The following is a 144,179-nucleotide window of genomic DNA, read 5'->3' on the forward strand; positions in this document are numbered from 1 at the left end:
CGAAACATTAACTTAGGCAATATGTATTGTGTTGGCATTCAATTACAGAATGGTGCAGGTATTAGAGGTATTCCCCATACGGACCACAATATATATATATACAAATAATCCGTTAATACCGCACTCAAATATTTCAAGACTCACTGTATAAATCTGCAAAAATTTCTTTATTATACACTAAGTACACCAAATTTACAAAATAGAAAAAAGGACCACTCCTGCCAAATATACAGACTGATGATCTCTCTGAATTCATATATAGTGAATACTACAACATTTCATAATATGTACACCTTAATTATTTACAACTATATACAGTCCATGAGCATAACATCAATCAAGCTGGAAGTTCATGCATGCTCTGGTGGATCCACCACTGATTTAAAGTGTAAATCAGTAGATTCTTTTAGACAGTTGTATAATAGGAGGGGGGGGGGGAGGTGTCGTATTCTATAACTTAAATACTCACCGCTACTATATTCTGCAACTGTGCAATCATTTGTATTCTGTTACAGCATCTGCTAGTGGCCAGTCAGTCTCAACCTACAAGTGAAGGCTGGAGAAATAGAAATCTTAAACCATGCATTTAAAATATGAACAGTACACGGTGCTGAAACCCACTGCATTTGAAAAGGGCTGCCTAAATAACCCAATACACAAGGGCCAAATCTCCAATCTATACACCCTTATGACACTTAAAGCCCCACCTGACGCCTTCTCCTACATAAAGGCCTGGGAAAGGGATATAGGCCCCCCAGGGGACCCCTCGGACTGGGCAGACATTTGGGAGGCAACAGCGACAGTGACTATCTGTGTTAACCACAGAGAGCAGGCGTACAAGACCCTGGTTCGGTGGTATCTCACCCCACTGAGACTCAAACAAATGAAGCGCACAGACTCGGACAGATGCTGGAAAGGGTGTGGCGAACAGGTTACATACAGCCATGTGTGGTGGCAATGCCCACACTTAACTCAAATATGGAAAGAGATGGCCGCTGCCACCTTGAGAGCACTACAAACCGACATCCCTCTAGACCCATGGACTTGGCTGCTGTCCAGGCCCCTAGAAAACCTGACCCGAGCACAAAATAAACTGGTAGCGAAAGTGGCCTTAGCAACACGCAGAACCATTGCTACCCACTGGGGTAGCCCAGAAATCCCAGCGGCTTCAGAGGCCCAGAGAAAGATAAAGGAGGCCATGGAGATGGACGAACTGTCCGCACTAATTCAAGAAAACACTAGATCTTTTCATAAGATCTGGGACCCCTGGTTGGCAATGTAAAAAAAAACAAAAAAACGCGCGCGGGGGAAGGGGGGGACGGGCTTTGCCCCCCCTCCCTACCAAATTTCATCCCTGTCCCACACCCACCCATACCATATACCAACACTCCACAACCAACAGATAATAACTTCATAAACTCGCAAACACTGCAACTACAGACAACCACCTGAATCAACCCAGGTGAACTCCAAGAGCTCAACCAAATACAAAATGCAGACAATAAGGCATAAAAGTTACTCTCCAAGTTCTACACCCCAACCCTGGAGGCACCACCCCACCCCTAGAGGACAGAGATAGCACAGCGCACCGAACGAGGTACGACATCGACACCTCACAATGACCACACTAGGCGATGGCCAGAAATGCGCCCAACAAGGGAACACCAAAACCTACGGCCTATTACCTAAACACAGAGTAAAAAGTGGCTATGCCAAAGACCCGGGACACCCTTACCCACTTTACCCACCCGACCCTTCCAGACCCCGGGCGCCGAGAGTTATAAGCGAGACCACTGAAACATTGAATGTACATAGTGTAATGCAAATGTTTACAAATGTAACCAATATACTTGTAACTTGTCGCACCCCCCCCCCCCCCCCCCCTATTTCTTTCCTTTCTGTACCCCATAACGTTGCAAAAAAATATACGGAAAAAAAAAAATATGAAAACTCTTCTTTTGGAAAATCAAAATAAAGAATTTATAAAATATGAACAGTACACAAATATAATACACAGCAAAGTATAGAGATTGTTCAAAGAGAATGCTGGATGTTACAATAGACGTGAAGGGTGGAATATGTCAATTATTTTACATAAATGCTTTGATGATACAAATGCCCCAGTTCAATTGTTGTTAAAAAAAATAATTAGTTATATGTCTACTAATAAGGGCTGATAATAAATAAAATAAAAATTTAATAAAAATGCAGGAAATAATTTTGCACTTAACATGTTTAATATATGATCCAGTAATTGCAATTGGCTTGTGGCCATTTTTGAGTTCGGCTGCTTTATTACTTAACAGTTTTTTAAAAACTAACATTGTGCGGCAGAGAACTAACAGTGTGCTAGAATGCGTCACTGTTTGTCAGAATGGATCTAACAGCGTGTAACACTGTAACTGTAACAGTGTGCTAGAATGCGTCACTATTTGTCAGAATGGATCTAACAGTGTGTAACACTGTAACTTTAACAGTGTGCTAGAATGCGTCACTATTTGTCAATATGGATCTAACAGTGTGTAACACTGTAACTGTAACAGTGTGCTAGAATGCGTCACTATTTGTCAGAATGGATCTAACAGTGTGTAACACTGTAACTGTAACAGTGTGCTAGAATGCGTCACTATTTGTCAGAATAGATCTAACAATGTGTCAGAGGGTAACTGTAACAGTGTGCTAGAATGGAACTTATCAATGTGCCAGAAGGTAACTGTAACAGTGTGCTTGAATGGAACCTATCAATGTGTCAGAAGGTAACTGTAACAATGTGCTAGAATGAATCTTATCAATGTGTCAGAAGGTAACTAACAATGTGCCAGAATGGAGCCTATTAAGGGAACTTTTCCCATGTGGCCAGAGCGATTAAAACTGGTATAATGACATTTATCAATACAGTTCTAAACTAAATATTATGGATTTGCCATTGAGGTGTGTTTTATAAAACCAGTGGAATCCACTGTGAAATATTAATGTATACTGTATTACATATAGAAATGCCAGTCTGCGTGACTGTGCCAAAATAACATTGAACGTGCCCCCCTAATTACGAGTCAGTCACCCCACCTTACGTCTTGTGCAGTTATATGGAAAATTCCTCTCACTGTCTCTTTTCCACAAAACGTGTCCCATGCTGTCCATACAGTTAGCATAGACTTCCAGCAGCCGATATTCTATAACAAAATGATATTAGAATTAGTTTTCGTGGTATTAGCATACTTATTATTACTAGGTTCTAATTAATTGAATGACAGGAAATTGCATGACGAGTGTCTTTTAATTTATGTAAAGTGCCCTAGATAAGAGAAATATTTAAAACATTAATAATATCTCATTGATTGCTTCACAAAGGATCTCAATTTCCTTTCCTATTTTAATCACAACAAATATTTTTGTAAAAATAGTAATAATAATGAAAAAATAATTGCCACTACCAACAAAGCCCAGCAATGAGAAAAGCTTCCTTTAAGGGAGAGAAATTATATTTTATAGTTTAGTGAGGCAGGGTTGTTGAAGGTGTCAGAACAGACAGGCACAGGATGAGGTATAGAGTTAGGTGCAGTCCATTAGTTATTTTAATTGCATCCCTATATATTCCCAATGGGTGGGGGCTGGGGGTGGGGACTCAAGATCCCCTCTGAATATTTTATTTAGGACCCGCAGCCACCGCCAATGGTGGGGGGCACGGAAGGGACAGTCTCCTCATAATATAATGTAAGGCCCCTCACCCAATTCTCATGGGTAGGGGCATTGGGGGACCATGTCACCCAGTATTTTATAGATAGAATTTTAAACATTTAATAGATTGACTTCCACCTGCTGATAACAGGAGTAGGTATAGGGAGGTTTAAAATCCCTCTAATAGTAAAATGAATGTCGTATTGACCCCCACATGGTTTTTTACATTCGTTTTTACTTTTGTAATGTGGTGTTTGGCTTGCATAATTTGAATGCAGAAATAAAATAGATTCAGTTATTGAATTATCTGAGATTTTCTCTAAAACAAGTCGTTGAGGAGCCAAGTCGTAAAGAGTCCATACTAGATTTAGTGTTAACAAATGGAAATTTGGTATCAGATATTACTGTAGGTGAAAGTTTAGGATCCAGTGATCATCAGTCAGTGTGGTTTAATATAAGAACAGTGACTGAGTCACACCACACAAAAACAAAAGTTTTAGACTTAAAAAAAACATACTTTTTAAAATTAGAATATGTGTAAAGGAGTCTTTATCAGACTGGAGCAATTTAAATGGAGTCCAAGAGAAATTGGATTATTTAAAAGTTGAACTGCTGAAGGCAACATAAAAATGCATTAGGATTTTCAGTAAAAGCAAAAAAAATTAAGAAACCACTGTGGTATTCAAAATAGTAAAAAAAAAGCTAGCATTTAGTAATTATAAAAAAAAGTGAAGAAGATAGACAGATCTGTAAGATTAGGCAGAAAAAGGCTAAGCAAGTTATAAGAGCTTAATCACACACAGAAGAAAAAATAGCACAGTCAGTAAAAAATGGGACAAAACATTTTTAAGATACATAAATGAGAAAAGTAAAGTAAAACAAGGATTAGTTAGATTAAAAACAAAAGAAGGACGGTATGTAGAAGAGGATAAAAGTCTAGCTGACTGCCTCAATGAATATTTTTGTTCAGTATTTACAGATGAAAATGAAGGAAATGGACCTCAGTTAGGACAAAGGACAAATTAGTCATTTGTTACATGTTACAGAGGAAGAGGTTCTATTTTAACTGTCAAAAGTAAAGACAAATAGGTCAATGGGGCCTGATGGAATACACCCAAAATTTTTAAAAGAGCTTAGTGGTGCACTAGCAAAACCATTAACAGATTTATTTAACCAATCATTGATAACAGGAGTAGTCCCAGAAGATTGGAAGTTAGCAAAAGTTGTGCCCATTCAAAAGAAAGGTAGTAGGGAGGAGTTGGGCAAATATAGGTCAGTAAGCCTTACTTCAGTAGTGGGGAAAGTAATGGAAACCGTGTTAATGATTGTTGAACATCTAAAATCACATGGATTTCAAGATCAGAGACAACATGGATTTACTTCAGAGAGATCATGCCAAACTAATCTTATTGATTTTTTTCATTTTTGATTGGGTCACTAAAATAATAGATCAGGGTGGTGCAGTAGACATTGCTTACCTAGATTTCAGTAAGGCTTTTGACACTGTTGCACATAGAAGGCTTATCAATAAACTGCAATCTTTAAGTTTGGATTCCAATATTGTTGAATGGGTAAAGCAGTGGCTGAGTGACAGGCAAATGCAAGATAATGCATCTTGGACGTAAAAACCCAAGGGCAGAGTACAAAATATTTGATAGAGTTCTAACCTCAACATCTGAGGAAAGGAATTTAGGGGTGATTATTTCAGATGACTTAAAGGTAGGCAGACAATGTAAGCAGGAAATGCTAGTAGAATGCTTTGTTGTATGAGGAGAGGTATTAGCATAAGAAAGAGGGAAGTGCTCATGCCATTGTACAGAACACTAGTGAGACCTCACTTGGAGTATTGTACGCAGTACTGGAGACCATATCTCCAAACGAATATTGATACTTTAGAGGGAGTTCAGAGAAGGGCTACTAAACTGGTTCATGGATTGCAGGATAAAACTTACCAGGAAAGGTTAAAGGATCTTAACATGTATAGCTTGGAGGAAAGACGAGGCAGAGGGATATGATAGAAACATTTAAATACATAAAGGGAATCAACACAGTAAAGGAGAAGACTAGATTTAAAAGAATAAAAACTACCACAACAAGAACACATAGTCTTAAATTAGAGGGGCAAAGGTTTAAAAATAATATCAGGAAATATTACTTTACTGAGAGGGTAGTGGATGCATGGAATAACCTTCCAGCTGAAGTGGTAGAGGTTAACACAGTAAAGGAGTTTAAGCATGCGTGGCATAGGCATAAGGCTATCCTAACTATAAGATAATGCCAGGGACTAATGAAAGTATTTAGAAAACTGGGCAGACTAGATGGGCCGAATGGTTTTTATCTGCCGTCACATTCTATGTTTCTATGTTTCTATGTTTCTATTGATCTGTTGTTCAAAAATAAATATACAAAAATGTCTTGCTCTCATAGATATCAAACAACTGCAAACAAAAATGAACGTTTGTTAAACATATTGATACGAGGAGAACGGAGTAGCAGTATTTGCCAGTGGTATATGTAACAAAAAGAAAAGGATTGTATGGTGTAGTATAACTCACAAAGTAGGAGAATAAAAAAAGGAGACACACTTACATATGGATGGAGCTGTCAAGAGCTCTACTTCTATGTGCACGTATGGTACAATCCCCACTTATGGATTCCTTTGTATCTCATGCTCCCAGTTAGTAATCCGGGATATATAGAGTAAAAACATACATACAGGGACTAATGAAAGTATTTAGAAAATTTGGCAGACTAGATGGGCCGAATGGTTCTTATCTGCCGTCACATTCTATGTTTCTTTGTTTATATGAATCTATTTTATTTTGTAGTCCCACTGTGTGTCAGAATGTCCGAAAGCCACTGGGTGTGTTTGAATTACAAAATTTAATAAGTGCCATTTCTCATAAACGGCCATATTATCTGCTGGGTTGCAGGGGCACCATCTGTACATCAATACCACTTCATTAAGAAAAGGTGATTTTGGTGCTTGGAGTGTCTCTTTAAATGACCAATTATCCATGATGTGACAGAACACACACGCTACCAGAACCAGGCAGCCGAGTACAGAATCAGGTATCAAGTTTCAATGGTACATCTCAACTTTGAAATTGTCTTTGGACGCAACAATATAGCAAGAATCAATCACTGAGAACAGCAGCACAAATAGCTAGGCTTGCCGTGCCCAATGCCAAGTGGTTGCAAGAATGCAGTGAGACTCAGCACTGCTGGACTCTGGAAATGACAAAATTCATTCTCTGGTGTAAACCTGCGCACATCGCAAACATGTGTCTTGCCTCTCCAGAATATTGAAACCGAGATTTCAATTCAGAAAAACAATCAGTAGTACAAAAAAGGAGCAACAATGGGCCAATCAGTGTGCTGCAAAATATATACATAACATAAATACAGTAATATAATATATTTCACATTATAATGATAAGGGCATTTTCCCACCATTTTGTTCAAAATCAAGCCAGAAACAGAAATGGAAAAAAACAGTGGGGGCAGTAAGAAAACCAACAATATATATATATATATATATATATATATATTTTTTTTTTTTTTAAATATTTCTTTCTTTTTGTCTCTAATGTTCACTATATTGGATCTATGAATCTATCAATCAAGAGTTTGGGGATTCTACCGATCCCAATTTCCCCAAAATCGGCCAAATTACTTTGAAGAATAAAATGTTGCTTCCCCAGTGAGGTGTGCTTCCAAATAAGCAAATATTATTAAAATGTAAATGTGCTCACTATAAATGGCTCATTCTTGCAGTTGCATCAGTGCAGGTAAACATTGTTTCATAAATGTCAAACAAAAGCAGACTTTACTCCACTCACAGATGCTCCCAGGAAGATCAGCAGGTACAATTGCTAGGAATTCTGCCGAAACGATTCTCAAAGTCTACTCTGGAGTGATTACTTCCCAACCTGGCAGAACAAGGACTACCGGCTTCAAGGCTTCATTTCCAGTGTTGTTTCACATATTTACCAGCCATGTGCTGCTCAGTAAAGTGCCTGTTACTACTAACAGCAAGTGTTGATTTCTTACTACCATACAAAATTAAGCCCTGCGCTTGAACTACTCCTGAGTGTCAGCAATGACTGTATATAGCCCCGTTACATAGCATACCCCATATGTACCCCATTAAGGTTTAGAGAAATATCCCTTTCTGTCTCATTAGAGATTTTGACTTTCAAAGAAGCAAGGTGCATTGTTAGTGTAGGACTCACCTAAGAGGTTTTACCATGATGTGGCAGGTGAGCTTACACTTTAACGTCCATTGGGGTGATACTAAAAAACCTCCAGTTATTTCAATGCATAGAAGGATTTGGGATAGTGCGCAGGTAACTTTTATAATTTTTTTTGATTACTGTTTACTGACTGCAACATTTCCCCAGTATTAGCAGGGAGTTACTGGCTGCTGCTACTTAAAACCAGTTGCTAAGTAGAGGTTTGTAGCTCGTATTATTCTCTATTGGAATCACTAACCATTACTTAGGGACTGGTTTCCAGACTTGTCGCTGCTGTGCAATGCCTGTCGCTGACGCTAACCTCAATACAATAGCAGTGTCCTGTCTGGTGCAAAGTAGTTAACAGTCAGCTCCCTATACATCCTATAGGAAAAATACGGCATCACAGTAAAACCCTAAGCACATATAAAATCATACTAAAACCATATCAAACCACAGTAAGATTAAAGACAAGGCCAGACACAATCTAAAACATAAGAGTACTCTCCATATAAGGAAAATGCTAGTGAACGATTCATATAGGAAGAATTAACTTTAAAGGTTCCATAGACATGTACATGGAAAACCAATAAACTCCAGCTTAATACATTGTATCCACTGTCTCTATCTCCTGCTGAGGCCAATCACAGGGTGACGTATACATGCTCAGGCTGAGCCATTTTACCAGCAAGGTGCGGTTACTATGGTGCAAACCTGCACAGCTTCTGATTCTGTGCTTTACCAAAGAGTAACTAATCTCTGAATGGTCAGTATCGGTATCGGACATTATTGGCAGTCAGTCTGCAAAAATATAGACAAGGTTATAAACCATAGCTACTAGCTAAAGGCAGCTGTTAATAGCTAATGGCTGATTACAGCAGAAAACTATAGGACATGTTAATGGTCAGCATACAGAGACATCTTAACATTATAACGGAGGAGTCAAAACACGTTCTCTGAAGTGACAAATTGCATTCTACCACCAAGCAGTCCAAAGAGGGACTATCGATTTGGTGGATAGTGGACGATAGCTATACAAATCCTAAAAAGAAATATATCTTAAAAAGCATTATGAAGATGGAAGAAGAAAAAGCATTGGAACACAAAGCAAAACCATCATTTCTAAAGCAAGAAAAATAAAAGATAGCACAGAAAGCATAATTAATAACAAACAAAACAAATAAAAGACTACAATAATAAGCAAAAACAAATGATAAAAAAGTAAGAGGAGCATAAATCAGAGGTCAATGTAAGACTGCACAGATACATAAAAATGCAACACTAACCTTTTTCACCAAATAAGGCTTCTTCAACACTTTGTTGCATTTTTCAACACATTAGTGTTGCATTTTTATTCTATTTGATTGGTTTTTTTTTTAGAAACTTGTGTATTATGATACAGTTAGTTTATTTTTTCAAGATAATCTGGGGCTTTTTATATCATCAACTTCTGGGCATCATTTTTCTTGGTGGGGAAAATGATAAACTTACTGCACTATGTTAGTCCATATGTATGTTTTTACTCTATATATCCCGGATTACTAACTGGGAGCATGAGATACAAAGGAATCCATAAGTGGGGATTGTACCGTACGTGCACATAGAAGTAGAGCTCTTGACAGCTCCATCCATATGTAAGTGTGTCTCCTTTTTTTATTCTCCTACTTTGTGAGTTATACTACACCATACAATCCTTTTCTTTTTGTTACATATACCACTGGCAAATACTGCTACTCCGTTCTCCTCATATCAATATGTTTAACAAACGTTCTATTTTTGTTTGCAGTTGTTTGATATCTATGAGAGCAAGACATTTTTGTATATTTCTTTTTGAACAACAGATCAATAGAAACATAGAAACATAGAAACATAGAATGTGACGGCAGATAAGAACCATTCGGCCCATCTAGTCTGCCCAGTTTTCTAAATACTTTCATTAGTCCCTGGCATTATCTTATAGTTAGGATAGCCTTATGCCTATCCCACGCATGCTTAAACTCCTTTACTGTGTTAACCTCTACCACTTCAGCTGGAAGGCTATTCCATGCATCCACTACCCTTTCAGTAAAGTAATACTTCCTGATATTATTTTTAAACCTTTGTCCCTCTAATTTAAGACTATGTCCTCTGGTTGTGGTAGTTTTTCTTCTTTTAAATATAGTCTCCTCCTTTACTGTGTTGATTCCCTTTATGTATTTAAATGTTTCTATCATATCCCCCCTGTCTCGTCTTTCCTCCAAGCTATACATGTTAAGATCCTTTAACCTTTCCTGGTAAGTTTTATCCTGCAATCCATGAACCAGTTTAGTAGCCCTTCTTTGAACTCTCTCTAAGGTATCAATATCCTTCTGAAGATATGGTCTCCAGTACTGTGTACAGTACTCCAAGTGAGGTCTCACCAGTGTTCTGTACAATGGCATGAGCACTTCCCTCTTTCTACTGCTAACACCTCTCCCTATACAACCAAGCATTCTGCTAGCATTTCCTGCTGCTCTATTACATTGTCTGCCTACCTTTAAGTCCTCAGAAATAATCACCCCTAAATCCCTTTCCTCAGATGTTGAGGTTAGGACTCTATCAAATATTCTGTACTCTGCCCTTGGGTTTTTACGTCCAAGATGCATTATCTTGCACTTATCCACATTAAATGTCAGTTGCCACAACTCTGACCATTTTTCTAGTTTACCTAAATCATTTGCCATTTGGCTTATCCCTCCTGGAACATCAACCCTGTTACATATCTTAGTATCATCCGCAAAAAGACACACCTTACCATAAAGCCTTCTTTGCTCATATTTATCAAGGGTGTAAATTTTAGTAGGGGGCATTGTAGAACATAAGGTCATTTTAGATTAGTGATCCCACAGTTCATTTCCAGACCCCTTGCAATGTACATAGGGCCTGCAGCTCCCATTCTGGTTGGACTTGAACATAACTTAAAGAAAGAGGTATAAAATGAGTCCAGAGCATACTTCTCTATGTCCCAGTTTGCTCGTGGCCTGGACCACGGTTGGGTTCCTTTTTACGATAAGTGAGGAGGATGGCCTGGTTGAGGACCGGTGTGTGCCAGCATCGTGTGATGAGGATTGCCGGTACAGTACAGGAAAGCAGCCTACAAAACCCTTAGCCACACTACATGCACTAGAAGGAAGAATGAATTCTAGAACTGTTGCTATAGGAGTTTATATCACAATTGTGTGTGTGTGCAGATATATGACACTCTGGGATCTGTAGACCCTGTAGGAAATAAATATACATACAATAGGTGGAACACATGTCTGATGATTCTACAAGAAAGAACAAAATAGCATAATGCAATATTGGCAATATAAGGAATATACAGATAATTGTAGATTTCAGGTACTCACAAACATAGAGCCAAATATGAACATATGTTGGAAAACATATTGTTTGGAAAAGGCCAAGCCCTTATCTATGTGTGAGTCGCCTCTAAGTACAGAAATTTAAGGCAACTCTATACCCTCATCCCCCAGTTCTGGGTATTATGCCTAACGCTTTCGAGAGGCAAGAAGAACATTTTTTAAAAAGAACATGTCCCTCTCCATTAGTTAAAATAAAAAAGACACAACTACTAATTGCAATATCAAGAGGAACACAGCAAAAATTAAATAAATAATTACATAAATAAATAAAACCGCCAACTCTGCCAACTGACAAACCGAACCCTTGGAAATGCCCTTTGCAGTTTTAACGCACAGTGCACAGTGCTGCTACACGGCTGTTTTGGGGGCACCAGAATAGTTCTGAATGTATTCAATAAGTTGTGCAGATCGAGGAGGGGTGCATAGGGAACATCCTAACTTGTACGATCAATTTGGCTCTTCCTTGTTTATTAAACATTCTGACTGTTTGTGAAGCTGTAAAATATAATAACCAACTAAAGCGGGAGAGAGATGGATGGACGGACAGACAGATAGGCAGGCAGACAACAGGCAGACAGACAGACGATAATGGGAGTTGATTTTCAAAATATGATCACACGTCACATAGAGGCCTATGTGCAACTAAACCCACATTATTTTATAAATTTTATAAGCTTTACAGAATAACTAGAGCTATTATTTGTTGATTATTCTGGTGAGTAGAATATTTTCTTCAGACATTTTGCAGTAAATACTGATTTTCAGAGAAATATATTACATTACATTACAGCCTAGGGATACCTCCGCTGGCCACTCCTCAGATAGTTGCTAGAGGTGCTGCACAGTGTGACTGACATTCAGTGTCTCCACCCTCTGCATGGAGACACTGAGCTTTCTTCATAGAGATACATTGATTCAATGCATTTCTATGAGGAGATGCTGATTGGCCAGGGCTGTGTTTGGTTTGTGCTGGTTCTGCCCCTGATCTGCCTCCTTGACAGTCTCAGCCAATACAATGATTTATTATAGGAAAGCATTGTGATTGGCTGAGATCACCACTTCTGATGATGTCAGCCAAGGAAGCAGATCAGAAGCAGAGCCAGCACCAGCAGACTGGAATAAAGGCAAGCTTTTACTATATTTAGGAGGAAAAGGGAGGCTAGATGGTTTTAACACTGTAGGGTCAGGAATACATGTTTGTGTTCCTGATCCTAAAGTTTTCCTTTAAAGCTAGTTTGAATTGAAGTGTGCTAAAGTGTGTCTATTGTGTATCATGAATTGTATGTTATATATAGTGCAAATTGTATATGTTATTGAATATTATTAATCATATATATTGTGTATTGTTTATATAATATATACTTATTGTATATTATCTATCAATCAGACCCAGCAGCTTCTTTATAATGTATTTATTTACCTTATATACTCGAGTATAAGCCGAGTTTTTCAGCACATTTTTTGTGCTGAAAAACCCCAACTCGGCTTATTCTCGAATCAGTGTCTGTATTATGGCAATTTACATTGCCATAATACAGACAGGGGCTGTGGGAGCTGCAGAGAGTTTACTTACCTCTCCTGCAGCTCCTGTCAGCTCCCTTCTCCTCCGCGCCGGTCCGTTCAGCACCTTGGTCAGCTCCCAGTGTAAGTCTCGCGAGAGCCGCGAGGTCATAGTGCGGCTCTCGCGAGACTTAGTGTGAGCTGACAGGAGCTGCAGGAGAGGTAAGTAAACTCTCAGCCAGCCCCCCTACCCCCCACTGAACTACCAATGCCACTGGACCACCAGGGAAGGAGAGCCCCCCCTCCCTGCCATGTATCAAGCAGGGAGGGGGGACGAAAAATAAATAAATAATAACATTTATAATAATAAAAAAAAAAAAAAATTATAATAATAAAAATGCCCACCCCCCACCAAGGCTCTGCAACACACGCACACACATACACACTGCATCACACACATTGCACTCATACACACACACTGCACACATACACACACACTGCACACATACACACACTGCACGCATACACACACTGCACGCATACACACACTGCATTCATACACACACACTGCACTCATGCACCCACACACTGCACTCATACACACACACTGCACTCATACATACACACTGCACTCATACATACACACTGCACTCATACACACACACTGCACTCATACATACACACTGCACTCATACACACACACACACTGCACTCATACACACACTGCACTCATACACACACTGCATTAATACACACACACTGCACTCATGCACACACACTGCATTCATACACACACACTGCATTCATACACACACACTGCACACATACACACACTGCACTCATACACACACACTGCACTCATACACACACACTGCACTCATACACACACACTGCACTCATACACACACTGCATTAATACACACACTGCACTCATGCACACACACTGCATTCATACACACACACTGCATTCATACACACACACTGCACACATACACACACTGCACTCATACACACACTGCACTCATACACACACTGCACTCATACACACACACTGCACTCATACACACACACACTGCACTCATACACACACTGCATTCATACACACACTGCACTCATATACACACACTGCATTCATACACACACACACTGCATTCATACACACACACACTGCATTCATACACACACACTGCATTCATTATACACACACTGTAAATAAATATTACATTAATATAATTTTTTTAGGATCTAATTTTATTTAGAAATTTACCAGTAGCTGCTGCATTTCCCACCCTAGTCTTATACTCGAGTCAATAAGTTTTCCCAGTTTTTTGGGGTAAAATTAGGGGCCTTGGCTTATATTCGGGTCGGCTTATACTCCAGTATATACAGTATGTTCAGGTGAGTTCACTGTTGTCGGTTCTTTTGTAAAGAGTGATAATGGAATAAAAAACACATTTTTTTTTAAAGTACCCATTAGCTTCTTATGTTATTTTTAAACTAACAGAGGTATAGCTATAGGCTTCTTTTCCCCCAAAACTCTTTTCCTGCTCAGTTATATGAATTAACTGTCCAGCACCCGAATAGGTTGAAAATCTTGCAATTATTCAATAGCTTTTACAAATTTATTTGGAATCATGCAATTATTCACTGTCTCTATATAATAATTCCAAATTGCGCCATTATTTACTGGCGGACTCCTAATATGTTCAGAATTATGGCATTATTCAAAGACAGTTATAAAATTATTTGGAATTAATTATTTGGAATTATTTGGAATAAAAAATTATAATAATAAAAATGCCCACCCCCCACCAAGGCTCTGCAACACACGCACACACATACACACTGCATCACACACATTGCACTCATACACACACACTGCACACATACACACACACTGCACACATACACACACTGCACGCATACACACACTGCACGCATACACACACTGCATTCATACACACACTGCACTCATACACCCACACACTGCACTCATACACACACACTGCACTCATACCGACACACTGCACTCATACATACACACTGCACTCATACATACACACTGCACTCATACACACACACTGCACTCATACATACACACTGCACTCATACACACACACACACTGCACTCATACACACACTGCACTCATACACACACTGCATTAATACACACACACTGCACTCATGCACACACACTGCATTCATACACACACACTGCATTCATACACACACACTGCACACATACACACACTGCACTCATACACACACTGCACTCATACACACACACTGCACTCATACACACACACTGCACTCATACACACACTGCATTAATACACACACATTGCACTCATGCACACACACTGCATTCATACACACACACTGCATTCATACACACACACTGCACACATACACACACTGCACTCATACACACACTGCACTCATACACACACACTGCACTCATACACACACACTGCACTCATACACACACACACTGCACTCATACACACACTGCATTCATACACACACTGCACTCATACACACACACTGCATTCATACACACACACACTGCATTCATACACACACACACTGCATTCATACACACACACTGCATTCATTATACACACACTGTAAATAAATATTACATTAATATAATTTTTTTAGGATCTAATTTTATTTAGAAATTTACCAGTAGCTGCTGCATTTCCCACCCTAGTCTTATACTCGAGTCAATAAGTTTTCCCAGTTTTTTGGGGTAAAATTAGGGGCCTTGGCTTATATTCGGGTCGGCTTATACTCCAGTATATACAGTATGTTCAGGTGAGTTCACTGTTGTCGGTTCTTTTGTAAAGAGTGATAATGGAATAAAAAACAAATTTTTTTTTAAAGTACCCATTAGCTTCTTATGTTTTTTTTAAACTAACAGAGGTATAGCTATAGGCTTCTTTTCCCCCAAAACTCTTTTCCTGCTCAGTTATATGAATTAACTGTCCAGCACCCGAATAGGTTGAAAATCTTGCAATTATTCAATAGCTTTTACAAATTTATTTGGAATCATGCAATTATTCACTGTCTCTATATAATAATTCCAAATTGCGCCATTATTTACTGGCGGACTCCTAATATGTTCAGAATTATGGCATTATTCAAAGACAGTTATAAAATTATTTGGAATTATTCCATGGCACACTATATAATTATTCTAAATCCTATTATTATTCTCTGGTCCCCCTGCCCCCCCCCCACCCCCCCCCACCCACCTAATATATTTAGAATCCCATTCATTACCTGCCATTTAATTATAGAGAATTGTGCCATTATACATTGCCTGGAACATGATGTATTCAGAATGAATGCACCGATTGTTGGGTGCCATGTAATATATTCAGAATCCCACCATTATCCATAGCTCAGAACATATTTAGAATCCTGACATATGATAATTTAGAATCATGTGATTATCCACTGCTTTCGCAAGGTGTATTCAGAATAATGCCATCCTTCCCAATCATATAATATATTCTGACCTGCTCGTTTCAACAATGCTAGCCATGTAATATATTCAAACGTATGCCATTATTACCTACTCATCATGTAATATAAGCAGACACTTGTTATTATTCACTACCTTTTTTTAATATTTCATGTATTTATTACGCCTTACCTTCCACAATATATATTTAAAATCTGCTCTGAATTGTGTCCAAATTAACTACTTGATATATAATTTGTTGAGAACTGTGCCAATATTCATTACTTAGCATATAATACATTCTGAATTATCTCATTATTCGCTGCCTCATATATAATATATTCATGTCATTATTCACTGTCTGGTATATAATATATTAACGTCATTATTCACTGACTGACATATAATGTATTCAGATCATGTCGTGATATATCGAGATTCTGCCTGACTTATATTAATCTCATTATTCTCTAACTGACAAGTAATATATTCAGAATCATGCCATTATTCACAGTCCGACATATAATAACTCTAGAATAATTTCATTATTCCCTGCATGACATATATAATGTATTCAGGGTAATTTCATTATTCACTGTCTGACATATAATATATCCAGAATAATTTTTTTATTTGCTGCCTGACATATAATATATCCAGAATCACTTCATTATTCACTTTCTGACATATAGTGTATCTAGAATCATGCCAATATTCATATCTGAAATAGAATATATCTAGAATCATGCCGTTATTCATACCTGAGATATAATATATCTAGAATCATGCTGTTATTCATACCTGAGATATAATATATCTAGAATCATGCCGTTATTCATACCTGAGATATAATATATCTAGAATCATGCTGTTATTCATACCTGAGATATAATATTTCTAGAATCCTGACACTATTCACTTCCTGTCATGTAATATATTTAGAATTATAGTAATATTCACTGCCTGACATAACGTATATCTAGAATCAAGCCAATATTCACTTCCTGACATATAATTTATCTACAATAATAGCGATATTCACTGCTTCACATATAATATATCTAGAATCATGCCGATATTCCCTACCTGACATTTAATGTATCTAGAATCATGCTGATATTAACTTCCTGAGATATAATATATCTAAAATAATGACAATATTCACTTCTTGAGATAAATTATATCTAGACACATGATAATATTTACCACCTGCGATATAATATATCTAGAATCATTCCGATAATTACTGCCTGACATATAAATTATCTAGAATTATTCCGATAATCACTACCTGACATATAATTAATCTATAATCATGACGATATCCACTTCCTGACATATAATATATCTAGAATCATACTGATAATCAATGCATGGCAGATAATGTATATATAATCATGGCATGCCAATATTAACTTCCTGACATATAATATATCTAGAATCAAAGTGATCTTCACTGCCTGACATATAGTATATCTAAAATCAAGCCAGTATTCACTTCATGCAATATAATTTATCTAGAATAATAGCGATATTCACTGCCTGACAGACAGTATATCCAGAATCACTTCATTATTCATTTCCTGATATATAATATATCTAGAATCATGCCGATATTCACTTCCTGACATATAATATATCTACAATCATGCCAATATTCACTTCCTGACATAATTTATCTATAATTATAGCGATATTCACTGCCTGACATATAGTATATCTAGAATCATAGCGATATTCACTTCCTGACATTTAATGTATCTAGAAACATGCCGATATTGATTTCCTCCCATTTAATGTATCTAGAACCATGCCGATATTAATTTCCTGACATTTAATGTATCTAGAACCATGCCGATATTAATTTCCTGACATAATATATCTAGAATCATAGCGATATTCACACTGACATGTAGTATATCCAGAATCAAGCCAATATTCACTTTTTATGCGGGATAATCATAGAATTAGATCAATGCACATTTGATACATTGTTTCAATATCAACTTTGTTTAACCTTAATAAAAGTTTTATTTTTGAATTTAAAAAGCCTCTTTTAAATATATGCTAAATATTAAATACATTCCTTTTCCTTGTGTTTTTAAACGTTTTAGTCTATAATTAGATTCTATATATTAAGCAAGCACACATCGTTTTACTGTTTTTGATGTCTTCACAATGTTTAATAGTGATAAATATTTTGATGTTTTGCAACACATTATGACGAGTTTTTCTCGGTTGTCAGATGCAACGTACGGTTAGAGTAATCGAGAGATAAGTGTATTGGCAGCGATTGCTAAAGCATTATATACAAATAAACTGAATGTAAAAGACAAATAGATGGAAAGCGGAAAAAAAAACACATATCTATAAAAATATATGTAATTATAAAAATATATCAAAAAGCTATACACTTCAAAGTAGAAAAATATAATACATTGAGTATAAAAGTGAAAAAAAAGTAAAAGTAAATCATAAATAGATTATACATGATTATTATTATTATTATTGGCATCTATATAGAGCCAACTTATCCCACCGCACTTTGCAATATAATAAAGGCGGAAATATAACAATAAATGAGACAATTACAAAATGTTACAGTAACAAGAGGTTGATGAGGACCCTTAAGGCTTAAAGGACCACTCTAGGCACCCAGACCACTTCAGCTTAATGAAGTGGTCTGGGTGCCAGGTCCTTCTAGGGTTAACCCATTTTTTCATAAACATAGCAGTTTCAGAGAAACTGCTATGTTTATGAATGGGTTAAGCCTTCCCCCTATGTCCTCTAGTGGCTGTCTCATTGACAGCTGCTAGAGGCGCTTGCGTGCTTCTCACTGTGATTTTCACAGTGAGAGCACGCCAGCGTCCATAGGAAAGCATTATGAATGCTTTCCTATGTGACCGGCTGAATGCGCGCGCAGCTCTTGCCGCGCGTGCGCATTCAGCCGACGGGGAGGAGAAGAGGCGGATCGGAGGAGAAGAGCAGGAGGAGAGCTCTCCACCCAGCGCTGGAAAAAGGTAAGATTTAACCCCTTTCCAGAGCCGGGCGGGAGGGGGTCCCTGAGGGTGGGGGCACCCTCAGGGCACTCTAGTGCCAGGAAAACGAGTATGTTTTCCTGGCACTAGAGTGGTCCTTTAATAGCTGATTTGTTGTATATTAAGAGGCTCTTTACCTCTAAATAATTATAATTTCACCGACCTTTAGTAGTATCCTATTCTTTATTGTGCTATTACATATGGGCTTTGAGGTCAACCCTTTAGTAGTGCACCGGTGGTGCAACAGGGGTCTTCTGGCTTCCTGGAATGCATTGCGTGTTTACGACTTTAAGCCTGGCTATTATAGTCTGAATTTTTCAATATGTTTTCCAAATAAATAAAATTCAGCCTTTTGTTAACAAACCCTTTGAATGGCCTTGTTGAATCATGCATATTGTACCATTGTAGACTTTATGTAGACTTTTAATCAGAATATTCGGGGATCCTGTCACAATATTTTTTGTTTGGTATATTTATTATTTTGGAAACTTTTTTTCTTGTGATTATGTGATAAGGCAACAAGGTTGATGAGATACATAGCAAGACATTTTCTTTTTAGGGTGTGGGGGGAGGCATAGAAAATACACACGCTCCCGCCATGCCCCAATAGCAACAGCAAGACAAGCATTAATTGTAAACATAACATTGAGAGGCATATGTGGTGAACTGCACAATCTGTTTAATAACATCATGGTGAGCAAGTGTGAAAATCGTGTGTGTGTAGTGAGGAAAGTGTAATGAAGGTGCGTCACATCGACTGAGAGTACATTTGTAGAGAGTTTTTTACAGTAGACTAGTATGTTAGACTAAAAGTATCAGGGAGGTTGGCTCAAGAGTGTCAGGGTACCTGAGGTCTCTACCTCTAAGGGAGGGAGAGACTTGGTGGTTTATCCATCCAGGCGAGCTGTTTCCTCCGTTCCTCGCGGTTCATCCGGCCACTTAAACACCGGCCGCGAGGAATCCACATCCTTTTCTAGCAGGACGCTCAATACGTGACGTCATGACGCTATCACGAGCGACCTGTCACTCAAGTGTCCGATATCCAATCGGCACTTATCAGAGGCGTGTTTACCATCCGGAGCCAGGGTATTTAAACTTGCTTCTCTCTTCAGCTCATTGCCCTGTCGTGGTTCTAGCTTGTCTAGTCACTCAGTGCTCTGGTATTCTGGTTTGCTCTATTTGGTTTTGACTCGGCTTGTTGTACTACCCTGCTTCTCTGTTATCCCTTGACCCGGCTTGTCTCTCGCTTATCTGTCTTCTCGTTACCTCGACCTCGGCTTGTCTCTGACTATTCTCTATTACTCTCGGTACGTTAGTCCGGCCATTCTAAGGCCCGGTATACGTACCTTTCCACTCTTTGTACCCTGCGTGTTGGATCCCTGTCCCGATCCTGACATTACGACAGGGCCTATGGATCCTGCAGGTACAAACAGTCAGCTTGGTTCTTCTGATCCCAGGTTTGACGCCATGGAGCATAGGATGGATCAGATGGCTCTAGCACTACAGGCACTTTTGTCTCGTGCTAGTAACCCACCTGAGGAGACACATACTCCTTCTATTTCTCCTGCAGTCTCAGGTCTAGAGGTAGCCACTGTAGGTGCTTCTTCCCGTATTACCCCACCAGTACGTTATGGCGGGTCACCGGAGAAGTGCCGTGGTTTTCTGAACCAGATTAGCATCCATTTCGAATTACAACCCCGCTCTTATCCTACAGATAGAGCGAAGGTTGGATTTGTTATTACTTTACTCATTGAGAAAGCTCTGAGATGGGCCAATCCTTTATGGGAGAATGATAATCCACTAGTCTATAATTATAATGCCTTTGTAGCTGCGTTTAGAAGAACTTTTGACCCTCCTGGTAGAAAGGTCAATGCAGCTAGATTACTGTTGCGCCTTAGACAGGACAATCGAACACTTGTGGACTACGCACTTGAGTTCAGGTCCTTGGCGGCAGAAGTTAAGTGGAACGAACAGGCTTATATAGATGTGTTTCTGAATGGGTTATCAGATGTAATTCTTGACGAAGTCGCTACTAGAGAACTCCCTGAGAATTTGGAGGATTTAATTTCTTTTATATCTCGTATTGATGAACGCATAAGAGAGAGGCAGAACACGCGAGATAGAACCCGTAGACCCTCCTTTAAACTAGCGCCTACCTTTCAAAATTCTGAGTTCGAGGACTTACGTATTTCTGAACCTATGCAGATAGGCAATACTCATCTCACAGAAAGAGAGAGACAGTACAGAAGAAGGGAGGGTTTATGTATGTATTGTGGAGTCAGAGGACATTTACGCCTAAATTGTCCTAATCGTTCGGGAAACGCTCGCACCTAAGTTTCTCTAGAGGACAGGCCTTGGGTGTTTCTACTTTGTCCTCTATTCACAATTACAAAGAGTTCAGGCTTCTATTACCCGTTTCTTTGAGGTGGGAGAAGGGAGTAGTAAAGACTATGGCACTAATCGATTCTGGAGCTGCTGAGAGCTTTATAGATCAGGGTTTTGTTGCCAAGCATGCTATCCCATCCCAGTTAAAAGAGACACCACTGGCTGTTGAGGCCATCGATGGTAGACCGTTACTTGAGCCTGTTATTTTCCATGAGACCATGCCGATTAACTTAACTGTTGGCATCCTACATAAAGAGGATATATCCTTAATGCTCATTTCTTCCCCGTCTATTCCCATATTCCTGGGGTACTCCTGGTTGAGGAGACACAACCCTATTATTAATTGGGAGTCAGGGGAGATAGTTTCGTGGGGAGAGAATTGTCAAGAGAAATGCTTGCGGAAGGTCTTACCTCTCGGATTAACTAATACATCGACTACCTCTGACAATCCTACAGAGACACAAATTCCGCCTCAGTATCTAGATTTAAAGGCAGTATTTGAAAAAAAGAAAGCCGATACCTTACCCCCACACAGGTCCTTCGATTGCAAAATTAACCTACTCCCTGGTACCATGCCTCCCAGAGGTCATGTATACCCATTATCTACAAAAGAGAACTCAGTTCTAGAGGAGTATATTCACGAGAATTTAGACAAGGGATTCATCAGGAGGTCCTCCTCCCCTGCCGGGGCTGGATTTTTTTTTGTTAAAAAGAAAGATGGTTCTTTGAGACCTTGTATTGATTATCGAGGCTTGAATAAGATAACCATTAAAAATGCCTACCCGATTCCCTTGATCACCGAACTCTTCGATCGTTTGAAGGGCTCTACAATTTTCACCAAGTTAGACCTCAGAGGGGCATATAACTTGGTGAGAATCCAGCAGGGACATGAGTGGATGACGGCATTCAATACTCGATATGGTCACTATGAATATACTGTTATGCCTTTTGGGTTATGCAATGCGCCAGCTGTATTCCAGGATCTGATAAATGAGGTTCTTAGGGAATTTCAGCAAGATTGCGTCATTGTATACCTAGATGATATACTCATTCATTCTAGTGAGATTGAGACTCATCACAAGCAAGTCAGGAGGGTTTTGCACAAGCTTCTCCAGCATGGCTTGTACTGCAAGTTGGAGAAATGTAGCTTTGATCAAACCCAGGTAACCTTTCTCGGCTATGTGATCTCTGGGGAGGGATTTAAGATGGATCCGGATAAGCTCCAATCCATTCTAGAGTGGCCTTTACCCAAAGGTCTTAAAGCCATACAGAGATTTATTGGTTTTTCTAATTATTACAGGCGCTTTATTAAGGGCTATTCTTCCATTATCGCACCTATCACTAATATGACCAAACAGGGGGCTGATACTAAGAATTGGACTACTAAAGCTCTCCTTGCGTTCAAAACTCTCAAGGAGCTTTTCGCTTCCGCTCCAATTTTAGTTCACCCCGACACTTCTCTGCCTTTTCTACTTGAGGTAGACGCATCAGAGACTGGTTTAGGTGCTGTCCTATCTCAAAGGCTGGGGGTTGATAAACCATTACATCCATGTGGATTTTTCTCTAAAAAATTGACCGGTACTGAAAGCAGATATGACATTGGTGACAGAGAATTACTAGCGGTTATCAAGGCTTTGAAGGAGTGGAGACATTTATTGGAAGGTACATTACATCCTGTTACCATTCTTACTGACCACAAAAATTTGTCTTATATCGGAGAGGCTAAGCGGTTGTCCTCCAGGCAGGCTCGTTGGTCATTGTTTCTTACCCATTTCAATTACGTTCTGACTTACAGACCTGGGTCAAAGAATTCTAAAGCCGATGCGCTATCTCGCCAATATGAGCCCTCTGCTTCAGTTGAACCACTTATGTCCTCCAATGTACCCAAATGCAATATTATTGCTAATACCAGTCTCAAAATTCATTCTCCGCTACTTGACCAGATCCTGAAGTCACAACATCTAGCTCCCGGAAACACTCCTGAGGGAAGAAACTTTGTTCCTCCTGAACTTCAACTGGAGCTCTTACAGTGTTTTCACGAAAGTAAAATAGCTGGTCATCCTGGTATTCGCAAGACATACTCTTTGATATCCAAGGATTTCTGGTGGCCTTCACTTCGTAAAGATATTGAGGAGTTCGTCGCAGCTTGTGAGACGTGTGCCAAGACTAAACTACCTCATGCATCTCCATGTGGCCTGTTACACCCCTTGGACATTCCTGAGAAACCTTGGTCCTGTTTGTCCATAGACTTTATCGTTGATTTACCTGCTTCCAAGAGACAGACTGTTATTCTCACGGTAGTGGATAGATTTACTAAGATGGCCCATTTCGTGCCATTACCTAAACTTCCGACTTCTCCTGAATTGGCGGAGATTTTTGCAAGAGAGGTTTTTCGCCTACATGGGATTCCTTCGGAGATTGTTTCTGATAGAGGCTCTCAATTTGTCTCACGTTTCTGGAGATCCTTTTGTTCTCAAATGGGCATCAAATTGAACTTCTCCTCGGCCTATCACCCTCAGTCTAACGGAGCTGCTGAACGTACCAATCAAAAGATCGAACAGTATCTGCGCTGCTTTGTTTCCGAACACCAGGACGATTGGGTCGGTCTGATTCCTTGGGCGGAGTTCGCACACAATAACCTTGTTTGCGATTCAACTCGCTCTAGCCCTTTCTTCATGAACTATGGCTTTCATCCTTCGATTTTTCCTTCGGTTTCCTCTTCTCAGGGGATACCGTCGGTTGATGATCATGTCGCCAACCTGAAGAAATTATGGGACCAGACTCGGCAAATTCTGTTACATAGTTCCTCGTTGTTCAAGAAACACGCTGACAAGCATAGAAAAGCGGCTCCTGTTTTTGTTCCTGGGGATAGGGTATGGTTAAGTACTAAGAATATTCGACTAAAAGTTCCATCTATGAAATTTGCTCCTCGCTACATAGGCCCTTACAGGGTTCTCACTCGTATCAATCCGGTTGCGTATCGCCTTGCTCTGCCACCTGCCTTACGCATTCCTAACTCTTTTCATGTCTCCTTGTTGAAACCCCTTATTTGCAACAAATTCTCCTCTAAGGTCTCCTCGCCTCGTCCTGTGCAGGTGGAGGGTCGGGAGGAGTACGAGGTAAGCTCCATCGTTGATTCCAGAATTTCAAGGGGAAAATTGCAATATCTGGTCAACTGGAGGGGATATGGTCCTGAGGAGAGGAGTTGGGTACCTCAGGAGGACGTTCATGCTTCTCGCCTTCGCAGAACATTTCACCTCCGCTTCCCATCTCGCCCCGGTTCCTTCCGCCCGGTGGGCGTATCTGAGAGGGGGGGTACTGTCAGGGTACCTGAGGTCTCTACCTCTAAGGGAGGGAGAGACTTGGTGGTTTATCCATCCAGGCGAGCTGTTTCCTCCGTTCCTCGCGGTTCATCCGGCCACTTAAACACCGGCCGCGAGGAATCCACATCCTTTTCTAGCAGGACGCTCAATACGTGACGTCATGACGCTATCACGAGCGACCTGTCACTCAAGTGTCCGATATCCAATCGGCACTTATCAGAGGCGTGTTTACCATCCGGAGCCAGGGTATTTAAACTTGCTTCTCTCTTCAGCTCATTGCCCTGTCGTGGTTCTAGCTTGTCTAGTCACTCAGTGCTCTGGTATTCTGGTTTGCTCTATTTGGTTTTGACTCGGCTTGTTGTACTACCCTGCTTCTCTGTTATCCCTTGACCCGGCTTGTCTCTCGCTTATCTGTCTTCTCGTTACCTCGACCTCGGCTTGTCTCTGACTATTCTCTATTACTCTCGGTACGTTAGTCCGGCCATTCTAAGGCCCGGTATACGTACCTTTCCACTCTTTGTACCCTGCGTGTTGGATCCCTGTCCCGATCCTGACAAAGAGGTCTTAAAATTGGGAGAGTACCTCCAGGCAAACTATGTAAGGGCATGAATGTGAACTGAGTAGCCTTCTGAAATAGAGGGCAATGCTCCCAGATTAATTCCCCTATCCTATGGGGAGACGGGTGGGGAGGGAGTATGTGTCAGTTCGGACACATTTGTCTATGCGGCCTACTGTGTGTGGTGAGTAGTGGAAAGTGTAGATACTTTTGTATAAAATCAAGATACGGTAATAGTTTAACGGAAATCAAATTGTATCAGCGTTACTTGATGTCAACGGTATAAAAGAAACATAAGAGATAAACTGTATAGGTAAGACTATAATACATGTGGTTAGGTCACAGTGTTATGATCTCCACTGGGGACACACGTTGCACATCCCAAACATAGGAGGTACATGTGCAGGAGGTCTGTTCCGAGAGGCCCAAAGCATGTAGCTTAGTGGGACCCTCTACTGGACTCGTTGCTCTGTATGGCATCTCTGGTGACAGTGAGAGATCTGGGGCAAGTCCTTCTGTAGGGGAGGTTTGCATTCTGCAGTGCCTGCGTGAGAGGTTTTATTGATGTCCTCCATAGCAGAGTAGCTTTGCTCAAGTACCGAAAGGAGGTGAGTGTGTGGGTTTTCCCCAGTAGAGCATGAAGTAGCCGCTGTTTTTCAACATAGATCTGGCAGCATAGGATTATGTCCCATGGGACATTATTGGGTGCTTGGTAGCATTTCGAGAATCGATACAGCCCATGATACGCAAACTGTTTGGTGAATATGGCTGGTAGGATAGATCAACAAGAAGCCCGATAAAGTGTAGGAGCTTATCTGTGGCAATAGAATCCGCCACTTCGTGAAACTTTTTTTTGCCAACCTCCATATTACAGGTGATCCACCCTGGTTGCCAGTTGGGAGTGCAGGTCCCATATGCTTTGTTCCATATTGATCATGTCCTCTTTCAGTTCAGTCGTAAACATAATCTGAAAGTGTCATGAATGTGCTATTGTGACCAGTGACCAGTGTTGCAGCTAAAGTTGTAACTGGGACATTTTCTACAGAAGCTTTCTTGGCATTAGGATTGTGGGTTGTTTCTGGCTGCGGGTGTTTTGATTTCCGGGCTCACAAAAGGGAGGCCACCATCAGGCCAATGTCCTAATTGTTTCCCGTCGAGACCTGGGTCAATCCCAACAATTTGCACCCTATCTGTGAGTCAGACGGTGCTCTGGCGTGACTCGGAGGCAGCAAGGCTGCAGCACAGCCGGTGGTGTTCCAGAATCTGTCCTCAGGCAGCCGCGGGACTCATATGTGGTTGACCCGTAATCCTTGGCGCCGCGTTCTAGCAATCGCAGTGTATAAATAGGGCATCCACCGAACCGGTGTAGCTTCCCAGGTTCAAAGGTGACAGCTGTACCCGTGGATGCCGCGTGATTATTGCAGTAAACAGGGTTTTGCTTGTTGAGCAATCGGAGCGATGTGAGAGATGGCATCTGCTCCTGAATGTTGCTGGCTCCTCCCCTCACATAGTCAGACATTTAACGTACACACGGTTTATTACAGAACTGGTTTAATGTAGAATTTGCTGTGTTAATATATATTATGTCTATTAAGATCAACATACATTACTAGGAAGGATGCATGTAAAATGTCACCCCAACCATGATAACCAATACAGGCCACTTTAGAACTTATGATGGTAGCTGTAACCTGGCGTCATTATCCAGCAATGCCCCAAACATTTTTACAACTATTTATGCTGGGAATCCTTTGCAGCAGGCTAGCAACGTCCGGCTTCCGCAGAGCTGCAGCAGCCTTGTGACGATTCTGACACTCATTGATTGGCTGAGAGTGTGAGCTAATTGCTCTAAGCCAATGAATGCCCCTTTGTGTAAAGAAATAGGCCCAGAATTGACATTAGCCATCCCAGAACTCTTGTACCGGGCTAACTAATAATAATGACCTGGAGGTAGGGTTACATCTAGGCAGCAAAGGGGTTAACTAAGTATGTGCAACGGTCACTAGTAAATGCTGCACATACAGACTCCAAGCACCACAACCACTTCAAAACACTAAAGTGGTCATGGAGTTTGAAGGCCTAACTCAATGACACTAATTTTCTATTACTTTAAAATGGTAACATGTTAAGATCACCCTCCTGGAAATTGAACTTCGAACCCCTAATTTTTGTACAGATCCAACAAGTACTGCAGGAGGTCTGCTTGCCAACATAACTATCTCCTCAGTTCAATAGAGGATTCTATTTTGAGATTATTGTAGAATATTTGTGTTTTTATTTAACACATTTGTTGTGTTCCTGTGCTGTACTTCATGTGTCACTGAGCGCAGGGGTGCAACAGGTAAATGTGGGATGGGGAGGGGGGGGTGTTAAGTATTAAATTTCACCCACATCCAAAATAAATCTGCATTGCCAAATGGCCAGCATGTCTTTTTCAATTCATTCCTATGTTAAGAAATTAACTGGATTCAAAGAAAGAGTTAAAATCAACTAACTTAACCTAAGCATCTCATTAGAAATAAACCTGGAATTTCAATAGAACTCATCCAGGCTCCCACACACATTAGGTGCACTGTGTAGGTTAGGTTACAGTTATACTGAGTGAGTTTATATTATTAAAGGGAGACTCCAGGCTCCCACACTGTGTAGGTTAGGTTACAGTTAGTTATACTTGGTGTATTTATTTTATTAAAGAGACACTCCAGGCTCCCACACATGTTAGATGCACTGTGTAGGTTAGGTTACAGCTATACTGAGTGAGTTTATATTATTAAAGGGACACTCCAGGCTCTCACACACGATAGATGCACTGTGTAGGTTAGGTTACAGTTAGTTATACTTGGTGGCTTTATATTATTAAAGAGACACTCCAGGCTCCCACACATGTTAGATGCACTGTGTAGGTTAGGTTACAGTTAGTTATACTGGGTGGGTTTATATTATTAAAGGGACACTCCAGGCTCCTACACACGTTAGATGCACTGTGTAGGTTAGGTTACAGTTAGTTATACTGGGTGGGTTTATATTACTAATGGGACACTCCAGGCTCCCACACACGTTAGATGCACTGTGTAGGTTAGGTTACAGTTAGTTATACTGGGTGGGTTTATATTATTAAAGGGACACTCCAGGCTCCCACACACGTTAGATGCACTGTGTAGGTTAGGTTACAGTTAGTTATACTGGGTGGGTTTATATTATTAATGGAACACTCCAGGCTCCCACACACGTTAGATGCACTGTGTAGGTTAGGTTACAGTTAGTTATACTGGGTGGGTTTATATTATTAAAGAGACACTCCAGGCTCCCACACACGTTAGATGCACTGTGTAGGTTAGGTTACAGTTAGTTATACTGGGTGGGTTTATATTATTAATGGGACACTCCAGGCTCCCACACACGTTAGATGCACTGTGTAGGTTAGGTTACAGTTAGTTATACTGGGTGGGTTTATATTATTAAAGGGACACTCCAGGCTCCCACACGTTAGGTGCACTGTGTAGGTTGGGTTACAGTTAATGATACTGGGTGGGTTTATATTATTAAAGGGACACTCCGGGCTCCCACACATGTTAGATGCACTGTGTAGGTTAGGTTACTGTTATACTGGGTGGGTTTATATTATTAAAGGGACACTCCAGACTCCCACACACGTTAGATGCACTGTGTAGGTTAGGTTAGAGCTAGTTATACTGGGTGGGTTTATATTATTAAAGAGACACTCCAGGCTCCCACACACAATAGGTGCACTGTGTAGGATAGGTAACAGTTAGTTATACTTGGTCGGTTTATATCATTCAAGGCACACTCCAGGCTCCCACACACGTTAGGTGCACTGTGTAGGTTAGGTTAGAGCTAGTTATACTGGGTGGGTTTATATTATTAAAGAGAAACTCCAGGCTCCCACACACAATAGGTGCACTGTGTAGGTTAGGTAACAGTTAGTTATACTTGGTGAGTTTATATCATTAAAGGGACACTCCAGACTCCCACACACGTTAGGTGCACTGTGTATGTTAGGTTACAGTTAGTTATACTGGTTGGGTTTATATTATTAAAGGGACACTCCAGGCTCCCACACACGTTAGGTGCGCTGTGTAGGTTAGGTTACAGTTAGTTATACTGGGTGGGTTTATATTATTAAAGGGACACTCCAGGCTCCCACACACGTTAGATGCACTGTGTAGGTTAGGTTACAGTTAGTTATACTGGGTGGGTTTATATTATTAAAGGGACACTCCAGGCTCCCACACACGTTAGATGCACTGTGTAGGTTAGGTTACAGTTAGTTATTCTGGGTGGGTTTATATTACTAATGGGACACTCCAGGCTCCCACACACATTAGGTGCACTGTGTAGGTTAGGTTTCTGTTAGTTATACTGGGTGGGTTTATATTATTAAAGAGACACTCCAGGCTCCCACATACGTTATATGCACTGTGTAGGTTAGGTTACAGTTAGTTATACTGGGTGAGTTTATATTATTAAAGGGGCACTCCAGGCTCCCGCACACATTAGGTGCACTGTGTAGGTTAGGTTTCTGTTAGTTATACTGGGTGGGTTTATATTATTAAATAGACACTCCAGGCTCCCACATACGTTATATGCACTGTATAGGTTAGGTTACAGTTAGTTATACTGGGTGAGTTTATATTATTAAAGGGGCACTCCGGGCTCCCACACACATTAGGTGCCAGTGTAAATTAAGTTACAGTAATTTGTGGGATGGATTTAGATTATTACAGAGACATTATTAAAGAGATCTGCCAAACATGGGGATTTTATACAAATACTATGACGGGCTCTAAACCATAATTTCTGAACTTTACGGCCTTTCATTGATTTTGTTCCTGCAGTATCTATGTTTTGCCACTAGTGGCCTCCCTAACCACTAGATCTGAACTTCTCTTGTTTCTACCTCATTTGCCTGGGTTAATTACTGCACCTATAAAAGGCTACACCCTGCTCAATACAGGGCTTTAGATTGAAGTCGATGGTCAATCTGAAAAGAATAGTCAATATACTAGCTGAGGTCAGGAAACAGAACGAGACACAGCTCCTGTGAACTTACCATCATCGTTATCGTCCTGTTAATCTTATCTACTCTACCAAAACTCTTAATTCCAAGCCGATTTATGAATCAACCTTCTCTGCTACCAAGCTAATTTATTTCCAACCTGACTGATGTACCAACCAACCTGCATTATACCACTATCCTGCTTTGAAATTCCAACCTGATTTTTTATTACCAGCCAGCTTTATTACCACTCTGCTTCACAACAACCTGGACTACCCTACTAATCTGCTTGATATTACCAACCTGTATCATACCACCTTGGACTACGCAAATAACCAATATTGCAAAGAGTTATTTGCCTACTTATCAGTGATCTATCCAAACAGGGAGCTGATTCACTAAATTACTATTTTGTTTGCTATTCTGATACCTTGTTTTTTAATTCAGTATTACTTCTCTTACTCTCACTTCTCTTGGGCATTTTTTCTTAAAACTCTCTTTTCTATAGTTACTCCTTATTCTTACCTATAATTCCGTTTATAGTTTCTCTCTCATCCTTATCTATAATTCCGTTTATAGTTTCTCTCTCATCCTTATCTATAATTCCGTTTATAGGCTGTCTCTCATCCTTACCTATAATTCCGTTTATAGGCTGTCTCTCATCCATACCTATAATTCCGTTTATAGGCTGTCTCTCATCCTTACATATAATTCCATTTATAGGTTCTCTCTCATCCTTATCTCTAATGCCATTTATAGGTTCTCCCCCATCCTAACCTATAATTCCATTTATAGGTTCTCTCTCATCCTTACCTATAATTCCGTTTATAGGTTCTCTCTCATCCTTACCTATAATTCCGTTTATAGGTTCTCTCTCATCCTTACCTATAATTCCGTTTATAGGTTCTCTCTCATCCTTATCTATAATTCCATTTATAGGTTCTCTCCCATCCTTACCTATAATTCCATTTATAGGCTCTCTCTCATCCTTACCTATAATTCCGTTTATAGGTTCTCTCTCATCCTTATCTATAATTCCATTTATAGGGTCTCTCTCATCCTTAACTATAATTCCGTTTATAGGGTCTCTCTCATCCTTATCTCTAATGCCATTTATAGGTTCTCCCCCATCCTTACCTATAATTCCATTTATAGGTTCTCTCTCATCCTTACCTATAATTCCGTTTATAGGTTCTCTCTCATCCTTAACTATAATTCCGTTTATAGGGTCTCTCTCATCCTTATCTCTAATGCCATTTATAGGTTCTCCCCCATCCTTACCTATAATTCCATTTATAGGTTCTCCCCCATCCTTACCTATAATTCCATTTATAGGTTCTCTCTCATCCTTAACTATAATTCCGTTTATAGGGTCTCTCTCATCCTTATCTCTAATGCCATTTATAGGTTCTCCCCCATCCTTACCTATAATTCCATTTATAGGTTCTCCCCCATCCTTACCTATAATTCCATTTATAGGTTCTCTCTATTCCTTACCTATAATTCCGTTTATAGGCTGTCTCTCATCCTTATCTATAATTCCATTTATAGGGTCTCTCTCATCCTTAACTATAATTCCGTTTATAGGGTCTCTCTCATCCTTATCTCTAATGCCATTTATAGGTTCTCCCCCATCCTTACCTATAATTCCGTTTATAGGTTCTCTCTCATCCTTACCTATAATTCCATTTATAGGTTCTCTCTCATCCTTACCTATAATTCCGTTTATAGGTTCTCTCTCATCCTTACCTATAATTCCGTTTATAGGTTCTCTCTCATCCTTATCTCTAATTCCATTTATAGGTTCTCTCTCATCCTTACCTATAATTCCGTTTATAGGTTCTCTCTCATCCTTACCTATAATTCCGTTTATAGGTTCTCTCTCATCCTTACCTATAATTCCGTTTATAGGTTCTCTCTCATCCTTACCTATAATTCCATTTATAGGTTCTCTCTCATCCTTACCTATAATTCAGTTTTTACGTTCTCTCTCATCCTTACCTATAATTCCATTTATAGGTTCTCTCTCATCCATACCTATAATTCCATTTATAGGGTCTCTCTCATCCTTATCTCTAATTCCGTTTATAGGTTCTCCCCCATCCTTACCTATAATTCCATTTATAGGTTCTCCCCCATCCTTACCTATAATTCCATTTATAGGTTCTCCCCCATCCTTACCTATAATTCCGTTTATAGGTTCTCTCTCATCCTTACCTATAATTCTGTTTCTAGGTTCTCTCTCATCCTTATCTCTAATGACATTTATAGGTTCTCCCCCATCCTTATCTATAATTCTGTTTATAGGTTCTCTCCCATCATTACCTATAATTCAGTTTATAGTTTCTCTCTCATCCTTATCTATAATTCTGTTTTAGGTTCTCTCTCATCCTTATCTCTAATTCCATTGATAGGTTCTCCCCCATCCATACCTATAATTCCATTTATAGGTTCTCCCCCATCCTTACCTATAATTCCATTTATAGGTTCTCTCCCATCCTTACCTATAATTCAGTTTATAGTTTCTCTCTCATCCTTATCTCTAATGCCATTTATAGGTTCTCCCCCATCCTTATCTATAATTCTGTTTATAGGTTCTCTCCCATCCTTACCTATAATTCAGTTTATAGTTTCTCTCTCATCCTTATCTATAATTCTGTTTTAGGTTCTCTCTCATCCTTATCTCTAATTCCATTGATAGGTTCTCCCCCATCCATACCTATAATTCCATTTATAGGTTCTCCCCCATCCTTACCTATAATTCCGTTTATAGGTTCTCTCCCATCCTTACCTATAATTCTGTTTTAGGTTCTCTCTCATCCTTATCTATAATTCCATTTATAGGTTCTCTCTCATCCCTACCTATAATTCCATTTATAGGTTCTCTCTCATCCTTATCTATAATTCCGTTTATAGGTTTCCCTGCTTACAATTGCCTAACTCTCTTTTCTCTTCTCCCTTCTTTACTTGCCTACCCCTTTGACTTGCTATTTGTGTATAAATATGTCTAAAGTCTCAAATAAACTAGCAAACGTTAACCCTGGCATATGTCTCTTACCTGACCTGCTCAAGTCCCTGACATACTGGAATTAATGTTTTTTTTATTAAAGTAACTAAGGTGAATATTGACAGGAATTCAAATTGAGCTTGAAATGCATTTAGTCCAAGTCAAATTATTCAGCCATGGTAGTCCAATATTTGACTATTTCAGTTTAAAATTTAAGATTAACTTTTGCATGTTCTTTGAATTACTAAAAAAATATATTTTGTTCACATTGTTTCATTATATTTTTCTAGAATTTCTTAAGTTAAAGATGTTGACCCAAGGGCCGGACTTTGTCCCAGATATTTTTTAACCCCTTAAGGACCAAACGTCTGGAATAAAAGGGAATCATGACATGTCACACATATCAAGTGTCCTTAAGGGGTTAATCATAGGGACCCAGTGAGAAGGGGGCAGGGCCATAGAGGTTGTGCTTTGTCATCCCCAATGACAACAATGCACCCTTTCAAAGTGAGCACGTTGGATGAATAATCTTCCAGGACAGACCATTGGCAGAGTCCTGCTGAAATGCTCTTGTATGATAAATTGTTCCAGTATTTGTGCTTGTGGGATTGCGTATGCGTAGAGTGGGCTGATTGTGGTGTTTTGTGTAAACAGTTCAGTTTCAGTTATATGATTGTGATGCACTGTGTGTGGGGTGCAGTGTGTGTGAGGGGTGCAGTGTGATTGTGTGGGGTACACTGTGTGTTGGGTGCAGTATGTGTGAAGGGTACAGTGTGAGGGTGCCGTGTGTGAGGTGTACACTCTGTGTGTGTTGCACTGTGTGTGTGTGGGTGCAGTGTGTGACTGTGTTGCGTCTGGTACAGTCCATATCTTGTGTGATGGAGGCAGATAGAGGCAAATAAATTCGTAAATTTGTTTTGTTTTTAAATAAATTAACGTAGAAATCTATCTATTTATCTATCTATCTGTATTTTTTTTACATATATATACACACTTCATATCCCCCCTTCCATCTTGCCTTTGCTTAGGGAGCAGGGACCTTACAAGCCCTGGTGGTCCATTAGTGAGTTCACTCTTGCAACATTTGGCCTCAAAGCTTTACCATGGTTCTGACCTTGCCATGGTCCTCCTCTCCTTCCTCCTGTGCTGGATTTTTAAAGTGGCAGTACTCCAGTGACGGAGATCTTTGATCTCCTCACCGCCACGTGAAGACACACAGCAAGGTTGGTGGTTGGATAGTGCCTCTGATCTCCCCTGTCAGCCTCGGCCCATGGCCGTTGCGACACATCGGGAGTTTGTCAAGTTTACCCGATGGCCAGTCCAGGCCTGGTTGATCCTATGCTCACGGTGCCTAGGGGTTATCAGTTACACCTCCCTGATGAGGCCCAAATAAAGCCAAAATAACCAACTTGGGTTGTTGCATCTCATGTGCAAAAGGAATCTACCAGTATTTTGGTCTAAAATGTCATGGGATAAGGTTCTCTCTGTCATGGCTCAATTACTTGCTTGACACCTGAGCAGGGACTGTAAGAAGGGCAAATCTTTGCGTTAAAACCCTTTCTTAGTATTGTCATAGCTTCTTGTGGGAAATAATTATTGTTTGCCAGCGTTATTGCTTATTTGTCGAGTTGATTCTAATGGGGTCATATATTTGTTTTTACACATAACCCCTCATTCTGTATTAGGTATTCGTATGTTAATTGTACATATTGATAGGGACGCACATCCCCTGCAGTATGTATGTAATGCCCTGCAGTATGTACAATTCCTACGCTGCAGGTAGGAAATCAGCAGAGGCATAAAAAAGCATATGAATACTACATACCGCACCATTATCCTCTCCTTCTCTCCACATACGGACCGCATCTGATATCACAACAAGAAGATTTTCCTTGAACAAGTTCGTGGTTGCTCCTCCAGAAAGTATATACCATCATCTTTTTTTGGACTTTCTATCTTGGACTTATATTTAATATTATTATTTTATTTTCTATTTATCTTATTTTCTATTTATTTGTTTTTAAGGCATCTTATGCTGGTTATAATATCATCACCAGTGTCTTTCTAGAGTGGCGCTAATCCTCTAAACTTTTTTCTATTTGATACTACATATTGCAGCAGTGCACTTTTTCGTGATATTTCCATGATGTAAAATATTGTGAATCTGACAATTCGTTACTGCTTTCCCATACGTATTGGTTATGGTGTAAGGAATCTTCCCCCAAATAATTCATTCCTTTGCCCACCATTTTTGCACCCCTATACAATGGTTCTTTAATTAATAGCATATAGGTTAATTTTGCAACATGACATGAGGCTTCATATTTACTTTGTTTACTAGATCTCTATAGCAGCAAACCATATAAACATTAACCATACCAGCTAGAAGCTGAGAGTATTGTTGTCTCCTCACTCTGTCTTTATATTTTTCCTTCTATTTTATTAAGGTGTCACATGTGTTTAATTTTGTTTATGATATGATGTTAATTCTAGTTATCTAGTGCCAGGGACATGTATTTTTTTTGTTTCCCCCTTTGATGCTGTTCTTGACTTCCATCTACTAATTTTTTGTCATTGTTCTAGTTACCGTGGCCCAGTCAATCTGCTGGTTGAAATATTAAGCCTCCTGTATAACATGGGTCTGCCCCACAAGTTACTACAACTTTGGTAGCTGTGGCAAACCTAGCCACTTCTGGACTATAATGTAAGAAAGGTTGTCTGTAGGTTGTGCTGTGTGCTATATGTATTTTGCTATGTATATTGGACTATGGTAATTCGCATGCTAGCAGCCGTAAGCTACCAGCATGCAAGTGCTTTGTTTGACGAACAGCGGCTATCCGGGCTGTTCGTGAAACGAATACGGGCTCCCTTGATAGACCACACACTTAGAGACGTGTGGCGCTTGTTAACCGATTGCAACAATGTTGCAATCGGTAATTAGAGGCTCTCCTAGGTGGCCGTCGTTCGACTACCGACCATGCGGGGGTCGGCCATCTTGGATCCTCTATTCTTCAGCTGTGTTTGGTCGTCGAGCGCCTGGAACTGAAAACGGCTACTCGACAACACGAACACCGCTGTACTTCCAGACCGTTCGGGAGCCCGGTGTTCGATAGGATCGTTCCCCTAAGTGCAATCGACAGATTGAGGGGAACTTCAATGCAAAACCGTATTTGTTGCGGCGTTCGGTCATTTCAGCTGGGAGCTGAGCGGTATTCTCATAAAAGATGCGCTCAGACCCCAGCTATCTACCGAACGTTCGGTTCTGTCAATGTACCGAATAATGTCCAAAAAATGTATTTTAATGTGAATTGTCGGTTTTGCTGCACGAGGGGATAATCCACTTAACCGTCCATTTTAGTGGGAGTATCCCTCTCGTGCAGCAATGCCTGCTGGGAGAATTACACTGCCTGATGGGAGAAATCCCCTGAAACATCTGTAAGGAAACCCCTTGCATGGGGAACTGTATAAATATACAATCCTGTGAATAAAGCCAGTTAGTTGACTCCCATACTGTGTTTCATCCGGTTATTGGGAGGATTGGGATATTGCCTTACTTTTCAGCGCTGATTGTGGATTTACCGATAATACCAGCGGAGATCGTGGATTATAATACTGCCCTCCGCTACAGTAGCATCAGCCAATACTGTTACCGGGGCGTGTCCCTGGTTTATGGGCTATATATTGACATTAATCCCAACAACAGGGATGAGCCCCCATCCACTCTAATGCTAATATAGCCATGTCTATCACTACAGACTTTACATTTACGTATTATACTAATTTAATGCCAGCTTTCCTCTGGTGGTCTGGTGCCTTTTGTGGCCCCATATTGGTGCCTACCCATGCACCTCCTATTGGTGCTCACTGTATGCACACTATTTGTCACCTCCAATTGAGTGACCATACATTGTAGCAGTGATTACACATTATGGATACTCAATACTGCCAGAGCGCACAAACAGTTATTTTTAGTTATGTCTGAATCATTTTTCTTGTGCACGATTGTGTCGATAAGTTACCCGGTGCATTATCGAGGAATATGGCCCTGCCATACAGGCAATAACCAACAGAGCTGTATACGTTGAGGTGGAAACGCAAAAGCATTTAGTTAACTACCCTCTGACATGACCAAACTCACGCCCATTCGCATGCCGGGGGAGTCCAGCTCTGACGCTCACAATGACTCTAATGTTTCTTTAACGGAACAAACTTCGGAAAGGCAATTGCAAATGTAGAAAACTGGCCAAGAAACAAAGGTTTTCGAAGACCTGAAGAGGTCAACCCATTGTCTTTTGAGGTGGGAGATATAGGCTTGCCCCTTGACTTGATTTTACAAATCTATTTACATATCATCATACCATTCCTTTGACATCTATTGAAAGAAATTTTGACAGAAACTGTGCCCACAAATTAACTTGTGATATTATTATATAGAAATGCATGGAGTTGACATAGAGGCAACAGTGCCACTGTATAGTATGAAGCGTACAGGGACAATTGTGACAAAATGCGATATTTAGCCTGTATTGTGGCCGCTCCATTATAATGCACTTTAATTATTCAATAATTTCACCATTTTAACCATTGTTTATTTCGTGGACATTCTCCCGGTGCACAATGACTCCCACCCCTTGCTATTTTTATAGGGAAAATATATATCCATGACTTCCTATATACAGAAAGGAGTTTTATATATATATATATATATATATATATATATATATATATATATATATATATATATATATATATATATACTATATAGGGAAATACAAAGAAAGGAGTAAACGCATACTGGCAATATTGGAAATGGGAAGTATACGCAGAATGTGATTATATAGGGATATAGCGGCATGATATATACAGAATGAGATTATATAGGGATATAGCGGCATGATATATATACAGAATGAGATTATATAGGGATATAGCGGCATGATATATACAGAATGAGATTATATAGGGATATAGCGGCATGATAAATGCAGAATGAGATTATATAGGGATATAGCGGCATGATATACACAGAATGAGATAATATAGAGATATAGCGGCATTATATATACAGAATGAGATTATATAGGGATATAGCGGCATTATATATACAGGATGAGATTATATAGGGATATAGCGGCATGATATACACAGAATGAGATAATATAGAGATATAGCGGCATTATATATACAGAATGAGATTATATAGGGATATAGCGGCATTATATATACAGGATGAGATTATATAGGGATATAACGGCATTATATATACAGAATGAGATAATATAGGGATATAGCGGCATGATATACACAGAATGAGATAATATAAGGATATAGCGGCCTGATATATATAGAATGAGATTATATAGGTATATAGTGGAATTATATATACATAATAAGATTATATAGGGATATAGCGGCATGGTATATACAGAATGAGAATATATAGGGATTTAACGACATTATATATACATAATGAGATTATATAGGGATATAGCAGCATAATATATACAGAATGAGATTATATAGGGATATAGCGGCATGAAATACGCAGAATGAGATTATATAGAGATATAGCGGCATGATATATATAGAATGAGATTATATAGGTATATAGTGAAATTATATATACATAATAAGATTATATAGGGATATAGCGGCATGATATATACAGAATGAGATAATATAGGGATATAGCGGCATGAAATACACAGAATGAGATTATATAGAGATATAGCGGCATGATATATATAGCATGAGATTATATAGGTATATAGTGGAATTATATATACATAATAAGATTATATAGGGATATAGCGGCATGGTATATACAGAATGAGATTATATAGGGATATAGCGGCATTATATATACAGATTGAGATCATATAGGGATATAACGGCATGAAATACACAGAATGAGATTATATAGAGATATAGCGGCATGATATATACAGAATGAGATTATATAGGGATATAGCGGCATGATATATGCAGGATGAGATTATATAGGGATATAGTGGCATAATATATACAGAATGAGATTATATAGGGATATATCGGCACTATATATATATAGAATGAGATTATATAGGGATATAATGGCATTATATATACAGAATGAGATTATATAGGTATATAGCGGCATTATATATAAAGAATGAAATTATATAGGGATATAGCGGCATTATATATATACATAATGAGATTATATAGGGATATAGCGGCATGATATTTACAGGATGAGATTATATAGGGATATAGCAGCATTATATATACAGAATGAGATTATATAGAGATATAGCGGCATGGTAGTTACAGGATAAGATTATATAGGGATATAGCGTCATTATATACACAGAATAAGATTATATAGAGATATAGCGGCATGATATATACAGGATGAGATTATATAGGGATATAGCGACATTATATATACAGAATGAGAATATGTAGGTATACAGTTGCATGATATATACAGAATAAAAATATATAGGTATATAGTGCCATGATATACACAGAATGACATTATATAGGGATATAGTGGCATGATATACACAGAATGAGATTATATAGGGATATAGCGGCATGATATACACAGAATGAGATTATATAGGGATATAGCGGCATTATATACACAGAATGAGATTATATAGGGATATAGCGGCATTATATACACAGAATGAGATTATATAGGGATATAGCGGCATTATATATACAGAATGAGATTATATAGGGATATAGCGGCATTATATACACAGAATGAGATTATATAGGGATATTGCGGCATGATATATACAGAATGAGATTATATAGGGATATAGCGGCAGGATATATACAGAATGAGATTATATAGGGATATAGCGGCATGATATATACAGAATAAGATTATATAGGGATATAGCGGCATTATATACACAGAATGAGATTATATAGGGATATAGCGGCATGATATACACAGAATGAGATTATATAGAGATATAGCGGCATGATATACACAGGATGAGATAATATAGGGATATAGCTGCATGATATATACAGAATGAGATTATATAGGGATATAGCTGCATGATATATACAGAATTAGATTATATAGGGATATAGCGGCATGATATACACAGAATGAGATAATATAGGGATATAGCTGCATGATATATACATAATGATATTATATAGGGATATAGCGGCATTATATATATAGAATGAGATTATATAGGGAAATAGCGGCATGATATATACAGAATGAGATTATATAGGTATATAGCGGCATGATATATACTGAATGAGATTATATAGGGATATAGCGGCATTATATATACAGAATGAGATTATATAGGTATATAGCGGCATTATATATAAAGAATGAAATTATATAGGGATATAGCGCCATTATATATACATAATGAGATTATATAGGGATATAATGGCATTATATATACAGAATGAGATTATATAGGGATATAGCGGCATGATATATACAGTATGAGATTATATAGTGATATAGCGGCATGATATATACAGAATGAGATTATATAGGTATATAGCGGCATTATATATAAAGAATTAAATTATATAGGGATATAGCGGCATTATATATACATAATGAGATTATATAGGATATAGCGGCATGATATATACAGTATGAGATTATGTAGGGATATAGCGTCATGATATATACAGAATGAGATTATATAGGGATATAGCGGCATTATATATACATAATGAGATTATATAGGGATATAGCGGCATGATATATACAGAATAAGATTATATAGGGATATAGCGGCACTATATATATAGAATGAGATTATATAGGGATATAATGGCATGATATATACAGAATGAGATTATATAGGGATATAGCGGCATGATATACACAGAATGAGATTATATAGAGATATAGCGGCATGATATATATAGAATGAGATTATATAGGTATATAGTGGAATTATATATACATAATAAGATTATATAGGGATATAGAGGCATGATATATACAGAATGAGATTATATAGGTATATAGTGGAATTATATATACATAATAAGATTATATAGGGATATAGCGGCATGGTATATACAGAATGAGATTATATAGGGATATAGCGGCATTAAACACACAGAATGAGATTATATAGAGATATAGAAACATAGAAACATAGAATGTGACGGCAGATAAGAACCATTCGGCCCATCTAGTCTGCCCAGTTTTCTAAATACTTTCATTAGTCCCTGGCCTTATCTTATAGTTAGGATAGCCTTATGCCTATCCCACGCATGCTTAAACTCCTTTACTGTGTTAACCTCTACCACTTCAGCTGGAAGGCTATTCCATGCATCCACTACCCTCTCAGTAAAGTAATACTTCCTGATATTATTTTTAAACCTTTGTCCTTCTAATTTTAGACTATGTCCTCTGGTTGTGGTAGTTTTTCTTCTTTTAAATATAGTCTCCTCCTTTACTGTGTTGATTCCCTTTATGTATTTAAATGTTTCTATCATATCCCCCCTGTCTCGTCTTTCCTCCAAGCTATACATGTTAAGATCCTTTAACCTTTCCTGGTAAGTTTTATCCTGCAATCCATGAACCAGTTTAGTAGCCCTTCTTTGAACTCTCTCTAAGGTATCAATATCCTTCTGAAGATATGGTCTCCAGTACTGTGTAAGTACTCCAAGTGAGGTCTCACCAGTGTTCTGTACAATGGCATGAGCACTTCCCTCTTTCTACTGCTAATACCTCTCCCTATACAACCAAGCATTCTGCTAGCATTTCCTGCTGCTCTATTACATTGTCTGCCTACCTTTAAGTCCTCAGAAATAATCACCCCTAAATCCCTTTCCTCAGATGTTGAGGTTAGGACTCTATCAAATATTCTGTACTCTGCCCTTGGGTTTTTACGTCCAAGATGCATTATCTTGCACTTATCCACATTAAATGTCAGTTGCCACAACTCTGACCATTTTTCTAGTTTACCTAAATCATTTGCCATTTGGTTTATCCCTCCTGGAACATAAACCCTGTTACATATCTTAGTATCATCCGCAAAAAGACACACCTTACCATCAAGACCTTCTGCAATATCACTAATAAAAATATTAAAGAGAATGGGTCCAAGTACAGATCCCTGAGGTACCCCACTGGTGACAAGCCCAAGCTTCGAATATACTCCATTGACTACAACCCTCTGTTGCCTGTCACTCAGCCACTGCCTTACCCATTCAACAATATTGGAATCCAAACTCAAAGATTGCAGTTTATTGATAAGCCTTCTATGTGCAACAGTGTCAAAAGCCTTACTGAAATCTAGGTAAGCAATGTCTACTGCACCACCCTTATCTATAATTTTAGTTACCCAATCAAAAAAATCAATAAGATTAGTTTGGCATGATCTCCCTGAAGTAAACCCATGTTGTCTCTGATCTTGAAATCCATGTGTTTTTAGATGTTCAACAATCCTATCCTTTAACATGGTTTCCATCACTTTCCCCACTACTGAAGTAAGGCTTACTGGCCTATAGTTGCCCGACTCCTCCCTATTACCTTTCTTGCCGTTATATCCCTATATAGGCACAACATTCGCTAACTTCCAATCTTCTGGGACTACTCCTGTTAACAATGATTGGTTAAATAAATCTGTTAATGGTTTTGCTAGTACACCACTAAGCTCTTTTAATAGCTTTGGGTGTATTCCATCAGGTCCCATTGACTTATTTGTCTTTACTTTTGACAGTTGAAATAGAACCTCTTCCTCTGTAAGCGGCATGATATATATAGAATGAGATTATATAGGTATATAGTGGAATTATATATACATAATAAGATTATATAGGGATATAGCGGCATGGTATATACAGAATGAGATTATATAGGGATATAGCGGCATTATATATACAGAATGAGATAATGTAGGGATATAGCGGCATGAAATACACAGAATGAGATTATATAGAGATATAGCGGCATGATATATACAGAATGAGATTATATAGGGATATAACGGCATTATATATACATAATGAGATTATATAGGGATATAGCACCATGATATACGCAGAATGAGATTATATAGGGATATAGTGGCATAATATATACAGAATGAGATTATATAGGGATATATTGGCACTATATATATAGAATGAGATTATATAGGGATATAATGGCATTATATTTACAGAATGAGATTATATAGGGATATAGCGGCATTATATATAAAGAATGAAATTATATATTGATATAGCGGCATTATATATATACATAATGAGATTATATAGGGATATAGCGGCATGATATTTACAGGATGAGATTATATAGGTATATAGCGGCATTATATACACATAATGAGATTATATAGAGATATAGCGGCATGGTAGTTACAGGATGAGATTATATAGGGATATAGCGTCATTATATACACAGAATAAGATTATATAGAGATATAGCGGCATGATATATACAGGATGAGATTATATAGGGATATAGCGGCATGATATATACAGAATGAGATTATATAGGGATATAGCGGCATGATATATACAGGATGAGATTATATAGGGATATAGCGACATTATATATACAGAATGAGAATATGTAGGTATACAGTTGCATGATATATACAGAATCAGAATATATAGGTATATAGTGCCATGATATACACAGAATGAGATTATATAGGGATATAGTGGCATGATATGCACAGAATGAGATTATATAAGGCTACAGTGGCATGATATACACAGAATGAGATTATATAGGGATATAGCGGCATTATATACACAGAATGAGATTATATAGGGATATAGCGGCATTATATACACAGAATGAGATTATATAGGGATATAGTGGCATGATATACACAGAATGAGATTATATAGGGATATAATGGAATGATATATACAGAATGAGATTATATAGGGATATAGCGTCATTATATATATAGAATGAGATTATATAGGGATACAGCTGCATTATATATACAGAATGATATTATATAGGGATATAGCGGCATGATATACACAGAATGAGATTATATAGGTATATAGTGCCATGATATACACAGAATGAGATTATATAGGGAGATAGTGGCATGATATGCACAGAATGAGATTATATAGGGCTACAGTGGCATGATATACACAGAATGAGATTATATAGGGATATAGCGGCATTATATACACAGAATGAGATTATATAGGGATATAGCGTCATTATATATATAGAATGAGATTATATAGGGATACAGCGGCATTATATATACAGAATGATATTATATAGGGATATAGCGGCAAGATATATACAGACCGAGATTATATAGGGATATAGCGTCATTATATATATAGAATGAGATTATATAGGGATACAGCTGCATTATATATACAGAATGATATTATATAGGGATATAGCGGCATGATATACACAGAATGAGATTATATAGGTATATAGTGCCATGATATACACAGAATGAGATTATATAGGGATATAGTGGCATGATATGCACAGAATGAGATTATATAGGGCTACAGTGGCATGATATACACAGAATGAGATTATATAGGGATATAGCGGCATTATATACACAGAATGAGATTATATAGGGATATAGCGGCATTATATACACAGAATGAGATTATATAGGGATATAGTGGCATGATATACACAGAATGAGATTATATAGGGATATAATGGAATGATATATACAGAATGAGATTATATAGGGATATAGCGTCATTATATATATAGAATGAGATTATATAGGGATACAGCTGCATTATATATACAGAATGATATTATATAGGGATATAGCGGCATGATATATGCAGGATGAGATTATATAGGGATATAGCGGCATGATATATACAGAATGAGATTATATAGGGATATAGCGGCATTATATATATAGAATGAGATTATATAGGTATATAGCGGCATTATATATACATAATAAGATTATATAGGGATATAGTGGCATGATATACACAGAATGAGATTATATAGGGATATAGCGGCATTATATACACAGAATGAGATTATATAGGGATATAGCGGCATTATATACACAGAATGAGATTATATAGGGATATAGCGGCATGATATACACAGAATGAGATTATATAGGGATATAATGGAATGATATATACAGAATGAGATTATATAGGGATATAGCGTCATTATATATATAGAATGAGATTATATAGGGATACAGCTGCAATATATATACAGAATGATATTATATAGGGATATAGCGGCATGATATATGCAGGATGAGATTATATAGGGATATAGCGGCATGATATATACAGAATGAGATTATATAGGGATATAGCGGCATTATATATATAGAATGAGATTATATAGGTATATAGCGGCATTATATATACATAATAAGATTATATAGGGATATAGAGGCATGATATATACAAAATGAGATTATATAGGGATATAATGGCATTATATATAGAATGAGATTATATAGGGATATAGCGGCATTATATATATAGAATGAGATTATATAGGGATATAATGAAATGATATATACAGAATGAGATTATATAGGGATATAGCGTCATTATATATATAGAATGAGATTATATAGGGATACAGCGGCATTATATATACAGAATGATATTATATAGGGATATAGCGGCAAGATATATACAGACCGAGATTATATAGGGATATAACGGCATTATATATACATAATGAGATTATATAGGGATATAGCGGCATGATATATACAGAATGAGATTATATAGGGATAGAGAAGCATTATATATATATATATATATATATATATATATATATATATATATATATATATATATATATATATATATATATATATATATATATATATATATATATATATATATATATATATATAGAATGAGATTATATAGAGATATAGCGGCATTATATATAAAGAATGAAATTATATAGGGATATAGCGGCATTATATATATACATAATGAGATTATATAGGGATATAGCGGCATGATATATACAGAATGAGATTATATAGGGATATAGCGGCATGATATATACAGAATGAGATTATATAGGGATATAGCGGCATTATATATATAGAATGAGATTATATAGGGATATAATGAAATGATATATACAGAATGAGATTATATAGGGATATAGCGTCATTATATGTATAGAGTGAGATTATATAGGGATACAGCGGCATTATATATACAGAATGATATTATATAGGGATATAGCGGCAAGATATATACAGACCGAGATTATATAGGGATATAACGGCATTATATATACATAATGAGATTATATAGGGATATAGCGGCATGATATATACAGAATGAGATTATATAGGGATAGAGAAGCATTATATATATATATATATATATATATATATATATATATATATATAGAATGAGATTATATAGAGATATAGCGGCATTATATATAAAGAATGAGATTATATAGGGATATAGCGGCATGATATTTACAGGATGAGATTATATAGGGATATAGCGGCATGATATATACAGAATGAGATTATATAGGGATATAGCGGCATGATATACATAGAATGAGATTATATAGGGATATAGCGGCATGATATATACAGAATGAGATTATATAGGGATATAGCTGCATTATATACACAGAATGAGATTATATAGGGATATAGCGGCATTATATATATAGAATGAGGTTATATAGGGATATAGCGGCATGATATATGCAGGATGAGATTATATAGGTATATAGCGACATTATATATACATAATAAGATTATATAGGGATATAGCGGCATGATATATACAGGATGAGATTATATAGGTATATAGATGCATTATATATACATAATAAGATTATATAGGGATATAGCGGCATTATATATACAGAATGAGATTATATAGGGATATAGCGGCATGATATATGCAGGATGAGATTATATAGGTATATAGAGGCATTATATATACATAATAAGATTATATAGGGATATAGCAGCATTATATATACAGAATGAGATTATATAGGGATATAGCGGCATTATATATATATAGAATGAGATTATATAGGGATATAGCGGCATGATATATACAGAATGAGATTATATAGTGATATAGCGGCATTATATATACAGAATGAGATTATATAGGTATATAGCGGCATTATATATATATATAATGTGATCATATAGGGATATAGCGGCATTATATATGTATACATAATGTGATCATATAGGTATATAGCGGCATTATATATACATAATAAGATTATATAGGGATATAGCGGTATTATATATACAGAATGAGATTATATAGGGATATAGCAGCATTATATATATATATAGAATGAGATTATATAGGGATATAGCGGCATTATATGTGCAGGATGAGATTATATAGGTATATAGCGGCATTATATATACATAATATGATTATATAGGGATATAGCGGCATGATTTACACAGAATGAGATTATATAGGGATATAGCGGCATTATATATACAGAATGAGATTATATAGGGATATAGCGGCATGATATTTACAGGATGAGATTATATAGGGATATAGCGGCATGATATATACAGAATGAGATTATATAGGGATATAGCGGCATGATATATACAGAATGAGATTATATAGGGATATAGCGGCATTATATATATAGAATGAGATTATATAGGGATATAATGAAATGATATATACAGAATGAGATTATATAGGGATATAGCGTCATTATATGTATAGAATGAGATTATATAGGGATACAGCGGCATTATATATACAGAATGATATTATATAGGGATATAGCGGCAAGATATATACAGACCGAGATTATATAGGGATATAACGGCATTATATATACATAATGAGATTATATAGGGATATAGCGGCATGATATATACAGAATGAGATTATATAGGGATAGAGAAGCATTATATATATATATATATATATATATATATATATATATATATATATATATATAGAATGAGATTATATAGAGATATAGCGGCATTATATATAAAGAATGAGATTATATAGGGATATAGCGGCATGATATTTACAGGATGAGATTATATAGGGATATAGCGGCATGATATATACAGAATGAGATTATATAGGGATATAGTGGCATGATATACACAGAATGAGATTATATAGGGATATAGCGGCATGATATATACAGAATGAGATTATATAGGGATATAGCTGCATTATATACACAGAATGAGATTATATAGGGATATAGCGGCATTATATATATAGAATGAGGTTATATAGGGATATAGCGGCATGATATATGCAGGATGAGATTATATAGGTATATAGCGACATTATATATACATAATAAGATTATATAGGGATATAGCGGCATGATATATACAGGATGAGATTATATAGGTATATAGATGCATTATATATACATAATAAGATTATATAGGGATATAGCGGCATTATATATACAGAATGAGATTATATAGGGATATAGCGGCATGATATATGCAGGATGAGATTATATAGGTATATAGAGGCATTATATATACATAATAAGATTATATAGGGATATAGCAGCATTATATATACAGAATGAGATTATATAGGGATATAGCGGCATTATATATATATAGAATGAGATTATATAGGGATATAGCGGCATGATATATACAGAATGAGATTATATAGTGATATAGCGGCATTATATATACAGAATGAGATTATATAGGTATATAGCGGCATTATATATATACATAATGTGATCATATAGGGATATAGCGGCATTATATATGTATACATAATGTGATCATATAGGTATATAGCGGCATTATATATACATAATAAGATTATATAGGGATATAGCGGTATTATATATACAGAATGAGATTATATAGGGATATAGCAGCATTATATATATATATAGAATGAGATTATATAGGGATATAGCGGCATTATATGTGCAGGATGAGATTATATAGGTATATAGCGGCATTATATATACATAATATGATTATATAGGGATATAGCGGCATGATTTACACAGAATGAGATTATATAGGGATATAGCGGCATTATATATACAGAATGAGATTATATAGGGATATAGCGGCATTATATATATAGAATGAGATAGTATAGGGTTATAGCGGCATTATATATGCAGGATGAGATTATATAGGTATATAGCGGCATTATATATACATAATAAGATTATATAGGGATATAGCGGCATGATATATACAGAATGAGATTATATAGGGATATAGCTGCATTATATACACAGAATGAGATTATATAGGGATATAGCGGCATTATATATACAGAATTAGATTATATAGGGATATAGCGGCATTATATATATAGAATGAGGTTATATAGGGATATAGCGGCACGATATATGCAGGATGAGCTTATATAGGTATATAGCGGCATTATATATACATAATAAGATTATATAGGGATATAGCGGCATGATATATACAGAATGAGATTATATAGGGATATAGCTGCATTATATACACAGAATGAGATTATATAGGGATATAGCGGCATTATATATACAGAATTAGATTATATAGGGATATAGCGGCATTATATATATAGAATGAGGTTATATAGGGATATAGCGGCACGATATATGCAGGATGAGCTTATATAGGTATATAGCGGCATTATATATACATAATAAGATTATATAGGGATATAGCGGCATGATATATACAGAATGAGATTATATAGGGATATAGCGGCATGATATATACAGAATGAGATTATATAGGGATATAGCGGCATGATATATGCAGGATGAGATTATATAGAGATATAGCGGCATTATATATACAGAATGAGATTATATAGAGATATAGCGGCATTATATATATATAGAATGAGATTATATAGGGATATAGCGGCATGGTATATACAGAATGAGATTATATAGGGATATAGCGGCATTATATATACAGAATGAGATTATATAGGTATATAGCGGCATTATATATATATACATAATGTGATCATATAGGGATATAGCGGCATTATATATATAGAATGAGATTATATAGGGATATAATGGCATCATATATACAGAATGAGATTATATAGGTATATAGCAGCATGATATTTACAGAATGAGATTATATAGGTATATAGCGGCATTATATACACAGAATGAGATTATATAGATATATATAGCGGCATGATATTTACAGGATGAGATTATATAGGGATAATCCTGTCTCAGTCGGAGTCCCTCAAGGTTCAGTTCTTGGTCCCTTTTTGTTATTTCTCTATACTGCCTCTCTTGGCAAACTCATTAATTCATTTGGATTCCACTACCACCCAGATATATCTATCCTCCCCTGACCTCTCCTGCTGTCCTACAACGTGTCACTAATTGCCTTTCTTCTATCTCTGATTGGATGTCCTCCCGCTTTCGAAAACGGAGTTTCTTATTTTCCCTCCTCATATCTTTGATCCTCCTCCTTCATTCTCCCTGCAGTTCATGGTACCTGCCTCACCCCATCCTTTCAAGCTCGCTGTCTTGGTGTCACTTTTGATCATGGCCTCACCTTTGTGCCTCATGTCCAGTCTATTGCTAAAACCTGTCGATTCCAACTTAAAAACATTGCTCGCGTACGCCCCTTTCTTACGCCCCTTTCTTACGCAAGATGCTGCCAAGGAGCTTGTTCACGCTCTAGTAATCTCTCGCATCGATTACTGTAATTCTCTCTTGGTCTCCCCAGAAGCCGTAGTGCCCCCCTACAATCTGTGGTGAATGCTGCTGCCAGGCTGGTCTTTCTCTCCTGTCACTCCTCTTACACCTCACCCCTCTGTCGATCCTTACACTGGCTTCCTATCCGTTACAGATGTCAATTTAAAATAGTAACCCTTACCTATAAAGCTCTAATTAACTCTAGCCCCTCTTACATTTCTTCACTGATTCATAGTTATGCCCCCTCTTGGTCTCTCCTCTCAACTGATGACTGCCCCTGCAAATTCACGACTGCAAGACTTCTCACGGTTGGCTCCTTTTCTTTGCAACAGCCTGCCAACCCCTGTCAGACTCTCCCCTAGTCTTAAGTCCTTTAAGAAGTCCCTCAAAATCCATCTTTTCAGGATTGCATTTGGCCTCCAAGAGTAACTTCTATCTATTAATCCTTCCTCTTGCTCTCGCCTAAAGGGTCACTCTCCCCTCTCACGTCCAGTTCTGCTACTTACCCACCATGACTATTACCTCCTCTAGACTGCAAGCTCGTTTGAGCAAGGTCCTTAACTATCTATTGTTCCTGTTACATTTTGTTATTGTCTCATTTGGTAAATACCACCTCTTATTGTAAAGCGCTGCAGATTAAGCTAGTGCTATATACATACTACTACTACTACTACTACTACTACTAATAATAATAATAATAATAACAATAAAATAGTGAAGTAGTGATATTATATGCATACAAGGAGGGAATGAGAATATATAGGGGAAGTAATGGCATTATTTAAACAGGGGAAAAACCAGCAGTATATGTACAGGGAATTAGTGACATTATAAAGGGAAATAGAAACATTATGTATATGGATATACAGGGAATAGTGAGACTATTTAGGGGAAATAGTGAATTTATATATACAGGGAAGAAAGGGAAAACGTGACATAGATAAAGGGAAGAAAGCACTTTATGTAGGGGAAATAGAGATATTTTATATACAGTGAAGGAGTGAAATTATATAGTGCCATTATATATACACAGAAATATGTATGTAAATTGGTGATAGTATATATACATGGAAGGAAGGATATGATAGAGGAGAAATAGTGATATATACAGGAACAGAATGGGGACATATTGGCCAAATGGTGGCATTATTTAAACCGGGAATTAGTGAGGTTATATAGGAGAAATACCAGTAGTATTTATAGAGGACACAAAGGACATTATATAAGTGAGATAGTACAAAGAGAATAAAAGAGTTAATATGGGGAAATAGTATCATATCAATAAATAAGGAAGAATGGACATTATCTATGAGAAATATGAAATGGTAATATTATACGTACACAAGGAGGGAGTGAGTAGTGTTATAAATTAAACAGGGAACTAATTAGGTTGAATAGGGTATATAACAACAGTATATATACAGGGAATTAGTAATATTGTAAAGGGAAATATAAACATTATGTATAGGGAGAGAGAGAGAGAGAGAGGTGAGATTTCATATTGGTCATAGTGAATTTATATATACAGGGATGGGTGAGATTATATAGGGGGAATAATGATTTATATACAGGGAAGGGTGAGATTATATAGGGGAATAATGAATTTATATACAGGGAAGGGTGAGATTATATAGGGGGAATAATGAATTTATATACAGGGAAGGGTGAGATTATATAGGGGGAATAATGAATTTATATACAGGGAAGGGTGAGATTATATAGGGGAATAATGAATTTATATACAGGGAAGGGTGAGATTATATAGGGGAATAATGAATTTATATACAGGGAAGGGTGAGATTATATAGGGGGAATAATGAATTTATATACAGGGAAGGGTGAGATTATATAGGGGGAATAATGAATTTATATACAGGGAAGGGTGAGATTATATAGGGGAATAATGAATTTATATAAAGGGAAGGGTGAGATTATATAGGGGGAATAATGAATTTATATACAGGGAAGGGTGAGATTATATAGGGGAATAATGAATTTATATACAGGGATGGGTGAGATTATATAGGGGGAATAATGAATTTATATACAGGGAAGGGTGAGATTATATAGGGGGAATAATGAATTTATATACAGGGAAGGGTGAGATTATATAGGGGAATAATGAATTTATATACAGGGAAGGGTGAGATTATATAGGGGAATAATGAATTTATATACAGGGAAGGGTGAGATTATATAGGGGAATAATGAATTTATATACAGGGAAGGGTGAGATTATATAGGGGAATAATGAATTTATATAAAGGGAAGGGTGAGATTATATAGGGGAATAATTAATTTATATACAGGGAAGGGTGAGATTATATAGGGGAATAATGAATTTATATAAAGGGAAGGGTGAGATTATATAGGGGGGATAATGGGTCTATATATACAGGGTTGGGTGAGATTAAATAGGGGAATAATGAATTTATATACAGGGAAGGGTGAGATTATATAGGGGAATAATGAATTTATATACAGGGAAGGGTGAGATTATATAAGGGAATAATGAATTTATATACAGGGAAGGGTGAGATTATATAGGGGAATAATGAATATATATAAAGGGAAGGGTGAGATTATATAGGGGGAATAATGAATTTATATACAGGGAAGGGTGAGATTATATAGGGGAATAATGAATTTATATACAGGGAAGGGTGAGATTATATAGGGGAATAATGAATTTATATAAAGGGAAGGGTGAGATTATATAGGGGGGATAATGAATTTATATACAGGGAAGGGTGAGATTATATAGGGGAATAATTAATTTATATACAGGGAAGGGTGAGATTATATAGGGGAATAATGAATTTATATAAAGGGAAGGGTGAGATTATATAGGGGGGATAATGGGTCTATATATACAGGGTTGGGTGAGATTATATAGGGGAATAGTGATTTTATATACACAGGGGTGGGTGAGATTATATAGGGGAATAATGGATTTATATATGCAGGGAAGGGTGAGATTATATAGGGGAATAATGGATTTATATATACAGGGAAGGGTGAGATTATATAGGGGGAATAGTGATTTTATATACACAGGGGTGGGTGAGATTATATAGGGGAATAATGGATTTATATATACAGGGAAGGGTGAGATTATATAGGGGAATAATGGATTTATATATACAGGGATGGGTGAGATTATATAGGGGGAATATTGAATTTATATATACAGGGAAGGGTGAGATTATATAGGGGGAATAATGGGTCTATATATACAGGGTTGGGTGAGATTAAATAGTAGGAATGGTTAGGTCTATATATACAGGGTTGGGTGAGATTATATAGGGGAATAGTGATTTTATATACATAGTAGTGGGTGAGATTATATAGGGGAATAATGGATTTATATTTACAGGCATGGGTGAGATTATATAGGGGAAAAATGAATTTATATACACAGGGATGGGTGAGATTATATAGGGGAATAATGGATTTATATATATATACAGGTATGGGTGAGATTAAATAGGAGGAATGGTGGGTCTATATATACAGGGTTGGGTGAGATTAAATAGGAGGAATGGTGGGTCTATATATACAGGGTTGGGTGAGATTAAATAGGAGGAATGGTGGGACTATATATACAGGGTTAGGTGAGATTATATAGGGGAATAGTGATTATATATTCACAGGTTTGGGTGAGAGTATGTAAGGAAAATAGTGGATTTATACATACAAGGCAGAAAGGAGATTATATAGGGGGAATAGAGGATTTATATATACAGGCAAGGGTGATATTATATAGGGGAAATAATTATTTATATATACAGGGAAGGGTGAGATTATATGGGGGGAATAATGCATTTATATATACAGGGAAGGGTGATATTATATAAGGGAAATAAGGAATTTATATATACAGGGAAGGGTGAGATTATATAGGGGAATAATGAATTTATATATACAGGGAAGGGTGAGATTATATAGGGGAATAATTAATTTATATATACAGGGAAGGGTGATATTTTATAGGGGGAATAGTGGATTTATATATACAGGGAATGGTGAGATTATATAGGGGAAATAATGAATTTATATATACAGGGAAGGGTGAGATTATATAGGGGGAATAATGAATTTATATATACAGGGCAGGGTGAGATTATATAGGGGGAATAATGAATTTATATATACAGGTAAGGGTAAGATTATATAGGGGAAATAATTAATTTATATATACAGGGAAAGGTGAGATTATATAGGGGGAATAATTGATTTATATATACAGGGAAGGGTGAGATTATATAGGGGGGATAATGAATTTATATACACAGGGATGGGTGAGATTATATAGGGGGAATAATGGATTTATATATACAGGGAAGGGTGAGATTATATAGGGGAATAGTGGATTTATATACAGGGAAGGGTGAGATTATATAGGGGGGGTAATGGATTTATATATACAGGGAAGGGTGAGATTATATAGGGGAATAATGAATTTATATATACAGGGAAGGGTGAGATTATATAGGGGAATAATGCATTTATATATACAGGGAAGGGTGAGATTATATAGGGGAATAATGAATTTATATGTACAGGGAAGGGTGAGATTATATAGGGGAATAATGAATTTATATGTACAGGGAAGGGTGAGATTATATAGGGGAATAATGAATTCATATATACAGGGAAGGGTGAGATTGTATAGGGGAATAATGAATTTATATGTACAGGGAAGGGTGAGATTATATAGGGGGATAATGAATTTATATATATACAGGGAAGGGTGAGATTATATAGGGGAATAATGAATATATATATACAGGGAAGTGTGAGATTTTATAGGGGAATAATGGATTTATATATACATGGAAGGGTGAGATTATATAGGGGAATAATTAATTTATATATACAGGGAAGGGTGAGATTATATAGGGGAATAATGGATTTATATATACAGGGAAGGATGAGATTATATAGGGGAATAATAAATTTATATATACAGGGATGGGTGAGATTATATAGGGGGATTAATGAATTTATATATACAGGGAAGGGTGAGATTATATAGGGGGTAATGGATTTATATACAGGGAAGGGTGAGATTATATAGGGGAATAATTAATTTATATATATATACAGGGATGGGTGAGATTATATAGGGGAATAATGGATTTATATACCGGGAAGGGTGAGATTATATAGGGGAATAATGAATTTATATATACAGGGATGGGTGAGATTATATAGGGGAATAATGGATTTATATACAGGGAAGGGTGAGATTATATAGGGGGAATAATTGATTTATATACAGGGAAGGGTGAGATTATATAGGGGAATAATGAATTTATATATACAGGGATGGGTGAGATTATATAGGGGAATAATGAATGCATATATACAGGGGTGGGTGAGATTATATAGGGGAATAATGGATTTATATATACAGGGATGGGTGAGATTATATAGGGGAATAATGGATTTATATATACAGGTATGGGTGAGATTAAATAGGAGGAATGGTGGGTCTATATATACAGGGTTGGGTGAGATTATATAGGGGAATAGTGATTTTATATACACAGGGGTGGATAAGATTAGATAGGGGAATAGTGGTTTTATATACACAGGGGTAGGTGAGATTATGTAAGGAAAATAGTGGATTTATACATACAAGGCAGAAAGGAGATTATATAGGGGGAATAGTGGATTTATATATACAGGGAAGGGTGAGATTATATAGGGGGAATAGTGGATTTATATATATACAGGGAAGGGTGAGATCATATAGGGGGAATAGTGGATTTATATATACAGGGAAGGGTGAGATTATATAGGGGAAATAATGAATTTATATATAATGGGAAGGGTGAGATTATATAGGGGGAATCATGAATTTATATATACAGGGAAGGATGAGATTATATAGGGGATTAATGAATTTTTATATACAGGGAAGGGTGAGATTATATAGGGGGAATAATTAATTTATATATACAGGGAAGGGTGAGATTATATAGGGGGAAATGAATTGATATATACAGGGAAGGGTGAGATTATATAGGGGAATAATGAATTTATATATACAGGGAAGGGTGAGAATATATAGGGGGAATAATGAATTGATATATACAGGGAAGGGTGAGATTATATAGGGGAAATCATGAATTTATATATACAGGGAAGGATGAGATTATATAGGGGGATTAATTAATTTTTATATACAGAGAAGGGTGAGATTATATAGGGGGAATAATTAATTTATATATACAGGGAAGGGTGAGATTATATAGGGGGAAATTAATTGATATATACAGGGAAGGGTGAGATTATATAGGGGAATAATTAATTTATATATACAGGGAAGGGTGAGATTATATAGGGGGAGTAATGAATTTATATACACATGGAAGGGTGAGATTATATAGGGGAATAATGAAATTATATACAGGGAAGGGTGAGATTATATAGGGGGGGATAATGAATTTATATATACAGGGAAGGGTGAGATTATATAGGGGGATAATGAATTTATATGTACAGGGAAGGGTGAGATTATATAGGGGGAAATGAATTGATATATTCAGGGAAGGGTGAGATTATATAGGGGGAAATGAATTGATATATACAGGGAAGGGTGAGATTATATAGGGGGAATAGTGGATTTATATACAGGGAAGGGTGAGATTATATAGGGGGAATAATGGATTTATATATATATATATATATATATACAGGGAAGGGTGAGATTATATAGGGGAATAATGCATTTATATATACAGGGAAGGGTGAGATTATATAGGGGGAGTAATGAATTTATATATACAGGGAAGGGTGAGATTATATAGGGGAATAATTAATTTATATTCAGGGAAGGGTGAGATTATATAGGGGGGATAATGAATTTATATATACAGGGAAGGATGAGATTATATAGGGGATTAATGAATTTTTATATACAGGGAAGGGTGAGATTATATAGGGGGAATCATTAATTTATATATACAGGGAAGGGTGAGATTATATAGGGGGAAATGAATTGATATATACAGGGAAGGGTGAGATTATATAGGGGAATAATGAATTTATATATACAGGGAAGGGTGAGAATATATAGGGGGAATAATGAATTGATATATACAGGGAAGGGTGAGATTATATAGGGGAAATCATGAATTTATATATACAGGGAAGGATGAGATTATATAGGGGGATTAATTAATTTTTATATACAGAGAAGGGTGAGATTATATAGGGGGAATAATTAATTTATATATACAGGGAAGGGTGAGATTATATAGGGGGAAATTAATTGATATATACAGGGAAGGGTGAGATTATATAGGGGAATAATTAATTTATATATACAGGGAAGGGTGAGATTATATAGGGGGAGTAATGAATTTATATACACAGGGAAGGGTGAGATTATATAGGGGAATAATGAAATGATATACAGGGAAGGGTGAGATTATATAGGGGGGGATAATGAATTTATATATACAGGGAAGGGTGAGATTATATAGGGGGATAATGAATTTATATGTACAGGGAAGGGTGAGATTATATAGGGGGAAATTAATTGATATATTCAGGGAAGGGTGAGATTATATAGGGGGAAATGAATTGATATATACAGGGAAGGGTGAGATTATATAGGGGGAATAGTGGATTTATATACAGGGAAGGGTGAGATTATATAGGGGGAATAATGGATTTATATATATATATATATACAGGGAAGGGTGAGATTATATAGGGGAATAATGCATTTATATATACAGGGAAGGGTGAGATTATATAGGGGGAGTAATGAATTTATATATACAGGGAAGGGTGAGATTATATAGGGGAATAATTAATTTATATTCAGGGAAGGGTGAGATTATATAGGGGGGATAATGAATTTATATATATATATATATATATATATATATATATATATATATATATATATATATATATATATATATATATATATATATATATAGGGAAGGGTGAGATTATATAGGGGGAATAATTAATTTATATATACAGGGAAGGGTGAGATTATATAGGGGGAATAATGCATTTATATGTACAGGGAAGGGTGATATTATATAGGGGGGATAATTAATTTATATATACAGGGAAGGGTGAGATTATATAGGGGGAATACTGAATTTATATATACAGGGAAGGGTGAGATTATATAGGGGAATAATGAATTTATATACAGGGAAGGGTGAGATTATATAGGGGGGATAATGAATTTATATATACAGGGAAGGGTGAGATTATATAGGGGGAATAATGAATTTATATATACAGGGAAGGTTAGATTATATAGGGGCAATACTGAATTTATATGTACAGGGAAGGGTGATATTATATAGGGGGGATAAAGAATTTATATATACAGGGAAGGGCGAGATTATACTGGAAATTGTGGATTTATATATACAGGGAAGGGTGAGATTATATAGGGGGGACAGTGGATGTGTATATACATGGATGGGTAAGATTATATTGAGGGAATATTGAATTTATATATACAAGAGTGGGGGAGATTATATAGGGGGAATAGTGAATTTATATATAGAGGGAAAGGTGAGATTGTATAGGGGAAATAGTGGATATATATACAGAGGTGGGTGATATGATGTAGGGAAAATAGTGGATTTATACATACAGGGCAGAAATGAGATTATATAAGGGAAATAGTGTATTTATATATTTATATAGGGGAAATAGTGGAATTACATATACAGGGAAGAGAGGATATTATATAAGAGAAATAGTGATATATATATGGGGGGGGTAAGAAGATTACATTGGACAAACAGTACCATTATACATACAGGGAAGACGGGAGATTACATATGATAAATAATAATATGACATGTAATTAGGTTAAATAGGAGAAATAGCGACAGTATATATATGAGTTTATATTGCGGGATAGTTACATATAGAGGCAATGAATGAGTTTATATAGTGGGGTAGTGATGTTACATATAGAGGCAATGAATGAGTTTATATAGTGGGGTAGTGATGTTACATATAGAGGCAATGAATGAGTTTATATAGTGGGATAGTGATGTTACATATAGAGGCAATGAATGAGTTTATATAGTGGGGTAGTGATGTTACATATAGAGGCAATGAATGAGTTTATATAGCGGGATAGTTACATATAAAGGTGATGAATGAGTTTATATAGTGGGATAGTGATGTTCCATATAGAGGCAATGAATGGGTTTATATAGCGGGATAGTGATGTTACATATAGAGGCAATAAATGAGTTTATATAGCGGGATAGTGATGTTACATATAGAGGCAATGAATGAGTTTATATAGCGGGATAGTGATGTTACATGTAGAGGCAATGAGTGAGATTATATAGCGGGATAGTGATGTTACATATAGAGGCAATGAATGAGTTCATATAGCGGGATAATGATGTTACATATAGAGGCAATGAATGAGATTATATAGCGGGATAGTGATGTTACATATAGAGGCAATGAATGAGTTTATATAGTGGGATAGTGATGTTACATATAGAGGCAATGAGTGAGTTTATATAGCGGGATAGTGATGTTACATATAGAGGCAATGAATGAGATTATATAGCGGGATAGTGATTTTACATATAGAGGCAATGAATGAGTTTATATAGCGGGATAGTGATGTTATATATAGAGGCAATGAATGAGTTTATATAGCGGGTTAGTGATATTACATATAGAGGCAATGAATGAGTGTAAATAGCGGGATAGTGATGTTACATATAGAGGCAATGAATGAGTTTATATAGCGGGATAGTGATGTTACATATAGAGGCAATGAATGAGATTATATAGCAGGATAGTGATGTTACATATAGAGGCAATGAATGAGTTTATGTAGCGGGATAGTCATGTTACATATAGAGGCAATGACCGAGTTTATATATCGGGATAGTCATGTTACATATAGAGGCAATGAATGAGTTTATATAGCGGGATGGTGATGTTACATATAGAGGCAATGACCGAGTTTATATAGCGGGATAGTAATGTTACATATAGAGGGAATGAATGAGTTTATGTAGCGGGATAGTGATGTTACATATAGAGGCAATGAATGAGTTTATATAGTGGGGTAGTGATGTTATATATAGAGGCAATGAATGAGTTTATATAGCGGGATAGTGATGTTACATATAGAGGCAATGAATGAGATTATATAGCAGGATAGTGATGTTACATATAGAGGCAATGAATGAGTTTATATAGTGGGATAGTGATGTTACATATAGAGGCAATGAATGAGTTTATATAGTGGGGTAGTGATGTTACATATAGAGGCAATGAATGAGTTTATATAGCGGGATAGTTACATATAAAGGTGATGAATGAGTTTATATAGTGGGATAGTGATGTTCCATATAGAGGCAATGAATGGGTTTATATAGCGGGATAGTGATGTTACATATAGAGGCAATAAATGAGTTTATATAGCGGGATAGTGATGTTACATATAGAGGCAATGAATGAGTTTATATAGCGGGATAGTGATGTTACATGTAGAGGCAATGAGTGAGATTATATAGCGGGATAGTGATGTTACATATAGAGGCAATGAATGAGTTCATATAGCGGGATAATGATGTTACATATAGAGGCAATGAATGAGATTATATAGCGGGATAGTGATGTTACATATAGAGGCAATGAATGAGTTTATATAGTGGGATAGTGATGTTACATATAGAGGCAATGAGTGAGTTTATATAGCGGGATAGTGATGTTACATATAGAGGCAATGAATGAGATTATATAGCGGGATAGTGATTTTACATATAGAGGCAATGAATGAGTTTATATAGCGGGATAGTGATGTTATATATAGAGGCAATGAATGAGTTTATATAGCGGGTTAGTGATATTACATATAGAGGCAATGAATGAGTGTAAATAGCGGGATAGTGATGTTACATATAGAGGCAATGAATGAGTTTATATAGCGGGATAGTGATGTTACATATAGAGGCAATGAATGAGATTATATAGCAGGATAGTGATGTTACATATAGAGGCAATGAATGAGTTTATGTAGCGGGATAGTCATGTTACATATAGAGGCAATGACCGAGTTTATATATCGGGATAGTCATGTTACATATAGAGGCAATGAATGAGTTTATATAGCGGGATGGTGATGTTACATATAGAGGCAATGACCGAGTTTATATAGCGGGATAGTAATGTTACATATAGAGGGAATGAATGAGTTTATGTAGCGGGATAGTGATGTTACATATAGAGGCAATGAATGAGTTTATATAGTGGGGTAGTGATGTTACATATAGAGGCAATGAATGAGTTTATATAGCGGGATAGTTACATATAAAGGCGATGAATGAGTTTATATAGTGGGATAGTGATGTTCCATATAGAGGCAATGAATGGGTTTATATAGCGGGATAGTGATGTTACATATAGAGGCAATAAATGAGTTTATATAGCGGGATAGTGATGTTACATATAGAGGCAATGAATGAGTTTATATAGCGGGATAGTGATGTTACATGTAGAGGCAATGAGTGAGATTATATAGCGGGATAGTGATGTTACATATAGAGGCAATGAATGAGTTCATATAGCGGGATAATGATGTTACATATAGAGGCAATGAATGAGATTATATAGCGGGATAGTGATGTTACATATAGAGGCAATGAATGAGTTTATATAGTGGGATAGTGATGTTACATATAGAGGCAATGAGTGAGTTTATATAGCGGGATAGTGATGTTACATATAGAGGCAATGAATGAGATTATATAGCGGGATAGTGATTTTACATATAGAGGCAATGAATGAGTTTATATAGCAGGATAGTGATGTTATATATAGAGGCAATGAATGAGTTTATATAGCGGGTTAGTGATATTACATATAGAGGCAATGAATGAGTTTAAATAGCGGGATAGTGATGTTACATATAGAGGCAATGAATGAGTTTATATAGCGGGATAGTGATGTTACATATAGAGGCAATGAATGAGATTATATAGCAGGATAGTGATGTTACATATAGAGGCAATGAATGAGTTTATGTAGCGGGATAGTCATGTTACATATAGAGGCAATGAATGAGTTTATATAGCGGGATAGTGATGTTACATATAGAGGCAATGAATGAGATTATATAGCAGGATAGTGATGTTACATATAGAGGCAATGACCGAGTTTATATATCGGGATAGTCATGTTACATATAGAGGCAATGAATGAGTTTATATAGCGGGATGGTGATGTTACATATAGAGGCAATGACCGAGTTTATATAGCGGGATAGTAATGTTACATATAGAGGGAATGAATGAGTTTATGTAGCGGGATGGTGATGTTACATATAGAGGCAATGAATGAGTTTATATACCGGGATAGTGATGTTACATATAGAGGCAATGAATGAGTTTATATAGCGGGATAGTGATGTTACATATAGAGGCAATGAATTAGTTTAAATAGCGGGATTGTCATGTTACATATAGAGGCAATGAATGAGTTTATATAGTGGGATAGTGATGTTACATATAGAGGCAATGAATGAGTTTATATAGCGGGATAGTGATGTTACATATAGAGGCAATGAATGAGTTTATATAGCGGGATAGTGATGTTACATATAGAGGCAATGAATGAGATTATATAGCAGGATAGTGATGTTACATATAGAGGCAATGAATGAGTTTATGTAGCGGGATAGTCATGTTACATATAGAGGCAATGACCGAGTTTATATATCGGGATAGTCATGTTACATATAGAGGCAATGAATGAGTTTATATAGCGGGATGGTGATGTTACATATAGAGGCAATGACCGAGTTTATATAGCGGGATAGTAATGTTACATATAGAGGGAATGAATGAGTTTATGTAGCGGGATGGTGATGTTACATATAGAGGCAATGAATGAGTTTATATACCGGGATAGTGATGTTACATATAGAGGCAATGAATGAGTTTATATAGCGGGATAGTGATGTTACATATAGAGGCAATGAATTAGTTTAAATAGCGGGATTGTCATGTTACATATAGAGGCAATGAATGAGTTTATATAGTGGGATAGTGATGTTACATATAGAGGCAATGAATGAGTTTATATAGCGGGATAGTGATGTTACATATAGAGGCAATGAATGAGTTTATATAGCGGGATAGTCATGTTACATATAGAGGCAATGAATGAGTTTATATAGCGGGTTAGTGATATTACATATAGAGGCAATGAATGAGTTTATATAGCGGGTTAGTGATATTACATATAGAGGCAATGAATGAGTTTATATAGCGGGATAGTGATGTTACATATAGAGGCAATGAATGAGTTTATATAGCGGGATAGTGATGTTACATATAGAGGCAATGAATGAGTTTATATAGCGGGATAGTGATGTTACATATAGAGGCAATGAATTAGTTTATATGGCGGGATTGTCATGTTACATATAGAGGCAATGAATGAGTTTATATAGTGGGATAGTGATGTTACATATAGAGGCAATGAATGAGTTTATATAGTGGGGTAGTGATGTTACATATAGAGGCAATGAATGAGTTTATATAGCGGGATAGTTACATATAAAGGCGATGAATGAGTTTATATAGTGGGATAGTGATGTTCCATATAGAGGCAATGAATGGGTTTATATAGCGGGATAGTGATGTTACATATAGAGGCAATAAATGAGTTTATATAGCGGGATAGTGATGTTACATATAGAGGCAATGAATGAGTTTATATAGCGGGATAGTGATGTTACATGTAGAGGCAATGAGTGAGATTATATAGCGGGATAGTGATGTTACATATAGAGGCAATGAATGAGTTCATATAGCGGGATAATGATGTTACATATAAAGGCAATGAATGAGATTATATAGCGGAATAGTGATGTTACATATAGAGGCAATGAATGAGTTTATATAGTGGGATAGTGATGTTACATATAGAGGCAATGAATGAGTTTATATAGCGGGATAGTGATGTTACATATGGAGGCAATGAATGAGATTTTATAGCGGGATAGTGATTTTACATATAGAGGCAATGAATGAGTTTATATAGCGGGATAGTGATGTTATATATAGAGGCAATGAATGAGTTTATATAGCGGGTTAGTGATATTACATATAGAGGCAATGAATGAGTTTATATAGCGGGATAGTGATGTTACATGTAGAGGCAATGAATGAGTTTATATAGCGGGATAGTGATGTTACATATAGAGGCAATGAATGAGTTTATATAGCGGGATAGTGATGTTACATATAGAGGCAATGAATGCGTTTATATAGCGGGATAGTGATGTTACATATAGAGGCAATGAATGAGTTTATATAGCGGGATAGTGATGTTACATATAGAGGCAATGAATGAGTTTATATAGCGGGTTAGTGATATTACATATAGAGGCAATGAATGAGTTTATATAGCGGGATAGTGATGTTACATATAGAGGCAATGAATGAGTTTATATAGCGGGATAGTGATGTTACATATAGAGGCAATGAATGAGTTTATATAGCGGGATAGTGATGTTACATATAGAGGCAATGAATTAGTTTATATAGTGGGGTAGTGATGTTACATATAGAGGCAATGAATGAGTTTATATAGCGGGATAGTTACATATAAAGGCGATGAATGAGTTTATATAGTGGGATAGTGATGTTCCATATAGATGAAATGAATGGGTTTATATAGCGGGATAGTGATGTTACATATAGAGGCAATAAATGAGTTTATATAGCGGGATAATGATGTTACATATAAAGGCAATGAATGAGATTATATAGCGGGATAGTGATGTTACATATAGAGGCAATGAATGAGTTTATATAGCGGGATAGTGATGTTACATATAGAGGCAATGAATGAGATTATATAGCGTGATAGTGATTTTACATATAGAGGCAATGAATGAGTTTATATAGCGGGATAGTGATGTTATATATAGAGGCAATGAATGAGTTTATATAGCGGGTTAGTGATATTACATATAGAGGCAATGAATGAGTTTATATAGCGGGATAGTGATGTTACATATAGAGGCAATGAATGAGTTTATATAGCGGGATAGTGATGTTACATATAGAGGCAATGAATGCGTTTATATAGCGGGATAGTGATGTTACATATAGAGGCAATGAATGCGTTTATATAGCGGGATAGTGATGTTACATATAGAGGCAATGAATGAGTTTAAATAGCGGGATAGTGATGTTACATATAGAGGCAATGAATGAGTTTATATAGCGGGATAGTGATGTTACATATAGAGGCAATGAATGAGTTTATATAGCGGGATAGTGATGTTACATGTAGAGGCAATGAGTGAGATTATATAGCGGGATAGTGATGTTACATATAGAGGCAATGAATGAGTTCATATAGCGGGATAATGATGTTACATATAAAGGCAATGAATGAGATTATATAGCGGAATAGTGATGTTACATATAGAGGCAATGAATGAGTTTATATAGTGGGATAGTGATGTTACATATAGAGGCAATGAATGAGTTTATATAGCGGGATAGTGATGTTACATATAGAGGCAATGAATGAGATTTTATAGCGGGATAGTGATTTTACATATAGAGGCAATGAATGAGTTTATATAGCGGGATAGTGATGTTATATATAGAGGCAATGAATGAGTTTATATAGCGGGTTAGTGATATTACATATAGAGGCAATGAATGAGTTTATATAGCGGGATAGTGATGTTACATGTAGAGGCAATGAATGAGTTTATATAGCGGGATAGTGATGTTACATATAGAGGCAATGAATGAGTTTATATAGCGGGATAGTGATGTTACATATAGAGGCAATGAATGCGTTTATATAGCGGGATAGTGATGTTACATATAGAGGCAATGAATGAGTTTATATAGCGGGATAGTGATGTTACATATAGAGGCAATGAATGAGTTTATATAGCGGGTTAGTGATATTACATATAGAGGCAATGAATGAGTTTATATAGCGGGATAGTGATGTTACATATAGAGGCAATGAATGAGTTTATATAGCGGGATAGTGATGTTACATATAGAGGCAATGAATGAGTTTATATAGCGGGATAGTGATGTTACATATAGAGGCAATGAATTAGTTTATATAGTGGGGTAGTGATGTTACATATAGAGGCAATGAATGAGTTTATATAGCGGGATAGTTACATATAAAGGCGATGAATGAGTTTATATAGTGGGATAGTGATGTTCCATATAGAGGCAATGAATGGGTTTATATAGCGGGATAGTGATGTTACATATAGAGGCAATAAATGAGTTTATATAGCGGGATAGTGATGTTACATATAGAGGCAATGAATGAGTTTATATAGCGGGATAGTGATGTTACATGTAGAGGCAATGAGTGAGATTATATAGCGGGATAGTGATGTTACATATAGAGGCAATGAATGAGTTCATATAGCGGGATAATGATGTTACATATAGAGGCAATGAATGAGATTATATAGCGGGATAGTGATGTTACATATAGAGGCAATGAATGAGTTTATATAGTGGGATAGTGATGTTACATATAGAGGCAATGAGTGAGTTTATATAGCGGGATAGTGATGTTACATATAGAGGCAATGAATGAGATTATATAGCGGGATAGTGATTTTACATATAGAGGCAATGAATGAGTTTATATAGCAGGATAGTGATGTTATATATAGAGGCAATGAATGAGTTTATATAGCGGGTTAGTGATATTACATATAGAGGCAATGAATGAGTTTAAATAGCGGGATAGTGATGTTACATATAGAGGCAATGAATGAGTTTATATAGCGGGATAGTGATGTTACATATAGAGGCAATGAATGAGATTATATAGCAGGATAGTGATGTTACATATAGAGGCAATGAATGAGTTTATGTAGCGGGATAGTCATGTTACATATAGAGGCAATGAATGAGTTTATATAGCGGGATAGTGATGTTACATATAGAGGCAATGAATGAGATTATATAGCAGGATAGTGATGTTACATATAGAGGCAATGACCGAGTTTATATATCGGGATAGTCATGTTACATATAGAGGCAATGAATGAGTTTATATAGCGGGATGGTGATGTTACATATAGAGGCAATGACCGAGTTTATATAGCGGGATAGTAATGTTACATATAGAGGGAATGAATGAGTTTATGTAGCGGGATGGTGATGTTACATATAGAGGCAATGAATGAGTTTATATACCGGGATAGTGATGTTACATATAGAGGCAATGAATGAGTTTATATAGCGGGATAGTGATGTTACATATAGAGGCAATGAATTAGTTTAAATAGCGGGATTGTCATGTTACATATAGAGGCAATGAATGAGTTTATATAGTGGGATAGTGATGTTACATATAGAGGCAATGAATGAGTTTATATAGCGGGATAGTGATGTTACATATAGAGGCAATGAATGAGTTTATATAGCGGGATAGTGATGTTACATATAGAGGCAATGAATGAGATTATATAGCAGGATAGTGATGTTACATATAGAGGCAATGAATGAGTTTATGTAGCGGGATAGTCATGTTACATATAGAGGCAATGACCGAGTTTATATATCGGGATAGTCATGTTACATATAGAGGCAATGAATGAGTTTATATAGCGGGATGGTGATGTTACATATAGAGGCAATGACCGAGTTTATATAGCGGGATAGTAATGTTACATATAGAGGGAATGAATGAGTTTATGTAGCGGGATGGTGATGTTACATATAGAGGCAATGAATGAGTTTATATACCGGGATAGTGATGTTACATATAGAGGCAATGAATGAGTTTATATAGCGGGATAGTGATGTTACATATAGAGGCAATGAATTAGTTTAAATAGCGGGATTGTCATGTTACATATAGAGGCAATGAATGAGTTTATATAGTGGGATAGTGATGTTACATATAGAGGCAATGAATGAGTTTATATAGCGGGATAGTGATGTTACATATAGAGGCAATGAATGAGTTTATATAGCGGGATAGTCATGTTACATATAGAGGCAATGAATGAGTTTATATAGCGGGTTAGTGATATTACATATAGAGGCAATGAATGAGTTTATATAGCGGGTTAGTGATATTACATATAGAGGCAATGAATGAGTTTATATAGCGGGATAGTGATGTTACATATAGAGGCAATGAATGAGTTTATATAGCGGGATAGTGATGTTACATATAGAGGCAATGAATGAGTTTATATAGCGGGATAGTGATGTTACATATAGAGGCAATGAATTAGTTTATATGGCGGGATTGTCATGTTACATATAGAGGCAATGAATGAGTTTATATAGTGGGATAGTGATGTTACATATAGAGGCAATGAATGAGTTTATATAGTGGGGTAGTGATGTTACATATAGAGGCAATGAATGAGTTTATATAGCGGGATAGTTACATATAAAGGCGATGAATGAGTTTATATAGTGGGATAGTGATGTTCCATATAGAGGCAATGAATGGGTTTATATAGCGGGATAGTGATGTTACATATAGAGGCAATAAATGAGTTTATATAGCGGGATAGTGATGTTACATATAGAGGCAATGAATGAGTTTATATAGCGGGATAGTGATGTTACATGTAGAGGCAATGAGTGAGATTATATAGCGGGATAGTGATGTTACATATAGAGGCAATGAATGAGTTCATATAGCGGGATAATGATGTTACATATAAAGGCAATGAATGAGATTATATAGCGGAATAGTGATGTTACATATAGAGGCAATGAATGAGTTTATATAGTGGGATAGTGATGTTACATATAGAGGCAATGAATGAGTTTATATAGCGGGATAGTGATGTTACATATAGAGGCAATGAATGAGATTTTATAGCGGGATAGTGATTTTACATATAGAGGCAATGAATGAGTTTATATAGCGGGATAGTGATGTTATATATAGAGGCAATGAATGAGTTTATATAGCGGGTTAGTGATATTACATATAGAGGCAATGAATGAGTTTATATAGCGGGATAGTGATGTTACATGTAGAGGCAATGAATGAGTTTATATAGCGGGATAGTGATGTTACATATAGAGGCAATGAATGAGTTTATATAGCGGGATAGTGATGTTACATATAGAGGCAATGAATGCGTTTATATAGCGGGATAGTGATGTTACATATAGAGGCAATGAATGAGTTTATATAGCGGGATAGTGATGTTACATATAGAGGCAATGAATGAGTTTATATAGCGGGTTAGTGATATTACATATAGAGGCAATGAATGAGTTTATATAGCGGGATAGTGATGTTACATATAGAGGCAATGAATGAGTTTATATAGCGGGATAGTGATGTTACATATAGAGGCAATGAATGAGTTTATATAGCGGGATAGTGATGTTACATATAGAGGCAATGAATTAGTTTATATAGTGGGGTAGTGATGTTACATATAGAGGCAATGAATGAGTTTATATAGCGGGATAGTTACATATAAAGGCGATGAATGAGTTTATATAGTGGGATAGTGATGTTCCATATAGATGAAATGAATGGGTTTATATAGCGGGATAGTGATGTTACATATAGAGGCAATAAATGAGTTTATATAGCGGGATAATGATGTTACATATAAAGGCAATGAATGAGATTATATAGCGGGATAGTGATGTTACATATAGAGGCAATGAATGAGTTTATATAGCGGGATAGTGATGTTACATATAGAGGCAATGAATGAGATTATATAGCGTGATAGTGATTTTACATATAGAGGCAATGAATGAGTTTATATAGCGGGATAGTGATGTTATATATAGAGGCAATGAATGAGTTTATATAGCGGGTTAGTGATATTACATATAGAGGCAATGAATGAGTTTATATAGCGGGATAGTGATGTTACATATAGAGGCAATGAATGAGTTTATATAGCGGGATAGTGATGTTACATATAGAGGCAATGAATGCGTTTATATAGCGGGATAGTGATGTTACATATAGAGGCAATGAATGCGTTTATATAGCGGGATAGTGATGTTACATATAGAGGCAATGAATGAGTTTAAATAGCGGGATAGTGATGTTACATATAGAGGCAATGAATGAGTTTATATAGCGGGATAGTGATGTTACATATAGAGGCAATGAATGAGTTTATATAGCGGGATAGTGATGTTACATGTAGAGGCAATGAGTGAGATTATATAGCGGGATAGTGATGTTACATATAGAGGCAATGAATGAGTTCATATAGCGGGATAATGATGTTACATATAAAGGCAATGAATGAGATTATATAGCGGAATAGTGATGTTACATATAGAGGCAATGAATGAGTTTATATAGTGGGATAGTGATGTTACATATAGAGGCAATGAATGAGTTTATATAGCGGGATAGTGATGTTACATATAGAGGCAATGAATGAGATTTTATAGCGGGATAGTGATTTTACATATAGAGGCAATGAATGAGTTTATATAGCGGGATAGTGATGTTATATATAGAGGCAATGAATGAGTTTATATAGCGGGTTAGTGATATTACATATAGAGGCAATGAATGAGTTTATATAGCGGGATAGTGATGTTACATGTAGAGGCAATGAATGAGTTTATATAGCGGGATAGTGATGTTACATATAGAGGCAATGAATGAGTTTATATAGCGGGATAGTGATGTTACATATAGAGGCAATGAATGCGTTTATATAGCGGGATAGTGATGTTACATATAGAGGCAATGAATGAGTTTATATAGCGGGATAGTGATGTTACATATAGAGGCAATGAATGAGTTTATATAGCGGGTTAGTGATATTACATATAGAGGCAATGAATGAGTTTATATAGCGGGATAGTGATGTTACATATAGAGGCAATGAATGAGTTTATATAGCGGGATAGTGATGTTACATATAGAGGCAATGAATGAGTTTATATAGCGGGATAGTGATGTTACATATAGAGGCAATGAATTAGTTTATATAGTGGGGTAGTGATGTTACATATAGAGGCAATGAATGAGTTTATATAGCGGGATAGTTACATATAAAGGCGATGAATGAGTTTATATAGTGGGATAGTGATGTTCCATATAGATGAAATGAATGGGTTTATATAGCGGGATAGTGATGTTACATATAGAGGCAATAAATGAGTTTATATAGCGGGATAGTGATGTTACATATAGAGGCAATGCATGAGTTTATATAGCGGGATAGTGATGTTACATGTAGAGGCAATGAGTGAGATTATATAGCGGGATAGTGATGTTACATATAGAGGCAATGAATGAGTTCATATAGCGGGATAATGATGTTACATATAAAGGCAATGAATGAGATTATATAGCGGGATAGTGATGTTACATATAGAGGCAATGAATGAGTTTATATAGCGGGATAGTGATGTTACATATAGAGGCAATGAATGAGATTATATAGCGTGATAGTGATTTTACATATAGAGGCAATGAATGAGTTTATATAGCGGGATAGTGATGTTATATATAGAGGCAATGAATGAGTTTATATAGCGGGTTAGTGATATTACATATAGAGGCAATGAATGAGTTTATATAGCGGGATAGTGATGTTACATATAGAGGCAATGAATGAGTTTATATAGCGGGATAGTGATGTTACATATAGAGGCAATGAATGCGTTTATATAGCGGGATAGTGATGTTACATATAGAGGCAATGAATGAGTTTAAATAGCGGGATAGTGATGTTACATATAGAGGCAATGAATGAGTTTATATAGCGGGATAGTGATGTTACATATAGAGGCAATGAATGAGTTTATATAGCGGGATAGTGATGTTACATATAGAGGCAATGAATGAGTTTATATAGCGGGATAGTGATGTTACATATAGAGGCAATGAATGAGTTTATATAGCGGGATAGTGATGTTATATATAGAGGCAATGAATGAGTTTATATAGCGGGTTAGTGATATTACATATAGAGGCAATGAATGAGTTTATATAGCGGGATAGTGATGTTACATATAGAGGCAATGAATGAGTTTATATAGCGGGATAGTGATGTTACATATAGAGGCAATGAATGCGTTTATATAGCGGGATAGTGATGTTACATATAGAGGCAATGAATGAGATCATATAGTGGAACTAGTAACATTATGTATATAGTAAAGGATTAACAATCTATACAATGACTGATGACATTATAGAAACAGGAAAGAATGGAAATTATAGGGAAAGTATTGGAATTATATACACAGGGAAGCGAGGATATTATATAAGAGAAATAGTGATATAGATATGGGGAGGTAAGAAGATTACATTGGACAGGGAAGAAATGCGAATAATATTTGATTATAAAGGTATAAGGATAAATGGAGTTGTAACATGAAGAAGGAGGTAATATTATATTGGGTACATTTTAAGAATATTAACTAAAAGTGTGAGATTATGTGAAGGAAATGAATCGTGTAACATTAAGGGAAGTGTGTTATGTGGCAGCTGTTATTGGACAATTGAACGCATTGTATCACTTCATAAACATGATTGCATGGAGGAGTCAGGTAACTACAGTCCAACGACATTCTGGTATCGATACCTATCCCCCAGAAAACACCTTGAGGTCTCATTAATGAAATATAAGTCTAGGCTTCACGGTCCTGATTTTATTCTTAGACCCAGAGGGCCTAATTGTTATGTTTTTTGTTTTTTTTTTGGATAATTTTTTTATTATTTTTAAAGAAGCCAATTAGAAAAGGGATGTTATAATGGCCGGGGACAGAGATCGATCTTGAAGAGCACACGTGATAACTGTAAGTAATATGATATGTTATTATTAAGTTATGTCAATTATTAGGTCAACTTTACCTTAATATCGATGCAGCCCAATGGAGAACTCTGGCCTATTATTATATTACATTACTAGTCACCAATTCCACAGATCGAAGATTGTGGAAAGAGCTAGGGGAACACTCCGGAGTTACTATGCATTATTATTAACTCTTCAACAAACACCGTATGGAGAGAGGAGAGAAGGCAGAATCATTAACCCCTTAAGGACACAACTTCTGGAATAAAAGGGAATCATGACGGAATATATCTGCCATGTGTCCTTAAGGGCTTCAATATTCTACTGTTTAATATGGGGAGTCTGTGCAGCCCGTAAACTCATTTATTTTTTATAAACTCCATGAATTAATTAATTACCTCATTCATTCATTCAATCATTAATTAATTGATTAATTACTTATTTCATTCATTCATCCATTCATTCATTCATTCATTGAACATAACTTCAGGTTTCTTGAGGGATTAACCAAGCTAATTCCTGAGCAGCTATGCATAGATTGGGAATTTTTGTTTTCACCTGTGATGTTGGTAAATATTTCAGGTTTTAGCTCAGAAAGACCGTAGGTTTAAATGAGTTTTGCAGCACAGATTATAACAAATGTAGAGTGAAACTCAGAGTGTTTAGTGGATAAGAGTCACTATGAAATATTGTAACTCCTATTTCCTATTGTGATCTTTTTAAAATAGTTCACTAAATATATATTTCAGTCAATATACTGAATTAGACCATAGAAAGAAATATATAATATTATAATTTGAGAGAGTCCCTGTATAATAATACAAATGCTCAAACAATAAACATGTAAACACACACTTACATCACACATAAACATGCAAATATACACTCACACTCCACACACACACACACACACACACACATGCACACACAAACACACACACTTACATCACACACATAAACATGCAAATATACACTCACACTCACACTCCACACACATGCATGCACACACAAACAAAAACACACACTTACATCACACACATAAACATGCAAATATACACACAAACTCACACTCCACACACACACGCATACACACACAGACAAACACACACACTTACATCACACACATACACATGCAAATATACACACAAACTCACACTACACACACACACACACACACACACAATTACAGCATATTCACAAAGATGTGAAATTAATATATATATATTATCATTTTTTTTTAATTTTACAACATTCTCAAATTGCATCAGAATATTCTGTATCTTATAGCAGCAGTTTCTAGGATGTCTTTGTTACTATGAGTTAAACATGACATTATTCTAAAGGATAGATACCTTGTTACAATCTAGTGTAACTCCGAGCGAAAGTCACACAAAATAAATTCCATTTGTAATGTTTTTCTATGTTAATTGCTTCTTACACGGATGCCGCATCCTGAAGAAGGATCATGTGTGATCATAGTATAATACGATTATTGTATGAAGGCAGCATGCCGGTCATTGGGGATTAAATGGTGATGTGATTGCTGAAGGGAATTAAGAACAGCAGCATTGTAGTGTCACCCTAACATGTACAATAGAAAGGCAACAGCTGGTCCCAAGATATTGTTTATTGTAACATCATATCATGCCAGTTACACATCGGTCTTGTTTTCGTTACACCTTTAGACACAGTATGCTCGGAGATCTCTTCCAGAGATGCCTTTGTCTGTCCTCAGATGCTTTTTGGGGTAAGGGCTTTCTGAAATAGGGATTTTATAGACCCAGAAAGCCCAGACCGCAAAAAGATCTGAGGAAAACCTGATGATCTTCTCTCTTCTTCCAGCCTGTGTAGGTGGAACTGATGCAGATCTGAGGACGATTCAGTTCTCCCATCTCAGCAGATGCTTAGTCATTTTGAAGGGACTATGCACAGTCAAGGCTGATACTTGAGTGGTGGTCCATCTTCTTATAGGCTATTTTTAGCATGCCATCCATTTATTTTCTGCACCTACCCATCAATGGCAGTGTGCTCCACCCCATCTAGCCTGCTATAAATCTCTGTCCTGGTCAGATATTAAATTGGGAAATTTCCAAAACAGCACCCAAGCTAAAGCAATGTGTAAACCCTTAATAGTCCAGAGCCTACCCTTTAGTCCAAAATAATAAGAAGCTTCACCATCCAGCATTATGGCAAGAGACCTGGTTTACAATCCAGCTCATTTTCCCAATCATTAGCCTGGTCTTCCATTGACAACCTAAATACAAATAATGATCTTATCTGCCATGAACTCAAATGTGCAAGTCTAATGCACATCCTATAAAGAGCTAACACAGAGAACTGTTTACGAAGCACTGATGGTCATATCACATTGAGCTTCATTTGCTAGAAAACAAACAAAAAAATTCACAGGTTCAAAATATGGCCAGTCAATAAATGTCCTTCATTAAGGCTGAAGGTTCAGGTTTCAAAATGGACTTGCTCATTGGGAATTGACACCCCTCTTATATGTATTCAGTTAAATGTAAACAAGGATTGAGATCCAATCTTTACAAAGACACGAAGTAGCAAATGTTCCTTCCCTCAAATTGTTTTCCCCGCAAAAAAAGTGTTCTCCTTAGCTTTTCTGCCTTAACACCTTTGCCCTAAGAAAATTAGCCTCCATGATAGAATGATTGCTTAATGATCAATAATTCTACTTTATAATGTTTTTTTCGCAATTCAATTTCAACTGTAAGATCATGAGATACAAACAGTGGAAAGGTTCCTTCAGCATCAATCCAAATATTGAATAGCATGTGATATGTATCACTGTCTTTCTAGAAATGCTTCCAGCCTGGATGTGCAGCTCTTCGTAAATAGATTTGTTGTGATATTTGAGTATATTGTCAGTGATTTTCATGAGATGTGGTCTATGCACTGCTTCCTGCATATTTCATTGTCGTTTTTTTTCCCCCTACACAATCATTGCAGTGATCTTGAGTTTTCAGAATATAATATAACGAAGCAATAGAGAAAATAAAAAATAAAAAGCCTACATTTTTTGTGAACCCCAAACTGCTTTACCCATCGCTCCGATAGATTTTAGCAAGTTACACCAACCATTTCCAAAAGACACCAGAGCTTATATTGTTTGTGTTCAGCACAATCTAAACACAGCAATGTTTGGGATCAAAAAGCTCCAAATGAATATAAGGACGTATCATTCACCTCGCCCTCCCCCCCCCCCCAATATCCAGTAATTAGCCCATTCATTCATTCCCTGTCATGTTAATAAACCCTCCCCCATTCACAGTCACTAGGTAAATATAGCGTTCAACATCTGAATAATAAAATCAATAATCAATAAGGTACATGACGCGTGATATAAAACACCCAAAACATACAACCCAACATACACCAATACCATATGTATATGGCAGCCTTGAATGCACATTCACACAGTTGAAAAGACTCACAGGGTTTTAGGGTGCAGTCCACAGGTAGAGGGGAGACTGGATTTTCTGCTCACAGAGCTCCGTCTCTCTCCAAGCTCAGGGAGGGAATGAGAAAGCTTCCCATCCTGTCTCTGATTGCTTTTCAAAGTCACGAATTGTGAGGGAAACTCCAGCTCAGCTCATGACGCATCTGAGAGCAGTCACGACCAAACTGCTCCCCCCCTCCCCTCCTCTCTCCTGCTGTCTGCCATAGAATACAGAACAACTCAGCATTCCAGCCTGGAGACAGCTCCCATCAGAAATCACAGGGATCTGCTCATTAATTATTAATCAAATAATTATTCCCTCCTAGAATACAATGTATTTCAGCACCCAGTCTAGGGATAGCTCCCAAATTTACCTGCCCCCCCCCCCCTCCTCATTGATCTGTATATTAATTGCCAATCAATAGCTTATTATAGACTGTAAATACTATATTTCAGCACCCAGTCTCGGGTGAGATCCCATCATATACCCAGGGATCGGCTCATTAAACAGAAGTCACTAGCTTATTCTCACATAAAATATATAGTACGGATCCCACCAGCATCTTCCCAGCTCATACAGGGATCTGATCACTAAACTGCGATTAGGGATTATTCTCCCAGTTTACAACAAATCTAGGGACAGACCAAATACACCCAGAGATCCGCAAATAATAGCTTAGTCCCCCATACAAAATTATTTAGGGACAGCTCCCATCAGTCCCCAATAGATCTCACTATTACAATGTGATCTGACACTCACTTTCTTGAAATGCACAACATTTCAATAACTAGACATGGACTGCTTTCGGAACACACCCCAGAGGTTTGCTAATTATTGAATAATCATTTGTTTGTAGTTACAGGAAACACAACAGTTCAGCATCCAGTCTCGGGAGAGCTCCAATTGGAAATCCCATGGAATTGGTCATTACACTGCAATCAGTAGCTGATTCTAACAGAGAATATATGACATTTCAGCACCCAGCCTAAGGACAGCTAGCACTTGCCATTGTGTGAATCGGGGGGATATTCTATCAGAAGACAGCCTATGTTTCAGCACCCAGAGTGTGGACAGCTTCCATTGAAATAATAGGGGAACCTGTTCTATCATTAAATATACATATCTTCAGCACCAAGGCAGGGGACAGCTCCCATCACTAATCTAATGACCTGCTCATTTATAAGCAAACAGGGCCTTTGACTTTTATTCATTACATCAATTGAGCACCCATTCTATGCACCAAACTCATTCAGGGTCTAGTTCTCTCCTAGTACAGAGCAGGGACTGCAATACCAAACACTAGTAAAATAGTAAAACATCATGTCTACGTTTTGGGCAATGTGCAATTTGTCCTTCATCACCCCAATCCCTCCGACACCCTTACGTTCTTTGATTAAATCCTTTATTATTCCACATTCCTGTAAGCTTCCTGCATTAAAACATCATAAATTCAATCGACTTATCTCAATTGCTGAGGTTTTCAGTTATTTTCTGTCCCCCACCCCCGGTTCTCTTGTAAGGATACAGTAACTAGCTGTATCTATAGTCTCAGGAAGGTTATAAAAACCACCCCTTACAAATTAGTGTTCACATCACCAGGAGTACGAGCTATTTCTGTTCTCTGAAACTATTTTTAGCTCTTACTGCAGAGCTCCAAGGCTTGGGGAAGGGAAAGGGGGGGGGATCTCAAATTCATCTGGAGATCAGTGCCTGCTTCAAAACACAGACTCGACTCAACTGCAACAAACAGAAAGATGTATGAATGATTCCTAATGAGAATCATATCCCATGCTACTAGCTACTTAATTACAAATAGTGCATTATGAATTTTACAGTCTACAGCCTCTAATAAATATTTGATTAAATCTCATAAATCAGTTCCAAGATTAGTGAGTTGCTCATTCATTGTAAGAGATTCTGACTAACGCCCTATCTGTGCCCGGCAAATGTCCATTCAATATGCCCCCTCTCTATGGGGTACAAGAGTTTCCCCTGGTCAGGGCTTTTGCCTACCATTGTGCTATGTTTGCCTTATAGAGATTCATGTGTATTGCCCTATGGAATCCCATTTATTTTGTTAATTATCTTCCCTTTGTATTAACACGCTCATATCTTGCCTTTATCTGGCCACTCAGAATTAATACAAATTGCCGTCTGATCTCATATCATTATATGAGGGTGGGTTTGAATCTATGGCGAATGCACTAGGAAGAACCGAAAACTCTGCGGTATACACTGCGGGGCAAGTATATAAAAAACATGCAAAGCAAACACAAACAATATGTTTATATATACGTTTACATTTATAAATATTTATAAACATTAATATGAACCTCTTTCAAGGCTACCAAATCTTTGCTACCATTATATAAAATATGGGGATTTGGTTACACCAGATGACCATGGAGAGTTCAGTACACCTATGTGTAAAAACATTACATCAGTGGGTACTTACCTAATTAACATAGTGGATAATTACACCACTGACTCGATTTAACTCGATAACATTCACTAAAAAAGGAACTGAATGTCCATGAATTGAACAGTGAATAATACAATTGATACTAATAATCAAACTGTGACTATAAATGAGAAGGAGAATTTATCGAAATCACCTGCTTTGGCCGAACCTAGGAATTGTAGGCAATTTACAGTAAAATGTAGGCTGAAATATACAATTTGAAGCATTTTTCCATTTATTTGTTATTCCTGCACATTTCCTTTTACCTGAAATTTACAATTCCCTTGTTAATTCTCTAGTCTCCTCTTTAGTATATAAACAGAACACCATGCGAACATACACACACACTGACACGCGATTACACAACTGCTAAACAATGACACACAATAACACAGGGCTGCATACTGACACAAAAATACACACACTGATACAGCTTGACACAAACTAACAAACACAAACGTTACACACACAAACGTTACACTTACACACACACACACACCTGTGTTCATTAAAATATTAGAAATATGAAGAAAATGAATGCCATATTTTAAATCTTAAATAAAGAATAAACCAATGAAAATATAAATTTTCTAAGGAAAATCAAGTGAGTGCAGTTCATAATAAAAAAAGCCTGAGCAGGTGAATGTGATTCTATTTAAAACTGTGAACTGTGGACGCAGAGATTAATAGGACAGGGCTATAAATGGCTAGCGCATTTTTTGGGGACAAGGTGAGTGTGATGTGACATTGAAGAAAACCCAGAATGGAGTTTGTGATTGTTCTTCAATGATTTCCATCCCCCCAGCTGCTCGAAGCCTCGCCAGTGCCTCTGCGATCTCAATTGACGTCAGTGCATCATTAGGTTCCCTAGCAACATGGACTAAATATAAATAGCAACACATTAATGCAAAGAGCTCTGGGTGGCGACAATGTTACAAGTGGGGAGAAGCCAGGAGACTAGTGGACTGCTACATACTGTTACACACTGACACACAATTACACAACGGCTAAACAACAGCACAAAATAACACAGGGCTTCACACTGACCCAAAATGACACACACTGATAGAGCCTGACACAGAGTGACAAACACCCCAAAATATTTCCACAGACACACACACACACACACAATTATATAGTGATACAATGCTACACACTAGACACACTGTTGTATTGACACACACACTACCACACACATTTACACACAAATACACTGACACTGATTCACATTTTTACTCACATATACTCTGGCAATTATCAATATATATAATGTTACACACAACTTCATACTCCTGCAAACCGACACACGTTGCTCTACACTGAAACACATATACACACTAAACAATTCTGCCACAGAATTGTTCACATTTCTACACACCATAGCACACTGCTGCTTAATGACACAAATCTACACACTGTCACAGTAACAACACTACATAATGTCAAATATGTGCTAGACATTGCTGTTCTATGTTACACACTGCGACTCACATTGCTACAAGCTGACATACATGCTCAGATACATAATGAGAACCAATCTGCACTCTCCAGAATGACACACACACACACACACACACATACACACACACACACACACAACTACTGATACTGACACAATGTTGCACACTATACACTGTTTATACGTCAAACTAACACCCATTGCTATACATTAACACAAATATAAACACTGATACATACTGCAACAAAATGCTACAAACATCTATACACTTAAACACACTGTTGCATATTGATATACTTCTACACACTGCAACACATACACTCAGCTCCAGAGTAGCACACACTACAGCACACAGTGCTACACACTACATATTGTCAAATATATGCTGTATATTTCTACACATTCTACAAACTCCATAACAACACACACACACACACACACATACACTGTCACCTATACAGTGATACACACATGTATAAACTGATACACACACACTACCACACATCAATAGACTCTGAGAGACACACATACACTTTGCTGCAAACTGACACACATTGCAACACACATACACATTGCCACTTGTTAATACACAATGTTACTGGTTGATATACACTCTTACACAGCCATAATCAAGTATACTGCCCAAACTACAACATACAAACAATCTACTATATACTGAAACACACTGTTCAGCGATGTGTACTGTTGCATAGTACATACCACACACTGTTAAACACTGACACACTACCACATACTGCTAGTCACTAAAACTCCCAGGCTGCTATACTGCCCACTACTGACACACTCTGCCCTACACTGTTAAACACCATAACAAACTGACAGACAGTGTACACACTGCTACATAGGGACACAATACTATGCATATATACACTGCCACACGCATATTTACTGACACATAACACAAAATACACATTCTCAAATTGACATTAACACTACTGCATGCTATGATACCCATGGACACTACTGCCTCTTTACTCATTGTTGCACACTACCACATGCTTCCATGCACTACTACCCCCTTGCTACTAGTCAGTTACACATTGCTGTGTACGGACACACTCTGGTACATTCAATGTTAAACACTGCTACACACTATCACTCACTATCTTCCATACACTAGCAAATACTGTAACACACTGCCACTCATAACTTCAAACTTACACACTGACATACTGACAGTTACACACACCACACACCATACACTGCTGCACACACTGTCTCCCTATACTGACGCACTCTCTCAGGGTGGAATTAAACTGGGACAGGAGCACGGCCAGGACAATGGGGGCTTGTCAGTGACTCAACTTTTGTCTCTGGCGACAATGAAGAGGATGGGACCATGTGTAAATGGAACAGGGCTTCCCAAAAAAGTGTCATGTCAGTCTGACAGTCTCACAGGATGTCCCCTCTAATGGCTGAATGCCCAGTCTGTGAGTGGGTTTATTGATTAATTCGCTCTATACCGATAGGGGCGCCAAGGAACTAACTCATAAAACCAGGGGACTAACACTGACACAAGTGACAACAGGTAATTAACCTGGGAAGGTTGGACAGGACAGGAATTCAAGATACCAATGCTGAACCCAGAACAGTTGGAAGGTATGTACTTACACACTAAACATCACTACAAAATTACACACACTACTACATATGGACAATCTGCTACACAACTGTGCCCTGCCACATACATACTCACTGGTATATACTGACACAAAATGATACTCACACTTTTATATTTACTGTTTTGTAAGATCACCCATCAGTTTACCATCTAAAGGTTGCAGGAGATATAAAAGCTGATGGCTGAATAAAGCAAAATCGTCTCATGTTGTAACTTGTTTAACCCCTTAAGGACCAAACTTCTGGAATAAAAGGGAATCATGACATGTCACACATGCCACGTGTCCTTAAGGGGTTAAAGTGACACACCAGACCCCTAAAGCACATTAGCTTGCTGAAATGCTTTATGTGTGAATAGTGTGTTCCTTTTTTAATTTTGCAAAAAGTGTAGATTTCAATAGAAATTGGCACTTTTATAAATAAACCTTGTTACACCTCTCTAACTGTCAATCAGAACCCTGGTCCTGTTACTTCCTGGTTTGCTTAGCTCAATGGAGTTAAACTAGAGATGCAGCAGTTGCTCAGAGAACCTTGCAAAGACCTCATTGAGCTACACTGTAAAGTATGTGATTGGAAAGCCACAGAAAGTCTGGGCGGGGTTAGAAGGGGAGGGTTTGCAACAGAGCAGACAAGAAATCTTCATAAATTGTAAACTGTTTTTGACATACTCTAAAAAAATAAAATGCATAATTTCATGAATGTATGATTTGATTGGGGGTTTATCTACTAAACAGTGTTTCATTTTTTTAAAAAAAAACATTTTTTGGGCAGTGGAGTGTCCCTTTAAGAGCGTTAAGAGAGTTGATTCTGGGCTCGTGCTGTAAGACAGATTTAAGACAGGATGGGTAGAAGTAGGAGAGGGAGTGATAGTAGTATTTGCCAAGTTTAGGTATCAGGTACAAGAAAGATGGGGTTCAGGGAGCATGCTTGGAGATGGGTAATAATTGGCATGGTAAAAAGGTAGAAAAATACAAGCATTATTTTCTTGTACAGTTTGTGGAAGGAGCAAGGGGTAGAACGAGAAGGGGAAATGACAAACGTGACGTTTAAGTAGAACATTTAATCAAAGCAATTTGTCACCCATAAAAATAAGAAATACATGCACAGAGACAATATTACTGCTAAATTGAATTATTGGAGGTGTGTAAAATAAACAGCGTACAGTTGCAAGAAAATGTATGTGAACCCTTTGGAATGATATGGATTTCTGCACCAATTGGTCATTAAATGTGATCTGATCATCATCTAAGTCACAACAATAGACAATCACAGTCTGCTTAAACTAATAACACACAAATAATAAAATGTTGCCATGTTTTTATTGAACACACCATGTAAACATTCACAGTGTAGGTGGAAAAAGTATGTGAACCCCTAGACCAATGACATCTCCAAGAGCTAATTGGAGTGAGATGTCCCACTAATATGGGAAGACCCGGAACATGTACACCCACTACATACGGGGTGACCAAGCAGTGTGAGTTCTAAATTATGATCTACCCTTTTGAAATAATGGTGGATTGTGTAATACATCATGCAATACTTTGTTTATGTATAATTACGTATAGCTACTAATTTGTGTAGCAGCACATAGAAGTATAAAGAAATAAGATACAATGCAGATTCACAAATAATATCTTTTTGAAGAAGACTTTCAATGATGCAAGGTGTCTTCACCTTCCCCGACTGCTCATGTAATAATCCTGTTATGATGTGTGTGTCCCTAAATCTAGCCACTAGTCACCTAGAACCCAATTAGTACAATTGTTTTGTAGTATGTTATGGGCTTTCTGAAATGTTTGATATCTGGCTTTTTGTCCAATATTGAATTTCCTTAGTCGGGCTAAGGAAGTAGGAGCCCAGGGTGCAGACACTAGAGAAACCACAGTCCGAGCAAGAAACACACATAGGCAATCCAATAACAGGGTTATTCATAAGGGTTAATCAACAGGGAGTCAGGCCAGGAGTCAGAGTTCATTAAGGAAAACAGTCTGAGCAGGGTACATAGGGTCAATCCAATAGTGAGGTCTGGTCAAGCCAGGTGTCAGAGTCCAGAGAGACAACAGTTCAAGCAAGGCACACAGGGTCAGTCCAGTAGCTGTAACCTATCAAGCAAGGAGTAAAAATCCATAGGGGTATATTGTGGTGGAATCTCGGTAAAAATAAATTTAGTAGGCCGAGGTTACCACGTGGCATGTGTACGTGCATATGCTGACGTATCGATCAGTTGGTTGCACGAGGCAAGATACGATCAGTAGTGTACGGAGCATGTGCAAGAATACAGGATATAGTATTCCCCCTCCTCCATTGTGCTGGACAAGCCATGCGGTCAAACAGGAAGTTAATTCTTATTTGTATTGATTGGTTAAGAGAATGTGCGGGTGGAGCTTAATATGGGAGGAGTTATATGCCTATATAAGGAGCCTGCACTATTGTCCGGGGCTCAGAACTTGCTGTATTTTGGTGACATTAGTCCCTCTGAGTCCCGATCGGTGATCCAATAAAGAATCTCTTCCTTCCTGAAGAAACCTGTGTCCATCTCTCTGTGCTTGGCTTCCGTCAGTTTCTCCGGTATCATTTGGTGCATTGGCCGGGAAGCTCATCGTTCAACGGTAGCTGAGAGGCAGAGGCGTGAGACGGTCTATCTTTGCCCACGTTCTCTACGGCTGCACCCCTGAACTTCTGCGTGGACCTCCCTTCGTCTCGGCGCCACTGGTCTGTTGTCCAGGAGATCATCGGCCTCTACGTGAGAAGTGCTGGGGTGTCCCCGTCGATGAGTGTGAACTCAGGTTCAGGAACGAGGAGGTAAGACAACTGCTGTTTTAGACGGCAGGACCCACTAGGGGTATACCGATTGTGCGGTAGGCCCAAAGGGGTTTTGAATCTGTGTATCTGCCCCCTCTGTCGGAGGGAAGGAGCGAAGGCGCACCGCTCGATCGAACGCTCTTTAGTCAGACCGTTTGATTTGGTTAGTCAGGCGGGGTCCTGGTGTAAATAGCCCTAGCCGGACACCGGTGTCTTGTCTAGACTAGCGTTCTAGGGTGTATATTACGTTCGCTAGGTCGGAGGGACCGGGAGACTAAGCGGCGCCTGTGTAAATTCGGTTCGCTAGTTCTCATCCTATCTGGGCTAAGTGGGAAGGCGTGTAAATTTGGAACCCACTAGACTTTTGATAGTGCGACTAAGAGGCGCCTGTGTAAATTCGGTTCTCTAGCTCGCTATATATGTGGTGATTGGGCAGTGTGGCTAACCAAAACGGGTGTATATAGTTTTAGGTAGTCCATCAAGGTACTGGCCAATAGTTTAGTTGGGAATTGTAAATGTGTTAACGATTGTTTAGTAAAGTGTATATCTTGTTAGATAGCGCGAGCTCAGCCGTCTAGCGAGAGTGTTAATAGTGTGTTGCTGTATTATAGTGCACGGTACCATAACCCTGTATATTTACTGACATTGTATATAAGTACTAATCATTGTCGTCTAATGCATGTTTAACACCATAACCACTAATAATTGTATTGTGACCTTAACTTGTGCTTTGACCTATGCTAACCGTACTGTAACCGCTATTTGTAAAAGACGATGTTACTGGGGTGTGTTATAGACGGGTAATTCATATATAGAGAATTATAGCGTGGGTGACTGTATAGTTACGCCAAAGGGCATAATATTGATTATATAGTGACTGGTGTAACAGCTGTGTGTGTACGGGAATTCCCTGAGTGTTTATTGTTATTGTGTACGTTTCACTTGGTAACCGTACCACGTGGTGCTGTTGCCGGAGGAAACGGGTGTGACTGTTGAATAGTACGCGTGTATAGTATTCGTTGTCGACGACGTTCCATTGTTAAGTATGGGTGCGTCGCAGTCAACGATCCCGGATCCCTTAGGTTGTATGGTGAAGAATTTTAAAAAGGGATTCAAAACTTGTGATTTTGGGGTTAAAATGTCTCCTGTACGTTTGGTTACTTTGTGTACTAGGGAGTGGCCTACTTTGGTTGCGGCATGGCCGCCACGTGGCAGTTTGGATCCAACTTTGGTACAGCGCTTACACGTGGCTGTATCAGGTAGGCCTGAACTTTACGGCCAGTTTCCTTATGTTGATTGTTGGAGACAGGCCGTAAATGACTCGCCAAAATGGCTCCGGACATGCCACGAGGAGCAATGTCGCCTCATGGTAGCTAGGACTTGTTCGTCCACTAGGACTGGTGTTAGGCCCATTTTGGACACGCCCCCTGAGTCCGAGATCCCTTTGCCGCCCCCTTACTTTCCGTTAAGAAGAAGTGACGCAAACGCAGGAAGTCCTGCAGCCCTCCCCTCATTACCCCCATCCACTTCCGCTTCCTCCTCCAGTACAGGATCCACCCCCCCTCGTACTAAATCTCCCCTTCCGGAATCAGAACCAACCCCCATTAAAAACGAATATCCTGATTTGGCGCCACTTCAGACTTCCGGTCAAGCTTCATCTAGCTCGGCTCGAAGTGTTTTATTTACCACCTTTTCCCAAAACCAAGCTCCCACATCCCCGTACCCTATTTCTCCCCGACCGGAACCCATGACTGACGCCCCTCCACGTAGCCCCATACAGACCCGACAGTTGACCGGTGCCCAACAATTAAGACACTATCAGATGCCTCTTCGTCTGAATCCCGGGTCAGCCTATATCGATGCCGCAGGTCAAATGGCACACGCTGACCCTGTCTTCGTATATGTCCCATTTACTACAACCGACCTTTTAAACTGGAAGACCCACAATTCCTCGTATACCGAGAAACCACAAGCTATGACTGATCTGTTCACCTCAATAGTACAGACACATAACCCGACATGGGCTGATTGCCAGCAGTTATTAATGACTTTATTTAACAATGAGGAAAGGACAAGGATTAATCAAGCAGCCATTAAAGCACTAGAGGATAAAGCCCGTACTTTAAACCAAGCCAATCCATCAGCATGGGCCGCAACACATTATCCCAACACCGATCCCGATTGGAACGTAAATGGTGCTGATATGGTTCAACTCAGAGCCTATAGAGACGCTATAATTGCTGGCATGAAAGCCGGAGGAAAGAAAGCCATTAATATGTCGAAGACAGTTGAGGTGATTCAGAAAAGCGATGAAGCGCCCAGTGTCTTTTATGACCGATTATTGGAGGCATACCGCTTGTATACTCCCTTTAATCCGGAAGACGCAGACAATTCCCGAATGGTGAACTCCGCCTTTGTCAGCCAAGCTTACGGAGATATTAAGCGCAAGCTACAAAAGTTAGAAGGTTTTGCAGGTATGTCAATCACCCAACTAATGGAGGTAGCTAATAAGGTTTATATGAATAGGGAAACAGAAAGCAAGAAAGAGGAAGAGCGCAAGATGCGTAAAAAGGCTGATATGCTAGCGGTAGCGATCGCAGGCGTAGATAAACGGGGCCCAGATAGAGGCAATAATAGATGGAGTAGGGAGCCTCCTTTGAGTAGGGATCAGTGCGCGTATTGCAAGGAAGAAGGGCATTGGAGGAACGAATGTCCGCAAAGAGAGCAGTACGAGAGAGACCAACCCAGGGCAGGCTACGGAAACTTTAGAGGCAGAGCGAGAGGTAGAGGAGGCCCCGGAGGGAGTAATGGTTATAGAGGGAGTAATGGGAACAGAGGAAGTGTTAGGGAAGACAGGTATATTCCAGCAGCGCAAAGGTCCCGCGATAGAGAAGGTAGGGACTTCATAGGATTGGCTGACACGGTCATGGAGGACTATTGATACCGACCGGGCTCCATCCCCCTTGGTCGAGCGGAGCCTATGGTCGATGTATCAATAGGGGGAAAAAGGAGTGCGTTCATGATCGACACTGGTGCTGAACATTCAGTGGTGACTAATCTAGTTGCTCCTCCATCTGGAAGGACTATTACTGTGATAGGAGCAACTGGAAGAAGTGCTGAAAGACCGGTTCTTAAAAGTCGACTCTGTACATTGGGAGGCCACGTAATAAAACATCAATTCCTTTATATGCCTGAATGTCCAGTCCAATTGCTGGGACGTGATATGCTGTCAAAATTACAAGCGCAGATTACGTTCCTACCAAATGGAACAACATCTTTAAAGTTTAATGGACCTTCAGGTATCATGACATTATCCGTACCAAAGGAAGAAGAGTGGCGACTTTATACAGCGTTGACTAGCCAAAACCCTAGGAGTGATGAGACATTATTTAACATACCAGGAGTTTGGGCAGAGAACAACCCACCAGGACTGGCCCGCAATATTCCACCTATAAAAATTGAACTGAAACTTGGGGTTTATCCAGTGAGCCTAAGACAATACCACATCCCGCAGAAGGCTAAGAAGAACATTCAATCCTATCTGGATAAGTTCATACGGTATGGTATCCTAAAATTCTGTACTTCCCCCTGGAACACCCCATTGCTGCCTGTTCAAAAGCCCGGTACAGATGAGTATCGACCTGTGCAGGACTTGAGAGCAGTCAATGATGCGGTTGTTAGTATACATCCAGTTGTACCCAATCCATATAACCTGCTTGCTTTAATTCCGGGCGGGGCTACTTACTTCACAGTCTTAGATCTCAAAGATGCCTTCTTTTGCCTCCGAATTGCCGCAGAAAGTCAATGTATTTTCGCTTTCCAATGGGAGAACGCTGTAACGGGCTCAAAACGCCAAATGACTTGGACAAGACTGCCCCAAGGGTTTAAAAATTCACCTACCCTATTTGGTTCAGCCCTAAGTCAAGATCTACTGGATTTCGAGTCCATCCCAGGAGAGTGTGTCTTGTTACAATATGTAGATGACTTGTTGGTAGCAGCAGTTACAAAAGAAATCTGTCAGCAAGCAACGCACGATCTACTGCACATTCTCTGGAAGGCAGGATACAAGGTGTCTAGAAAGAAGGCTCAGTTGTGTTTGCCAACTGTCAAGTATCTGGGATTCCATATCTCTGAAGGTCAAAGAATTATGGGGCCAGAGAGAAAAGAGGCTGTCTGCCAAATACCAATACCCAAGAATAGAAGACAAGTGCGAGAATTCTTGGGGGCAGCAGGCTTCTGTAGGATATGGATTCCCAGCTATGCGATACTAGCAAAACCTCTGTACGCAGCTATCAAAGGTACAGAGCACGACCCCTTCCTATGGACCCAAGAACAGCAAACGGCATTTGAAGATGTGAAGAAGGCTTTGATGAGTGCCCCAGCATTAGGTCTACCTGATCACACACGACCATTCTACTTATATGTACACGAGCAAAGAAGAATGGCTGTGGGAGTATTGACACAGTACTTGGGATCATGGCAAAGACCTGTTGCCTACATGTCTAAGCAATTGGATGCAGTGGCCAGCGGACTTCCACCTTGTCTAAGAGCAGTAGCTGCAGCCGCCCTGCTAGTAGCTGAAGCCGATAAACTCACTCTGGGTCAAGAACTTTATGTACGAGTCCCACATGCAGTACAGACGTTGTTGGATTACAAAGGAAATCATTGGTTTAGTAACAGCCGTATGACCAAGTATCAAGCAATGTTGTGTGAAAACCCAAGAGTGCATTTAGAGACTGTAAACACCTTAAATCCAGCTACCCTTTTGCCACAACCTACTGAAAGTCAACATGATTGTTTGGAAGTAATGGATGAAGTATTCTCAAGTAGACCAGATCTTCGTGATTTTCCCATCCAGAACCCCGATGTTCAATATTATACCGACGGTAGTAGTTATGTGAAAGAAGGGATCCGCTATGCAGGATATGCAGTAACAACAATAGACAAGGTGATAGAAGCTCGGCCACTGGCGAAAGGAACATCAGCACAAAGGGCAGAATTAATAGCACTAACACGAGCGTTACAATTGGCTGAAGGTTTAAGAGTGAATATCTATACGGACTCTAAGTATGCGTTTTTAACCACTCATGCCCACGGAGCTTTGTATAAAGAAAGAGGACTACTGAATTCAGAAGGCAAAGAAATCAAATACGCAGCTGAAATCCTACAACTATTGGAAGCAGTGTGGGAGCCGAAAGAAGTCGGTATCATACATTGTCGAGCGCATCTGAGAGGAGATGGTGATGTAACCAAGGGAAATCGGATGGCAGATAGTGCAGCTAAGCGTGCTGCTGAATCAGGAAGACAGGAGTATGTGGGGCATATAGCTGCTCTTATACCAACTCCACTGTCCCAATGGACTCCAGTTTATACAGCTCAAGAAGAGGAGTGGTTAAAGACTGAACCGGGAAAGTATCTGGAGAACAAGTGGTATCAGCTAGAAGATGGAAGAATAGTCATACCAGCATCACTAGCAGTAGAAATTGTCCAAAATTATCATAACGGGACACATTCTGGGAGAGACAGTACTGAAGAATCTCTCAGAAAACATTTCTACATACCAAGATTGTCCAACTTGACTCAGGCCATTGTACGAAGATGTGTAACGTGTGCTAAAAATAATGCAAGACAAGGACCAGTAAAGCCACCAGGAGTCCAGTTTATGGGGGGACTCCCCATGTCCGATCTACAAATAGACTTTACAGTGATGCCTAAATCGGGTGGACATCGTTACCTGCTGGTAATTGTGTGCACCTATTCAGGCTGGGTAGAAGCATGTCCTACTCGTACAGAGAAAGCAGGAGAAGTTGTGAGATTCCTGCTACGAGAAATAATACCCCGATATGGACTACCCTGTTCTATAGGATCGGACAATGGTCCAGCTTTTGTTCATCAGTGCCTACAACAACTGACTCATATGCTTGGTATAAAGTGGAGGCTTCATACTGCATATAGACCCCAGAGTTCTGGTAAGGTAGAGAGAATGAATAGAACTATAAAGAACCAGTTGGCTAAAATGTGTCAGGAAACCCAACTTAAGTGGAACGTTCTCTTACCTATAGCCCTATTGCGAATCCGCAGTACCCCTACCAGAAGGATGGGTCTCTCTCCTTTTGAAATTATGTATGGGCGACCACCTCCCGTACTTGGTAACTTAAGGGGGGATTTGAGTCAGTTGGGAGAAGGAATTACCCGGCAGCAGGTTGTAGAGTTGGGTAAGACTATGGAGGAGGTACAGAAATGGGTACAAGATAGATTACCTGTGAATATTTATCCCCCTGTTCATAGTTATCATCCAGGAGATCAAGTGTGGATTAAAGAGTGGAATAATGTACCGTTAGGGCCCAAGTGGAGAGGTCCTTATGTTGTTCTTTTGTCTACCCCTACAGCGATAAAAGTAGCAGAAGTGACTCCGTGGATACATCACTCCAGGGTTAAACCAGCAGCAGTCGATTCTTGGCAAGTTACAGCAGATCCAGAGAATCCCTGCAAGATCCGGTTAAAACGCACTACTCAGTCGGAGTAACGAGGAATCGTGTGGATTACAAATTTTATTGTTACAGGTGTGAGTGAGAAGGCCATAATAAAGCCTGTCCTCTTACCAACATATAGTGTATAAGCCAGGAAAGTCTCGAAGGGACACCTGTGAAGACGAGCAGAACTCCATTCCCTGCAGCCCTCACATCCTGGAAGCTGAGGTTCCATCGCACGGACGAAGACTGAGGATGACGGCGAAAGATGTGCTTCTGATATTGTTTATTTATATGTGTTTTTATATTCAGGAAGGTAGAGGTACCGACACTCCTAGCTGTGAGGTATGCATTAAGACTACGAGAACAGGTAACCATATTTCCCAAACCCTAATTTGACATTCACAATACGAGTGTAAAGGAGATGTATCGAGATGTAGATACTTAAATATAGACTATAGTGTGTGCCATTTAGGAGTAGGAGAACCTAAGTGCTTCAGTCCGGAGTATCAACCTCGTACAATTTGGTTGACTCTCAGGAATGGAGATCCTCAGGGGACCCTAATTAATAAGACGGTGTTAGAATCCGTACATTCTTCGGGTGTTCTGCTATTTGATGCGTGTAAAGCGATATCGAGTGGTAGAAAGCCGTGGAATGTATGCGGGGATCTTAGATGGGAGAGGACGTATGGGTCTAATGATAAATATATTTGTCCCAGTAGTAAAAATAAATATGTAAGTCCTAGATGCCCAAATAAAGACTATAACTTTTGCCCATATTGGTCTTGTGTGGGGTGGGCGACTTGGGGACAGACAGTAGATAAAGACATGATAGTGACTAAGTTGCCGACTAGCCCATATTGTAGGTCTATGGAATGTAATCCCATCCATATACTTATAAATAACCCCGACAAGTTCTTAGACAAATATGGCAATTTATTTGGGTTTCAGATATACGGGACGGGTTTAGATCCTGGGACATTATTGTTTATAGGGATAGAGACTGATACGGTATCCTCCCAAACTCATCAAGTATACCATTCCTTTTATGAAGAGATGAGTATAGATAATAAGATCCCCCATAATGCTAAAAACCTGTTCATCGATTTAGCTGAAAGTATTGCCGGTAGTCTTAATGTTACCAACTGCTATGTGTGTGGAGGTACTAACATGGGAGACCAATGGCCTTGGGAAGCAAAGGAGGTAATGTCCGGTTCTGAGGCAATTGACCAACTAATATCTACACAAGCCGATTATCATATGAGTGTTAGAGGTAAATCTGAGTGGAGATTAAAGACCTCCATCATAGGTTATGTTTGCATAGCAAGGAAAGGAATAATGTATAACACTTCTGTAGGAGAATTAACTTGTCTAGGGCAAAAAGCTTATGATGATGATACAAAGAATACAACTTGGTGGTCGGCTTCAAATGTCTCAGAACCATCAAACCCGTTTGCTAGATACGCCAATTTAAAGGATGTGTGGTTTGATTTATCCATCACATCTACCTGGAGAGCCCCAGCAAATTTGTACTGGATCTGTGGTAAGAAAGCCTATTCGGAGTTGCCACAGGACTGGGAAGGGGCATGTGTGTTGGGTATGCTCAAACCATCCTTCTTCTTGTTACCTATTGAAACAGGTGAGACTTTAGGTGTTAAAGTGTATGATGTGAATCATAGGAAGAAAAGGGGACCCATAGAGATATGCACCTGGGAAGATAATGAATGGCCTCCCCAGCGTATCATAGATTATTATGGGCCAGCCACGTGGGCTGAAGATGGTACTTTTGGTTACAGAACCCCTATTTATATGCTCAACCGAATTATAAGGTTACAGGCGGTGGTTGAGATTATCACTAATGAGACATCACAAGCGCTCAATCTTCTAGCGAAGCATAACACCAGGATGAGGACGGCAGTCTACCAAAACAGATTAGCCTTGGATTACCTTTTGGCAGTAGAGGGAGGTGTATGTGGGAAGTTTAACCTGAGCAATTGCTGTCTTCAAATAGACGACGAAGGGCAAGCAATAGCTGAGCTTACTAGCCATATGGTTAAACTAGCGCATGTGCCTACTCAGGTATGGAAAGGGTATAATCCAAGTAGTTGGTTTGGTAGCTGGTATGAGTGGTTTGGAGGGCTTAAGGCAGTGGTAGGTGGAGTCCTACTAATTTTAATGTTGTGTCTACTCCTGCCGTGTCTAGTAGTCAGGTCTGTGCAAAGCCTGATAGGAAGTATAGCAGAGAGGAAGGCTGCTGCACAGATCATGGCGATTTATAAGTATAAGGCTTTAGATCAGGGAGAACCAATGCAGGAAGATGAGTGTTAAAAGATTCACATCATAAGATAAGTCTGGTCTGGTTCAAGGTAACTTGCGGTGTATGCAAACCAAGGTTAAGTGATGCCTCAAGTAATTGTAAAATATCAAGAGGCATCAAAGGGGGGAATGTGGTGGAATCTCGGTAAAAATAAATTTAGTAGGCCGAGGTTACCACGTGGCATGTGTACGTGCATATGCTGACGTATCGATCAGTTGGTTGCACGAGGCAAGATACGATCAGTAGTGTACGGAGCATGTGCAAGAATACAGGATATAGTATTCCCCCTCCTCCATTGTGCTGGACAAGCCATGCGGTCAAACAGGAAGTTAATTCTTATTTGTATTGATTGGTTAAGAGAATGTGCGGGTGGAGCTTAATATGGGAGGAGTTATATGCCTATATAAGGAGCCTGCACTATTGTCCGGGGCTCAGAACTTGCTGTATTTTGGTGACATTAGTCCCTCTGAGTCCCGATCGGTGATCCAATAAAGAATCTCTTCCTTCCTGAAGAAACCTGTGTCCATCTCTCTGTGCTTGGCTTCCGTCAGTTTCTCCGGTATCAATATGAGTGTAGAAATACAAAGAAATAAAGCCTTGTGCTCAAACCCCCACTACTCTTGGGTGGCAGCTATGGCAGCAATGTCTATAGTGTTTATCAGCCCAAATATAGAATAGAATAATATAGAAATACAAATGGACTATGGCAAAACACAAGGAAAACTATACTATGAGCTCTAAGAGCAACCTTCTTAGTTTGCTCTTGGCTTTTAAAAGTGGCACCTGCCAGGATACACCCCTGCCAGCCCTCCTTGCATGGCATCTTAACCTGTTTGGATTGGCAGACATGGTAGCTGGTATGGTGAACTGTTTTTTTTGTCAGTCTGTGACGGCCACTCCGTGAGAGCAGTGGTTTCCGCCACCAAAGATGTCCTTTCCCCCTAGTATGGATAGTTCTGAAGTATTCCCAAGCATTAATTCAAGCGGTACAGAAGCAGGTTTAGCTGGTATAGCGGGTCCCTACAAGCACAAGACGAGGCTCTGTGTTAAGGGTTTTAATAGGACCACACACAGCCTTTGATGTGAATCCCCATGCAAGGGGTCTACAGTAACATATTCCAGTAGCATTCACCACTGTACCTGAGAGGGGACAGACACACAATGTACAGCATAATTATATCAACTCTCAGGTCCAGGACATGCATAACAGAAATACCCCAAAATATATAGTTAACAACAAGGTAGCCTGGATCTGAGCGCCCCTCAAATATCTGAAAATGTCTCAGATACCACGAACATAGCCAAAACGCCACCGGGGTATAGTTTAAACTGACCGCACACAAGGAGCCTGCCCAAAAAAGTTCCATGAAATTAGGCTGTGCGGTCGGTCTCTTTCAGGAGTACAAAATCCAACAAAATAAACAAATAAACTGTTCATGCGTACGTTCACCCAGTGTCTCTTGTTCGGGAGTTTGTTCCCACCGTACGCCGCTTTCCTCTAACGAATAGAGCCGAACATAGGGGTGAGTGGAAGTCTCAGCAGTGTTCGCCGCCGTTTAGTGTCCGATAATAGTTCCATGCACTCGATGACCAAACACCACTGGGTGTGTTCAACAAAACAAGATGCCCACCACCTCGTGTTCGTCCATACGAACGGGGGCGACTCAACCGACCAGTTAGAACGTTCAAGGGTTTTTTCGGTTTAGGAAGGTGTTAAGGAGGTCAAGTGGGTCAACTAGCAGCACACAACAGTTCTGGGTGGTCTAGGTGTTCGGTACTTAGTTCGGTATATGAACCAGATGAGGCAATCCATTTGGCTAGGTTCGTATACTGATCAGTCAATGAAAATGTAGTATGAAGGAACAGGGGATCTGTTACTAAATTATAATTTACTTCTAATACAATATCCACAAACCATTAGAGCAGGAAGGATTATTTTTTTGTAGGTGTGGAGTAGGCAGTGTCTCTAAGAGGTTGGCCCTGGCCATGGTAACTACTAACACAGTTCAAGTCACCATGCTGAGTCTGTCAGCAGCAATGTGGATAGTAATTTCTAATCACTTGTGAAGTACTTGGGAAATATCCAGGAGTGCACAAGCACCATCAGCAGGACCGACTTGTGGCAATGGCAAAAACAACAAGAGAAGGCAAGACTAGCCCTTAACCAATATCAAATGACATGACCACAAGGAGCCACCCACCCATTAAGATATTTTCACATACATTTGCATCTGTCTATGAAAGTGTAAAGCTGCAGACAACAGTTGAGGCATACTTGCAGTGGAGACATGCACATTTGATGGAAAACAGCCTACAGCAGTCAATGTCAGAGTTTTTTCAGAAATATGGTTGTAAATGTCACCAACCATGGTCAAGCTGTCAGTATACAGAATCTGATTATATACAGTCATGGGAAAAAAATACACCTTCTCTGAATTCAATGGCTTCCATATAATGACACAATAACAATCATCTGTTCCTTAGCAGGTCTTAGAATTTGATAAATGCAACCTGAGAGGAACAACAACGCATGCCATATTAAACCGTGTCATGATAACAAAAATAAAGCTAAAATGGAGAAGAAATGTGTGAAAAACTAAGTACATCTTTACTCCTTCCACAGAAATTAAGAGGCTGAGTAGCAGACAGATGCTGCTTTTGATATGCCTTCGATTAATTGATCATCAGCAAGTGTGAACAGCTCTATAAAAGCCAAAGTATTAGCAGTTTGCCAAAAAAGTTCTTAAGACCGAAAACAGTCCAGGTTTTCTCAGTATCTCCATTGGAATTAAACAGTAAAATAAATAAATCCTGAGTGGTTTGTTGTCCATGAGGACTGGTTTGGGTTCTCATGGCATCCAGGTGTGGGTTAACACAATGCCAAGGAGGAAAGACATCAGCAATTATCTTATAGAATCAATTATTGCTGCCCATCAAACTGGTAAGGTTTAAAATGTAATTTCCAAACAGTTTAAAGTCCATCATTCTATATTGAGAAAGATTATTCAAAAGTGGAATTCAAGACAGTTGACAATCTTCCCAGGATTGGACGTCCCAGCAAATTAACCCCTATGTCATATTGTACAATAGAGAAATAAAAAAAAAGAGTTACATCTCAGACTCTACAGGTACCAGTTAGCGTGCTAAGTTCATGACAATAGAGTTAGAAAAAAGACTGAACAAGTATGGTTTGTTTGGAAGGGTTGCCAGGAGAAAGCCTCTTCTCTCTAAAAAGAATATGGCAGCATGGCAAAGGTTTGCATCTGAAAAAACCACTAGACTTCGGCAACAATGTCCTTTAGACAAACGAGACCAAAGTGGAGATGTTTGGCCAAACACAACATATCAGCACAAACACCACATACCAACCATCAAGCATGGTGTTGGAGGGATGATGATTTGGGCCTATTTTGCAGCCACAGGACATGGGAACTTTGCAGTCATTGAGTCAACCATGAACTCGTATGTATACAGATAACATTTGATGAAGTTGGGTCATGCAACAAGACAACGATCCCAAGCACACCAGCAAATCTACAATGGAATGGCTGAAAAAGAAAAGAGTCAAGGTGTTGCAATGGCCCAGTCAAAATCCATACCTCAACGCAATTGAAATGCTGTGGCAGTACATTAAAGAGAGCTGTACACAAACAAATGCCAGAAAACCTTAATGAACTGAAGCAACGTTGTAAAGAAGAGTGGGCCAAAATTCCTCCACAACGAGAGACTGATAAAGGTATAAAGATAATCACTCCATGTTATTGCTGCTAAACGTGGTTCTACAAGCTATTGAATCATAAGGTGTACTTAGTTTTTATATTATTTTTATATTGTTCTATTTTTGTGCCGAGGTGGGTAATCATCAGCACTGGGTATCCAATTAAATCAGCACTGGGCTCCAATTAAACCTTACTTTTCACTTATGGCTTCTCCATTTTGACTTACTTTGTATTAAATAAATCATGACACGGTGTAATATGTCAGGTGTTGTTGTTCATCTGAGGAATTATTTACCAAATCTTAAGACCTGCTGAGGAAGAGATGATTGTTAATATGTCCTGATATGTAAAACCATACTTTTTCCTATGACTGTAGCAGGCACTGTTCATAACACACCGTTTATATTATTCAGCATGCAATAGAGGTGTACCACTCTACCCAGTGCTGAATTCGGTAAAGCTCTCAGTTCCAGTGAAAACCTGCAGCAGTTGCTATGGCTATTCCACTGCAAGGTTGCAATATGTATGAAGTCTTGGAAAGAAATTACAAAATTCAGAAGATGTTTGATAAGTCTCCAGCAGGGTAATAACTGAGTGCCTTGACCATCATTCCTGAATTTGTGTCTGTGAAAAATGGTTTAACTATAATAGGTTGCCCTGTGAATCAGTAGTATATGAAATATGCCATGTCTCCCAAACAACCACCCTTATAGAGGATCAAATCCTATCTGAATAAGAAACAACAGAGTCAATGTCCTAACTAAAGTATTTTTGCTGGATAGAAAGAAGATATTCCCTAAGCCAAACCGTGGTTCTGAAGATCGTTTGGACGGTCTAACTCTGAGTACTGGAGATGATGGGGACTGATCTCTAACTCTGAGTACTGGAGATGGTGGGGACTGGTCTCTAACTATGAGTACTGGAGATGGTGGGGACTCTCGCCTAATGCTGAGTACCGGAGATGGTGGGGAATGTCCACTAATTATGAGTACTGGAGATGGTGGGGACTATCCCTTAGATCTGAATTCTGGAGATGGTGGGGAATGTCCCCTAATTATGAGTACTGGAGATGATGTGGACTGTCCCCTAACTATGAGTAGTGGAGATATTGCCATAAGTCCTCTAACTCAAACCTGGACAGTGGACATGGTGTGGACAGTCCTTAAATCAGACCAAAGTTTCTGCTAGACAATCAAGATCATTAGGATCCTTAACATATATGTGACAAAAGGCAGTCTAGTATGTTTGACTTTGATGGTGGTTCAGTCATTGTTGTAGTTTAGTGACATCTCATCTGCTCTGACATTATCTCCACCTCCTTCCGTTATCCTTATATATACTTTCTCTTTCTCCAAACCATGTATCTTGCCTCAGTTGCAACACCCTGTTGTTTTAATTCCCAGTCCCTTTCTGAGATGTTAGTAAATCGCGATCTCTGTTCCTCCTTGTACAAGTCCAAAGGCTATTGTTTCTTGATTTACATCCTTCCTTCTCTTTTTAGGGATGCCAACATGAATAATGATATAGTAGGGTCTCCCAACAATTTTGGCTTCATTTGGACAGCCCCGGATTTTGGGTCCTGTACCACCATCCCGACTTAGTTCCCAATTCCCAACAGGCATAGCTTAAGCACATCAATAGATGCCTCCTATAGGTGAGACCACTGATGTAAATCACGACACCAGTCCACCACCTTTTTTATTCCTCCCATCGACGTCCAGCTTTGTAGGATACCAAAGTTAGGAGGTATGCTATGTTCATAGCAAACCTGCAATCTCCTATGTTCCAGTCTTTCTACTGTTTCTCCCCGGTGCACTTTCCTATATATCTTCCCTATATTTATCTGGATACTCTGACTGGTCTATCCTAAGGCTTCCTATCATTTACTCCCACAATAGGATCTGGCTTTTATCCAGTACCCATCGACTTCAACAGAACCTTCCTTACCCTCCTGCCCTGCTGCCGCAACCAACACAATATTTCATTGCGGCATGATGGATAACTGTGTTACATTTATCAAACTTTGCAAAATACTCCAAAATCGCCACAACCAATCCCATTCACAAAATGCTAGAAATTATTCTTTAATGGAAAAAACATATTATTGTCAAAAAGTTCAGTTTTGTTTATAGATTAATATTTTCGTAGTGTTTTTTTTTTTTTTTTACTTTTAGGCTCTGCCACAGTTAAACTCGATCTAGTTCTTCCTAGAAACGATGGCCTCTATGCAGTTTTGTTAAGTCCCGTATAACACGGCCAGTTGAGGTGTTAAAGTTTCCTTTCTTTCCTGTAGAGTAAATGTGAGCTGGGAAATTCTAGCAAGCGAGGCAGCCAGCTATATTTAGCAGACTGCAGTGTGGTGTCTGCTGTTTGCGATTTGCAGGGAGCCGCCTATACTTAGCTAGATGCAAGATGACGGCTCTGCTGAGAGAGGTTACAATTCACAATAGCTATTTTTAGCTCACTGCAGCGTTGGTGCAGGGAGAGATGAATTTCTATTTATAGAAGGCGTACTTTCAGCATCCGTGTGCGCTCTGCATTCTAATTACACGAAAGGCAAGATTCTGCAGATTTATTGCAGGACAAAAATAGACGTTATTCCTCTATTGTTCCTCAAACCCCAATAATAGGTGAAACATTTCAATTATCCCTTGCAACCTATCGGGTGTCTGAATATTTGCAGACCTGACTTTTACCGATGCTCATCGCTACACGTGGATCTATAAATATAGCTGGATAATTATAGATCACGATGGATCAGAAAGAAAGAAAAAAAACATATAGTGTAATCAGTGAATACTAATTTGTGAAAATACAGACTTGTGTATAGACATCAATGTCCATAAGAACAATTTGTGGCTAAACTATGAAAAAATAATTTATTTGTAGTGAAATTGTTTTTAAATGTGAATAAACTGTTCAGATATATTTAATGAGACTAATCACTATGTGCTTGTTTGTTTGTTTGTAGTTTTAGCTTGAGACATAAAAATTCAAAAGCAGCCCAGAGAATGCATTAACATCTATAATTTTGCAGCAAAATATAAAAAAAGAAGTTGAAGTAGCAAATATCAGTGTTATTTTGCACATTATAGTATACCGTTTCTTAACGGGGCAGGAATTTTAAAACTGATCATACATTTACAGAAACATGTTTTGTATGGTTTTCACCCAAAGTCCATCTCGTGATCTTACATTTCCTTCCTTCCTTAAATATACCTCCCTGGTGCCCTTATTTAATAGGGACAGTCCCTGTTTTTGACCCAAATCTCTCTATCCCTCTTTTCTATCCTAATGTCCCTCTTTTCTAGTAGCTCAATATTGTTGGTGTGTCTGAGTGTATAACAGAGCGCCACAGCAATAATACTCCCATTAATGTGTCTGAGTGTATAACAGAGCCCCACAGTAATAATACTCCCAATAATCTCTGAGTGTATAACAGAGCTCCACAGCAATAATACTCCCAGTAATGTGTCTGAGTGTATAACAGAGCTCCACAGCAATAATACTCCCAGTAATGTGTCTGAGTGTATAACAGAGCTCCACAGCAATAATACTCCCAGTAATGTGTCTGAGTGTATAACAGAGCGCCACAGCAATAATACTCCCAGTAATGTGTCTGAGTGTATAAAAGAGCCACACAGTAATAATACTCCCAATAATGTCTAAGTGTATAACAGAGCTCCACAGCAATAATACTCCCAGTAATGTGTCTGAGTGTATAAAAGAGCCACACAGTAATAATACTCCCAATAATGTCTGAGTGTATAACAGAGCTCCACAGCAATAATACTCCCAGTAATGTGTCTGAGTGTATAACAGAGCTCCCCAGTAATAATACTCCCAGTAATGTGTCTGAGTGTATAACAGAGCTCCACAGTAATAATACTCCCAGTAATGTGCCTGAGTGTATAACAGAGCCCCACAGTAATAATACTCCCAGTACTGTGTCTGAGTGTGTAACAGAGCTCCACAGCAATAATACTCCCAGTAATGGGTCTGAGTGTGTCACAGAGCTCCACAGCAATAATACTCCCAGTAATGTGTCTGAGTGTGTAACAGAGTTCCACAGCAATAATACTCCCAGTAACGTGTCTGAGTGTATAACAGAGCTCCACAACAATAATACTCCCAGTAATGTGTCTGAGTGTATAACAGAGCTCTACAGCAATAATACTCCCAGTAATGTGTCTGAGTGTATAACAGAGCTCCACAGCAATAATACTCCCAGTAATGTGTCTGAGTGTGTAACAGAGCTCCACAGCAATAATACTCCCAGTAATGTGTCTGAGTGTATAACAGAGCTCCACAGCAATAATACACCCAGTAATGTGGCTGAGAGTATAACAGAGCTCCACAGCAATAATACTCCCAGTAATGTGTCTGAGTGTATAACAGAGCTCCACAGCAATAATACTCCCAGTAATGTGTCTGAGTGTATAACAGAGCTCCACAGCAATAATATTCCCAGTAATGTGTCTGAATGTATAACAGAGCTCCACAGCAATAATACTCCCAGTAATTTGCCTGAGTGTATAACAGAGCTCCACAGCAATAATACTCCCAGTAATGTGTCTGAGTGTAAAACAGAGCTCCAGAGCAATAATACTCCCAGTAATGTGTCTGAGTGTGTAACAGAGCTCCACAGCAATAATACTCCCAGTACTGTGTCTGAGTGTGTAACAGAGCTCCACAGCAATAATACTCCCAGTAATGGGTCTGAGTGTGTAACAGAGCTCCACAGCAATAATACTCCCAGTAACGTGTCTGAGTGTATAACAGAGCCCCACAGCAATAATACTCCCAGTAATGTGTCTGGGTGTATAACAGAGCTCCACAGCAATAATACTCCCATTAATGTGTCTGAGTGTGTAACAGAGCTCCACAGCAATAATACTCCCAGTAATGTGGCTCTCCCGGCCTAAAGGGGTTAAACCGCCGTTTAGTAGAGCTTCACTTTTGCGGAGGTATAGGCACAGCTACTGTAGGACCCCAAACTCCCGAACTGGAACCAGGGGAATGCTCCAAACTCCCAAACAGTATACCTAGAAGCACTACAAACTCCCGAGCGGTAATCCCACGAATAGCTGCTAACAGACGAGCAGACACAGCATCCAAGCGGCTTATATTCCCAGCAATCAGTCTCTAACCGCGTACAGTAAATCCCCCAATTACGAGACCAAGCTCTGAATTGAGGGTAAAACAGGATTCTGGTTTATTGAGGGCTACCTGCCCAGTATTAATGCAGGTCTCCCTCCTGATGGACACTCCCCTAGGGGACCAGTTGGGAGACTGTGACAAGGGACAGACACGTAGCAAATCCTGACACACAGATACAAAATATCCCCACAATGCACCACAACTCCTCCCTCTCTGTCCAGGAGATAATTGGGAAGTAACCCAATTATCTCCCAGGACAGAGGCAAATTGCCATTACACACGTGGGGACAATGATACATAAAAAGGCAATAAAATATACGATGTGACCAATAATGCAACAATTATGCACATGTAACATATCCCCAGATAGCTCAGGTCTGAGCGCACATTAATACAGAATAGTGTTCAGACCACACGAATACAGTTTAATTGCCATGGAGCCAAAGTCTTTAATTACACAAACAGGCTCCATGGCATGCTATCTGGGTACCCTCATTCATATAATACAAAGTCCCGAAAGCCAGCGTTCGGTTGAATAACTGGCGTGGGAATCAAGAAAGGCTGGAGGTTCAGCGGTGTTTGGTGAGTGAAAGTGTCCGCTTTCAGCTCACTGTGTCCGGGCTGAGCACCGCTGGTTGTGCCGGAGACTGAAGAACCCCGCCATCGTGTGGCAGCTAGGTGTAACCGCGACCACCCAGAAACAGTCAATTAAGCTGCGGTTAACCACAGCTACTGGGTGGTCAAATGACGGCACACGCTAGCTGCAGGGAGATCAATTGGAGGCACATGCCAGCTTCCCGGTGGTCGTGCCTTTGTGCGGCTTTCGGTAGTTTAACAGGGGAATACATAGGGACTGTACAGGCAGGGAAATAAACCGAACAAACAGACAAATTGAGGGAAAATAATTGTAATCCATATACAGACAGTTCTGTTACAGTGTATAACAGATTCCACAGCAATAATACTCCCAGTAATGTGTCTGAGTGTATAACAGAGCTCCACAGCAATAATACTCCCAGTAATGTGTCTGGGTGTATAACAGAGCTCCACAGCAATAATACTCCCAGTAATGTGCCTGAGTGTATAACAGAGCTCCACAGCAATAATACTCCCAGTAATGTGTCTGAGTGTATAACAGAGCTCCACAGCAATAATACTCCCAGTAATGTGTCTGAGTGTATAACAGAGCTCCACAGTAATAATACTCCCAGTAATGTGTCTGGGTGTATAACAGAGCTCCACAGCAATAACACTCCCAGTAATGTGTCTGAGTGTATAACAGAGCTCCACAGCAATAATACTCCCAATAATGTGTCTGAGCGTATAACAGAGCCCCACAGCAATAATACTCCCAGTAATGTGTCTGAATGTATAACAGAGCCCCACAGCAATAAAACTCCCAAGAATTTGTCTGAGTGTATAACAGAGCCCCACAGCAATAATACTCCCAGTAATGTGTCTGAGTGTATAACAAAGCTCCACAGCAATAATACTTCCAGTAATGTGTCTTTAGACTACAATAAATATGTTTAGAAATCAGTCTGTGTAAATAAGATACTTTGTTCTTTTGATACATTTTATTATACCCCCCAACACAAACACACAAAATAGAAAAAAACCCAACCTTGCATATCTCTTTCTCCCCCAATCCACTCATGTGTCTCTTTTTCCCCTTCTCCAACCACTTTGTGTGTCTCTCACCTTTGTGGGTCTGCCCCCCTGTCCCCACTCCTCTGTGTGTCTCTCCCCTCCAGCCCCTATTTCTAGTGTCTTTGTCCTCCCCATCCCTCTGTGTGCCACTTTGTTTCCTTAGCCACTCTATGTATTTCTTTGTCTCCCCAACCTTTTCTGTTTGTCTTCCTCCAGCTCTACTGTGGATCTATTTAACCCCCAACCCTTCTGTATGTGTCTATGTCTTGTCTGTGTCTCTTTCTCCCCAAACACCTTGTGTGTCTCTTTTTTCCTTTCTCCAGTCTTTCTGTGTGTCACTTCCTCCCGGCACCTTTGTGAATCTCTTCTCCCCAACCTCTATGTGTGTCTCTTTGTGCCACATTTAGCCTCTGTTTGTTTCTTTGTACTCCCCCCCCCCCACAACCCTTGGTGTCTCTTTGTGCCCCATCCATTATCCCTCTAGGCCCCAACCACACACCTAAAATTAAACTTGTCCACTTGTAATGTTGGAAGGTATGCTGAAATTGATGTCCTGCTCTTTCTGTTCTCTCTTGGACTGTTTTTTCTGTCGATCTTCTGCTCGTTAGGATTGCTCTTTGAAATTGTGTTCTGCTCTTGTTAAGTTCTCTAGATCTTTTATATTCTATTACATTTTACTATTTGAGTTCACATCCTTTTCCTATGTCTTTCCTTGAGTTCACGTCATCATTTAACATCTAATTCTTTAAATGCATGTTCTCCTTTTATAGCTTGAACCTTAAATCCACTCCCTGGTCAATCTCCTGCTCTATTTGGGTTTCGGTTCAACCCTCTCTCATATTCTGACTGGAAAGTTCCAGGAAACAGAGCAGAGAACCTTCTGCACACATGGATCTGCAGAGTTCCGTTTTCAAGAACAATGCAAGAAAGAAAGCTTCGTAAGTAAAGTATGACCTCTTGACAAGGACTCGATGTCATTGGAAACTATGTGTGTGATACAACAGTCTTTATTGTTGGTTGGGTCTTTTCTAATATACAATGGCAAAATCCGAGAAACGTTAATAAAAGTTTAATGTACAGAGTTTCATAGCAAAATACTGTGCATACAGACTCTACGCATGATGGCCAGTTAAAAACGCGGACATGGTCATAGTCCTTCGAGTAAGCTTTTAATTTCGTTTAACCTTTCCAGCCATGTATGGGTTGATGGTGGAAGCAGAAGCTTCTTGAGATTCCTTGAGAATTGAAATACGAAATATTATGGGTTTTTTTTTTCCATAAATGTTTGGTTGGGGGCCCTGATCAATAAGCTTACATGCTAGAGGGAGTGGGGTAAAATGACACAAAAAGGTAAGGATAGTGTTAGACTAGTGACAGTTGCAGAAGAGGAATCAGTCAGGAGTAGTGTTGTCGCGAACCCGGAATTTTCGGTTCGCGAACTTCCGCAAATGTTCGCGAACCGGCGAACCGCGCGAACCGCCATTGACTTCAATGGGCAGGCGAATTTTAAAAACAACAGGGACTCTTTCTGGCCACAATAGTGATGGAAAAGTTGTTTCAAAGGGACTAACACCTGGACTGTGGCATGCCAGAGGGGGATCCATGGCAAAACTCCCATGGAAAATTGCACAGTTGATGCAGAGTCTGCTTTTAATCCATAAAGGGCAGAAATCACCTAACATTGACACCTGTCCTCAAAGCCCAGCCCTGATACACACTGAAACAGAGCAGAATAGAGACTGTTCCCCCTACATAGGGTCACTTGGCAGATATGGATTGACACCTGTCCTCAAAACCACTGATACACACTGACACAGAGCAGAATAGAGACTGTTCCCCCTACATAGGGTCACTTGGCAGATATGGATTGACACCTGTCCTCAAAACCCCTGATACACACTGACACAGAGCAGAATAGAGACTGTTCCCCCTACATAGGGTCACTTGGCAGATATGGATTGACACCTGTCCTCAAAACCCCTGATACACACTGACACAGAGCAGAATAGGGACTGTTCCCCCTACATAGGGTCACTTGGCAGATATGGATTGACACCTATCCTAATGATCCCTGATACACAGTGACACAGAGCAGAATAGAGACTGTTCCCCCTACATAGGGTCACTTGGCAGATATGGATTGACACCTGTCCTCAAAACCCCTGATACACACTGACACAGAGCAGAATAGAGACTGTTCCCTGTCCACAGACACCATGATACACACTGACACAGAGCAGAATAGAGACTGTTCACCGTCCACAGAGACCATGATACACACTGACACAGAGCAGAATAGAGACTGTTCCCCCTACATAGGGTCACTTGGCAGATATGGATTGACACCTATCCTAATGATCCCTGATACACACTGACACAGAGCAGAATAGAGACTGTTCCCCCTACATAGGGTCACTTGGCAGATATGGATTGACACCTGTCCTCAAAATCCCTGATACACACTGACACAGAGCAGAATAGAGACTGTTCCCCCTACATAGGGTCACTTGGCAGATATGGATTGACACCTGTCCTCAAAACCCCTGATACACACTGACACAGAGCAGAATAGGGACTGTTCCCCCTACATAGGGTCACTTGGCAGATATGGATTGACACCTATCCCAATGATCCCTGATACACAGTGACACAGAGCAGAATAGGGACTGTTCCTCCTACATAGGGTCACTTGGCAGATATGGATTGACACCTATCCTAATGATCCCTGATACACACTGACACAGAGCAGAATAGAGACTGTTCCCCCTACATAGGGTCACTTGGCAGATATGGATTGACACCTATCCTAATGATCCCTGATACACACTGACACAGAGCAGAATAGAAACTGTTCCCCCTACATAGGGTCACTTGGCAGATATGGATTGACAAATCCCTGACAAACAGCTACCACATGCAAGGAAGGCAGCAGGGGCGCAAATGACCCACTCCCGACGCAGGAAGGTAGTGACGACAAATAACAATACAGGACTCTTTAGAGGCCCTGTAATTGTAATCAGTCCACTTGAAATCCTTTAACTTTGATCAATTGGAGGGAAGTCTGGTGCAGAGCCACTGACCCATGCGCAGGGCCAGCCTTAGGCCTTTGGGCGCCCTGTGCAAGAAATCTTCCCGACGCGGGAAGGTAGTGACGACAAATAACAATCCAGGACTCTTTAGAGGCCCTGTAATTGTAATCAGTCCACTTGCACCAGTGGGGCTAAAAATTAGGCATGTACATATGCCTGAAAAATTTGGTTTTGTTGCAGCCGCTGCTGTAGCAGCGGCCAGAAAAATTGATGTTTGTTTCACAGGCAGAAAGTGCCCTAAAACATGGCGGCTTGAACCCTAGTTGGTGGCGGATAAGTCACGCAAGTCAAACGTCATTCAGAGCTAAAATACAGCAGCGTGTGGACCATTTTTAGCCCAAGGCAGCTCATCTCATCAGGCCTTTTTTAATCGAATGTATCGCCCAGTGTCAGTCCCTTCGGGATCCATCCCTCATTCATCTTAATAAAGGTGAGGTAATCTAGACTTTTTTGACCTAGGCGACTTCTCTTCTCAGTGACAATACCTCCTGCTGCACTGAAGGTCCTTTCTGACAGGACACTTGAAGCGGGGCAGGCCAGAAGTTCTATCGCAAATTGGGATAGCTCAGGCCACAGGTCAAGCCTGCACACCCAGTAGTCAAGGGGTTCATCGCTCCTCAGAGTGTCGATATCTGCAGTTAAGGCGAGGTAGTCTGCTACCTGTCGGTCGAGTCGCTCTCTGAGGGTGGATCCCGAAGGGCTGTGGCGATGCATAGGACTTAAAAAGGTCCGCATGTCCTCCATCAACAACACGTCTTTAAAGCGTCCTGTCCTTGCCGGCGTGGTCGTGGGAGGAGGAGGAGGAGGATGACTTCCACCTCTCCCCCTGTTAGATTCCCGTTGTGCTGTGACATCACCCTTATACGCTGTGTAAAGCATACTTTTTAATTTATTTTGCAAATGCTGCATCCTTTCCGACTTGTTGTAATTGGGTAACATTTCCGCCACTTTCTGCTTATACCGGGGGTCTAGTAGCGTGGACACCCAGTACAGGTCGTTCTCCTTCAGCCTTTTTATACGAGGGTCCCTCAACAGGCAGGACAGCATGAAAGACCCCATTTGCACAAGGTTGGATGCCGAGCTACTCATTTCCCGTTCCTCCTCCTCACTGATGTCATTGAAGGTATGTTCTTCCCCCCAGCCACGTACAACACCACGGGTACCAGATAGGTGACAACGAGCACCCTGGGATGCCTGTTGTGTTTGGTCTTGCTCCTCCTCCTCCTCCTCAAAGCTACAATCCTCCTCTGACTCCTCTTCCTCACAATCCTCTTCCAGCGTTGCCGCAGGTCCAGCAAGCGATGCTGATAAGGCTGTTTCTGGTGGTGATGGTGACCACAACTCTTCCTCTTCCTCTTCACGCTCATCTACAGCCTGATCCAGCACTCTTCGCAGGGCACGCTCCATGAAGAAAACAAATGGTATGATGTCGCTGATGGTGCCTTCGTTGCGACTGACTAGGTTTGTCACCTCCTCAAAAGGACGCATGAGCCTACAGGCATTGCGCATGAGCGTCCAGTAACGTGGCAAAAAAATTCCCAGCTCCCCAGAGGCTGTCCTAGCACCCCGGTCATACAAATATTCATTAACAGCTTTTTCTTGTTGGAGCAGGCGGTCGAACATTAGGAGTGTTGAATTCCAACGTGTAGGGCTGTCGCAAATCAAGCGCCTCACTGGCATGTTGTTTCGCCGCTGGATATCGGCAAAGTGAGCCATGGCCGTGTAGGAACGCCTGAAATGGCCACACACCTTCCTGGCCTGCTTCAGGACGTCCTGTAAGCCTGTGTACTTATGCACAAAGCGTTGTACGATCAGATTACACACATGTGCCATGCACGGCACATGTGTCAACTTGCCCAACTTCAATGCCGCTATCAAATTTTTTCCGTTGTCACACACCACTTTGCCGATATCCAGTTGCTGCGGAGTCAGCCACTTTTCCACCTGTGCGTTCAGGGCGGACAGGAGTGCTTGTCCGGTGTGACTCTCTGCTTTCAAGCAAGTCAAACCCAAGACGGCGTGACACTGCCGTATCCGGGATGTGGAATAGTACCTGGGGAGCTGGGGGGGTGCCGTTGATGTGGAGCAAGAAGCAGCGGCACAAGAGGACTCAGCCGAGGAGGTTATGGAAGAGGATGGAGTAGGAGGAGTAGAGGAGGTGGCAGCAGGACTGCCTGCAATTCGTGGCGGTGTCACCAACTCCTCTGCAATGCCACGCATTCCTTGCTTGTCAGCCGTCAGCAGGTTTACCCAATGCGCAGTGTAGGTGATATACCTGCCCTGACCATGCTTTGCAGACCAGGTATCAGTGGTCAGATGGACCCTTGCCCCAACACTGTGTGCCAGACATGCCATGACTTCCTTTTGCACAATCGAGTACAAGTTGGGGATTGCCTTTTGTGAAAAGAAATTCCGGCCGGGTACCTTCCACTGCGGTGTCCCAATAGCTACAAATTTTTTGAACGCCTCAGACTCAACCAGATTGTATGGTAAAAGCTGGCGGGCTAATAGTTCGGACAAGCCAGCTGTCAGACGCTGGGCAAGGGGGTGACTTGGTGACATTGGCTTCTTACGCTCAAACATGTCCTTGACAGACACATGACTGTGGGCAGATGAGTGGGAAATGATCAAGGCGGGAGACGGAGTGGCGGATGGTTGAGAGGGGGCAAGAAGGACAGCAGTGGTTGACGTGGCTGAAGATGCTGGACCAGGAGGAGGATGGCGGCTTAGAGTAGGCGTGCTGCTTGTACTCATGTGTTGATCCCATAGGCGTTTGTGATGTGAGATCATGTGCCTACGCAAAGCAGTTGTACCTAGGTGGGTGTTGGACCTCCCACGACTCAGTTTCCTTTGGCACAGGTTGCAAATGGCATCGCTGTTGTCAGAGGCAGACACACAAAAAAAATGCCACACTGCTGAGCTCTGCATTCTGGTGGTGGACACAGCATGCGTTGATTGGCGTGCTGTCGGGCTGACCCCGGGTGCCGATGCATGCTGTCTGACTGTGCCACTAGCTCCTTGCGACGACCCCCCCCCTGCTTCCAACTGGTCTCCTCCTCCTCCTCTCTGTCTCCCCATCTGAACTTTCGCCCTGTTCTTCTTCTCTTCTAGCGGGCACCCACGTGACATCCATGGACGCATGGTCATCATCAACCGCTTCGCTTGTATCTGACAACTCAGAAAAGGAAGCAGCAGCGGGTACAACATCATCATCATCACACCGTACCTCCATGTGTTTAATGCTGCCTGCCTGAGACATATCCCTGTTATCTACATCCTCTAGCAATAATGGTTGCGCATCACTCATTTCTTCAAACGGGTGTGTGAATAACTCCTCTGACATACCAAGTAAAGCGGCTGTGGTGCTAGTTTTGGTGGTGGCGGTAGGCGGGTGAGTGCTATCTTGAGAGGTGCCTGAAGCTAAGCTGGAGGAGGATGGTGCGTCAAGGTTCCGAGCGGAGGCTGTACAAGATTGGGTGTCCTGTGTTAGCCAGTCAACTAAGTCCTCAGAACTTTTCAAGTTCAGGGTACGTGGCTTCTGAAAACTGGGCATTATTCTAGGGCAAAAGGGAATCACAGCACCACGACCACGACGGCCCCTGCGGGGTGGCCTGCCTCTGCCTGTCATTTTTTGGGGGATTTGTGGTACTATGCGTGCAAGCTACTGTGAGACCAGATATGATTGGCAATGTGCACTGGAACAGTTCTGCAGAGCACACACTGTAGGCCTGAGACACCCGCTTGAAGACAAGTAACTGCTATTCAATCTATAACAGTGAAAAACAAATTTTGTTTTTAAAAGCACGCTATAGAGACACCAGATATGATTGGCAATGTGCACTGGAACAGTGCTGCAGAGCACACACTGTAGGCCTGAGACACCCGCTTGAAGACAAGTAACTGCTATTCAATCTATAACAGTGAAAAACAAATTTTGGTTGTAAAAGCACGCTATAGAGACACAAGATATGAGTGGCAACTGTCAAAGCACGCTGGCACAGGTCTGCAGAGCACACGCTGAAGTAGGCCTGACACCAAGATGCTTGCAGACAACTAACTGATCTTTTATTACAGTGAAAAAAAATTATTTCTTTTAAATCTAAAGCTTAACCAATTGTTAAAACAGATATGAGTGGTGGCACTGGGCAAATAGGCACAGTATCCAATGTGAACCTCACACAGAAGCTGGCAGGCAGGCAACTGCTCTTCTATTACAGTGGAAACAAAATTTTGGTTGTAAAAGCACGCTAAAGAGACACCAGATATGATTGGCAACTGTCAAAGCACGCTGGCACAGGTCTGCAGAGCACACGCTGAAGTAGGCCTGAAACACAGACGCTTGCAGACAACTAACTGCTCTTCTATTACAGTGAAAAAAAATTATTTCTTTTAAATCTAAAGCTTAACCAATTGTTAAAACAGATATGAGTGGTGGCACTGGGCAAATAGGCACAGTATCCAATGTGAACCTCACACAGAAGCTGGCAGGCAGGCAACTGCTCTTCTATTACAGTGGAAACAAAATTTTGGTTGTAAAAGCACGCTAAAGAGACACCAGATATGATTGGCAACTGTCAAAGCACGCTGGCACAGGTCTGCAGAGCACACGCTGAAGTAGGCCTGAAACACAGACGCTTGCAGACAACTAACTGCTCTTCTATTACAGTGACAATTTTTTATTTATTTTAAATCGAAAGCTTAACCAATTGTTAAAACAGATATGAGTGGTGGCACTGGGCAAATAGGCACAGTATCCAATGTGAACCTCTGTCAGGGTACCTGAGGTCTCTACCTTTGAGAAGGGTAGAGACTTAGTTGTTTATCCGTCTAGACACGCCATATCTCCCGTTCCTCGCGGTCCATCCAGTCATTCTAACGCTGGCCGCAAGGGATCCGCTTCCTTTTCTAACATGACGCTCGATACGTGACGTCTTGACGCTATCCCGAGCGACCTGCCACTCTATTGGCTTTATCCAATCAGCACCCAGCTGAGGCGTGTCTACTCTCCGGACTCTGGGTATTTAAGCTTGCTTCTCTCATCAGCTCATTGCCCTGTCGTGGTTCTAGCTTGTCTAGTCACTCAGTGCTCTTGTATTCTAGTATTCTCTTTGGTTCTGACCCGGCTTGTTGTACTATTCTGCTTATCTCTGTTATCCCTCTGACCCGGCTTGTCTCTCGCTTACCTGTCTTCTCGTTCCCTCGACCTCGGCTTGTCTCTGACTATTCTCTGTTATTCTCTGTACGTTAGTCCGGCCATTCTAAGGCCCGGTATACGTACCTTTCTACTGTTTGTACTCTGCGTGTTGGATCCCTGTCCCGATCCTGACATTACGACAGGGCCAATGGATCCTGCAGGTACAAACAGTCAGCTTGGTTCTTCCGACCCCAGGTTTGATGCCATGGAACACAGGATGGATCAGATGGCCCTAGCACTACAGGCGCTATTGTCTCGTGCTAGTAACCCACCAGAGGAGACACGTACTCCTTCGATCTCTCCTGTAAGTTCAGGTCTAGAAGTAGCTACTGTTGGTGCTTCTTCTCGTATTACTCCACCAGTACGTTATGGCGGTTCTCCTGAGAAGTGTCGTGGCTTTTTGAACCAGATCAGCATCCATTTCGAATTACAACCCCGCTCCTATCCGACAGATAGAGCGAAGGTTGGATTTATTGTTACGTTACTCATTGAGAAGGCTCTGCGATGGGCTAATCCTTTATGGGAGAATGATAACCCGTTAGTCTATAACTATAATGCCTTTGTAGCTGCTTTTAAAAGAACTTTTGACCCCCCTGGTAGGAAGGTCAATGCAGCTAGATTACTGTTGCGCCTTAGACAGGATAATCGAACACTTGTGGATTATGCACTAGAGTTCAGATCCTTGGCGGCAGAGGTTAAGTGGAACGAACAGGCTTATATAGATGTATTTTTAAATGGGTTATCAGATGTAATCCTTGACGAAGTCGCTACTAGAGAGCTCCCTGAGAATTTGGAGGATTTAATTTCTTTTATCTCTCGCATTGATGAACGCTTAAGAGAGAGGCAGAACACTCGAGATAGGACTCGTAGACCCTCCTTTAAACTAGCTCCTGCATTTCGAAATTCTGAAATCGAAACCTCACGTTTCCCTGAGCCTATGCAGATAGGTAATACTCACCTCACAGAGGAGGAGAGACAGTACAGGAGAAGGGAGGGTTTATGTATGTACTGTGGAGACAGAGGTCATCTACGCCTAAATTGTCCCAATCGTTCGGGAAACGCTCGCACCTAAGTTTCTCTAGAGGACAGGCCTTGGGTGTATCTATTTTGTCCTCTGTTCACAATTATAAAGATCACAGGCTTCTGCTACCCGTTTCTTTGACTTGGGAGAAGGGAGTAGTAAAAACCATGGCTTTGATTGATTCTGGAGCTGCTGAGAGCTTTATCGATCAAGTTTTTGTTAACAAGCATACTATCCCATCCCAGTTAAGGGAGACACCTCTGGCCGTTGAGGCCATAGATGGTAGACCTTTACTTGAGCCTGTTATTTTCCGTGAGACCATACCTATTAATTTAACTGTTGGTATCTTGCATGAGGAAGACCTATCCCTGTTGATCATTTCCTCTCCTTCTATTCCCATAGTCCTGGGGTACTCCTGGTTAAAGAGACATAACCCTATCATTAATTGGGAGTTAGGGGAAATAATTTCATGGGGTCAGAATTGTCAAGAGAAATGTTTGCGGAAGGTCTCGCCCCTTTGCCTGGCGAACACGTCGGCTAACTCCTCTAACCCTACAGAGACACAAATACCACCTCAGTACCTGGATTTAAAGGCAGTATTTGATAAAAGGAGAGCCGATACCTTACCTCCACACAGATCCTTTGATTGCAAGATTAACCTACTCCCTGGTACCATGCCTCCCAGGGGTCATGTATACCCATTATCTACTAAAGAGAATTCAGTTCTAGAGGAGTATATTCACGAGAATTTAGACAAGGGATTCATTAGGAGATCCTCCTCCCTTGCCGGGGCTGGATTTTTTTTTGTTAAAAAGAAGGATGGTTCGCTTAGGCCTTGTATTGATTATCGAGGTTTGAACAAGATAACCATTAGGAATGCTTATCCCATTCCTTTGATTACCGAACTCTTTGATCGTTTAAAGGGTTCTACCATTTTCACCAAGTTAGATCTCAGAGGGGCATATAACTTGGTGAGAGTCCAGCAGGGACACGAGTGGATGACGGCGTTCAATACTCGTTACGGCCACTATGAGTATACAGTTATGCCTTTTGGGTTATGTAATGCTCCGGCTGTATTCCAGGATCTGATTAATGAGGTTCTTAGGGAATTTCAGCAGGAGTGTGTTATTGTATACCTGGACGATATACTCATACATTCTAGAGAGATTGAGACTCACCACGAACAGGTCAGAAGGGTTTTGCACAAACTTCTTCAACATGGTCTGTACTGCAAATTGGAGAAATGTAGCTTCGATCAATCCCAAGTAAATTTCCTCGGTTATGTGATCTCTGGGGAGGGATTTAAGATGGACCCGGATAAACTCCAGTCCATTCTGGATTGGCCTCTACCCAAGGGTCTCAAGGCCGTTCAGAGATTTATTGGGTTCTCCAATTACTATAGGCGCTTTATTAAGGGTTATTCTTCTATTATTGCGCCCATCACCTATATGACCAAACAGGGGGTTGATACTAAGAATTGGTCTACGGAAGCTCTCCTTGCTTTCAAAACTCTCAAGGAGCTTTTTGCTTCCGCCCCAATTTTAGTTCACCCTAATACCACTCTTCCTTTCCTACTTGAGGTAGACGCCTCGGAGACTGGCGTAGGTGCTATCCTATCCCAAAGGCTAGGTGTGGATAAACCATTACATCCATGTGGATTTTTTTCTAAAAAATTGTCTGGTGCTGAGAGCAGATATGACATTGGTGACAGAGAACTACTAGCTGTTATCAAGGCTTTAAAAGAATGGAGACATTTATTGGAAGGGACATTACATCCTGTTACTATTTTAACGGATCACAAGAACTTGTCCTATATTGGAGAGGCCAAACGATTGTCTTCCAGGCAAGCTCGTTGGTCGTTATTCCTCACCCATTTCAATTACGTTCTTACTTATAGGCCTGGTTCAAAGAATTCTAAAGCCGATGCTCTATCTCGCCAATATGAACCTTTGGCTTCTTCTGAACCGGTTCTGTCCTCTATAGTACCCCAATGCAATATTATTGCTAACACAAGTCTCAAAATCCATTCTCCGTTACTTGACCAGATCTTGAACTTACAGCATCTGGCACCTGGACAGACTCCTGACGGAAGAAAATTTGTCCCCCCTGAACTCCAACTGGAGCTCTTACAGTGTTTCCACGAAAGCAAGGTGGCTGGTCATCCTGGCATTCGCAAGACTTATTCCCTGATCTCCAAGGATTTCTGGTGGCCTTCCTTACGAAAGGATATTAAGGAGTTCGTCGGTGCTTGCGAGACTTGTACCAGGACTAAACAGCCTCACGCATCTCCTTGTGGTTTGTTGCTCCCCTTGGACATTCCTGAGAAACCATGGTCCTGTTTGGCCATGGACTTTATTGTGGATTTACCTGCTTCCAAGAGACAGACTGTTATTCTCACGGTGGTGGATAGATTCACTAAGATGGCTCATTTTGTGCCGTTGCCTAAACTCCCCACGTCTCCTGAATTGGCGGAGATTTTTGCGAGAGAAGTTTTTCGCTTACATGGGATACCTTCGGAAATCGTTTCTGATAGAGGCTCTCAATTTGTCTCACGATTCTGGAGATCCTTCTGTTCTCAATTAGGTATCAAATTGAACTTTTCCTCTGCATATCACCCTCAGTCTAACGGAGCCGCTGAGCGTACTAATCAAAAGATTGAACAATATCTGCGCTGCTTTGTTTCCGAACACCAGGATGATTGGGTCGGTTTGATTCCTTGGGCAGAGTTCGCACACAATAATCTCGTTTGTGATTCTACTCGTTCCAGCCCCTTCTTCATGAACTATGGCTTTCATCCCTCCATTTTTCCTTCGGTCTCTTCTTCCCAAGGAGTACCGTCGGTTGATGATCATGTCGCCAATCTGAAGAAGTTGTGGGATCAGACTCGTCAAATTCTCCTGCATAATTCTATGTTGTTCAAAAAACACGCTGATAAACACAGAAGGGCGGCTCCAGTTTTTGTTCCTGGGGATAGAGTATGGCTGAGTACTAAGAACATTCGTTTAAAAGTTCCCTCTATGAAATTTGCGCCTCGGTACATAGGTCCTTACAGGGTTGTGTCTCGTATCAACCCGGTTGCGTATCGCCTAGCTCTGCCGTCGGCCTTACGCATTCCCAACTCCTTTCATGTGTCTTTGCTGAAACCACTGATTTGCAACAGATTCTCCTCTACGGTTTCCTCACCTCGTTCGGTTCAGGTGGACGGTCAGGAGGAGTACGAGGTCAACTCCATCATCAATTCCCGATTCTCCCGGGGAAGACTACAGTATCTGGTCAACTGGAAGGGATATGGTCCCGAGGAGAGGAGTTGGGTACCTCAGGAGGACGTTCATGCTCCTCGTCTCCGCAGGGCGTTTCACTCCCGCTTCCCATCTCGTCCCGGTTCCTTCCGCCCGGTGGGCGTATCTGAGAGGGGGGGTACTGTCAGGGTACCTGAGGTCTCTACCTTTGAGAAGGGTAGAGACTTAGTTGTTTATCCGTCTAGACACGCCATATCTCCCGTTCCTCGCGGTCCATCCAGTCATTCTAACGCTGGCCGCAAGGGATCCGCTTCCTTTTCTAACATGACGCTCGATACGTGACGTCTTGACGCTATCCCGAGCGACCTGCCACTCTATTGGCTTTATCCAATCAGCACCCAGCTGAGGCGTGTCTACTCTCCGGACTCTGGGTATTTAAGCTTGCTTCTCTCATCAGCTCATTGCCCTGTCGTGGTTCTAGCTTGTCTAGTCACTCAGTGCTCTTGTATTCTAGTATTCTCTTTGGTTCTGACCCGGCTTGTTGTACTATTCTGCTTATCTCTGTTATCCCTCTGACCCGGCTTGTCTCTCGCTTACCTGTCTTCTCGTTCCCTCAACCTCGGCTTGTCTCTGACTATTCTCTGTTATTCTCTGTACGTTAGTCCGGCCATTCTAAGGCCCGGTATACGTACCTTTCTACTGTTTGTACTCTGCGTGTTGGATCCCTGTCCCGATCCTGACAACCTCACACAGAAGCTGGCAGGCAGGCAACTGCTCTTCTATTACAGTGGAAACAAAATATTGGTTGTAAAAGCACGCTAAAGAGACAGCAGATATGATTGGCAACTGTCAAAGCACGCTGGCACAGGTCTGCAGAGCACACGCTGAAGTAGGCCTGAAACACAGACGCTTGCAGACAACTAACTGCTCTTCTATTATAGTGAAAAAAAAAAATTATTTTAAATGTAAAGCTTAACCTATTGTTAAAACAGATATGAGTGGTGGCACTGGGCAAATAGGCACAGTATCCAATGTGAACCTCACACAGAAGCTGGCAGGCAGGCAACTGCTCTTCTATTACAGTGGAAACAACATTTTGGTTGTAAAAGCACGCTAAAGAGACACCAGATATGATTGGCAACTGTCAAAGCACGCTGGCACAGGTCTGCAGAGCACACGCTGAAGTAGGCCTGAAACACAGACGCTTGCAGACAACTAACTGCTCTTCTTTACAGTGAAAAATAAATATTTCTTTTAAATCGAAAGCTTAACCAATTGTTAAAACAGATATGAGTGGTGGCACTGGGCAAATAGGCACAGTATCCAATGTGAACCTCACACAGAAGCTGGCAGGCAGGCAACTGCTCTTCTATTACAGTGGAAACAACATTTTGGTTGTAAAAGCACGCTATTGAGACACCAGATATGATTGGCAACTGTCAAAGCACGCTGGCACAGGTCTGCAGAGCACACGCTGAAGTAGGCCTGAAACACAGACGCTTGCAGACAACTACTTGCTCTTCTATTACAGTGAAAAAAAATATTTATTTTAAATGTAAAGCTTAACCTATTGTTAAAACAGATATGAGTGGTGGCACTGGGCAAATAGGCACAGTATCCAATGTGAACCTCACACAGAAGCTGGCAGGCAGGCAACTGCTCTTCTATTACAGTGAAAAAAAAATATTTATTTTAAATGTAAAGCTTAACCTATTGTTAAAACAGATATGAGTGGTGGCACTGGGCAAATAGGCACAGTATCCAATGTGAACCTCACACAGAAGCTGGCAGGCAGGCACCTGCAATTACATTACACAGGAGAAAAAAAAAAAAAAGCAGCCTGATGTTATAGCCCTAAAAAGGGCTTTTTGGGGTGCTGTCCTTACAGCAGAGATCAGATGAGTCCTTCAGGATTGTAGTGGACACTGAATACCCTAGCCTAGCTATCAATTTCCCTATGTAATCAGCAGCAGCTAAACTTTCCCTCCTCTCACTAAGCATGCATCTTCCGAATGAATCGAAAATGGATGCTGGGAGGGAGGTTGGAGGGTGTGGAAGGGAGGGAGTGCTGCTGATTGGCTGTAATGTGTCTGCTGACCGAGAGGCACAGGGTCAAAGTTTGCCCAATGATGACGAATAGGGGGCGGATCGAACTGCGCATGTGTCCGCCCGCCGCGGCGAACGCGAACACGCTAATTTCGCCGGGAACTGTTCGCCGGCGGACAGTTCGGTACATCACTAGTCAGGAGCTATTAACAGTTTAATTGATACACTTTTATGAAGAAGTGGGTTTTTAATGATTTTTTGAAGGAGTGGAGACTGGGTGAGCATCTAACGGAGGAGGGAAGCGAGTTCCACAGGAACGGTGCAGCCCTAGAGAAATCTTGAAGGTGAGCATCAGAGGTGGGAGTACGGACAGAAGATAGACGTAAGTCCTCAGCAGATCGTAAGGGCCTAGACGGGACATACTTGTGTATAAGGGAGGATAGATAGGTGGGAGCAGCATTAATAGCATCCTATAGCATGCACGAGCCTCCTGTGTATGATAAGAGTTACATTTACAGAGCAGGACTTAAAAACATCTAAAGCAAGTTAACATCTGATTGAAAACAAAACTATTTTTGCAAGATCTGTAAGTCACAGCAAGGGTAGGTGTGGCTAGTGCTGTTTAAACAGAAACAAAAGTGATGTAACTCATAAATAGCAGAAAATTGAGCAGTGAGACTGCATGAGCATGATCTATGCACCTAAACTGCTTCAGTAAGCTAAAGTTGTTTTGATGCCAATAGTGTCCCATTTAAGTTCTGCCTCGAATAGATTACCTGCCATAGCTGGCCTACCAAGCCTGACTGTTACAAGGTACAGTCACGTGTTTGAAAATCACACAGTTCAATAAAGTATTGAAATTAATTTGACTTGTACTAACCTTTTTTATATGATGAACCATTTTCTTGTAAATATATATTAAAGATTTAAAAATCAACATCACAATCCAGTTCAGTCCTGGCACGACAAAGCACACATGGCATTGGAGGAAGAGAAATGGTTATCTCAACCACCGTGAAGATATTTGATGCCAGTTGTGGTGAGATCTCCTCACTGGCTGACGAGTACAAAGGCTGTGTTCTTTTATTCTCTCGATGATGGAACAGGACAGAACTTATGATAATGAATGACAGGAAGACACAGCAGAGCCAAATGCAATTTATTTCATACCTCCCAAACGCATAGGGGACGAGCAGACATTATACAATGTAATTAGTATAGGTGAGGTCATACGGGCAGTTTCTATTTTATATATAGAGGCAAATAAAAGGTTATGTGCCCAAATACAGCTAAACAAAAATGAATCAGCAAACTCTAAAGTTATTATTGCAACCACAACTATGTCATGCATTGCTTCTACTCTGCCCAATATGCCCAAGAACCCTCGGGAAGAGGTTCAGCGCACAAATCAAAATAACTTATAATTGAACCTGTCCTAAAACCCTTATTTACCATTTCCAATGCCAGTCAAGGATAACTCTGCTCCTTATGCCTTTTATGGATGTCTTGATAACCGGGTTGATCCACTGTTATGTTGGTGTCTTTTTAATCACTTATAATCCTACCCTCTTTGCCATGAACTGGCATCCGAATTAAAGACATTACTATTTGTTATGCCATCATCATGACTAGGGCATGTGTGATACCAGCCAGCTGGTGCCATACTGTGGCTACCTATGGGCACAGAGATCTCTCATTCTGTTATTGTGTGCCCTCTATTGGTGGCTAATAACCAAAGCTATAAATCCCACTTAATATACAATATATGCTCCACACAATATCCATGTGGGTTCAACAACATTATCATCTTTAACAGATGGTGGTTTTAACAATAAAGGGTCAGGAATACATGTTTGTGTTCCTGACCCTATTGTGTTTCTTTAAGGTGAAAAATAGCCAAAGTGGAAAAATTCTCTCCGTCAGTTATGCTTTCAGTTTGTCTATTGTGACGTTAAAATTGACGTTGAATTCTCACATTGTAAGTAACAATAAGTAATATTAAGGAGCAAAAATAGATGTTAGAAAAAAGTATAACATTTATTATAAAAACAAATAGTCAAATCTCTTACATTTAAGAAGCATATAATCAGCATAAGTCAGCATATGCTTCTTAAATGTAAGATTTGACTATTTGTTTTTATAATAAATGTTATACTTTTTTCTAACATCTATTTTTGCTCCTCAATATTTATTAATACTGGAGAGGAATACATCAATTGAAGAACTCTAATCTACATATCCTACTCATGCTTACATACTTGGGCCAGTTTGAATGCAGGCTCATTAAAATGTGAGTAGGATTTTCTACTATTTATATACACACATTTGAAAATTTAGATACTTACCAGTACTCTATTGCCCTATGTGAGCTTTATTGTTTCAGGGACAACTGGACAAAGATCTTCTGTATAGTATGTTTTAGTATATACTTTTCTAATTTGTGTATAAGTACTATAATACACATTTATGGACATTGTGTGGTTGATTTCACTGTGGGTTTAGCAGCACATCAAAGCGCCATATTACCACCACTCTCTTTTTTTCCATAAGTAATATTAACCATGTTATTCGCAAAAGTCAGAATATCTGGGAATTCAGGGTCACTTTTAAACTGAAAACAGAATTGACTTGGAGAATCTTTCCAAATTGGCTATTTTTGCCTACATTTTTAAATTTGCTTTGAATTTGCTTTGAGTTCCTGAAAATTCTTCCTTTAGTGAATAACTCTGCTAGAATCTGCTAAAAGGGACACATCAAAACAATCAAACAGGCTTACTGCCATCAATGAAGAAGACTATTATTTGTATCAGTTTACCCATCAATGCCCCAGTATTGTCTGTGAACCTTTATGGAGATTGATTGTGTCTGAGTCTGGATAACCGGAGCCTGAAGTCAGGGCTGCCATCAGAAATGTTGGGGCCCCTGACACAGCTCAAGGTCTGGGCCTGCACCCGAGTCCGCCCAAAGCGCTGCTCCCCACACTGAGTCCGCCCACAGGGATGCAGTGTCTGTACTGATTCTGGTGTGTGTATAGTGGATGTAGAATGTGTGTAGTGGATGCAGAGTTCGTGTGTTAAGTGGATGCGGTGTGTGTTTAACGGATGCAGTGTGTATTGTGGATGCAGATTGTACATTTGTGTAATGTATTAGATGTATATTAGATGCAGAGTGTGTGTTTGTGTAATGGATGTAGTGTGTGTTTATAGAGAATGCAGAGTGTGTGTTTGTAGTGTCTGTTTATAGTGAATGCAGAGTGTCTATGTGTGTTTGTGTAGTGGATGTAGTGTTTGTGTGTATTAAATGCGATGTGTATAGTGAATGCAGAGTGTGTGTTTGTGTAGTGGATGTAGTGTGTGTGTGTAGTGAATGCAGAATGTGTGTAGTGGATGTAGTGTTTAGTGAATACGGTGTGTGGATGCAGAGTGTGTCTTTGTGTAGTCGATGTAGTGTGTGTATAGTGACTACATAGTGTGTGTTTGTGTAAGTATTTAATGTGTGCATAGTGTCTGCAGACTGTGTGTTTGTGTAGTGGATGTAGTGTGTGTAGTGACTGCAAAGTGTGTGTGTGTTTGTGTAGGTACTGCAGAGTGTGTGTTTGTGTAAGGATGTAGTGTGTGTAGTGACTGCAAAGTGTGTGTTTGTGTAGTGGATGTAGTGTGTGTAGGGACTGCAGAGTGTGTGTTTGTGTAGTGACATAGTGACTCCAGAGTGTGTGTTTGTGTAAGGATGTAGTGTGTGTAGTGACTGCATAGTGTATGTTTGTGTAATGATATAGTGTGTGTAAATTTTAGTGAATAGTGTGTGTATGTTAGTGTATAGTTTGTATAAATGTTAGTGAAACATGTGTGTAAATGTGAGTGTATAGTGTGTGTAAATGTTAGTGAATAGTGTGTGTAAATGTGAGTGTATAGTGTGTGTAAATGTCAGTGTATAGTTTGTGTAAATGTATGGGGCTGCAAAATGTGGGGGGAAAAGCCTACAGTTTTTTTTTTCATCCATTAATAGTAATGTTTTATTCCCCCCTCCCTGTATCTCACCTGTGGCCATGGAGGGTGGAGATCACAGTGACTGGAGCCAGCCCTGGAGCCAGAGGTCCTCCTGAGGCATGGTGCAGCCCCTGCTACCTGTATTCTGCAGGGGGCCCAGCACACTTGAAAAATACTGCCCAGCTACTCTGCTTTGTAGAAGTCTTGCGAGCCGTGCGGAGCGTTGCCATGGCAACGCTCTGACGATCGCGTCGCTCGTGAGACTTCAAGAGAGCGGAGCGTCTGGGCAGTATTTTTCAAGTGTGCTGGGCCCCCTGCAGAATACAGGTAGCGGGGGGCCCGCAGTGCACACATATATAGCGTTAATCGCTTTAAATAAGTGAGTGTGTGTGTCTCTCAGTAAGTGTGTAACTGCCATTGAGTGTGTATCTGATTACAAGAACAGGTGGCTTATAGATAGAGAGGTGGAGTCGTTTCCATAGAAAAATGCATGTCTGGACTGGACATTTGCAAATGGTTAATAAGGTGACTATGCCAACCTGGGGAGGAGGGACATTTCGGCACCCAGGTGTCTGTGACCCTAGGATCGGTCCTGGGTGGACTCCACATGTAAAGTGTAAAACAGTGATTTTAGGCTAGACGTCAAATCTAAAGGAAAATCCAGAAGCAAGGTCAGGCAAAGATAAGGTCATTCAGGCAGACAAAAGGTTAGTGAACAGAGCAAAGGTCAGTAATAGGCACAGCAAAACATACAACACTAACAGTGCTAACACATAGCACCTCACAGGACATCTGAGCAAGGGCTGTGGGGCTGAGGTTATCACTGAGTGGTCTTGAGGCCATCCCAATCACGTCATCCTACATATTTACTGCCATTTTGGTCTGGCCCAGATGCATCACCACATTGAAGAAGGGTTTTGTGCTACGCCTTTCCTGCTGTCCTATGTTCTAGAAGAACCCTTGAGTGGCTGCCGAGGGATGGTGGCACACAGAGCTGCAGCACCATGCGGGGACGTGACAAGTTCCACACTGAGCAACAGAGCTGACAAGCTTATTTCAAGGGATATTGGTCTAAATGAGTAAGAGCAATGGCAGAGCTCACAGTGGTTCACTGTGACATTTATGACTGCCCCCCTTTAAAATGATAAGCAGGTTGCACACAACGCTATCTTGATAAAAAGTTATTATTTATTAAAGTAATTTAATTTTAGTAACAAAAGTTAAGAAAATAAGACACAATGTATATTTATATATTTAATACCATATCTATTAAAAGCATTTCATTTTTGGTGGTAATAAATGTGAGTTTTACTATTTATTTTATTTTGCCTTCATTTCTTCTAAATTATGGTAATTGTTCATCTTACAAACACTGTATAGCATGGTTTATTTACTAAAGTGGGAATTGGGAAGAATTGGTAATGGAATTGAAAATCTTAGGCTTCAAAAAAATCTAAACTGGAAAAATTAAGTAGATTGGAGATTTTCTTTCTCATTCAAACTCGTATTCTAAAAATGTGTGATTGCCAGTTTTGAGGATAAACCGTAATACAAAAAACAAAAAACAAACTAGAATTCTGATTTTCTAAAGAACCTTATTCTTTCTTAGATGCAAAAGTGCCCTCTAGTGAAACAATTGGGTAACACACCTCCAGCCTTTGCACTGTACCAAAACTATAGATACATTTTTCTTGTCTCCCTGTTTGTAAACAACATAGAATGTGACGGCAGATACGAACCATTTGGCCCATCTAGTCTGCCCAATTTTCTAAATACTTTCATTAGTCCCTGGCCTTATCTTACAGTTAGGATAGCCTTATGCCTATCCCACGCATGATTGAACTCCTTTACTGTGTTAACCTCTACCACCTTAGCTGGAAGGCTATTCCATGCATCCATTACCCTCTCAGTTTGTTCTTCTTTTAAATATAGTCTCCTCCTTTACTGTGATGACCCTTTGTGTATTTAAATGTTTCTACCATATCCCCCTGTCTCGTCTTTCCTCCAAGCTTTCCATGTTAAGATACTTTAACCTTTCCTTGTAAGTTTTATACAATCACAAAAAAATAAATTCAGCGTGGAAGCAAAGTGATAATAGTCCAAAAGCAGCTGGAACACCAATATGGAGTCTCTCTTTTCCGATCAGAAAATTGGATAAAAACAGGGGGGTAGGTGCAGCGCTTCAGTAATCCTTGACAAGGTATATGTGAAGAGAACCAGAGAAGAAATAATAGTGTAGTATTTAAAACTGTAGTGGTGATAAATAAAATGAAAGATGTGCACTTACAATTTCCTGGAGCTTCAATACAGCTCCAGTGTATGCGCCTGGGTGGAATAATCCCCGCCTATGGATCAAGTGCAGAGGCAATTCTTCAAATTATAGATGTGGTAGGGGGTATCCTCATAAAAAAACAAACAAATAAAAATCGTATATGGTGAAGTATTTAGAGCTATAAAGCAAGGGTAGGTAAAAACTATAAAATGTGCACTCACGTGTAATGGAGCCGTAAAACCTGGCTCCTCTGATAGCGCTTGAAGTGGTATGATCCCCACTCAAGGATACAGGTGTAAAAGCAAATTCTTCCCTCCGTGTATATGTGGAGATAAACAAACATAACCACAATAGTGTACACCGTAAAAAAAAGGAGTGTACGCAGAAATAAATAATTTAAGCCTACTCACATGCTAATGAGCAAGTTCCGGTTTGCTCAATCCAAAGCGCTTGGGTGGTATGATCCCCACCAGGGATATAGCTCCAAACAACCCGACAACAGCAAAGTTAGGTCCAATTAAAAAAGTACTTTAATGTTAAAAAAATATATAAAGGAAATACAATATATAATAAAATAGTGATAAAAAAGTTATAAACAATACACTTGTAAGTGTTATGCTGCAATCCATGAACCAGTTTAGTAGCCCTTCTCTGAACTCTTTTCAAAGTATTAAGGTTAGAGTATTTTAGCCTAATGTAATATAGCCCCAAATCTGTTAAAATTGTTGAATACAGTAAACCAAACAACTTGATTCACCCAGCGTCGCAGATATAAAGTGTATAAAAACATTGCAAATTGTGGTGGCCATTAAATGCTTTGTCTACATGTTAGAGAGGGTATCTAATTTATGATCTGCTTGTTGAGAGTTTGTAGAGTTTTGTAACAATGTTTTATTTCAGAATGACAAATAAAATATTAGATACAAATATTTTAAATTTAGTGGGGTAAGTAATAAGTATTGCCCTATTATTAATTTTAGACTTTAGCTGCATAATGTGGGGTAAGAAAAAGAATGATGAAATGTAGCTTGTAGTAGCTATGACAGTAGGTGCCTCGATTCATACTAAGTCAGAACATGAGCAATATTATTTAAAGGAACACTATAGTCACCTAAATTACTTTAGCTAAATAAAGCAGTTTTAGTGTATAGATCATTCCCCTGCAATTTCACTGCTCAATTCTCTGTCATTTAGGAGTTAAATCACTTTGTTTCTGTTTATGCAGCCCTAGCCACACCTCCCCTGGCTATGATTGACAGAGCCTGCATGAAAAAAAAAAACTGGTTTCACTTTCAAACAGATGTAATTTACCTTAAATAATTGTATCTCAATCTCTAAATTGAACTTTAATCACATACAGGAGGTTCTTGCAGGGTCTAGCAAGCTATTAACATAGCCGGGGATAAGAAAATCTTAATTAAACAGAACTTGCAATAAAAGCCTAAATAGGGCTCTCTTTACAGGAAGTGTTTATGGAAGGCTGTGCAAGTCACATGCAGGGAGGTGTGACTAGGGTTCATAAACAAAGGGATTTAACTCCTAAATGGCAGAGGATTGAGCAGTGAGGCTGCAGGGGCATGTTCTATACACCAAAACTGCTTCCCTAAGGTGACTATAGTGTCCCTTTAACTTAAATGTGGCACTACATTTGGACACAGATTGGATGCGAGCTGAAAAAGAGGTCAAAGTCAAGAATGTAAAATCCTGGATTAACGTTTATAGTTATACCAGAGCTCAAAATTATTACTTGCCACTAGCTATTGATGAGTGGAAATGTAGCCGGTTAAAGAGATATTCACTTCTGGTTAGTTTGCCTTGGACTCTCCAAGCTTGCAGTGTCAGTAACCTTTAAGGTCTGGCTAGTAGTGTTGGACCTTTTAAGTTATCGTGTTGAATAGGGATTGGCAAAAGGACAAAAAAGTATTTTTGAAGAGACTCAATTTCAAGCAGAGATATGTCATCTTTGTAGAGACGGAAGAAGACATCTAGTAATGTGATACAGGAGGGAAAAGCCATACCATCTATGCTCCCACTGCAATCCTGAGAACTACAGCTGAAAGAGGTGATGAAATGAGTCTTGGTCAGCTTTGTAAGGGTTTAAACAAGAAGTCAAATGTGGTCAAGAGGTCAAACAAAATTCATTAAGAGTATTGACTTTTGGATTAATCAGTGATTAAATCATGCGTGTCTTAGTTTCAAAAGAGCACTGAGAAAGGATGGAACTATACTACAATGGAAGCGATTGAGAAAGAAACGGGGGCATGTGATCAAGAGAGTCAGAGGACAGTGCTGCACAGCGTGATTGCACAGTGTGCAGCACCTACTATCAGGGCCTTTGCAGCCAATCCTATGGCAGAGCATTGGATTGGCTCAGATCATCATGCTTGATGATGTCAGCCATAGAGGCAGGGCCAGTCGAGGGGAGACCAGCACGGCGTGGGGAGAAAAAAAAAAGGTGAGTAAAAACACTTTTTAAATACACACAGATACACCATGACACAGACACACAATGACACAGACACACACACACCATGACACAGACACACACACACCATGACACAGACACACACACACACACCATGACACAGACACACAATGACACAGACACACACACACCATGACACAGACACACACACACCATGACACAGACACACACACACACCATGACACAGACACACAATGACACAGACACACACACACCATGACACAGACACACATACACACCATGACACAGACACACATACACACCATGACACAGACACACAATGACACAGACACACACACCATGACACAGACACACACACCATGACACAGACACACACACACACACCATGACACAGACACACACACCATGACACAGACACACAATGACACATACACACACGCCATGACACAGACACACAATGACACAGACACACAATGACACAGACACACAATGACACAGACACGCCATGACACAGACACACAATGACACAGACACACAATGACACAGACACACACACCATGACACAGACACACATACCATGACACAGACAAACACACCATGACACAGACACACACACCATGACACAGACACACACACACACCATGACACATACAATCACACTGACAGAATTAGAAATTTTACTTGTGGGTGACCGGCTGGGTGGGCTAGTGGCCGCTGGAGGTCTGCTGGCCGCTGGCTGGTGGAGGTCTGCTGGCCGCTGGCTGGGGGAGCTCTTCTTGCGGCCGCAGGGATAACTTGAATGGCGGCCGCAGGGGAAGCTCTTCTTGCGGCCGCAGGGGGAGCAGGCTGTTCTGTCTCTGCTCCCCCTCCCTCACGCGCTAGAAAGAGACCGGCGCCGGAATATGACATCATATTCCGGCCCCGGTCTCATTAAGCTGCGCGCGAGGGAGGGGGAGCAGAGACAGAACAGCCTGCTCCCCCTGCGCCCGCAAGAAGAGCTTCCCCTGTGGCCGCCATTCAAGTTATCCATGCGGCCGCAAGAAGAGCTTCCCCTGCGGCCGCAGGTCACCCCGGCCCCAGGTGCTGACGGCCCACCGGGAAATTTCCCGGTATCCCGGTGGGCCAGTCCGGCCCTGAGACCAGGGGTAAGCAAACATTGGCACTACACCTCTATAACGCTCTTATAGCCATCGAAAACCATAACACTGGCAAAGATTATGGTGAGATGTAATTCACAACATCTGGAGTGCCAAAGGTTCCCTAAGCTTGCCATAGACCATAATTAGAAGGTCCTGATTGGTCAAGCTACGTCCTGGACTTGACAAATAGTAAGTCTCTTAAGGTAATGCGTGCATATTTGCACAAATTTAAGTATCATTTAGTATGTTTTTTATCTTTCATTATTTTGAACTGGGTTGTTCTGCCCCAACGATGAGGGGTTTTCTTAACTCTTATCTTGAATGATTTAAGCAATAATGCAGATTGACAGCCACTTATAGAGCCGACAATAGATTAAGTCAGAAAGATGACTTTGATATCCGGGGGCTTAGACAAGTAATATTGTGTTCTTACGTAAACCCTAGATCTCATCCAATAAATTCATACAAAGTTCACACGCAGTAGCCTTTTCTATCCTGGTGGGAATATGATCAAGTAAGTTACAATTGTTGTTTGACATTATGATTCCCAAGTAAGCAGGACTGGGCCCTCATATAAAACCCACTGGGCTTAAATCCTGTTTATTATGCACTAAACTATTTAAAAGTACAGAAAAGAAATCAATTTCTCTGAGTTATTTAATGAAGCGAGACTTGCTGGGAATTTAAAGAGAATTTAAAATGTAAGTAAAAAATATAAAAACTGGAAAATTCTCCAAATAAGTTTATTCCTTTTCACCTCCAGTTCCTGCTTCTTCTAAGTGTCCTGCCTTGTTTCTACTTGTCTCCCGGTTCTTGACTTTGGTTCTGATACCCTGCCACCAATACTTCCCAAGTCTCTGCTGTACTACTGTCTGAGTATTAGATGGAACTCTCGGTCAAAGACTCTGCTCGTGGTAAAACACATACCTCTACTGCAAGGCTCCACAGTAACTCTGTTTGGGAATTGGATGAAACTCTGTAAACACTTTTATCACGGTAAAGGCTTCTGCCTGCCTAAAGGACAAAATTCTCTGTTAAAGGCTCAGCTGACAGTAAACAACTTCGTTCTACTGCAAAGTCAGCTGTACCTCTTCTTGTGTATTGGACGGGATTCCTCGATGAAGACTCTTAGTAAAGGAGAATCGCTACATAAATAGCTCTCCGTCAATCCTCCTTTCTTGCAACATACTGTTTAACAGACGTCCTTATTCCTTACTGTTTATCAGCAATGCTAGTATTCTGTATACATTTAGGTGCTAGACATCATCTACTATGCCATTTAACCTTATGACCTCTCTCATTGCTACTGTTTGGATCTACACTCTTTAGGTTCTGTTTAGTACTATAGTACCATATTACCATACCTCCCAACATTTCAAAACGACATAGAGGGACACTGTAATGTTAGGGGTGTGAGAAGGGTGTGGCCAAGGGGCTGGGCTGTTTGTTGAGAAATTTTAGATGACTTAATAATTTATACAACGAAAATATTGTCATTTAGAACAAGCACAATGTATCGTATTTACACAGACTGATTTCTAAACACATTTATTGTAGTTTAAAGACACATTACTGGGAGTATTATTGCTGTGGAGCTCTGTTATACACTCAGGCACATTACTGGGAGCATTATTGCTGTGGAACATTATTATACACTCAGACACATTACTGGGAGTATTATTGCTGTGGAGCTCTGCTATACACTCAGACACATTACTGGGAGTATTATTGCTGTGGAGCTCTGTTATACACTCAGACACATTACTGGGAGTATTATTGCTGTGGAGCTCTGTGATACACTCAGACACATTACTGGGAGTATTATTGCTGTGGAGCTCTGTGATACAAATAGCCAAGAAATAACTAGTAAACTAGGAAGTTGAATGCACGAAGCATATTGTTGGAATTCCCAATATAGTGACAAATAAGCTATAGAACAGAGTAATTAATGACGTGTTCGCATTATTAAGTACTATGGCAACTACAGTTTTCCTAGGTTACTCTGATGAATGTTGTCAAAAAAGAGAAAAGGCAAATGCAATAAAACATCAATTAATATAAAACAATTGTTTCTAAAAAAAATAAAAAATTGGAGCAGATCAAAAATAGAATCTTCGTGTTCGTAAAAAGTATGACTTAAAAATCCATCTCGTTTCCTGCTACCCACATTTCTTAGTTCCCATACCCTGTCCAATCTTTGGGCAATATTTATTTTGCTAGAAAACTTGTGATAACACATATCTTACCCAGGGTGAGAGTGTGTAATGTTATTTAGCTGTTTTGGATATGATTGTAATAACTTTAATTCCCTGATAATTTTAATAGCGTTCTGAACGTAGGTCTATTTTTTTCTAGTTTAAAGGAACACTAGAGTCACCTAAACAACTTTAGCTTAATGAAGCTGTTTTGGTGTATAGATCATGCGTCTCAGGTTTTACTGCTCAATTCACTGCCATTTAGGAGTTAAATCACTTTGTTTCTTTTTATGCAGCCCTTGCCACACCTCCCCTGGCTATGATTGACAGAGCCTGCATAAAAAAAAAAAAAAACTGGTTTCACTTTCAATCAGATGTAATTTACCTTACAAAGTGTATCTCCTGCTCTGTAAATTGAACTTTAATCACATACAGTAGGCTCTTGCAGGGTCTAGCAGGCTATTAACATAGCAGGGGATAAGAAAATCTAGATTAAACAGAATTTGCAATAAAGGAAGGATAGACTTTAGATGACTCTTTACAGGAAGTGTTTATGGAAGGCTGTGCAAGTCACATGCAGGGAGGTGTGACTAGGGTTCATAAACAAAGTGATTTAACTCCTAAATGGCAGATAATTGAGCAGTGAGGCTGCAGGGGCATGTTCTATACACCAAAACTGCTTCCCTAAGTTAAAGTTGTTGTGGTGACTATAGTGTCCCTTTAAAAGCAGAAATGTAACAATGGCTGGTCAGAGAGAATGGCATATAGTCATGTCTGTTTCTGATTTTAAGAAATAAATCTGTATGTTTGGGTGCAGATTATTGTACCAATTACTGGTGTATCGAACTAGTTCTAAAACCAAGAGTATTTATTCTTATTAAATCAAAATGTGCTCTGTCCCCTCATGCTGAGATAGTAATGCTAATAAATGTAGAACTAAATCTACAACATCTGTTGATGGCCAATAATATAAAGTGGCACGTACGTTGCTCCTTAATTATACATACTCACCATACTGTATATTATTTTACAGGTCTGAAACGTGTAGAATGTCTAAGGCTTGACTATATTTCAAAGCTTTATGTTGAGATATTTGGACAGAGATGAAGAAATACAATAACCACCTCATGTGATGAATCTTCCAGGAGTTTTGGGACTTATTGTGAATTGATATTTGATATTTTTGGGTGTCAATAATCAAGATCATTTACATAATTATTTTTTATTATCATTTTATTAAAATTAATAATATTATTTGTGAGAGTTTTCTCTTCGCTTAACAATTTAGCGATTTTTATTTTTTAACGGCAGCATAGTCAGAGGGACATTTCGGAGTTTTCAAGCTGAGATTCTTGAGTATAATCATTTCTCATCAACATGATTAACCACACCAAGCCGCTGATGGGCAAAGAGAGAGGTAGATGGGTTCAAGAATTAGAAATATTGTTTAGTTTCTCCTCTTCTCTCTGTAATTACCGCCATGTGCAAAGGACAAAACTCAAACCAATGATTGACAGGAAACTAAGATGGCGCCGTGCTGCTGCAGGTTAAAGAGGTGGGAATTTCTACATTTAATTTGATTTTCAGACCTAACACATAGCTATTTGTTAGCTATTGAGGATAAGTAAAAATAATATTACAAATCTCAGGAAGTGATAGCTCCCCTCTAACTATTAGCATAGAGGATAACTTGGCCATACTTATTTGCCACAGCCCTTTTGGCTCAGTGCAGTTGCTGTAGACCATCTCAGAACCACCAAATAAATACAATGAAGTGGTCTGGGTGCCAGGTCCATCTAGGGTTAACCCTGCCTGCTGTACAAATGGGTTAATCCAGCCTCTAGTGGCTGTATCATTGACAGCCGCTAGAGGCGTTTCCACGCTTCTCACTGTGATTTTCACAGTGAGAAGATGCCAGTGTCCATAGGTAAGCATTGAAAATGCTTTCCTGTGGACTGGCTGAATGCGCGCGCGGCTCTTGCCGCGCATGCGCATTCAGCCGAAGACGGCAAAAAGGAGGAGGAGAATTCCCCGCGCCGAGGGAGCCCGGCGGAGGAAAACATGTAAGATTTAACTCCTTCCAGCCCCTGGAGCCCAGTGGGAGGGGGGCCCTGAGGGTGGGGGGGGGGGGGGGGGGGCCTAGAGACCCTATAGTGCCAGGAAAACGAGTATGTTTTCCTGGCACTATTGTGGTCCTTTAATTTCATGATTCATGGAGTCAATAAATATCTGTACTTGTAACAGTAAGTCGGTTATGTTGCAAACTATACCCAGCCTTGGGATTGAACTGCCTTGTAGGAAACACTGGCTTTGAGAATTTGTCTCCAAGGTAACTATCTCACCCAGTATCAAGCAGGTTTGCATTTAGTGAATCGTGTTTACTATAGAATACAATAATACTCTACAAATTACACAGAAAATACATATTTTATAAACAATAAAATTAGAGTATAAACCTCCAAATAAATAACTACTGTTATGAAACGAAAAATATTTAGTTTAAATAAAACACATTATCACAGTAAAACCCAAATCTTAGAAAAATGACTGGCAGCATCTGTTTACAGTCACTGCTAACTTCTTATATTAATATTATTATTATTATTATTATTATTATTATTATTATTTCTATTATTATTACTAGCAGTTATAAAAAAAAAACAAATTCCTCAGTGCTGTACACTGAAAAAAGACAGTAGATTTGGTTGCCAGTAAGACAGGTGTGCACACACTCCAGAATTACATGCCCACTTTTTGGGAGGGCTCAACTATTACTGGGATGGTTCATCTCCAACAAAAAATCAGTGGGCCTGTAGGTGTCATCTGAAATGTTGCGTACTGGCCTATTGCAACCCAGTCTATATAAATATCTCCAAATGTAGGCACATACTCTAAACAAGTAACTGAGACATAGAAACATAGAATGTGACGGCAGATAAGAACCATTCGGCCCATCTAGTCTGCCCAATGTTCTAAATTAGTCCCTGGCCTTATCTTATAGTTAGGATAGCCTTATGCCTATCCCACGCATGCTTAAACTCCTTTACTGTGTTAACATCTACCACTTCAGCTGGAAGGCTATTCCATGCATCCACTACCCTCTCAGTAAAGTAATACTTCCTGATATTATTTTTAAACCTTTGTCCCTCTAATTTAAGACTATGTCCTCTTGTTGTGGCAGTTTTTCTTCTTTTAAATATAGTCTCCACCTTTACTGTGTTGATTCCCTTAATGTATTTAAAAGACATTATATTATAAGGAACATTATATAGAAAGCTTCTGCCTGGAGAGTCAGTTATGACAGCCATGAGTCGGTATGAATTTAATGTAAATGTTACTATAAACACTATATTCATACACTTTTTTTTTTAAACTAAATGGAGAATTGCAAAGATGTTGCACTGCAGTAGCAAATGTTAAAGCTACAGAGCTGAAATGTTATAAAAAAAAAAAGAGATTTTCATATATTTAACAATTTTTGTCTAAAGTGCATAACATGGTGGATTGTGCGTAACCCTGGTTGTCTTTTAAGGGTTTATTCACTAAACAGTGAATTGCGGTGAATGTAATTATAAAAACAGCGCTAAAATAGTTTCACAATGAAATTATCCACGTAATCTGTTTTTCTAGTTTGACAATTTTTGACCACATTTTGCAGTTTGGATTCCAAATTCCCACAAATTCACTGTTTTTCAAATAAACCCCATTTGAGCTAAACCATAACAGACGATAATTTATAGAGCTCTGTGGGAGCCTAAAAACGGCTACCCACCACTCAAAGTAACAGATCTAACGAGCGCCGCAACGCCAATGAATGGGGGCAGCTAATTGATTTGTGCGTTTTTCTCTCGGAGAGCGGGGCGTAAATTAGGTTCCAAGTGACAGTTAGGAATATTTCAATGTTGTACGTGGAAATGTAAATGTCTCTGTGTATTTGGTAATGGTCTGTGCTTATCAAATCGTCATACAGTATTCTTTCATTATTGCAGGTTATCACTTCCTAATCTCCTGCCATTGCTCGGTGATAAATGGCGGAAGCAGAATGACAATAAATCTACAGGTTTAATATAACTGAAAGCATTTAATGAGTTCGGCGAGATCCAGCAGCGAGTGCTTGGGATCTGTTCCAGCCGCGGTGAAGGACACGCTGTATACTGTTACTTCATGTATTCAGGAATGAAATGACCTTTCTTCAGTGTCTTGCCGATCCTTCTCTACATGCTCTCCGCAAAGCTCTGAACCAGCATGCATGCAACGGCTGTGTATTTATTTACAGCCCTTTAAGTGTCTGTAGATCACGCGCGTTGGTCCTGTCTCCTGAATGCACTGATTTGGAATAATGCTTCAAACGCTGATACATTGTAGAGGGGAAGGAGACACCAGTTCTAGCTCAGATACGGCTCAAACAGTGCTGACTATTCTTGATCTGTGATGTTATCTTCAGTTTGATATATAGACTATTGCTCTTTACTGCATCAACTGGAAGGCCATACTTTCAGGACCCACCAACAGTCCTGCATTTGGCAGGATAGTCCCGATTTAGGTTCCTGTCCCATCATCCCCCATCCCCAATTTACCAGGGAACCTGTCCCCACGCAGAACAGTGCAAGTACATAATTTCCACTGCTCAGTGGGCACATGCACTTTGAATTCTCACTTTAGTTAATACATGTGTTACTGTTTACTGCTTCCACTGGAAGGCTGTTCTAGGTATCTACTATAGTTTTTTTTCTATATCACTGATATCCATTACCACTTCCATTGAAAGGCTGTTCTAGGTATCTACTAAATTTTATTTCTATATCACTCGTATCCTTTATCACTACCACTGGAAGGCTGTTCCAGGTATCTACTACACTTTATTTCTACATCACTGTTATCCTTTACCACTTCCACTGGAAGGCTTTTCTAGGTATCTACTACTATTTCTATATGACTGCTAACCTTTACTGTTTTCAATGGAAGGTTATGCAAAGACACAAACTTTTGTTGAAACTGTTATATTCAGTATAGACCATTCTATTTAACCATTTAAATCTGGCACCCTCCCATTAGGCAGGGGATTGAGTTGGACGAAGGAGGTGAAATAATAACACAATGCAGAGCATGCGTCGACCTGGATGGAGAGGATCGAGAGCAGAGGTGGGATTTAGTTAAAGAACACTCCAGACACCTAGAACAATTCATCTTGCTAAAGTGCCTTATGTGTGAGGAGTCTGTCCTCTTTTTTATTTTACAATAGAGATTGGCACTTTTATAAATGATATCACAACAATATCCCATGGACAGATATACTCTCTTACTCAAGGGTTTAATCAGTAGGGTGCAATCTTAGCCAGGCACTCCCCTAGGTACCAAAAATAATAGTATCAATCCAAAAACCAAGCTGAACAACATAACTACTGCAAAATATTAAATACTTTATTATAAAAATAGTAAAATAGATGGCAAACAATATACACAAAACAAAGGACAAAGTGTACAAAGGCTAGAATAAATCTAAGATAGCTATACAGTTAGCCTCAGTAGTCTATCAGGGCAGGACACAAGCCAGTAAACGCCCAACGTTTTGGCACCCTGCTGGACGCTTTCCTCAGCTTGGTTTTTGGATTGCCACTTTCATAAATTAAACTTGTTACACCCCCCTGGCTGTCAATCAGACAACAGGTCCTGTTACTTCCTGGTTTGTTTTGCTCAGTGGAGATAAACTCAAGAGGCAGCAATAGCCCAGAGCACCCGCCTTGCAAATACTTCTCATTGAGCTGCATTGGAAGCCTGTGATTGGACAGTCATGGAAAGTCTCTGAAGAAGATGAAAAATAGGAAGTGGCAACAATTTGTACATTTCCAGCCAAAATGATACATTTACCATGCATTCCACAACTGCCTTACACGAATTGGCCATTTCACCTAAACAGTGCACTGGGCTTCCTTTGTTAGAGGAAAGGGGCAGCATTTATGCACCAAAACTACATTAAGATGGATTTCCCTTTAACTAAATTCAGAGTAGTGGACATTGAATGGGAAAAGAATTGAAAAGTTTAGGCAAGAAACAGATGAGTTAAAAATACAAGTTGGAGAACAATTCCAGTTTGACTACCTTGGCGTAATATTTTCTTGTTAAACTTTCAGAATAACTCTGCAAATGATCATCAATAATCTGCATGATTAAAAGGATAACTTATTACAGGGGCTTAGGTGAAACACCTGCCTTCATCTGCCCATGCTATCCTGCTGGCTTCCACCAGATGGCAGTAGAGTCACACCAACTATATGTATTTAGCTGTCAGTGGGGGATATGGACTGCACATACAGTCGAAAATAATTGCTGTGAAACAATCTTGCAAATGGTCAATAGCCATGTTGGAGACATAAGGGTGTCATAAGGAAATAGCCAGGGGACTGTATGACACACTGCCAATGAATGGCTGTGCCAGCACAATAAACGTGCCGAACGTGGGAACGAAGCTGTCACCTCCCCCCACAACCACCATCTACCAGTGACCTGAAATTTTAACTTTTTGAAACAACCTGGCCAATTAATCCGTGCTGTCTTAATCTGATATACAGATCGCTAAAGCAAGTTATGTACTGTTAATTATTATCACAGCAGGTACAAACCAACGTCACATATTCCTGATGTTGAACGAACATGTAAAAGCAAATTCACACTTTATTTTTTATGCTAAAACGCATTCTTGTATAAGAAATTGTATTTAACCAATGAGACAAATGCCCATGTATATTAATTGTGAACATGCGCTGCACACACAAAGAGTACTAACACTGCTCTGTAAATACACATGGATACAACATAATCTATGCACATAAGCAGGGCTGCCATTAGAAATTGTGGGGCCCCTGGCACAGCTCAAGGTATGGGCTCCCAAGGCCTGCCCCCAAGTCCACCCACAGGGCAGTCCACAAGTCGTCCCACAGGTCCGCCCCTGAGCCTGCCCACAGGGCCACTGAGACCTCCCACCAAATTATACTGATTGTGGTGTGTGTATAGTGGATGTAGAATGGGTGTAGTGGATGCAGAATTTGTGTGTAAAGTGGATGTGGTGTGTGTCTGTGTGTGTGTGTGTGTGTAATGGATGCAGTGTGTATAGTGGATGCAGATTGTACATTTGCGTTATGTATGAGGCGTATATTAGATGCAGAGTGTGTGTTTGTGTAGTGGATGTAGTGTGTGTATAGTGAATACAGAGTGGATGTAGTGTTGTGCAGAGTGTGTGTTTGTGTAGTGGATGTAGTGTGTGTGTGTACATTGAATGCAGCATTTGTGTGTGTTTGTGTAGTGGATGTAGTGTTTGTGTTTATTAGATGCGGTGTGTATAGTAAATGCAGAGTGGGTGTTTGTGTAGTGGATGTAGTGTTTGTGTGTATCAGATGTGGGGTGTAAGGTGAATACAGAGTGTGTGTTTGTGTAGTGGATGTAGTGTGTGTATAGTGAATGTGGAGTGTATGTGTTTGTGTAGTTGATGTAGTGTTTGTGTGTATTAGATGTGGTGTGTATAGTGAATGCAGAGTGTGTGTTTGTGTAGTGGATGTAGTGTGTGTACATTGAATGCAGCATTTGTGTCTGTTTGTGTAGTGGATGTAGTGTGTGTGTGTATTAGATGTGGTGTGTATGGTGAATGCAGAGTGTGTGTTTGTGTAGTGGATGTAGTGTGTGTGTACATTGAATGCAGCATTTGTGTGTGTTTGTGTAGTGGATGTAGTGTGTGTGTGTTAGATGTGGTGTTTATGGGGAATGTAGAGTGTGTGTTTGTGTAGTGGATGTGGTGTGTGTGTACATTGAATGCAGCAGTTGTGTGTGTCTGTGTAGTGGATGTAGTGTTTGTGTGTATTAGATGTGGTGTGTATGGTGAATGCAGAGTGTGTGTTTGTGTAGTGGATGTAGTGTGTGTGTACATTGAATGCAGCATTTGTGTGTGTTTGTGTAGTGGATGTAGTGTGTGTGTATTAGATGTGGTGTTTATGGGGAATGTAGAGTGTGTGTTTGTGTAGTGGATGTGGTGTGTGTGTACATTGAATGCAGCATTTGTGTGTGTCTGTGTAGTGGATGTAGTGTTTGTGTGTATTAGATGTGGTGTGTATGGTGAATGCAGAGTGTGTGTTTGTGTAGTGGATGTAGTGTGTGTGTACATTGGATGCAGCATTTGTGTGTGTTTGTGTAGTGGATGTAGTGTTTGTGTGTATTAGATGTGGTGTGTATGGTGAATGCAGAGTGTGTGTTTGTGTAGTGGATGTAGTGTGTGTGTACATTGAATGCAGCATTTGTGTGTGTTTGTGTAGTGGATGTAGTGTTTGTGTGTATTAGATGTGGTGTGTATGGCGAATGCAGAGTGTGTGTTTGTGTAGTGGATGTAGTGTGTGTGTGTACATTGAATGCAGCATTTGTGTGTGTTTGTGTAGTGGATGTAGTGTTTGTGTGTATTATATGTGGTGTGTATGGTGAATGCAGAGTGTGTGTTTGTGTAGTGGATGTAGTGTGTGTGTGTACATTGAATGCAGCATTTGTGTGTGTTTGTGTAGTGGATGTAGTGTTTGTGTGTATTAGATGTGGTGTGTATGGTGAATGCAGAGTGTGTGTTTGTGTAGTGGATGTAGTGTGTGTGTGTACATTGAATGCAGCATTTGTGTGTGTTTGTGTAGTGTATGTAGTGTTTGTGTGTATTAGATGTGGTGTGTATGGCGAATGCAGAGTGTGTGTTTGTGTAGTGGATGTAGTGTGTGTGTGTACATTGAATGCAGCATTTGTGTGTGTTTGTGTAGTGGATGCAGTGTTTGTGTGTATTATATGTGGTGTGTATGGTGTATGGTGAATGCAGAGTGTGTGTTTGTGTAGTGGATGTAGTGTGTGTGTGTACATTGAATGCAGCATTTGTGTGTGTTTGTGTAGTGGATGTAGTGTTTGTGTGTATTAGATGTGGTGTGTATGGTGAATGCAGAGTGTGTGTTTGTGTAGTGGATGTAGTGTGTGTGTGTGTACATTGAATGCAGCATTTGTGTGTGTTTGTGTAGTGTATGTAGTGTTTGTGTGTATTAGATGTGGTGTGTATGGTGAATGCAGAGTGTGTGTTTGTGTAGTGGATGTAGTGTGTGTGTACATTGAATGCAGCATTTGTGTGTGTTTGTGTAGTGGATGTAGTGTTTGTGTGTATTAGATGTGGTGTGTATAGTGAAAGCAGAGTGTGTGTTTGTGTAGTGGATGTAGTGTTTGTGTGTACATTGAATGCAGCATTTGTGTGTGTTTGTGTAGTGGATGTAGTGTTTGTGTGTATTAGATGTGGTGTGTATAGTGAATACAGAGTGTGTGTGTTTGTGTAGTGGATGTAGTTTTGTGTGTATTAGATGTGGTGTGTATGGTGACTGCAGAGTGTGTGTTTGTGTAGTGGATGTAGTGTGTGTGTGTATATTGAATGCAGCATTTGTGTGTGTTTGTGTAGTGGATGTAGTGTTTGTGTGTATTAGATGTGGTGTGTATAGTGAATGCAGAGTGTGTGTTTGTGTAGTGGATGTAGTGTGTGTGTGTACATTGAATGCAGCATTTGTGTGTGTTTGTGTAGTGGATGTAGTGTTTGTGTGTATTAGATGTGGTGTGTATGGCGAATGCAGAGTGTGTGTTTGTGTAGTGGATGTAGTGTGTGTGTGTACATTGAATGCAGCATTTGTGTGTGTTTGTGTAGTGGATGTAGTGTTTGTGTGTATTAGATGTGGTGTGTATGGTGAATGCAGAGTGTGTGTTTGTGTAGTGGATGCAGTGTGTGTGTGTACATTGAATGCAGCATTTGTGTGTGTTTGTGTAGTGGATGTAGTGTTTGTGTGTATTAGATGTGGTGTGTATGGTGAATGCAGAGTGTGTGTTTGTGTAGTGGATGTAGTGTGTGTGTGTACATTGAATGCAGCATGTGTGTGTGTTTGTGTAGTGGATGTAGTGTTTGTGTGTATTATATGTGGTGTGTATGGTGAATGCAGAGTGTGTGTTTGTGTAGTGGATGTAGTGTGTGTGTGTGTACATTGAATGCAGCATTTGTGTGTGTTTGTGTAGTGGATGTAGTGTTTGTGTGTATTAGATGTGGTGTGTATGGTGAATGCAGAGTGTGTGTTTGTGTAGTGGATGCAGTGTGTGTGTGTACATTGAATGCAGCATTTGTGTGTGTTTGTGTAGTGGATGTAGTGTTTGTGTGTATTAGATGTGGTGTGTATGGTGAATGCAGAGTGTGTGTTTGTGTAGTGGATGTAGTGTGTGTGTGTACATTGAATGCAGCATTTGTGTGTGTTTGTGTAGTGGATGTAGTGTTTGTGTGTATTAGATGTGTTGTGTGTATAGTGAAAGCAGAGTGTGTGTTTGTGTAGTTGATGTAGTGTGTGTGTGTACATTGAATGCAGCATTTGTGTGTGTTTGTGTAGTGGATGTAGTGTTTGTGTGTATTAGATGTGGTGTGTATAGTGAATACAGAGTGTGTGTGTTTGTGTAGTGGATGTAGTTTTGTGTGTATTAGATGTGGTGTGTATGGTGACTGCAGAGTGTGTGTTTGTGTAGTGGATGTAGTGTGTGTGTGTATATTGAATGCAGCATTTGTGTGTGTTTGTGTAGTGGATGTCGTGTTTGTGTGTATTAGATGTGGTGTGTATGGTGAATGCAGAGTGTGTGTTTGTGTAGTGGATGTAGTGTGTGTGTATATTGAATGCAGCATTTGTGTGTGTTTGTGTAGTGGATGTAGTGTTTGTGTGTATAAGATGTGGTGTGTATAGTGAATGCAGAGTGTGTGTTTGTGTAGTGGATGTAGTGTGTGTGTACATTGAATGCAGCGTTTGTGTGTGTTTGTGTAGTGGATGTAGTGGTTGTGTGTATTAGATGTGGTATGTATGGTGAATGCAGAGTGTGTTATTTTTCTTCTGTCTCTCCAACTCACTGTTTAGTCAGTCATCCCCTCAGAGGGGAATGCGTGCCTACTGTTTCTATAGCTAGAGAGTCCTTTTTGCACTTGTTTATATCTACCTTAGGAAATATAAAGGGTACTATCTAGTTTACTTCTACTTACACCCAGTGGATTTTTCATATGTTTTTTATCTTAATTTAATTTACTGCAATTTAATTCACTTCAAGTTTTACTCATCCAAGTGTTACATGCGTGTTTAGGGTACCCAATTCCAATCCAGTTTATTTATAGACTGCATAGAGCTATCTGTTAGGTAATTTCCTAGTACGAATTTCATATTTCTGTCTGTGTTTATTTAATGCAGAGTGTGTTTTTGCGTAGTGGATGTAGTGTGTGTGTACATCGAATGCAGAGTTTGTGTATGTTTGTGTAGTGGATGTAGTGTTTGTGTGTATTAGATGTGGTGTATATAGTGAATGCAGAGTGTGTGTTTGTGTAGTGAATGAAGTGTGTGTTTGTGTAATGAATGCAGAGTGTGTATAGTTGATTCAGCGTGTGTATAGTGAAGGCAGAGTGTGTGTTTGTGTAGCGGATGTAGTGTGTGCATAGTGAATGCATAGTGTGTATAGTGAATGTGGAGTGTGTATTTGTGTAGTGCATGTAGTGTTTGTGTAGTGTGTGTATAGTGAATGCAGAGTGTGTATTCGTGTAGTGTGTGTATAGTGAATGCAGAGTGTGTGTTTGTGTAGTGTGTGTATAGTGAATGCAGTGTGTGTTTGTGCAGTGTGTGTGTATAGTGAATGCAGTGTGTGTTTGTGCAGTGTGTATGTATAATGAATGCAGTGTGTGTTTGTGTAGTGTGTAGTGTGTGTATAGTGAATGCAGTGAGTGTTTGTATAGTGTGTGTATAGTGAATGCAGAGTGTGTATTTGTGTAGTGTGTATAGTGAATGCAGTGAGTGTTTGTGTAGTGTGTGTATAGTGAATGCAGTTAGTGTTTGTATAGTGTGTGTATAGTGAATGTAGTGTGTGTTTGTGTAGTGCGTGTATAGTGAATGCAGTGTGTGTTTGTGTAGTGTGTGTATAGTGAATGCAGTTAGTGTTTGTGTAGTGTGTATAATGTGTGTAAAATGGGGGGAGGGGCATTTTTAATTTTTAAAAATATATATTTTCTTCTTATCTGGCAAGGGAGGGGGGGAGATCGCGTTCCGCACTCTCACTTACCTTCCCAGCATGATTAACCCGTGGCAATGCTCTGACGGCCGTGGGACTCGCAAGATTTAGACAGGGGAGCTGAAGAGAGCTGCTGGGAAGGTTAGTGAGAGTGTGCTGCGGGCCCCCTCTGCAACAAACAGGTAGCCGGGGGCCCGCACGTACACATATATATATATATATATATAGCGAAAATCGATATATATATAGCGTTTATTAT

The 144,179-nt window shown here is 39.4% G+C and overlaps 1 long non-coding RNA gene across 1 annotated transcript; it reads right to left on the bottom strand.

The window, feature by feature from the left end:
- Window positions 1-475: 475 nt before the first annotated feature.
- LOC134577478 (uncharacterized) lies at window positions 476-77,656 on the bottom strand. Its single transcript, XR_010086019.1, has 3 exons — window positions 77,543-77,656; window positions 3,067-3,173; window positions 476-556 (listed from the first exon to the last, which is right to left on the bottom strand). It is a non-coding gene; the product is annotated as an uncharacterized LOC134577478 (long non-coding RNA).
- Window positions 77,657-144,179: the final 66,523 nt, after the last annotated feature.

This window comes from Pelobates fuscus, chromosome 11, assembly GCF_036172605.1.
Source record: "Pelobates fuscus isolate aPelFus1 chromosome 11, aPelFus1.pri, whole genome shotgun sequence".
Lineage (NCBI taxonomy): Eukaryota > Metazoa > Chordata > Amphibia > Anura > Pelobatidae > Pelobates > Pelobates fuscus.